The sequence below is a fragment of the Crocodylus siamensis genome, chromosome 6, assembly GCF_052110815.1.
Source record: "Crocodylus siamensis isolate JL-2025a chromosome 6, ASM5211081v1, whole genome shotgun sequence".
In the NCBI taxonomy this organism is placed as follows: domain Eukaryota; kingdom Metazoa; phylum Chordata; order Crocodylia; family Crocodylidae; genus Crocodylus; species Crocodylus siamensis.
In genome coordinates, this window is record NC_143400.1 from 22,458,664 (window position 1) to 22,602,058 (window position 143,395).

Below are 143,395 nucleotides of genomic sequence, written 5' to 3' on the forward strand. Positions count from 1 at the left end.
CTGGGAGAATTCTCCCAGATTATTTGAATGTGTATGCAACTTGTGCTGACTCTTCACCCCTGAATAAGTTCACTCTGGACTAGAACCTGAGATAAATCACCCCATAGGAACCCCCTTAGATACTAGGAAAAATCTGCTCATGAGGGTAGTAAAACACTTGACAGGCTACCAAGAGAAGTGATGGGAACTCCATCCTTGAAGACCCAGCTAGACAAAAGCCTTGGCTGGGATGACCTAATTGGGTATGATCCTGCTTGGAGCAGATGGTTGGCCTAGACGTAACTTCCTGAGGTCCCTTCCAACCTTCATTTTCTATGAATTGTATCCTGTGAGTTGCCATTTTCTGAAGGCTGATGTGGACCAATGTAGCTATATGACTAGTTTTCAGAGACTTGGGTAGGATGGCATAGAAACCTGTTTAGATGCCTTCCAGTCTTCAACTCCCTGAAAAGCAAGTACAGAGATGATGGATGAGATGTCCAGGCTGCAGGGAGAATTGGCTGAGGAAAAGGGAGTGTGTTAATGCCACACTGAGTAAGGGATGTAGAGAGGTGGCAGGCACAGGCTCAACCTATGGTGAGTCAGACTCTGGATAGGATGGTGGAGGTTCAAGATGCAAATCAGGAAAGTAGATGAAAAGGGTCTGGAATGTCACCAGACAAAGGAGGAGGTGGAGGCTTGGAAGGCCAGAGTGGAGGAATCCAGGGCAGGGATATGACATGTCCTTAAGGAAACTCAGGAGATGGTTTATGAAAAAGGTGGGCTGTCTGAAGCACTACTAGGAAATAGGAAGACTCAGGAGGCAGTTGTTGGGAGCTCAGGGACTTGTGGCTGCTATGAAGGCTGGAGGATTCCCTGAAGACGATCCTGAGCTCACCCCTATGATCTCTCCTCTTCAGGGTATTGAGACAACTTTGTTCTAGATAGTGATGACCCTATGGATAAGGGATGGTCACAAAGCAACACTGACTTCATCTGCTCCTCCAGAGCCCATAGCACCAGTGGTAACATGGTATGCCACTACCATCACCCCACAGGGGCAGCAACAGCATCCAGCAAATGGAAGGAAAACCCTGTTCACCAGAGCAGCTCCAGGCAATGAGGAAATCTCTGGGTCCAGTCAATAAGAAAACTGTAGTTGGGTGGCTGGCTGCAGTAGCAGCCTACCAACCTGAGTGAAGACCTGGTTGCATGACCAAAAGTTGATGTTGGGGCCCTTCCCAGTGATGCCAAGTGAGGGGTATGGAGAAATAGGGATGACCTGTACACAGATGTGTTGCGGGTGTATTTCTTAGATGAAAGCTTGCTAGCTAGGCTCCATAACGAGAAGGGGAAAAGAGAGAGAGAGAGACCTGAGGTGTATACAGAGAGGAAGAAAATTCTGCATGTGGGAGCAGGAATAGCAGGATGGTCTCTATATAATTATGATGGGCTTGAATTCAAGGAACCACTATTGTGGGGTGTTCTGCCAGAGTTGCAGCTGGCCAAACAAGGAATTGATGCCCAGATGAATATAACACCATTTAGCAAATCCTTGTATCTCCACTTTTTGGGAAGTCTTCATAGACACTAGGGCTGGAAAAGACCTCGGAAGATCATTGAATCCAGCCCCTTGCCTGAGGGGCAGGAAGTCAGCTGGGGTCATAGGATCCCAGCAAGATAAGCATCCAATTTGCTCTTGAAGGTGTTCAATGCAGGTGCTTAAACCACCTCCGATGGCAGACTGTTCCAGACCTTGGGGGCTCGGACAGTAAAGAAATTCTTCCTTACGTCCAGCCTGAAATGGGCTTGCTGGAGTTTATAACCATTCAACTTTGTCATCCCCTGGGGCGCTCTGGAGAACAAATGCTGGTGGTCACCCCAATAAGCTTATAGGTGGCCATCAGATCACCCCAAGTCTGTACTTTTCCAGGCTAAAAAGAGCCCCATGGCTCTCAGCCTGTTGTTGTAAAGTCTGTTTTCCTGACCTCTGATCATGCGCGTGGCTCTTCTCTGGACTCTCTCAAGCTTCTCCACATCCTTTTTGAACTGTGGAGCCCAAATCTGGATGCAGACTCCAGCTGCGGTTTCACCAAGGCCAAGTACAAGGGGAGAACGACGTCCCGGGACTTGCTTGAGAAGCATCTACGGATGCAAGCCAGCGTTTTGCTCGCTTTACTAGCTGCAGTATCGCATTGAAGGCTCATGTTCATCTCATGGTCAATCATGACCCCCAAGTCCCTTCATCCATAGCGCTTGCCAGCGTAGCACTGCTAAGGCTATAAGGATGCTGCAGGTTTTTCTTCCCAAGGTGGAGAACCTTGCATTTTTCTGTGTTAAACACCGTCAGATTCTCATCCGCCCATTTGCTGAGCCTGTCCAGGTCAGCCTAGATCACTTCAGGGGTAGATGCTTTGCCCCAAAGTTTGGTGTTAATCAGTGAACTTGGCCAGTCTGCTTTGGACTCCAATGTCCACATCATTAAATGAAGATGTTGATTAATATGGGTCCAAGAACAGAGCCTTGGGGGACCCCACTGGTCACAGGGCACCATGATGAGCAACTTCCATCAATTACTACCTTCTAGTTACAACCTCTGCAAACACCTGAGGATACATGAAGGGGAAGGACAGTCCCCTGACTAAGGCAGGTCTTGGTAACTGTACAGTTGGCTTGACCCTACAGATATTACCACTCTGAGATCTTTTCTAGGTTTAGCTGGTTTTTCCAGAGGATTATGCCTCAAAAAGTGGAGCTACCACCTACTTCAAAAAGAGGGGGAACCCTGGAGCCAAGGGCCAGAGCAAGACTTGGCAGTGGCAACTCTAAAGGAGGCACTGGCCCAAGCCCCAGCTCTGGTGTACCCTCAGTATGGCCATCCATTTGTGCTCCAGTTGGGATTGACTTCCAGAGGCATAGGAGCAGTCCAGCTGTATATGCCACTGGTCACAAACTGTACCATGATCTTGCCTCCAGGGTCGTCACCTTGGTGGAACAGGAGTTCTCCTGTGAAAGGTGCTCACGCTGGGTGTGGGCACTCCAGCACTGGGAGTATTTGGTTGGGATGTCCCCAGTGGTTCTTAAAACAAATACATACACCAATGAAGTATGTGCTGTCTGGGAAGGCAAATAACAAGTGTCACCCCCCAGTTGGTGAAGAAGTGGACTTTAGCACTACTGAATCACAGTGTGCAGGTGGAGAAAGCACCCAGTCTGTCCTGGTCAGAGGGACCTGAACACCTGTGCCCCCACCCAGAGGAATATAGGCCTGACAACTTTCCTTTTAGGGTCATGCCTCTTAGGGAAGTGGATGGAGAGCAACAACAGGTGGGGGCTATCCATGGGTTGAGTCATTATGAAGAAAAAGCAACCACGGACTGGATTTGTGGTAGTACGAGTGCCACCTGCTGGTCAAGATGCAGACCTTGTTCAGGTTACAAGAGGGAGGGGTAATCCGCATTCAGCACAGGCAGCTGAAGTTGTTGTATAGATGTTCAAAATTTCTCTGGAAATTTCCAGGCTCTGGAGTGGTCAGCAACTGAGCCCTCAGTGGTAATTTTATCTAATTCAGGTTGGATTATTAGCATGATGTCAGATTGGCTGCTGGTCTGGGAAAAGGACAGGAATCAAAAACAGTAGATGTGGTGCATCCAGGGGTATTGGAGGTACACCTAGGGAATGGCCCAGCAATGGGACACCCCAATATTGTTAGGGAAAGAAGGCACATGCAAGAGGGGTGTATGTGGAGGGGAGCCAGATGATGGATGCAGAAGCAAGAAGAGGAGCAGCTGAAGGCCAACTGTGGAAGCCGGGAAACCCAGAAAGGGGCTACAGGGGTGGCCCTTCCCACATTAGTAAATGCAGCAAGCAGATCCCTCTATTACAAAGCTGGTGCAGTGGATGGAAACCTTAGGCTGGAAGGTCTGAAAAAGATCCAGATGGGCTAGTCCTGGCTCAGAAAGGGAATGATGAGCCAGGACTCCTGGTGCTCAGGCCAAGTCCCTGAGGACTGGAAAAGGGCCAATGTGGTCCCCATGTTCAAGAAGGGGAGGAAGAAAAAGTCTGGCAACTACAGGCCAGTCAGCCACACTTCTATCCTGGGGAAGGTCTTTGGAAAAAAAATCATCAAGGGTCACATTTGGGAGAGCTGGGCAGGGGGAAAGTGATGTTGAGGGGTAACCAGCATGGGTTCGTGCCAGGCCAATCCTGCCCGACTAACCTGGTCTCTTTTTATGACCAGGTAACAAAGAGCTTAGATGCGAAGGAGGAAGTTGATGTCATCTTCTTGGGCTTCCAGAAGGCCTTCGACAGTGTCCCACACAGTTCTGGTAGACAAGCTGAGGGACTGCGGCATCGATGAATTCAGTCACATGGGTGGCAAACTGGCTCCAGGGGTGCACCCAGGGCGTGGTGGTGGACGGGTCAATGTCGACCTGGGAGGGTGCAGGCAGCAGAGTCCCCCAGGGCTCGGTCTTGGGGCCGGTGCTGTTCAACATCTTCATTAGCGACCTGGACGAGGGTGTGGAGAGCACCCTGTGCAAGTTTGCTGATGACACCAAGCTGTGGGGTAAAGTGAATACACCGGCAGGCAGGGACCGCATCCAGGCAGACCTAGATAGGTTGGAGACGTGAGCGGATCTGAACAGGATGCAGTTCAACAAGGACAAGTGCAGGGTGCTGCACCTGGGGAGAGGGAACCAGCATTATGGTTATAGGGTAGGGGCTGCCCCTCTTGGTAGCACAGAGGCAGAGAGGGATCTCAGAGTCAGGATTGACTCCAGGATGAATGAGTTGCCAATGCGATGAAGCAATAGGCAGAGCCAACCGCACCCTGTCCTGCATCAACAGGGGCATCACTACCAGGTCCAGAGAGGACTTGCTCCCCCTCTATGGGGCGCTGGTCAGGCCACAGCTGGAGTCCTGTGTCCAGATTTGGGCGCCGCACTTCAAGAGGAATGTGGAGACCCTGCAGAGGGTCCAGAGGAGGCCACTCGTATGGTTGGGGGCCTCCGCAGCCAGCCCTACGAGGAGAGGCTGAGGGACCCGAATCTCTTCAGTCTCCACAAGAGGAGATTGAGGGGGGGCGGATCTTGTGGCTGCCTACAACCTTATCAGGGGCCAGCAGCAGGGACTCGGGGAAAGTCTGTTCACCAGGGCCCCCCCTTGGAGTCACCAGGAACAACGGCCACAAGCTGAGGGAAGAACTAAACTTCTCCTCCCAATATCTAACCTATTTCACTGTAAGGGTGGTCAGAGCCTGGAATAGGTTTCCCAGAGAGGTGGTGCTCTCACCTTCCCTGGAAGTCTTCAAGAGGAGACTGGACAGGCACCTGGCTGGGGTCTTATGACCCCTCCACCCCCAGTGCTCCTTCCTGCCCATGGCAGGGGGTCAGACTCGATGATCTGTCTGGGTCCCTCCCGACTCAGTGATTCGATGAAGAGGCTCCTATATGGGTGGTCCCTGCAGGAACCCAGGAGGAACTGATCCTGATGGTACACAACCAAGTACACCTGGGGATTGATAAAACACTGAAGACTGTACAGAAGGAGATGGGTGGCCTAAGATGTGAGAGGACACAAAGCGATGCGTTAACAACTGCTTTCCCCACTATGCTTACAATCCAGACACCAAGGTTAAGGGACCTCAGGGCTTGTCAGCAGATTGAAAGCCCATGGAGCAAAATCCAGGTAGATTACATCAACCTGGCCAACAATAAAAGAGGGTTCAAGTATTGTTCAGTGGTAGTAGATGACTTCAAATGGATTGAGGTCATGCCAACTTGGAGGAATGATGCCCAGACCACTGCACAGGGCCTAGTGAAGCACATGTTTAGCAGGGCTGGTTTGCCTAAAGAAACTTACTCTCATCAGGGACCTAGCTTCGTGGGGGAAGTTATAAAAGGGGTGTGCCAGGCCCTAGGCATTAGGCAGAAATTGGATATTTCAGGTCATCCTCAGAGTTCTGGGTTAGTAGAAAGAACCAATACAACCCTGAAATTAATGTTGAAGAAAGTCATATAGCAGCAAGGAAGAGATTGGGATGAAGCACTCCCCCTTGTCCTAATGGCTATACAAGGCACTATAGCCTCTTACAAGATTACTCCACATGAAGCAATGACAGGGCATAAGATACACCTCTCTGAATATTGGTGGCTTGGAGGAGAGCCGCCAGATGGGCTGCAACCCAGAGTCCTCACAGCTCAGTCATTTCAGACTCTGCTTCACACTACTTCCAAAGCACAGAAGCCATGCACCAGATCCCATCATGCCTTCTGCCACACATCGTGCACTGGAAAAGTGGGATTCTCTCAGGCCAGCCACCACCAGCCTCCCATCTGCCTTGACTTGCTGGAAAATTAGTAAACTGTTAAATAAAGGCAGGAGGCTGCCTATTTCTTGCCCCAATGCCAGGGGGCACCAACTGCAGCTCCCTTCCTCCCCTACACTATAGCCCAAGCCTCGCAGATGGCATCCAGATGTTAACAAGCACACCAGCCCCACACTGGGCTCCCAAATCCTCCTGACAGGACCCTCCGCTCAGGCGGTCTATGCCACCTTCATTTGGGCTGCTGGGCTCCCTGTAGATGGCTCCTTTCTTGAGCCTGGTCCCCCACTTGGGACCTTTGGCCATACACAGGCTGCGGCCCCACCTCCAAGGCCAGGTGAGGTCCCAGGCCCATGACTCTGGTTGCCCCTTGCAGTGGGTATCTGGCCCTTTTGACCTTCTTGGTCCTGGCCCCAGCATGGACTAGTCGAGGCGGCACTCTACTCCCAGCCTCACCTTCTCTTTGGGTCCCCCCTTCCTGGATGTGGGGAGCTGGGGTACCTCACACTATGACTGATGCCCCAGGGTCTCACAGGGAACTCACACCCCCCTGGGGGAGCAGGTCATGGTGCTACTACAGAAGTTACATTTGATCCAAGCTCTGGCTCCAAGTAATGGAGGGCTTACCGGGGTCAGGACTTACCTCTCACTCTTAGGCTGAGCCCTTTTTACTTGGCTTCTGGCCCAAACCTCAGCCTCAGGCATCTGAAGACTTACCTGGGCCTACTCCCCTTGCTTGGGACTCCACATCACCTCCCCCCCTCACTTGGGGATCCAGATATCTGCCCCTTACTTGGAGCTCCCCCCCTCACTGGGGCTCCACAACCCTGCCCCTTATTTGGGACTAGCACACCACCCCTCCCTTGGAGCTACAGATCTCAGCCCCCTTCAACAGGGCTCCAGGGTGGGGTTGCTCCCTGGTGGGCTCAGGTGGCCGTAGCCATGCCTAGGGCCAATTCTTCTTCTTGGAGTCTTGCACCCCTGCAGGGCTCAGGCAGCCTCAGCCATACTTGGCCCCACTCTCCCCTTTGGGGTCTTGAACCCCTGCAGGGCTCAGTAGCCTCAGCCATACCTGGCCCCCAGCTCTCCCTCTCAGAGTCCCAAACCCCCAAAGGGCTCAGGTAGCCTCAGCCATACCTAGCCTCACTCTCCTCCTCAGGGCTTGCACCCTGCAACTACCTCCGGTGGAACGTAAACCCACCCAAAGGTGAGGGCTAGGGTTAGGGTGCCCCTACCCACCTTTCACCAGGGTGGTAACTCACCTGGCATTTCCCGGGGACTCCCACACCACTGAGAGCCCTACCAGGCCACCCGCTCCCAGCAGAGTGCAGATTTAGGTCACGCCCAGGACCAGGAGCCTCCTACCATCCCCTACAGCACCTCCCTTACCTCCAGGTGATGTCAACAGCTAGATGATACTGTCACTTAGCCTTCAGCAGCAAAAATGCCCTGTTTATATGGGCAGCCCTAGATCCAAAATGGCTGCCCTCATCAAGCACCTGCTGGCTGCTAGCATCTGGCCCTTAAAGTGGCAGGCACCTACAGTGCTTTGCCACAGGGTGGGTCTATGGTTATGGGTTAATTTAGATGATGGATATGTATGGGATGGTTTGGACAGGGCTGATCCTGCCTCAGGCAATGGATTGGACTGTCAATGTGACCTCTGGAGGTCCCTTCCAGCCCCACTTCTCTATTATTTCTAAAAGAACCAAAGGGACTTTGCTGAAGTAGCTGTGGAACAGGACCAGAGAGACTAGAAGAAGGTAAGTGACCATCTCACCTCTCACCCGCTCAAATAGACTTTTTTTCCTATTGATTTTAATTTTATGTATTTTCTTCAGTTTTGCATTGCCTTAAAAAACTCCACTTTGTATTGTTCTGTAGCTTGACATAAGTGTGCGATGTTTTACTGGTTTTGTATGCTGTATGGATGAGAGTGTGTTTGTGGAAAAGGCAAACATCAGCTGGTGACTGGCTGAAAAATGCTGACAGATAAAAGAACAAACGAGAAGAATCCGCCCCAGGACAGTGAGAGAACAATGGCAAACGACCTTCAAGAAAGAACACAGTAATAACCTAGCAAAAGCCCAGAGGACTGGGTGAATTGACAAGGTTATAAAAGATGGAGTGAGAGGTATCAATTTTGGGTCTTGTTCTGCATGTCATCCTGGAGCATCCATTTGTCTGCTGGACTGGCAGGAGTCTGCCTTCTACTCATGATCAAGTCGGCTGGCCACTAAGTTGATCCAAACACCAATAAGACTGGTAAGGTATACCAGCACAGAACAAATATTGGGATATGAGTGTGTGTGAGTGTGTGTGTTAAGTAGCTAATCAATAAATGTGGCATCTTGCCTTATCCTCCCTCATCAGGTCTCTCTTGTAATTTGAGCAATTGGCAATTTGTGTAACAACCTCTCACCTGCTTCCATCCATCCACCTACCTCTTAAAACCACATAAATCAACCCTGCCACACAGCTACAAGACTTCACACACCCAATTGCCCCAGGGAAAGAAGGGGGGGCCATGGTGGCCAACATCCTATTGCCACGGGAGCTGTCAGAGCACAGATTTTCCTTGCTTCTATTCCAGCAAGGAAATATTAGCTTCTCTGCTTGGGAGACACAACCTGATTTTCAGGGCTGATATTCTGAGGGAGGCAGGGGGAGCTGCATGTTGTATGCATGGTAACAGGGGCCAGTGACAGTACCTGGGTGTGCTTGTGGGGGGTTAGGGAGAGGGACGTGTTGGGGGGGGTACTGCCCCTGCTGGAAGGTGGGTTTTGGGGGGCACACAGAAGAACCCCGGTGTCCAGAACACACACACACACACAGAGGCAGGATTGATCCTGACCAGCAAGGGGCATTGTACACACACACACAGACACACGCGGACTGCTCCGCAGATGTGCACATGCAGTTCTGTGCTCACAAACACACAAGCACAATCGTGCGCACAGACATACGGGTTTGCGCACACAGAAACACGGGTGACTGCGCACATTCGTTAACACAATCACATGCTCCTGTATGCACAGCTCCGCCCTCACAAACACATACATACACCCAAACACACATGCACATACATTCAATACACTTGTGCTTGCACAACCACACCCTCACAGACACCTGCATGTGTGCACACACACACATACACATGCACACACAACCCAGGTGTTGGGTCTTACACGCATACGCACATACACCCACACTCAGATGCCTGGTTGATGTACTTCAGCAGGAGATGGTGTATGTACCCTCTCTCTCTCTCTCTCTCTCTCACACACACACACACACACACACATACACACAGTTGTGCATAAAGATAGGCGTACCCAATCCTATTAAATTGGGGACAGGGCATGCATGCAAATACACATGAATGTGCACACACATGCAGGTACACCCATATGTGCAAAACACACATGCATGTGCACACAGTTCTACCCACCGGGCTTGTACAATCACCACCCTCCCTGCCCATCCATGCACACACCTGCTGTACATAAAGCCCGAATGATCCACCACATGGGAGTCCCTTCTGGCTTGATGAAGTGGATGTGTCCAAGGGAGTTAGAGGCTGAACCCAGCCCAGGAGATTTGGACACCTCACTCCTCCATGGGTGAAGGGGGGCTTCTTTGTCAATCTTGCCAGATATGGGGAAAGAGATGAGTTCTCATGGCCTCATTCTGATTCACCCCAGCGACTGGTGGACAGAGCAATAAAGCCTCCTCTGGCGTGTCCAGACAAGCTGGCATGTGCCTCTTGCAGCATCTCAAACCCCTTTGACGCTACAAGAGGCACGTGCAGGAACAGGAAAAGGTTCCCTCTGCTGTAAGTTTGCAGTGTGGGGGCAAAATTAGACCCCAGGGGTCTAAAAAAAATGGAGTTAAAAAAACTGGAGCAGGGCACGGTCCCAGACCATGCCCTGAGCCAGCCGGAGCCTGGGTCCTCCACAGAGATGCTCTGGCTGCCAGAGCATCTCTGTGGTTGGCCCTTGCCCTGGTGCTGAAGCACGCTGCCTGCCCATGCAGGGCAGGCAGCACACCAGCAGCTGGGCACCAGTGCCCATAAGTAAGGGGTTGGGGGTCTGGAGGAGGGGGGAAGGGGACTATGGGGGGGATCCCTGCTGGCCTCACCCAGTCCCCCAGCCCTGCCCTGCCTGACTCCATCCCCCACCTGCCCCCCAAGCCCCAGATCCCTTTCCTGCCTGGCCCCACCCCCTGCCTGCCCCTCAGACCCCCCGATCCCTGCCCTGCCTGGCCCATCCCCCCAAGGCCCCCAGTCCCTGCCCACACAGCCCAGCATCCCCACAATAAACCACCCCCCTGCACTTACCAGCAGTTCTAGCTGCCACCTGTGTCACTGGGGCCCCGCCCACACAGCACAGGACAGGGGAACAGCCCCAGTGGCCCCAACCTGAGCCCTGCTCCCTTTGTTGCCCTGTGCTGCTTGGGGGGGGGCTCTGCCAGGAGGCCCCAGAGCCCCCACAGCCCCTGCTTCTAGGGTGAGTAGAGGCTTTTTTCCCCCTTTTTTTCTTTTTTCTTTTTCTTTCTTTTTTTAAAGTGATGGTGCCTGGGGTCAGGGTGTGCAAGTGGGGGCTAGGTGCGGCAGCCATTAGGGAGTTGGGGGGAGCAGGGGGTGGGGCTGGGTAGGGCAGCTGCAGCCAGCAGGGCATAGGGCCAGGTGGGGTAGCAATTGGGGGGCTGGGGCGGGACATGTGGGCCCTCAGGAGAAGTAGCCCCTGCAGGGGCCATTTGGCCCCTGTAGGGGGGGCTGTAGCCCCTGTTGGGAGGCTGTAACCCCTGTGTGGGGGGCCATGGCCCCTGTTGGGGGGCCAAGCCCCTGTGGGGGTACAGCAAAATATATATTCATGTATTCATGAATTTATTAAACATGTATTTAGAGTTCACTTTATTATTATGACAGAGACACTGGCAATCTTCCAAACTGCTTTAACACTGTAGATATAGCAATAAAACATTGCCCAACTGATCACTGTCTCTGTCACTCTCTCTCTCTCTCTCTCTCTTTCTATAGTGGTCTTTTGTTTTAATTGTGGAGAAACATGGATTTTGGAGTATTTTAAAGAGTGACTTTGGGATTTTTTTATCAGGGATTTTTCAGTTTTCCAATAGGGAACACGAGAATTCCTGCTAGGGAGGCCAGTGGCAGGACCCTGCCTGCTCCGAGCTGGCACCTTGGACCCAGCTGGCTGTGGCTGACCTCCTGGGCCAATGGGGCCAGGAGGACATGCTTTAACAGTTCAAAGCAGGCCACCACACCCAAAACATCTTCCGGGCAATAGCTACCCAGATGGCCGGGCAGGGGTCACACATGGCAGTAATGCCACACGGAGGCCAAGTCTACAACCACAGCCCACTAGCAGTTGGCCCACAGGGGCAGGTGCCTCCACTGGCTGTGCAGTCCCCACCCAGGTCTGGCAGATGCGCAGCAGGTCACAGCTAGGCAGCAGTCCCTACCCCACTGCCAGACTACTGCAGTGTGTAGAGGGTGCAGGGAACTCTCAGGGCTGCTTCAGCAGTCCAGCTGGCACAAGGTGTAGTGTCCCCAGGTACCAATTGGCTGGGACCCAGAAGCTCCTGAGAGCAAGTAGCTCTGAGCTACTTGCCAAGACAGCTTTTTGTACTGATGGGGCCAGGACAGGGCAGCTTTTTATATTGCTGGTGACACCACAAGTGCTGGCCCTGGGCACTAGCTCCCCCTGGCTGCAGAGAGGAGCCAGCCAGGGTTATTTTGCCCCAAGTGGCACGATTTGCTCCACAACAAAGTGCATGTCCGAGCATGTGCGCTGAGGCAAAATGTCCTGGCTCAAATTTGCACCACTTTTATTTGAGCTGGCGCAAGCGCATGTGTTTGCATGTGTAGATGCACCCCTAGAAACCTTTGCTCTCCAGGCTGGTTTTGGGGTGGGGGGGTTGGTCACAGGCCTGTTCTCCATGGTCAATCTTGCACACCTCCCATTGTCCCCAGGGCAGCCAGCATCACACTTCCCTTGCCCAGAGATTTCCCATGTCTAACACCTCCATGAACAGATGTGTTAACACACGTTGGGTGCGGTCTACACCTGCCTCTTTTAAGTGGGCTTAGCATAAAATCACCATTATTAAGGCACATTAAGGGCACATGTCTACATACCTGTGTCCTTAATGTGCCTTAAAAATGGTGATTCAAGGCTACCTGATCCTAAATTTGATACCTGCATAAAATAGGTATGAAACTTAGGTGACAATAAAGAAGTTGCATCAGTGCACGTGTAGACGTACTAATGCACATGAATGCATGTGTGTCAATGGATATATACTGCATTAATGTGAATTAGTGTATCTGCATGTGTGCTAATGCAACATAGTTATTCGTGCCAGATTTAATGTGCCTTCATGCTCATTAGCATGTCCACATGTAGACGTGCACCTAAACCACCTTAATGCACCTTAAGCAAAAGCACATTAAGTTTAGGTGCACATAAATGCAGGTGTAGACATGCCACTCAAGATCTACCATCAAGCCTGGCATAACACCAACAGATCCCAGGCGGAGGCCATGCCTCCATTACACAGGAAGGAAACCCCCTTCACCTGCCCCCAATCCATACCAATCTGACTGGGGGGGGGGAAATCCCTTCTTGACCCTAAATCTGGCATCAGTGTGAGTCTCAATGGAGGGCAAGACCCTCTAGCCAGGACCTTCTGGGATTGGTCCCATTGACCACCCCCAGCCAGGGCTGACACCAACACCCCAATGTCTAGTTAACTGGTGGAACCCATTTCCTCAGGAAGGGTCAAGAAGGTTCTGAATAGGCCCATGATGATGGTTCTGTTCATGGCAGTGGGCCAGAAGGCCTGGAGATGTTTCCTCTGGGATCTAAACCCAGATCCCAAAAGAAATAACAGTGGATGTCAGGAATGGGGATAGATCACTCCAGTTCCATGCTCTCCCTCTGTAGCATCCATTTCTCCCAGTATTGGAGATGGAAAACTGGGCTAGGTGGACCATTGGGTCTACCCTGGTCTGGCACCATTTATCCTTCATTGTCCATCCACCACCTTGGACTTTGGACTCCAACTTGATCTCAGCCTGCTCCCCGCTCCCCCTATTCTTGTTGCTCCCTTGGCTTGGAAGTTGGTTCCTGACTCTTGGCTTCAGACCCCCCCCATCCATCCCCAGTCCCACACCTGGATCTACCTGCTAGGCAGGATGTCCCTTCATGATAATATTGTCAGGAACCCAGACAGCAGGCAAAATAATTAACCCCAGCTGACCTTCATTACCCTAATGGCCCTGGTTACTGGCATAGTCTGCGACTCCAGATACCAGCCAAGACTCTTGGACAATGACTGGTCTAGATCTCTCTTCCCTCAGGCTAGCCAGGTCCCTTCCAGACTTCACCCTCTGGACTCTATTTGCAACTCAACCTTGTCTGTTACTGATCTTTTGGGTCTGGGGTTTTCATGGAAAATGCCACCTCTTTAGTTTCACTACTTTTTGCTGACTGAAAAATACTAGAGAAATTCTGCAGCAAAGAGCTCTGATGAGGGCACCACCTGCTCATCCAATCATAGAAAATGACGGTTGGAAGGGACCTCAGGTCACCTAACTTAAGTAGGTCCCTAATAATGAAGGTGGGGTGAAGGAAACTTTCTTGTTTGACTATTTTTGCCTAATTTGTTGGATTTAAATTTAAAAAAAAACTTTAAATATATTTAAGTGAGCCAACAAGAGCACATTCCAATCATGTTAAATTTGCTTTTGCTTTAATCTTAAACTGAATAGCATTGTGCTAGCCCACCTAGTACAGCAGTGCTTCACCTTTGGCCTGTAGACCAGATCAGGCCATGTCATCTGGCCCGTGGGGCTCCTCTTGGTGTTGGAGTTTGGTGGTGGAGGGCTGGCGTGTGCTGCTGTGTGTGGAGGTAGCACCCCTGCCCTGGGACAGGTCTCTGTGGTAGGCAAGGGTCTGAAAGAGCATGTTGGCTAATGGATTTATTCACAGGCTTTGTTTTTACAATTCTCTTCTGTTTTTATCACGTCCTATGATACGGAAGGCTTCTGAGAAGCAGAGCCTGGCACAAAGAGGCCTATTTCTCTGTGTGTGTGTTTGTGTGTGTGTGTGTGAGCGTGTGCATGTGTGTATTTGTGTGCATGTGTACATGTGAGCATGTATGTGTATGTGTGTGTATTTTTGTGTACATGTGTCTGTGCATGTGGGTCTGTATTTGTGTGCACGTGGGTATGTACTTCTGAACAGGTGGGTGTGCGTGCATGTGTGTGCATTTGTGTGTGCATTTGTGCATGTAGTTGTGTGATGTGGGTGTGTATTTGTGTGATGTGGATGGGCATGTGTGGATGGGCGCACACGCACGTGTGTGTGGCCCATTTACACCCCAGGGTACAGTCCATGGAGAAGAGACGTCTTCCCCTGCATCTCCGATGAGCTTTCATTGCCACTAGAAGAGGAAGGAGGGGAGATGGCATCAGCCACTCTCTGGGCTGTGGAACATGGATCGAGATGGAAAGCCCCTGTCAACCAATCCTGTACAGCTACAATATCGTCTCACTTACCTGCCTCCGCTCCAAGAATCATAGGAACATAGAAAATTCGGATGGCAAGGGACCTCAGGAGGTCACATCTCATCCAACCTCCTGCTCCAAGCAGGACCAGCTCCAAGTCTATCATCCCAGCCAAGGCTTTGTCTAGCCAGGTCTTCAAAACCTCCAAGATGAAGAATCCACCACCTCCCTAGATAACTTCTTCCAGTGCTTCACCACCCTCCTAGTGTGAAAGTTTTTCCTAATATCCAACCTGAACTTCCCTTGAAGCAACTTGAGTTCATTGCTCCTTGTTCTGTCATCTGCCACCACTGACAACAGTCCAGCTCCATCCTCTTGGCAACCCTCTTTCAAGGAGTTGAGGACTACTATTCAATCCCCACTCAGTCTTCTCTTCTTGAGACTAAACAAGGCCAGTTCCCTCAGACTCTCTTCATACATCATTTGCCCCAGCCCATGAATCATTTTCATTGCCCTCTGCTGGACTCTCTCTCATCCTTTCTGTAGTCGGGAGCCTCAAAACTGGACATAGGACTCCAAATGTGGCCTCACCAGTGCCAAATAGAATATAATATTCTCATTTTGAAAGACAGAATGAAGAGCAAGAAACATCACCCATCCCAATATTAAAAAGCAGAAACAGATCCTCAACTTTAGCTGACTCACCCGCCCTTTCCCACTAAACTAAAGGTGTAACCCTAGCTGCTGCTGATGGCCATCTCCATGGATAATTTTGAAAAGAGCTATGCTAAAGGACTAAAGAAGCTGTGAAATAGATGGAGAAAGACTAGGAGCAGCTGGTAGGCAGCAACATGGCCTGCAAAAATGGTCAGCTTGATTATGGAAACATTAAGCCCATTAAAAAAGAGAGACAGTTGTTAACACCTGTGGAATGAAGAAGAATGAGCCATGAGGTCTTAAGTGGAAAAGGCATGAAAGAGGTTATAAAAGCAGTCTTCAGATACTCGAAAGGTTGCCATAGAGAAGGGGGAAAGCACCTTTTCTTTCTGGCGACAGAGAGGAGGACGCAGACCAACGGCTTGAGGTTGCAGTAAAGTTGGTTTTGACTGGATTTCGGAAAAAAATATTCCTTGTTAGAGGAGGGAGGCAGTGGAATAGAGGTTGAGGAAAGGTGTGGACTTCATTGCTGGAGGGGTTCAAGGAGAGGCTGGGCAGGCCCTGACTGGAGGTGATCTAGGCATCACAGTGCCTGTGCTCTGCTATGAGGATCTCCTAGGCTTTTGGGCTTTGCTAGTTCCCTGCTTACCACCCTTTCTGTTCCATGTGTTAGCGGGGTTTTAGGCCTCTCCCAGAAGCACTGGATGTGGCTCAGGCTGGGGATGGGGACTGGACTGTGCGAATGCTCCAGCTGGGACCAACCCCAGAAGATCCTGGCTAGAGGGTCTTGCCCTTCACTCAGGCTCAGACCAATGCCACTTTGGGGGTCAGGAAGGAATCCCCTCCCCCAGTCAGGTTGATACGGACTGGGGGGTGGGGGACAGGATGGATTGCCTTCCTCTTTAGTTGGGGCATGGCCTCTACCTTGGATCTCTTGAGCGTATATTAACAACCTTCTACAGCAGCAGGACTGTGGTCCCCTGCTTTCCCTGGCACAGGTTTGGGTGTGATGCCTGGTGTTGTGTCAGGGTTGACGGTCATTTTGCTAAGAGTTTGGATGATAGGTTTGTCCAGGATGGTTTGGATGGGGCTGATCCTGCTTCAGGCAGGACTAGATGTGACCTCTGGAGAACCCTTCCAACCCCACTTCTCTATGAAATGCATTGACTCCCTCAGCTACCTGAATAGTTATTCAACAACTTCTGAACCACAGAGCAAGGGGCTTCTCACCCAGGCAAAAAATCAGCTCCCCTGGTTAATACACACACGTACAGTTTGGTGGGGCTCATTTTGGGTGTTCCAGACCTGCACAGAGGCTCAGGCCAGAGCCTGTACCATCAGGTTAGTGAGCTCAGAGTGCTCTCTGCATGTACACCACACAGATGAGGTGGCTGTGACTATACCTGCTTGGCCACCTTCCTGGATGCACCCATGTCATTACATCCCTGAACTTGCTGGGACTTGCCTGAGAAGTGCGTCTCATTGGGTTGGGTGATACCTACAGCATGGGTGGGAGAAGTGGCGAACAAAGGAATAGGAAGAAACTAAGATAGGAAGATGTTTATGGCGTGGGACAGTCCCTTCTCCATGGTTGTAGCCAGAAGAGGAGACAACACACAGAGAATAGATCCATGGTGCATCCACCCGTTAAATATTGTACTCAGTTCTGGTGCCCGCACCTCCAAAAAGATAGAGAAGAACTAGAGACCACATCTAGTCCAACCTACTGCTCCAGACAAGATCAGCTTTGTCTAAACCATCCAAGACAAGGGTTTGTCCAACCTTCCTCATCCTGGTTCTCCTTCTCCATGCCTTTTATAGAAGAGCTAGAGAAGGGCAACAGGGATGAAAGACCCTCAGGGGATCACATCGAGTCCATCCCACTGCCTCAGGAAGGATCACCCTTGTCTAAACCATCCAAGACAAAGCTTTATCCAACCTTTATCATCCTTGTTGACCTTCTCAGTGCTTGCTATAGAACTAGAGAAGGCCTAGGGAAGAGAAACAAGGATTCTATGGAGGAGCTTCCCTAGGAGGAGAGAATAATGAGGGCAGGCCTAGTCAGGATAGAGAGAGATGCTTGAGGGGGGACAGGAGAAGGGTTTCCAACATACTGAAGGGTGAAGAGAAAGTCACCAGGGATTTATTCTTGACTGTCTCTCACCAGAGAATGAGGGGTCACAGCATGAAACTACAAGGTTGTAGGATGATAATGAACACCAGGCAGGTATTTTTGACCCAGCATGGGAGGAAAGGGTGGGACTCATGGCCACCAGATGCAGGAAAAGCTGAGAGTTCAGCCAGATTCCCCAAGGGATTGGAGCAATTCTTGGAGGAAAAGGGCATCGGTCACTATTGAGCATGGGAGTGAGGGGCACAGCCTCTGGACCAGACCTTCAATGCTGGAGGCTACAAGTGGGAGGAACAGAGAAAAACCCCAGCTCAGACCCAGATCACTCCCTTCCAGCCTCCCATCTCTGCTGTTGTGGGGTATGGGACACTGGGCAAGACGGACCTAGAATCTAACCCAGGACATGGCTTCTCTTACATAACTTCTGAATTAGCCAAGAAGAAACAGCCCCTCACCTTGGGAAGTCCCGGGCCTTCCAGGAGTCAATTACTTCTGTGATGGTCCCCACTATCTTCCCACTGGGCAGTTGCAGATCATTGGAGACATTGTCATTGAAGTCCCCACAAGCCGCACACAGCTGGTTGGCCAAGGTCTTCTTCACCATCACCGTCACCTCTCCACTGGGGCTAAGCTGAACTTGAACTCCTGCAGCTTGGGTGATTGTGATGGTGCCCTGGGACTTGCTTACGGACACAATCTCAGACATCTGCACTGGGAGCTGTGCTGAACGCCCATTCACCTAGGGACACATGGATGGGGTATATTTAGGGGACAGATAGGCACTGCAGGGTTGAGAGGGAGACACATGGGCTGAGATGGTGCCCATGGGCTGTGGCTCTGTAGAGTGTGATCCATTGGTGAGATGAACGACTGTGGTTCAGGACACGTGGGTTCTTATTCTTATTTCAGGGTGGGGGGAAAGTAGGATCTAGAGCAAAGCAGATGGGACCTGGGACTCTTGGATTCTCCTTGACTCTGGAGAGGGAGGGGATTCCTGTGAGGTGGTCAGGGAGCCAGAACACTTGGGTTCTCTTCCTGCTCTGGGAGGGGAGTAGAGTCCAGTGGGTTTAGGCGGATGGGTTGCAAACAGGTCCCCTGGGTTCTCTCCCTGCTGTGGGAGGGGTCTGGGTGGATTAGGGCAGCCCAGACCTCTGGGTTTTCTCCCAGGTATGGAAAGGGAGTTGAGTCTAATGGGTAGATCAGGGTCCTATCAGAAGTCCAGCCTTCCCACCTCTTCTGCCAACTCCCAATGAGACCTTGGGCAAATAGCTTTCCTTCCCTGGGCCTCAGTTTTGCCATCATGGAAACGGAGTTGATTGCATTGACACCTCCCCACCTCACCACCACTGGCCTCCACTTACCCAGACCTCCCTTGTCTTGCTGATGAAAACAACCCCCTCCTCAAAGAAAAAGTAGATGACACCAGGCACAGGAATGCCTCCTTTTCTGAGGACCTTGGCCACCAGCCTGAACCAGGGCAGGCTGCTGCCCTCACAGAGGGACACCATGTCATAAGCCCCATCCGAGGGCGCTTTTCCTGAGACACCATCGAAGGAGGTGAACCAGCCTCCGGGGGCCCAGGTGCAGTAACCGTCTTGATCCACACAGCCCTGGCTCCTCTCACAGACAAGTTCACCTGCGGAGCGGCAGGCACAGGTCTCCGAGCAGTTGCTGGACATGATGCTTTCCCCAATCTGCAGAGGAAACACATGGCTCCATTAGCCCCCTCCTCAGACCCAATGACATCAGAAAACCCCTGAGAAAGCTGCACTCATAGGTAGGAGCCAGGAAAGGAGTAGATCCATGGGGGTCAATTCACACCTGCCTTTGATGCCAGGTCCCCCCCAAATTTAAACCAACCTCCTGGAAGTGGCAGCAGCTTTTCTGTTTAATTGACTTCATGGCTCATTGTCATCTAGCAGATTCCTGCTAACCTTTTTGCCCCACAGTGTTAACCACCCTCCCCTTTTTTAAATAGTCTTGATTGTCTACTAATCAAACTGGTCTTTCTTCTGCAATGCTGCTGTCTATTAGCTGCAATGTAGCTCTCATTTCACAGACCTCCAGACTCTTTTCAACTCCAGCTAAAAACATCAACTCAAGTGAACACTAACCCAGGGGTAGAAATAACTTCCAAGGAAATACTGAAGACACTTTCCAGATACTCAAGGAAGCCAGATTTTGCTTTATGAATCTGTAGAGATATACATTTAATTCTAGTGACCACAGCTACAATAGCTTTTGAAGTTTTTTGCCTAGTTTGTTCTGTTTTATGCAAAATATATGATATAGGAAATGAATGCATGTTCCAAGAAAGTTATATTGGGGGTTGGACTTGATGACCTCCTGAGGTCCCTACCAACCCTAATTTTTGATGATTCTATATTTGTTTTTTCTTTGATCTTAAACTGAATAGCACAGCTTTAGGTCCCTAGCATATTGGTCATACTTCTAGTTTCTTTTTAACTGAAGAAACATGTGTGTTTTATGTGATGACAAACTCACCTTCTGCAACCCCCTGTTCAAAGTCCTAGATCCAGCCATGGTGGGAGCCTTTGGTGATATCTCTAACCTCAGAACCCATCTCCATCCTTTCTGGTACTAAATTACTGTGCAGTAGCTGTGCACATGTAGACATGCCCAGAGAGATAAAGAGTCTGGAGACTGCAGGCCCAGAAGAGACCAGACTCAAGGGTTAAGTCAGAGAAGCTACATTTAAGATCAGGGAGCCAGTAGACACCAGAAGCCTTGCTGGTGCAGTGCAACTTTGTCATCATGTTCCTTCCCCCGCTTTGCTTTTGGCAGAGGTAGGACAGCTCTGGGACCGCTTGTTTTCCAGCAGAGTAGGGACCAGGGAGAGTGCAAAGGAGACTGGGGAATGACAGGACTACCTGTATGCGATGGAGAGGCCCTCCACTTGAATCCTGTCACAGTGTTGTAGCCCAGCACTCACCTGGAGGTAGCGCCCATCACGGACACAGCCACACTGGTACACAGGCACACAGGAGGCCCCATCAAACAGGTAGCCATCATCACATTGGCAGCCTTCAAAGCATCTCTCAGTGCAGTGGGTAGGCACAGACAAGATGGCACAGGTGAAATCACAGGATCTGGTGCACATTTCATAGTGGCTGTGGGGTGGGCAGGAGAGAGCTGTGGGGAGAGAGGGGGAACTGAATCCACCACTGGGCTTTCCCAGTTGCAACATGGGGCCTAGAAAGAATCCACCTCCTCCCCCACTTCAACCAGGGTTTTATTTTTGTCCTCCTCAGAGGCACTGGGTGTTGGTTTCAGCCTTAGCTGAAGACTGGGACTGGGCTGTGCCAATGTTGCTGCTGAGACTCAACCCCAGAGGGTCCTGACTAGAAAGTCTTGCTCCTCCACTCAGGGTCAGACCCATGCTGCACTGGGGGTCAGGAAGAGATGTTACCCCCTGGTCAGAATGGTACAGACTGGGGAGGGGGGGTTGCTTTATTCTGTAGTGTGGGGCACAGCCTCTACCTGGGATCTCTCAGCAGCAAGACACTGCCAGCCCTTATCTTCTGGCTGTACCTGGGCCAGGTTTGGGTCCTCAAGGTGACTTGGGGCAACTTATCATAGAGCAGTGGGGCTACAAGGGATCTCCAGAGGTCAAGTCTAGTCCAACCCCCGGCCTGAGGCAGGATCAGTTTTACCCAAACCATCCCAGATACATCCATTGTCATAGAATCATAGAGTCATAGATAAGTCGGGTTGGAAGAGACTCCCAGAGGTCACATAATCATAAAGAAGCGATCATCTTCTGTGGTGAGGCCACATTTGGAGTCCTGTGTCCTGTTCTGGGCCCCCCCACTACAGAAAGGATGTGGACACATTTAGTGGAGGGCAACAAAAATGGTTGTAGGGAGTTAGGGGACACGACTTCTGAGGAGAGACTGAGGGAAATGGTTTTGTTTAGTCTGAAGAAGAGAAAACCAAGGGGGATTGAATAGCAGCCTTCAACTCCCTGCAGGGGGGTTGCAAAGAGGATGGAGCTGGACTGTTCTCAGTGGTGGCAGATGATAGAACAAGGAGCAATGGGCTCCAGTTGCAGCAAGGGAAGTTGAGTTTAGATATTAGGATGAACTTTCTCACCAGGAGGGTAGTAAAGTGGAATGGGTTACCCAGAGAGGTTCTGGGATCTCCATCCTTGGAGGTTTTGAAGACCTGGCTAGACAAAGTCTTAGCTGAGATGATCTAGTTGGGGCTGGTCCTGCTTTGAGCAGGGGGTTGGACTAGATGTGACCTCCCGAGGTTCGTTCCAAAGCTCTTTAGCATAGACCAGTTGAATCTTATAGAAATCATAGAGAAGTGGGGCTGGAAGGGACCTCCAGAGGTCACATTTAGAGTCCAACCCTTGCAGGATCAGCTCTGTCCAAACTATCTCATACATATCCATCATCTAAATGAATCCATAATCCCAGACCCTCTCTGCACCGAAAGAAAGCACATCACCACAATCACACCTCAGATGATAGAAAATTTTGGTTGGAAGGGACCTCAGGAGGTCACATCTAATCCAACACCCTGCTCAAAGCAAGACCAGCCCCAACTACATCATCCCAGCTAAAGGAAGCCAGCACCTGTCCAGGACCTTTGCTGATATGGGCCATTTTAAAGTGGAAAACCAGCTCCCAATGGCCAGGTTCAACATGCATGTGATCCATGGGGAAAACCCATGGTGGGTGAACCAGCAGGAACCACAGCTCAGGCTGGAGGTTGGTTACTTACGGCAGAATGCATCCAATCTCCAGTCTCTGACCTGGGCTCCGACCAGCTGGCAGGCAGCTGTGTAGCCCTGAAGACTGTGACAGAGAGTCTCCTGTGCCCCATCGGCGGTGCACATCTCCTGGACGCAGCTCCTGAAGTAGCTGGTGGGGCTGACCAGGTAGCGGCAGTTGCTGAAAGAACCTGAAGTGAGTCTCATTTGTCCACACAAGCTGCCAATCTGGTACACTGTCATTTTGACCACACTGCAGACAGGGCATCGCCCACCACAGCCCTTGGTGCACTGGGGATCATCCACATGCACTTTCCATGAGGTGATGAACTCATCCACATCCTTGGTTCCCCTCCCAGTGGGCAGCAGGAAGTCATCGCTCTCATCCCCATTGTAGTTGCCACACAAGCCCCGCATGTGGCCCTGGTAGGTGCTGGGGACGGTCACCAGGACATAGGAGGAGGTGTCGTAGAGGACACGGAGGCCAGAGGCAGCCTGGATGATGATGTTGTTTCCTTCCTGGTTGGCCCAAAGCTTCCCATCATCCAGAGTCAGAGGTAGGATGTAGAGTTTTTCATCTACCTGGGGAAATATGAGGGAAATCTGCCCATCACAGAGAGGACTCAGAAGTTCTGTCTTGTTTACACACACATGTGACACTCATTACACAATCAGATTCAACAAGGCCAGCAGAGATGTCCCTCATAGGGTTTGTTCCCTGAGCAGCTACAGGCTCCAGCTGGAAACCAGGACCCCATAGGTTAAAGGTTGGAGATTTAGGGTCCTGGCACCTGTGTGTACAGGGCAAAGGAGCCAGGGGATAGTGACAGGGTGGCCTGCAGGGTCCCATCATCTACAGAAGAAGGGGTCCCCTCACCTATCACTTGCTCCCCATTGCAGCTGTGGCCAAATGTCATGCTGAATGAGCATATGACACCTTTCATTTGGTGGTGTCCATAGCTGTCAGGACCTTAGAGCAACCCCTTTCATCCCCTCCTGGGTCCTGAGCCTGAGTAGAGGCAAAGTTGCATCCATCCATCCCCTCCATTATGAATGCCCCCCTCATCCACCTCACATGACACGCGAAGCCAGCCTCCAACACGGACTTACCATAATTCTCCACTTCTTCCCCTTCTCAATGGTCATGGTATGGCCATGAGCAGAGACCACCACGGTCCTGCCTGGAGGCAGGAGGCTGTCTCCAATGGAAACATCATTCTCTATCACCACGGAGAAGTTTTCCAGCCCAGAGTCCCCTCCCTTCACTTCAGCCATGATGTAGCCACAGGAGTCCTGGAAGTTGAAGGCTTGTCCATCAAAGGTCAGGTAGCGAGTACCAGCATGTGCTACGCATGTGCCGGAGGCCACAGGGTGGCAGCCGAAGATGCCATTCTCCAGGCGGCACTCTTCATGCATGCCGCAGCTGACCAACAAACAATCAATGACCCCACTGGTTGTGCACCGGCACCATTTCTCGCAGGATGTATCAGCATAGAACTCTGCCCCTTTGCTGTAGTACCGACCCTGGTGCACACAGCCGCATTCCCCAGCTGGGACGCAACGGTCCCCACTCAGGACAAAGCCGGCATCACAGAAACACCCTTCAGTGCAAGGAGCATCACACATCTCCGGGGACACGAGCCCATGGCAGGTGGTTGGGCAACTGTTCCCACAGAGCTCATAGTGAGAGTGGGGGGGGCAGGGGAGGTCTGGAAGAAAAGATGGGAGAGAACGGGGTGGTTCAAGCACGGAAAAACATACACATCTCACCAGTAGGCTGACACTTCTTTCTTTCCATATCCTTTGTGATAGGGCTGGGGCAGAAGTCTGGTATTCAGTACTCCTGGGTTCTGTTTACAACCAGAGATGGACCCATGGGGGTACACTTATACCCCGCTTTGATTTGTCCTCCAGTCAACATTTAAAACCAATTGTCTGGCAGTGGCAGTGCCAGTGGCTTTTCTATTCAGGCAGTGCCAAAAGAGTCATTTGAGTCCATGGATCATTATCTTCTCCCTGGTTCCTGCTAATCTCTTCACCCGACTGGTGTTAACAACCCTCTCTCTTTTTTAATGGTCTTGATGTTCCACTATTCAAGCTATCTTTTCCTTTGCAATTCTGCTCTCTCTTAGCCATTCCTGATGATGCCTCTCTTCTATTTCACATCCCTGCAGTGTTTTTAGCTCTAGCTACAAGTCTTACCTTAATAGTGTGTGTAGCAGAGCACTAGGGTGCTCACTACTAGTAATAGTAATAAGGACAGCTGCCAATCAACAGGGCAGCACAGGTGAGGATTGTCGGGGCAACTAATGTTGGTCAGCTGGCTAGAAGGGGGCAGGGCCCGGCCTTTATAAGTGACCAGGCTGAGGCCAGAGCCAGTTCTCTTCTGGCAGCCTGAGGTGCAGGAGCTCTGCAGAAGAGCCCAGCAGAGCAGAGACAAGCGGTGCAGCCTGAGCACCTAAGGGGCCACAGCATGGTGAGGGCAGAGAGAATCTCTGACAGAGATGCCTCTGCAAGACGGTCAGTTTGGGCCTGGACCCTTATGTTATAGCCGGTAGGCTTATTTTGAGTTAGAGCCGGTTGGCTAGTAGTTTGCTTTGCAGTAGGGCTGTTTGTGTGAATACTGGAGGACCGGGTAAGGCTGTAGGGGTGCAAGGAGGCCTCACGGGAGCTCCCCAATAATCCGGGGGTTCCTGGTGCCCAGTAAGGGCACAGCAAGCGGTGCCAGGGCGGCACAGTGATTGGTGCTGGAGCTGGCACTGTGGGTGAGCACCAGAGAGAGGCGCGACGTTGTGGGGTGTTGTGACCCCGGCCCTGTGAGGGGGTGGTACTCTGCCCAGCAGGGTATATGACCCAGAAGAAGGGTCAGGGGCCAGGCATGGCTATGGGCCACCTGAGCCCCAAGTGCAGGCAGCATGGTATAGGCCCCAGAGAGGGTGAGAAGCGCGGGCAGCGCGGTATAGGCCCCAGAGAGGGTGAGGAGCACTAAAGGCACGGCATAAGTCCTAGAGAGGGGCTGGCACATGAGGACAAGCCCGGAGGGCAGGTTAAAATAAGAGGCTCCAGGGTGAGCGACTGGCACCCTACTGACACTAAGCCCTGGAGAAGGGCGGGCGCGCGGTGGAAGTCCTGGAGAGGGGCAGACAAGCGAGGATAAGCCTGAAGAGGGGTGGACGTGCGGATAGGGGCCTGACAGATGGGAGCTCGACAGAGCTGGGCACGCGTTTAGAGGTCGGGAAGGACCGAGCACGTGACTAAAAGCCCAGAGAAGGGCAAGAGGGTGAACAGAAGCCCAGGAGGGGCGAGTATATGACACAAGAACGTCCGGTACAGCTGCGAGGCTTGGGGCATGCTAAAGGGGAGGTTGGAGGCACGCGCAGCCTGAACGGTTGGGGTGCACCAGGTCGGTACACCCCGAATAGGGGACGGGATATACTTGGGCACCGTGTCCAAAGGGACAATTAGGCAGCCTCCCATAGAGATCCAGATATCATCAAAGACGTGGCGGGCGAGACAGAGGGTGCTGAGTCGCCCTACTTGGCATGGTAGGGGCGCCAGAGGGATCGCGGCCGCCCCTGTGCCCCGCCCCGTGACAGTGTGGTTCCAGGCCCTCAGAACCCAATCCTGCTCTAGATACATCTTGTTCATATGGTATCTCTCTAAAACATCCACTCCCACTGCTGTCAGGGGCAGGACCCAATCTGGCACTACTGGCGGTCTTCTGAGCGCACCCTAAAGGCAAAATTTACCGCAGAAAATAGCTGACCGCCATGGCCCGACAGGGATGCCCTGGGCTTGGCAAGCTGTCACATAGGCGCTGATGGAGCTACACAGGATATCATGGTACCCCTTGAACTGGCAGGTGTCCAAGATGCAGTTATCAAAGAAGGGAGCTGGTTTGATGGTCTCATGACATTGCCTGAAGGGACCATGTTCTTCCATGAGTACCCCGCAGCAATATTCTGCCTTGTAGGACTGCTTCTCTGCCTCTGTACAGACCAGACAACTCCCAGAGCACCTCACTGAGCACCCTGGAAGCCCCCGAGTCTTCCAGCTCTCAGTGAACTGGGTTTCATTGAATGTCCAGCTTCCATCCTTCAAGGTGAGGTCATCACTGGGGTCCCCATTGGCATTGCCACAGAGGCCACATGTGGCACCTGCATAAAGGTTTGGCAGGACCACCTGGGCAGAGCTGAACCAGTCAAAGGTCACCTGCAAGTCAAACTCAGTCTTGACAAAGCCATAACGTCCACTGAGGTAGGCAGAGAGCTTGTCCTTGTGGTGAAAAGGCAGGTCCACCAGGACTCCATCAACCTATTAAAAACACAGGGGAGACAAACCAGAGTGGATGAGGCTTGAAACGGTTCCACATGCTTTGAACTAGCTCCACCATGACATAAGGACAATACAAAAACTGCTGTCTCCTGGCTCGGATCCTAGGTCTGTCTTGCCCAGTCTCCTGTGTCACATGGCAGCAGAAAGTGAAGGCTGGAAGGGAGAGTGAACCAGGTCTGAGCTGGCTTTGTCCCCCCTGTTCCTCTCTCCCTTGCAGCCTTCAGTATTGAAGTCCCAGGAAGGTCTGATTCAGAGGCTGTGCCCCTTACTCCCATGCCCAAGCTACTGATTCCCCTTTCCTCCAAGAACAAGTCTAATCCCTTGATGGATCTGGCTACATTCTCAGCTTCCACCACATCTGGTGGCCACAAGTCCTACCCTTTCCTTCCACACTGAATGAAAAAGATCTGCCTGATGTAATCAACCCATGACCTTGTAATTTCATCCATCCATCCATCACCCATGGTTGTGACCCCTCATTCTTGTCTGGTGAGAGAGTCAAAAATAAATCCCTAGTGACTTTCTCTTTATCCTCTAGTGTTTTGTAAACTATAAAAAATACTATCATGACTTTGCAGTGACTATAGCAACTCCCCAGCCCTACCTGTATCTTGCGTGGGTGCTCCCAGCTCAGGGTGATGGTCACATTGTATATGTCCAAGGTCACTGACTGGATGAAGGATGTGGCCTTGAGGCCCCTGTGGCTGTTCTGCACCGTGATGAAGAACGGGACAAGTGTAGGGTCCTCGGAGCAGAGCGCTGCAAACTGGTAGGTACAGGTGCCTGTGATGTCATACTTCTTCCCATCAAAGGTGGTGTAATGGGCATTTCCAGTTGCCATGCAAGTAGAGTAGTTGGAGGCATGACAGCCCCAGTGCCCATTCACCAGGGTGCATTTCTCATTGGACTTGCAGCTGGCGTCCTTGCAAAGCACCACGCCCAGGCTAGGGTCACATGTGCACTGAGCACGGCAGTTCTCATCAGCCCAGAAAGTTTTCCCAGGCTCATAGGACTGGCCACCATAGGAGCAGTCACAGCTGTCCACAAGGATGCATCGCCCAGCACTAAGGATGTATCCGGGGTCACACTGGCATGACTCCTCACAGGGCTCCCAGCAGGAGGATGGGGCAGCCGGGTCAGAGCAGGTGGCTGGACAGGCATTGCCACAGGCTTCATAGTGGCTGTTCTCAGGACAGGACAGGGCTAGGATTGGACCAGAGAGAGAGAGACTTACAACCAGTGCAAAGAACTAGGAGGTTGTGAAAATGATGCATGAATTCTCCCATGTCACCAGCACCCCCAATGTTCCCCAACTACAAGAGGAAGGTTAAATTTCTGCAATTATCCCCCTCCCCCAACCCAAAGCCATACAGTAGCAGGAGGCTCTGCTACTTTAAAGAGAAGGTAGACTGCAGACGGAGCAGCTTGCAGGTAGCATTCAGGAGTCATGTGGTCCACAATGGGGCTGGGCTTACAGGATATAAACCCAGAGCCTGAGCTGGGGCAGGAGTTGATCCTGGCAGCTGAGATGAAAAGAACTCCCCAACAGTAGGGCTGCAGCCAGGCTCCTGGCAAACACTTATGCTGGGGTAAGCAGACTGGTGGTTTAGGGACTGAGACAAGGGGCAGTGATCTCAGGACATGAGAGATAGGGGCCAAGGCCAAAAAGTGGGGGCCATAGCCAAATGGTCATGAGAGCAAGAAGGGTCAGGGACCCATAGCCACCAAGAACCAAGAGGCAGAGCTGGGGACTCATAGCCCAGGAGGCACACACAGGGCCCAGGAGCCCAGGGGTCTCAACTGTCTTAGAAGTGGAGTCAGGGTCTAGGGAGAGTGACTGAAGGCCAGGAAGGCAACAGCTGGAGACCTACAGGATCAAGGAACTGCGGCCCAGAAAAGGGTAGAGTCAGGGCCTCAGGAGAGATGGGATGAGGGTCAGAGACACAGCCACAGTCAGGAGCAGCCAAGATGGGTGAAGTGATCAAGTGTGGACAGAGAGAGACAGCTTGATAGTAACTGGTGACATCTGTGAGGCCTGGGCATGGTGTAAGGGGCAGTTGGAGACATATAAGCTCTTGAGGCACTGAGTAATGAAATGTAAGCTCAGAAGTGGATGAGATCTCACACACGGATCCCAAGGGTGGCCTCCCTGCTCTAAGGACTTATTTTCAGCCAAGCAAGGAGAAGGGGAGAATACATAAAAGAGCAAGCACACAACAGGAGCAGGGTGACCACCAGGGCATCACAATGGGTCCTTGCCTGTTACACACACACACAGCCAGATCTCACAGGTCAAGAGACACTTGGGATCAGGATGACCTCCTGAGGTTACTTCCAACCTTAATTTTCTATGATCAGAGGTGGGGCAGGGAGAACATACAGGCTACAAAGAGACATCAGATTTCCCCATGAGGACGAGCTCGTCCTCCTGCTCAGTGCAAAGAAATATGATGTCGTTGGGATAACGGAGACCTGGTGGGACTCCACCCATGACTGGACCATGGGTATAGAGGGCTATACCCTGTACAGGAGGGATCGTGTTGACAAAAGGGGCGGGGGTGTAGCTCTCTATGTGAAGGAAAGCTACTTGTCCCTGCAAGCTGATGTTGGCGACCGGCATGGACAGCTAGAGACCCTCTGGGTAAAAAATTCGTGGGGAATTCGGCACAGGGGACACAACGGTGGGAGTCTACTACACACCTCCCACTCAAAGTCCTGAGCTTGACCAGGAGTTCGCCCGGGAACTGACTGAGGCCCCTTGCTCCAGGACCTTGGTTGTCATGGGTGACTTCAATTACCCGGACATCTCGTGGGAAGATCACTCAGCTAAATCTGAGCAGGCGCAAAGCTTTCTCTCGTGCGTGGATGACCTCTACCTGACTCAAGAAGTCTATGGGCCAACGAGAGGCAAAGCGCTGCTTGACCTGGTACTGGCTACGTGGGACGACCTAATCGGCGACCTAGTGATTGATGGGAAGTTGGGTGACAGCGACCACGAGCTGATCACCTTCACCATCCGCCGTAAAGCTGGCAAGTCAGTCAGCAACACAGAAGTCCTTGACTTCAGAAAAGCCGACTTTGACAAGCTCAAGAGGCTAGTCAGTCAGGCCCTCAGGGACCACGACCACAGGAAGTTGGGAGTTCAAGAAGAGTGGTTGCTTCTCAAGGAAGCGATCCTCAGTGCACAAGCTAAATCTATTCCAACACAGAGGAAAGGCAGCAAGAAGGCACAGCAGCCCTCCTGGCTCTCCAGAGACCTAGTGGACCTACTGTGGCTAAAAAGGAAAGCCTACAAAGGATGGAAGACGGGATTCACCTCCAAGGAGGATTACTCCGTGCTGGTCCGGTCCTGCAGGGAGCAAACCAGGAAAGCCAAGGCTGCAACTGAACTCCAACTAGCTTCAGGCATCAAGGACAGCAAAAAGTCCTTTTTCAGATACGTGGGGAGCCAGAGGAAAAGCAAGGGCAATGTTGGACCCCTGCTAAACCAGATGGGGCAACTGACAACTGACGCCCAGGAAAAAGCCAACCTATTAAATAGGTACTTTGCGTCAGTCTTTCATCAGTCACACGGGATGCCCATGCCTGCTATGGGACAGGGAAATCTGGGTGAGGGGGATCCCCTACCCTCCATCAATGCTGACCTCGTGAAGGAACACCTTGAGAAGCTGAATACCTTCAAGTCAGCCGGCCCTGACAACCTGCACCCCAGGGTACTCAAGGAGCTGGCGAGTGTCATAGCCCAGCCCCTGGCACGGATCTTTGAAAACTCCTGGCGCTCTGGTGAAGTGCCCGAAGACTGGAAGAAAGCCAATGTGGTGCCGATCTTCAAGAAAGGGAGGAGAGTGGATCCGGCTAACTACAGGCCCATTAGCCTGACTTCTATCCTGGGGAAGATCTTAGAAAAGTTTATTAAGGAGGCCATCCTTGAGGGACTGGCCCAGGCTAACATTCTAAGGGACAGCCAGCACGGGTTTGTTGCGGGTAGGTCTTGTTTGACCAATCTCATTTCCTTCTATGACCAGGTGACCTATCACCTGGATGAGGGAGAAGAGATTGATGTCATATATCTTGACTTCAAAAAAGCTTTTGATCTGGTATCCCATGATCACCTCTCGGCCAAACTGCCCAGTTGTGGCTTTGGCTCCACCACGATCCGCTGGCTGGGAAATTGGCTTCGTGGTTGGACCCAGAGGGTTGTGATTGATGGCAGTCACTCATCGTGGTGCCCTGTGACCAGTGGGGTCCCTCAAGGCTCTGTCCTGAGACCCATACTGTTCAACATATTCATTAACGATGTGGACATTGGAGTCAGGAGTGGACTGGCCAAGTTCGCCGATGACACCAAACTTTGGGGCAAAGCATCCACGCCAGAAGATAGGCGGATGATCTAGGCTGACCTGGACAAGCTCAGCAAATGGGCAGATGAGAACCTGATGGTGTTTGACACCGAAAAATGCAAGGTTCTCCACCTTGGGAGGAAAAACCTGCAGCACCCTTATAGGCTCGGCAGTGCTACGTTGGTTAGCACTACAGAAGAAAAAGACTTGGGGGTCATCATTGACCACAAGATGAACATGAGCCTCCAATGCGATGCTGCGGCTAGTAAAGCGACCAAAATGCTGGCTTGCATCCATAGATGCTTCTCGAGCAAATCCCGGGACGTCATTCTCCCCTTGTACTCGGCCTTGGTGGGGCCGCAGCTGGAGTACTGCGTCAAGTTTTGGGCTCCACAATTCAAAAAGGATGTGGAGAAGCTTGAGAGAGTCCAGAGGAGAGCCACGCGCATGATCAGAGGTCAGGAAAACAGACCTTATGACGACAGGCTGAGAGCCATGGGACTCTTTAGCCTGGAAAAGCGCAGGCTCAGGGGTGATCTGATGGCCACCTATAAGTTTATCAGGGGTGACAACCAGGATCTGGGGGAACATTTGTTCACCAGAGCGCCCCAAGGGATGACGAGGTCGAACGGTCACAAACTCCTGCAAGACCGTTTCAGGCTGGACATAAGGAAGAATTTCTTTACTGTCCGAGCCCCCAAGGTCTGGAACAGTCTGCCAGCGGAGGTGGTTCATGCACCTACATTGAACACCTTCAAGAGTAAATTGGATGCTTATCTTGCTGGGATCCTATGACCCCAGCTGACTTCCTGCCCTTTGGGCAGGGGGCTGGACTCGATGATCTCCCGAGGTCCCTTCCAGCCCTAATGTCTATGAAATCTATGAAATGTATGAAATCTTTTTTCTCCCATAACAAAGTGTGATCATTTGGATATAGATGTCCATTGTCCCAGGACAAGCCCTAAAAAGGACTGAAGGTTAAGAAATGCTAATGGGTCATCCCAGGACACTGCCAAGTTCAGAGGAATAGCTGTCTTGGGACTGTTTCATTGGCTTAATGGTGGAAAAGCAGGAATGCATTCAGCCACATATAGAATCATAGACAAGTGGGGCTGGAGGGGACCTCTGGAGATCGCATCTACTCCAACCCCCTGCCTGAGGCAGGATCAGCCCTGTCCAAACCATCCCAGACGCGCTTATCTGACCTATCGTTAAAACTACACAATCAACTCCACCACATATGACATGGCCCATTGGACCAAGAGCCCCCAAAACTGCCCCAGGGAAAGACAGGGGACTGAGAGATCCCAATAAGAGGCCGTGCCACCCACTGTAGAGGAAGGCAGCCCCTCTCCCCAGCTTGTACCAATCTGGCTGGGGGAGGGGGGTGGAAATTCCTTCCTGACCCCATATATGGTGTTGGTCTGACCCTGAGTGGAGCGGCAAGACCCTCTAGCCAGGAACCAAAGGGTCTTGAGTCCCACAAGAAGCATTGGTACAGCCTAGTCCCCAACCTCAACCTGGGCTGTAGCCAACACCCAGTGATGCTGAGGAAGGTGAAACAAACCCTGATGTCTAGAGCAACAGGATGGAGGGGAAAATCCATCTTGGACCCATGCGGCAATTAGCAAAGCCCAGAAGACTGTGAAATACTTAACACCCTTCGTATTTGCTCAGAAAAGACAGATGGAATAGCCCTGCCATTGAGTCCATTCATCCATCCATTCATCCATCCATTCACATACCTACACACCCATCCATCTGTCTGTCCATCTCTCCATCCATCTGATTATCTACACATCCATCCATCCATCCACCCACTTGCCTACATATCCATCCATTCACCCATTTTTCCACAGTCACTCATCCACTTAACTCTCTGTACTTCCATCCATCCACCTATTTACATTATTTACTCGTCTACAGTATTTTCCTACCCGCCCTTTAATCTCTACATCCAGTCCCATTGCCCACCCCCCTTATTTATCAATCCACACTACCTACACATATTACTTTCCTATCCAGAGGATTTAATGATGCCATTTACAAATCCATCTGCTACCCTGCTCTAATATCCCCCATCCACAGCAATTGCAGAGCTCACCACAGCCTGATGGCTCCTTCCAGGCCTGGACAGTGATCCCATGGTCCTTACAAGTGGCTGCATAGACTTCCAGTGCCTGGCACAGGCTGGTCTTTGTCCCCCCATCCCGACATGCGTCAGAGGCGCAGGTATTGATGAAGTCATTGGGGTTCACTGTGGAGTGGCAGTCTTGGAAGGGGCCTTTGGGTGCTTGGAGAAACCCGCAGTGATCATTGCCTTCATAAAGCTGCCACTGCTCTTTGCTGCACATCAAGGGATGCTCTTCACAGGAATCTGAACAGGAAGGCTCCAGGAGGTGGACTTTCCAACTACCTGCCCAGCTAATGATGGAGGGGACCACGGAGCCATCAAGCAATGTCATGTCATCATTGGGGTCTTGGTTGAAGTTCCCACACAGGCCACATGTAGCCCCATAGTAGCTGCTGGGAACGGTGACCTCCAAAAGCCAGTTCCAGTCATAAGCTACCCGTAGGCCAAAAGCTGTCCTCAGGACAGCACGGAAGCTGCTCTGGTACATTCTGATCTCACCATCTTCCAGTGTTATGGGGAGACTGGTGACCACTCCGTTCAGCTGGAAGAAAGACAAAGAGGAAGACAAGACAGGCTGGTTAGTGCCCCTTCACACTCTCTTGTTCTTACCATAGACATGAGTTCTCCAGGCCTTTGAGCCAGTGCTTGGTTGTGGCATAAGACATAGGAGGTAACAAGACCTAATCCTTAATCAGTGTATCTGCCTTTCCATCCATCCATCCATCCACCGACTTGTCCGTCCATCCATCCCTAACTAGTTATGCCACCATTGACATCTAACCCTCCATCCACAGACACATCTATCTTCCTCCAGACCCACCCTTCTTTCTAGCGACACTATCTATCTATATCACCTTCGCTTCTAACATATTTGGCCAACCATCCATCTATATCCACCCATCTCTACGTAGCTATAAGACTTACTACATCTAACATCTAACCATAGACCCATCTACCTTCCTAAACATTCACCCATCATTCTATCCATATTATCTACCTATCTCTAAGAGCACCATCCCTGCAGTTGTCGAAGGGGTTGGACCACATGATCCTCAAGGTCTTTCTCAACCATACTATTCTATTTCCTGACCACCCTACAGCATATAGCCATCCATCCATCCATTTGTCCATCCACTCTACTTAACTATATCAACCAAACTATATTTGCTATGTCTACAGTAACTCTATCCATCTACATCTATTCATCTACTGATCTTTACCTATACCAACAGTGGCAAATATATTATATTCTTCTTATCTATTTTATAGTCTGTGTGACAAATTTAGAATCTAAGCTTTTATTTTTTTTAAAGATTAAGTTTCTGGCCTTTAAGACCATGGGGAAAGACTTCCAAATGTGCCCCTGGTATGATTGGTGTCTGCCTGAGTGTGAACAGAATTTGAAATAATAAGGCATAAGCTTCTCTGACTGTTATTAAGATGGCCAGAAGGGTAGAATCTAATACTGTAGGTCATTGCCTACAAGTTAGTCTCTAAGAATATGGAACCACCCACCCCTCACAGAAACATGTGTTGAGTTGCAACAGAGTCAGTTGATCCCAGATCAGCCCTGCCAGCCATTTTTGGACCCACAGATAAGACAATACTGGAAGACAATCACCCTTAACTGCAAGGGATTTTTGAAGAAGAAGAGAGTCTTTAAGGTGCACCATGCCCTACTTTCTGCCTAAATTCAGGTTGAAATGGTTCATCGCCTTGAAGATGAGCAAAGTATCTTCTTTAGAGGTGAGTAATGGCACTGGAGTGTCAACCTCTTTCATGTTACATCAATATATAGAGTTGTATCATGCCACACAGGTGTGTGGAGTTGTGTTGCACCACTGTTACCTGTCAGCTCTGTGTTCTTGGGAAACTCTGGCACAGGAAGGAGCCTGTCTGATTCACAAAGAATTTCCCCCCAACAGCACTTCAAGAAGGATGACGACAACATGGAGAGGGGCCAGAGGAGGCCACTCGCATGATCAGGGGGCAGCAGGGCAGGCCCTACGAGGAGAGGCAACGGGACCTGAACCTGTTCAGCCTCCACAAGAGAAGGCTGAGGAGGGGTCTAGTGGCCTGTTACAAACTAGTCAGAGGGGACCAGCAGGCATTGGGGGAGTCACTGTTTCCCTGAGCACCGCCAGGAGTGACCAGGAATAACGGTCACAAGCTTGCAGAGGGTAGATTCAGACTAGATATCAGAAGGCGCTACTTCACTGTCTGGGCGGCTAGGATCTGGAACCGACTTCCAAGTGAAGTGGTGCTGGCTCCTACCCTGGGGGTCTTTAAGACAAGGCTAGACAATCACCTTGCTGGGGTCATTTGACCCCAGTACTCTTTCCTGCCATGGCAGGGGGTCGGACTTGATGATCTGCTCAGGTCCCTTCTGACCCTACTACCTATGAAACCTCTACCTGAACAAGAACTGATTACGAAAGGCAATGAAGATGCAGTGGGAGACACAGCTAAAACCCTCCAGATAAGGGAGCAACTGCCCTAGGTCTCATTTTCATCCGAGATGGAACCAGATGACAATTCTTTTACATAGGAGATGGAGAACATCACAGTGTCCAGCCCATTGGAGCCCTGACCACAAGTGTTGCCATACTTTTCCTGGGATGACTGGTGGAAGTCCTCCCCACAAAAGTTTATGAACACTTCAAGTAATCAATCCCTTTTAGTAAGATCTGGAAAAGTCATGCTAAGCTGAGGCTTGTTCACAACAGGTAAAAATCCAAAACCCTGACGCTGCAAGCTATTTATTGTTTCTGAAGAAACAATGAGGTATCCCATCCAGTATATCTGCTATCCATAAGAATTTCAAGCTGGCTCCTAGGTGTCTGGTTACTCCTTAAAAACTTATGTTTTTCCTGGTTGTTAATCAGTTCCTTGAGATGTTGCAAACCAGATAACCCCTTGTCAATAGAAAAGATGATTATTTACACTATTAAAATAATGCTTTGAAGAAGCTGAACTGAGGGTATAAAAATCTGTAAAAAAAGCAGCAAAGTGTGCTTCAAGAGGAGAAATCTCTGACACCATCCGCTGTTGTTCTTGACAAGCTGGAAGAAACAGATTGTCTCCCTTCAAGGATAGTGCTAAGAACTTTACCTGTCAGCATTGCAACCCAAGTGCCTTGGACTGGTGAGATGCCAGCTCTCTCTCTCTCTCTTTTCTTTTTTCTCTCTAGGCATAGATTTCTGAACCTCAATTGTATTAGTTAAGCTTGAGCTAAGTTTCCCCAAATATTTAGTGAAATGAGGGTAGTATTGTAATTGTTTGTGTTTGTTTTCCTTTGCAAGTTTTTTAATACTAGTACCATTATATATTTCATCTACTTAGCAATAAATAACTTTTATAGTCAAACTGGTAGTAACTGGGTATATTTTTCCTTCTCTACTTCTCCTTCCCCACTTGCTCTGCAGCAATGCTTCTTTTACCTAATCTAAAGATCCTGTGAATCCCAAAAATACTATGGGGTCTGCTCATCAAGAGGCTAAAGATTGGGACATGCTGAGTTTGAAACACATAAGGGGATCAGCTTGTATAGGCTGATTGACACCCAGCCGGATTCAGAGGTATTCTGTTTACCCGTGTGCTTGTGTCTGACTGCCGTGTATTGTTGCTCTGATGAACTGATTCTTGGCATATGAGGGTGTCAGTCTGTACATGCTGATCAACCCAGCCGGGTCAGGCGTGTCACGTTAATCTGTGTGTGTTTGTGTGTGTGACTGATTTGGTGATGGGAGGAACCCAGCTCATTGAAACTAAGTCCTGCAAGATAGTTCCATTGGGGGTGAGATATACAGCTTATAACACAAATACACAAGCAGCACATTGATAGAATTACCCTAGGGAAAGACCCTAGAAACATATCCCTAATAAATGAGCACACCCCAAAGTGATGGGCAAATCTGGTAACATCACATGAAGCCATGTGGCCCTGTGTGACCACCTGCCCATTGGCACACACATCAAGACATCTATTCCTTGTTGTGGGTGGTGATATTATGTTGTGTGGTGGTTGTGTGGAGCTGTGTTGAATGGTGGTGCGTGGCATTGTTCTGACCCATCCTGGAAGACAACCCAACACTGGATGGAGACCAATAAACTCACCCGGATCTTGCCAACCTCTCCCTTGTGGATGGAGATGTTGTGACCGTAGACATGGATGTTGGTGAACCTCACAGAGGATGTAGCTGGGCAGCCACGATTGTCATTCTTCTCCTCCACAGCAAAGGGCACCAGCCCAGCATCACTCCCACAGGACTTCACAAGGGTATAGGTACAGGTGCCTTGGAAAGCAAAGTCCAGGCCGTCTAAGGTGTAGAAGTGTGAGTTGCCCCAGGCCCAGCATGTTCTCATGTAGTCAGGAACACATCTTGTGTGGCCATCCTCAGTCTTGTAGCTCTCCTTTTCCCGGCATCTCAGGTCTTCAGAGGGATTGAAAAAGAGAAAGATGGGTTGTATCAACACCAGTAGGAACTGAATTCCAGTACCTCAATTGGGGAATCAGTGGCTGTGGGTGGTAGAGAAACAATAAGGAATTTTGCCCCAGTTTTGGGCATGCTGGCTTTGGGCCATTTTAATAGCTTGCTATTGGCTTCTCCATAATACTTACAATTTTGCACTAAAAACCATAGAATCATAGAGAAGTTGCACTGGCTGGGCCCTCCAGAGGGCACATCTAGTCCAACTCCTGAACAGGGGGACTAGATCATCCCTGGGTTTATTTAATCTGGAAAAAATGAGACTGAGTGGGGATTGAATAGCAGCCTTCAACTTCCTGAATGGTGGTTGCAAAGAGGATGAAGCTGGACTGTTTTTGGTGGTGGCAAATGGCAGAACAAGGAGCAATGGGCTCAAGCTGCAGCAAGCAAAATTGAGATTGGATATTAGGAAAAACTTTTTTATCAAGAGGGTAGTAAAACACTGGAACATGCTGCCAAGAGAGGTGGTGGGAACTCCATCCTTGGATGTTTTGAAAACTTGGCTAGAAAAAGCCTTGGTTGGGATGATCTAGCTAGGGCTGGCTGCTTGGAGCAAGTTGTGGGACTAGATGCAACTGCCTGAAGTCCCTTCCAATTATCATTTTCTAAGCTATGTAATTATATTATATTTGATATGATATGACATGATATGACATGACATGAGAGTGTGTGTCTACAAACACACGTACACACATATATACACACACATAATATATCATATCATATCATGTGTATGTATACACACACAGACACATATATATACACACACATATTGCAATATGCACCACAATGCAGTGCAATGCAATACAATGCAACATAACACAATGCAGTGCAACGCAATACAACATAATGCAGCATAATGCAATGCAACATAACATAGCACAATATAACACAACACAATGCAATGCAACGCAACATAATGCAACATGACATGACATAACATGATATGTGTGTGTGCATACACACATGATATCATATCATATATCATACCATGTCATATTATATCAGTGTGTGTGTCTCTAGCATTGCAATCCTGATCAGGAGGCCCTTTATGGGCATTCGATCATCAAAGAGCAATGGAGAGAAGCCTGAGCTTCTCTGCCAGTGAAATACATCATCAGCAACCCTACAATCCCCCAGCCAGGATTTGACCTACTGAGAAAGATTTGGTCTTCCCAGAACTGCATCCAGAGACATCATGGAAAATGTTGACACCTACTCCAGAAATGGAGAATCAAAGAGAGTCTGGGTTGCAACTGTGGTACAATTTTTCAGATGGTGCAACACATCGTGAATGATTGCCCCGTTACAACATTTAATGGTGATCTCAAATCAATCCATGCAACTACCCCTGAAGCAGTTGAATGGTTATCAGTATGTGTGTGTGTGCATAAAATTATTGTAAACCTTGGGGGAAATGGGGAATCACGGACCCGTGCTTTCGGAAGATCTGAGCAAGAGCTCAGAGGTTCTGGCTTCCAGCTGAAACCAACCCTCCCACGCATGGGTCTGGTTTTGTATTTCATCTGACTACTAGTTAAACTTACGTTCAGCTTTCCAATAAAGTGACACTTTTGAGAAGAGGCAAGTGTGTTCTCCCTTTACCTCAGGGCCCTGTCTGACAACATAAGCTCCCTTTGTCCCAATTTGTGGATGGAGGCCTTCCCTTCAGGGGCATTGCGCTATCTCAGCTGATCTCAGTCTCTAAAAAGGGGTTGAAAGTCAGCAAAGTTCTTAGCCAGTTGTCACCTGAATTCCACCCGGAATAAGTCTTGGTCTCTAAGGTTTGCATGTACCACCACCCTTTACCTTTGCCAATGCAGCTCTGAAGGCCATTCTTGATCCCACAGGTCTCTCCTTCAGGGCAGCCAGGGGCCTCACATGTGACCCCTTGGGTGGGAACGCATGTGCAGATTTCCTTACACTTGTTCCTCAGGAGCTTCTCATTGGGCTGAGACAGGGGGTGGATGGGGAAAAGAAAACCATGGGTATGGGAAAGGGATGTTTAAAATACTGTATTAACCACATGCACTGTTCCCCATAAAATCAGCCCCCTAAAACTGGGGTACGTGTCTTCAGCAGAGAAGTTGATTTTTCTTCACTGAAGCAGCATGGAGGAAGAGAAGCATGCAAATACTGTGCTCTAATGGCCTTTTCTCTGGGCCAGCAAGCAGAATGGGTGGAGTCCAGGCTTAACCCTCTGTAACAGGGGTCTCATTTTCGGTGCCTCTCTAGGTGTGCGGCTCCGACCTCCTGCAATGGGCCCACCGCCCGCCTATTCTCGCCTGCCACATCTTGATCTCGTTCATAATTAAGGAATGATGTAACCTAGTGGGAAGCTGCCCATTTTTATATGCCCTGATGACAGGGGGCACTATCTGCGGCTCCTTTCCTCCCCTGCACCACAGCCGAAGCCTCACAGTTGTTGCTGACATAATCTTCCTCCGGAACATGGTACTGGGTCCCGGCCCTTCGCTTGCCTTTTTGGGCTCCTCAGTGCCCTCTCACTCTCGGGGCCCCTTACTGCCCCCCACACTGTTGGTTCCTTCCTACCCCCACTGTCGGACTCTTCACCACCCCCTCGCCGGGGCTCTTCAATGCGCCCCCTCAACAAACATCAAAAGAAAGAACTGTGCCTTCTCTGGCACCATTCACTGTGCCCGCTGGGCAACAGGAACCCCCACACTGTTGGGGCACTCCCGTGAGGCCTCCTTACACCCCTACAGCCTCACCCAGTCCTCAGGTATAACAATAACCAAATCACAAGCCAAACGGCTGATAACTAAATCATGAAACCAACAGCTGCGGCAAAACTACAAGAAGCTTCCTGGCTCATAACAGAAATTGCATGCCATGCTGGCTCTTAGTTCCTACCTCCCATAAGATTCTCTCTTCCCCGCATCATTGCAGTCGGTCAGAGCGCTCAGGCTGCGGCCCTTGACCCGGTCTGCTCAGCTCTCCCGCAGAGCTCCTGCTCCTGCGGCCGCTAGAAGGGGACTGCCCTCCTGGCCTTCCGCCTGGGCTTAAGAAGGACCAAGCCCCGCCCCTTCCTGGCTCTAGGCTTCCCTGGTTACTAAGGCAACCCGCACCTGCACAGTCTTGGGGACCAGCAATTACGCTTCCCCCTTCCCGCCACCAGAGGTCTCTTCTGAGCCAATTCCACCCTCAGTCGCAGAGCACCAGAGGACCCTGCGACACCCTCTCATGACTGGGAATCCAAAAGTTGCTACGAATTCCTTAGTGGCTGTGAGAGAGTTAAAATTGTAGCTGGTGCCGGAAGCAGTGATTGAGTTGGCTCAGGGTGAGGGAACTGCTGTCTGCAGCTGGTGGTGACTGGGAAAAATCATAGAGAATAAGGTCTCGAGGGGACCTCCAGAGGTCACATGTAAGCCAACCCCCTGCCTGAGGCAAGATCAACCCTGTCCAAACCATCCCAGACACATCCAGCATCTAAACTCTTCATAAAACTACCATCAATCCTGATGCAACACCAGACATCACACCTGAATCTGCCATAGGGGAAGCTGGGGAACAACGGTGGCCACCATCCTGCTGATGTAAAATAGATGCCCTGTAGAGACTGTGCCTCCTGCTACGAAGGAAGGCAAACCCCCTCCCTGCTGTTCTATACATACCAATCTGACCAGGGGGTTAAAACTCTTTCCTGACCCCAAATGTTATGATCATCATGCTGACCGTGAGCAGAGGGGCAAGACCTTTTAGCCAGGATCCTCAGGGTTTGAGTTTCAGCTGAAGCATTGGCATGACCTAGTCCCCACCCTCAGCCTGGGCTGCAGCCAATATCCAATGTCTCTCAGAGTGGCTGGACCACCCCCCCCCCAAAAAACCCCAAGAGCATGTTTCTAAATAGATTCATAGATGCTAGGGTCAGAAGGGGCCTCAACAGATAGTTTCATAGTTTCTAGGGTTGGAAGGGACCTGAGTAGATCATCAAGTCTGACCCCCTGCCTAGGCAGGAAAGAGTGCTGAAGTCACATGATCCCAGCCAGATGCCTATGCAGCCTTCTCTTAAAGACCCCCAGGGTAGGGGAGAGCACCACCTCCCTTGGGAGCCCATTCCAAATTCTGGCCACCCTTACCAGGAAGAAGTTTTTCCTGATACCTAGCCTAAATCTGCTGTCTATCAGTTTGTGACCATTGTTCCTTGTTACCCCAAGAGACAATGGTCTCATGTGGTATATGAGAGAATATGGTAATTTTTGCCTTAAGCCATTTGGGGACATGGACCTCAAAGTCCACCATGTTATAATGTTGGTTGCTTTTAACAGTCAAGCAAAACCACCCAGTGAGCTGTGAGAGTGGGGAATGGCCCCCAGCTTCCAGCCTCTGACCTTCTACTGACTCTGGTGGCTTCCTTGGGTGCCCTGTTACATGCCTCAGTGTCCCCAGGACTGGAAAAGGGCATTCAAGTCCTAAGGTAAGCATGAGGTGCAACTGAGCATTGACAGAAGGAGAGACAAGTGGTGGGGAGACTGCATCCTAGAAGGGCCCAGCTAAAGGAAGCTTTCTCTTCCTGCAATGTATCCCATCTAGGAATAAGTCAGTCTGCTACTTGTCCTTTTCAGCACTTGGCTCTAATTAGGGGCACTAGAGAAGGGAAGTGAGATACTGGCAGGTTGGAAATCAGACCTGGGAACTTGTGGGATTGCTGTTGGCGGAGTAGAGAAGGGAAGTGAGGTACTGACAGATTAGAAAATCAGACCCAGGGACTTATGGGATAACTGCTGGAGGACTTCTTGTATACCTGGGTTAGAGGTGAGCTGTGAGCACATGATAAGGGTTGGGGGAAGGACAGGCAGCCTGATGGGAAGCTCAGTCATGGGCCATGTCCCTCAGTAGAGCTTCTGGGGTTTTATTGGCTGGTGGGTTTGGATAAGAAGTTAAGTCTCCAGCTAGCAATAGATCTTCCTGTGCTGTTGGTTTTGGCCCATTGCCTGGAGGGTACTACAGAGCTGGGATCTCAGCACAGATGTATTCCTTAGAGGCATTGGCTGTTGGCTGCAGCCCAGGCTGTGACTGGGATGTGCCAGTGCTCCTCCTTCTGGGACCAACCCCAGAGGGTCCTGGATAGAGGGCCTTGCTCCTCTGCTCAGAGTCAGACCGATGCCAGATTTGAGGTCAGGAAGGAATTTTTGCCCCCTGGTCAGACTGATACAGACTGGAGGGGGAGGCGCACCCAGGCCAAGGGTCAGGGAGGATCTAGTCAGGGAACTTCTGGAGGGACTGGATGTATTTAAATCAGCGGGTCTGGATGATCTCCACCCCCGAGTGCTGAGGGAATAGCTGAGGTCATTGCAGGACCCCTGGCACGGCTGTACAAGCACTCGTGGTGCTCTGGTGTGCTGTCAAAGGACTGGAAGAGGGCCAATATGGTTCCCATCTTCAAAAAGGGGAGGAAGGAGGACCAGGGGAACTATAGGCCAGTTAGTCTTACCTCGATCCTTGGGAAGATTTTTGAGAGAGTTATCCTGGCGCATGTCCACGAGGGGCGGGGGGGAGATTATGCTTGGGGCAACCAACACGGGTTCATTAGCGGCAGGTCCTGTCAGACCAACATGGCGGCCTTCTACGACCAGGTCACCAAATCCCTGGATGCAGGGGTAGCAGTGGACATCGTCTTTCTGGACTTTTGGAAGGCCTTTGACACTGTCTCTCACCCCGCTCTCATTAAGAAACTGGGGGGCTGTGGTGTCGACACCCACACAGTCAGATGTGTCGCCAAGTGGCTGGAGGGCCGCACCCAGAGAGCGGTGGTGGATGGGTCATGTTCAGCCTGGAGGGATGTGGGCAGTGGGGTCCCCCAGGGCTCGGTCCTCGGGCCCGCACTGTTCAACATCTTCATCAGTGACTTGGACAAGGGGGTAAAAAGCACCCTGATCAAATTTGCTGATGACACTAAGATGTGGGGGGATGTGAGTACACTAGAAGGAAGGAATAAGCTGCAATTGGACCTAGACGGGTTACAGGGGTGGGCAGATGAGAACAGGATGGGATTCAACACTGGGAAGTGAAAGGTGCTGCACCTGGGGAGGAAGAGCCAGCACCGTATCTACAGGCTGGGGAACTCCCTTCTTGTCAGTGCAGAGGCAGAAAAGGATCTTGGAGTCAAATACTGATGCCAAGATGAACATGGGCCGGCAGTGTGGGGAGGCAGTCAGGAAGGCCAACTGCACCTTGTCCTGCATCCACAGATGCATCTCGAGCAGGGCCAAGGAGGTGATCCTCCCCCTCTATGCGGCCCTGGTCAGGCCGCAGCTGGAGTATTGCGTCCAGTTCTGGGCACCGCACTTCAGGGGGGATGTGGACAAGGTGGAGAGGGTCGAGAGGAGGCCACTCACATGGTCAGGGGACAGCAGGGCAGGCCCTACGAGGAGAGGCGATGGGACCTGAACCTGTTCAGCCTCCACAAGAGAAGGCTGAGGGGGGATCTTGTGGCCTGTTATAAACTGGTCGGGGGGGATCAGCAGGCATTGGGGGAGTCGCTGTTCCCTCGAGCTCCGCCAGGAGTGACCAGGAATAACGGTCACAAGCTGGCAGAGGGTAGATTTAGGCTAGGTATCAGGAGGTGCGACTTCATAGTCAGGGCAGCTAGGATCTGGAACCAACTTCCAAGAGAAGTGGTGCAGGCTTCTACCCTGGGGGGCTTTAAGAGGAGGCTGGATGAAGACCTGGCCGGGGTCGTTTGACTTCCAAGCGAAGTGGTGCTGGCTCCTTCCTGCCATGGCAGGGTGTTGGACTCAGTGATCTGTTCACGTCCCTTCCGACCCTACTAACTATGAAACTATGAAGGGGGGGTGGGGTTGCCTTCCTCTGCAGTAGGGGCTGTGCCTCTACCTGTGGTCTCTTGAGCATATATTAACAATCTTTTATAGCAGCAGGACATTGGCCACTGCAGTCGTCCTGCTTTCCGTGAGGCAGATTTGGGTGTGATGTCTGGTGTCATGTCAGGGGTGACTGCAGAGTTTGGTTAACAGGCTGGACATTGGATTTGTCTGATATGTTTTGGATGGGGTTGATCCTGCCTCAGGCAGGGGGCTGAACTAGATGTAACCTCTGGAAGTCCCTCCCAGTCCCACTTCTCTACAATTCCTCAGAGGACCAGTCTTCATAGACTTCAGGCATCCTCACATTCAGCCCACAGGGCTCTTTAGGGGTCCACAAATTTCATAGCAGGGCAATGGTGGCAGTATTAATTGCTCCTCCCCTAATGCCAAATTTCTGGACCCATACATGTGATTGTGTACTTTTGCTAAGATTTTGGAAAATGGATATGTCTGGGATGGTTTGGACAGGGTTCATCCTGCCTCAGGTAGGGGGTTGAACTAGATGTGACCTCTTGAGGTCCCTTCCAGCCCCACTTATCTATGATTCTAACACCCTGACCCAGTATTACACACCCTGTGATCCTGGTTAATGTTTGACATTGGATGAGGTGACTTCAGACTCAGATGGCACAGCCAGGACCCATACCTTGTAATAAGTACCATTCTGGAAGCACCCACAGCTTCTTGCAGCCACACAACCTTGGCCATCAAAGAAGAAGCCATCATCACACTGGCAGCCCTCGGCACAGGTGTCTGGGCATTGGAGGTCACTGGTGAGGCTGGCACAACTGGTGCTGCAAAGGCTGGAACAGATTTGGTAGTGGCTGTTGGCTGGACAGCTCAGGGCTAAAAGAGAAAGAGAAATTGTCTAAGTCTTATGCCATGGATGTAGGATCAGAGGAAAGCTGCCTGAAGGGACCTCAAGAGGTTGTCTAGACCCAATTCTACCAGCCCCAGTTCTACTTTAACTACAGATCTTTGCTTCACCTGCTCTTAACATTAATATGAAAGAGACAACAGGACAAGAAGAAGAAGACCGGGATAGTATAGGAAAGAGGGTTCCCACCAAGAAATATCTAAAGAAAACCAAGGGTCTCAAATGAATGTCCAAGAAATGTTGGCTTCCCAACACCCCCACCCATGGTCTATCAGTATCAGGGCACTTACGGCAGAAGGACTCATTCCTCCACTGTTGGATGGGGACCCCGGCATCCTGGCAAGCTGTCACGTAGCTGTGGATGCTCTGACACAGGACCTGGGGGTCTCTGTCGCTGAGGCAGAGGTCATGGATGCAGTGGCTGAGGTAGGCACTAGGCCTGACCACACTGTGGCAGGAGGCAAAGGGGCCACTGGGGGCTGTGACAATTTCACAGGAAGAGGTTTCCTGCTTTGTTCCCTCGCACACTGGGGCTTGCACACCAGCCTCACATGAGGGCTCTGACATGGGACTCTTCCAGAAGGCACCAAACTTGGGTGTGTTAGGGGCTACCATGCCATTGGGGAGCAGGAACTCATCATCCTGACGTCCATTGTAGTTCCCACACAGGCCACACACATGGCCCTGATAGCCTCCTGGGACAGTGACACGCACATGGTACAGGAAGTCATAGCTCATGGCCAGGCCAAAGTCAGTTTCCACCAGGACATTAAGGCCATGTCGATAGGCCCGGAGACGTCCATCTGCCATCATCACAGGAAGGTTGTGGGACACCCCATCCACCTAGGAAGGACAGAACATCCCCCACGCTGTGAGCACAGCGAGGTGGGCTCAGAGCAAGGGGATTTGGGGACTCTATTCCAGTGGTCTACAATCTTTTTATGGTGAAGACAGTTTTTGATACTACCGCCACCCCCCCACTGCCCCTCCCACCCCGCCACCCCCCCGCCCCTGCCCTGTTCCCCAGCCCACTCCCTGCCCCACTCTCACCTTGCTCCCCCATCCCCAGTGCAGAAATCAGCTGCCTCACTTAAGACACGTGCAACCCAATTTTGAAGGGCTTATTTTTTTGAGGGGGTGGGGAAGGTATGTGAAGATAGAAGCAATGATGAGAAGAGTCTTACTCTGATACTTCCCCAGCTGTGAGGCAACAGGGTGAGTACAATTCCATAGACCTCGACAGACACCATCTTGGCAACGGAGCCTTTCCCATGTCCCATGACCTCCTTCTCTAGGGTGACCACAAAGGGCATCAGCTTCCCTGTGAGGGTGCAGGTCTTGACTAGGGTGTACATGCAGGTGCCTTGGAAGTCAAAGGAGAGCCCATCGAAGGAGAGGTAGTGGGAAAAGCCAGTTGCAAGGCAGCTGGCAGATCGAAGCAGATAGCAGCGTCGGATGCCATCCACTGTCAGGCAGTCCTCACCGGCGCGACAGGTGTGTTCCTGACACCTAACATCCCCCCCAGGCTGACACTCGCACTGCTTTTTGCAGGAAGTCCCGGGGTAGAAAATCTCCCCAGCCTGGTAGTAAAGTCCCTTGTGGAGGCATCCACACTGGGAAATGCTTAGGCAGTGGTTCCCACTGAGGGGAAAGCCCTCGTTGCACACGCAGCCTTCCACACACACAGCTGTGCACTGAGCTGGGGAGTAGAGATGGCCACACGTGAGGTCACAATCTCTGCTGCATGTTTCATAGTGGCTGTTGGGAGGACAGGATGGAGCTGTGGGTGGAACAGAGACAAAGTTAGCTTGTGGTAGTGAACTGAGTCACCATCTCAAATGGGTAAGCTCAGTGGAGGCCCCTAAGTCTTGGTCACCAAGGTTGGGTTACCATATTTTCTCATATACGATAAGCGTTCCCCCCATTACAGGGAGCTTATTGTGCCCATCACTTTCAATGAAGAGGCCTGCAGGTGTGGCAGAGGCCAATTAAACAGTCATCTGACCAGAAGGGGGCAGGGATTGAAGTATATAAGCCCAGGGCCTGAGCTGGTCAGGGAGTGCCATGGAGAGACAAGCTCCTGGAAGAAGGGCTGCTGCAGAGCTCCTGGTTAACATGTAAGCTGGGGTAAGCGACTCTGGAGGCTTGTGAATGGGACTAAGGGGTGGAGGAGGTCCCAACAGGCCCAGGAACAGGATAGAAGAAGGATGGAGAGGCCTGGGATTAAGGCCAGATCCCAGGAATAGGGCAGAGGAAAGAAAGAGAGGCCTGGGAACTCAGAATAGAAGGCCTGGGGGCCCAAAAAGAGAGAGCTTGAGCCCAGGAAGGGTGCATGTCACTGGTCCAGGAGCAAGGCCAGGACCCATAGATGAGGCATAGGCTGAGGAAGGCCACAGCCAGAGACTGGTGGGGCCAGGAGAGCCCAAGTCTCGACTGCAGGGTCCAGAGGGGAAAAAGACCAGGGGTTACAGCCAGAGACTGAGGTGGCCAAGGAGCTGTGGAAGAGCAGTCGCCCAGGAGGGGCGAGAAGTGGGGCTGGGAGCCTGTAGCCCAAGAGGGGTGTGTGTCAACAGGAAGAAGTATCACCTGTGAGGTATGGGTGTGGTGTAAGGGGCAGTCAGTCATGTAATTAGCCCTTAAGGCCATGAGCAGAGACACCTGAGCTCAGGAGTGTGAGATCAGGCTTGGGAAGCCCTAGGGCAGCCTCCCTTTTCTCAAAGGATAATAACATGAAGGCATAACAGGCAAGTGAAGGGTAGAATGCCCAAAGAGAGCCAGGTTGGTAAGGGCTGAAGGAGCTCCAGGGGCATCCTGGCCACCCCTGGAGCAGAACCCTGTTAAACCCTCCCACCCCCAAAACCCAGCAGCTGGGAATTGCTGTGCGTATTATGTGTGAGGAAATATGGTAACAGCAGTTCACATTCTGGACCAAACCCAGGCTCCTCTGCTGCTGCTACTTGGTTCTTTGCTACAAGGAAAGTCTTAGACTTACCTGGGTAGAGCGATAGGTGGAAAACAGACTGCCTGCCTTGCTGAGATCATGAAGTGGGACTGGTTTTCAAACTGGGGTTCGCAGCACATTGCCAAGGGGCATGTGCCTATGTGTAGGGGCACATGCTGTGGGGGGGGGGCAGTACATGCCACCAGTTATATGAGGAGAGGCTGAAGGAGCAGGGCATGTCCAGGAAAAGGCACACACAAAGATTTGAAGGGCTGCCATGAAGAAGAGGGAAGGCACCTTTTCTCTCTGGCTGCAGAGAGGAGGATGTGGACCCATGACCTGAACTTGCAGGAAGTAGGTTGAGATCCCAGGAAAAAAAATCTTCAATGTAAGAGCAGGGAGGCAGTGGAATAAATGCCCAGGAAAGGTGTGGCCTCTCCATCACTGACGAGGTTCAAGGAGAAGTTGAAGGGGATGATCTAGGCATAGCAATGCCTGTGCTCTACTATGGGGATTTTCCAGGCTTCTGGGCATTGCTGGTTGCCCCTGACTCTCCTTTCTGTGCCATGTGTCAGGGCGGTTTTAAGTCTCCCTTAAGGCATTGCTTCTTGGCTGCAACCCAAGCTGGGGATGGGGCTGTGCCAATGCTCCTGCTGGGATCAAAGCTAGAGGGTCCTGGCTAGTGTCTTGCCCCTCTGCTCATGGTCGCACCAATGCTGTATTGAGGGCAGGAAGGGATTCCCCCCGGTCAGATTGGTACAGGTTGGGGGGCAGGGGGTTGTCTTCCTCTGCAGTGGGGGCATGGCCTCTGACTGGGATATCTCGAATGTATGTTAACAACTTTTTGTAGCAGCAGGATGTCGGCTGCTGCAGTCCCCCTGCTTTCCCTGGGGCAGGTTCAGGTGTGATGCCTGGTCTTGCGTGAGGGTTCATGGTAGTTTTACAAAGAACTTGGATGCGGGATGTATCTGAGGTGGTTTGGCCAGGCCTGATCCTGCCTCAGGCAAGGGGTCAGCCTAGATGTGACCTCTGGAGGTCCCTTCCACCCCACTTCTCTAGGATTTCTATGTTTTGAATGACGGCAGCAGCAAAGGCACCAATGTCAAGTGTGTGGCGCACGGGTTGGGTTCATAGCCTGGGAACTGCTCTACACAATTTATCCTCGCTGACTTGTTGGAAATTTATTCCCCCGTGATGGCAGGTGGGGTCCCAAGTGGGCCTGGAAGGCACCTCTACTCTAGGCCCCTGCTAAAGGCAGGATCTCCCATTGCAGAGCTCCATCCCAATCCCAACCATGCCAGATTTCCAAGTGGAAAGCTTATAGAGCATCTCTCCTGGCTCAGGGTAACAGAGAAAAATGAGAACAAAGCTCCAGAGGCTTCAGTTCAGGCCCATCTTTTTCTTTGGAGCCAAGACAATGAAGGAACAGAAGGAGAGATCATAGGAAAGTCAAGCTGGAAGGGACCTCACAAGGTCATATCTAGTCCACCTCCCTGCTCAAGCTAGGGTCACCCCAGTCATGTGTCCAGCCAACATTCGCCTGAACGTTTCCAAGGACAGAGACTCTGCCACAACTCTGGGAAGCCTGTTCCACTGCTGGACCACTCTCATTGTTAGAAAGTTCCTCCTCATCTCCAGCCTATTGAAACTTGAGGTCATTGTTCCAAGTCCAGTCCCCTGTGGCTGTGAAGAAAAACGCATCTCCATCCTCTCTGTCATTGCCCTTCAAGGACTTGAAGACTATGATCAAATCCCCCTTCAGTCTTCTCTTCTCCAGACTCAGTAACCCTGGCCACATCAGCCACGCCTGCCCTAATCATTGCTGTGGCCCTGCACTGAGCTGCAGGACTATAGAACTTGCCCTTGTTGAATGTCATCTGGTGGACTGTGGACCATTTCTCCAGTCTGCCCAGCTCATTCTGGATCCTAGCCTTGCCCTCTGGAGTGTCCCCAATGCCACCCAACTTGGCACCATCCTCAAATTTCCTAGGCATCCCCTCAATCCCATCATGCAAATTATTGGTAAAGTTGTTAAACAATACTGGACTCAGGACAGGCCGCAGGAGAGCTTCGATTTTAGATGGACCTCTGCCCCCAACAAGGGGACAACCAGCCCTGGGCAGGAAGAGGGTGCAGGGGAAAATGAACTCACGGCAGAACTTCTGTGTCCTCCAGGGGTGCACCATTGCTCCAGCCTCCTGACATGCTGCCACATAGCTGGCCACAGCCTGGCAGATGATGTCCTGCTGGCCTTGATGTAAGTAGTAGTCATACACACAATCTGAGAAGTAGCCGTGGGGGTCCACCTTGCTGTGACACATCCTGAAAGGGCCACTCTTGTCCAGGATGACATGGCACTGGCCCTTAGTGCTATATTGCTGCTCTTTCATAGCTTCTTGATCTGGCTGTGGCTGGATCCTGACCACAGAGCAGCCTGAGGTCCCCCCTACAGTCCAACTCTGGCCCAAGCTGGTGAGACTTGATGCCAGGTGACCATCACTCATGAGGAAGTCATCTTCAGCATCTCCATTGAAGTTGCCGCAGAGGCCACACACGGCACCCATGTAGGTGGTTGGCAGGGTGATGGCAGTACGGCCAGACCATTCTGTGAAAGTCACAGTAAGGCCAAAGTCCGTCTGGATCACTATGGCCCAGCCCCTTCTGTATATGGAGATTTTGTTGGCATCAAGGTTGAAGGGGAGGTTAAATAAGAAACCGTTCACCTGCAAAAATAAACCAAAAATGCATCAGATCATAGCATTGTAAAGTGGGGCCGAAAGGGACCTCCAGAGGTCACATATGACCTCCTGATCAAGGCATAATGACAAGCCAGCCCAGACAAGCATCTATTCAACCTGTTCTTGAAGACTTCCAAGGATGGAGAGTCCGCAACTCCCTTGGGAACCCAACCTGGACTGCAACCATTCTTTAGGTGACTAATGATCCTGGTCTTGAATCAGAAGTGGTTTCATGAAACTCATAAGAGCACCAGCAGGGCCAGGCTGGGTCAGACCAATGGTCCATCTAGCCCAGTATCCTGTCTCTAGCAGTGGCAAGGGTGGATTCTATACAAGGAAAACATGAAACTAAATATGTCAAGAGTGATCTATCCTTTATTCGATATTCTCCATGACATCCACCATCTATTGGGTTAGAGATGCCAGAGGAAACATCTCCAACCCTTCTGTTCAATAGCCATGAGTAGATCCTTCATCCATAGATTTATCGAGACCAACCTTGGATTTATCCAGTCCATCCAACCACCCACTTTCCTACACACCCATCCATCCATCTGTCCATCCACCTACTTACCTTCAGATCCATCCATTCATCCACTTACCTACACATATGTCCATCTGCTTCCTTATACACCCATCCATTTACCTATATAGCCATCCATCCACCCCTCTGTCCATCCCTTTATGATTTGGTTTTTCTTCTAGTTCCAAGATGGCAACCCTTCCCTCCCAAAAGGAGTACTTCTGGGGGCAAGGGGAGGGACTTCCAGGGGCAAAGTTCAGGGGGCAGGACTTCTGGTCCCAAGATGGCAACCAGGGGGTGGGTCTACCCTTGTGGCCCTCAACAGCTCACCAAAACTCTTTGAGTGGCCCTCCAGCCAAAATCATTGCCTGCCCATGACCTAAGGCCTAGGAGTAAGCTGGAATTTAGGAGATTTGTGTTCAGTTCTTTACCCTGACGCATCCTCTCATGCTTTGACCCTGGGCAAATTGGTTAGATAGATCTCAAAAGGCAGTTAGATGGCTACCTCCTGTTATCTGATTTTTAGCCATAGTTTGCAAGAGTTAGTTTTTTATATTTTCTTCTCTATGAAAATGTTTTCATTTAAAGTTTTAGGATTTTAGGATATAAGCTTGGATGCTTATCTTGCTGAGGTGATCTCACCCTCACTGACTTCTTGCCCCTTGGACAGGGCGCTGGACCCAATGATCTTGCAAGGTCCCTTCCAGCCCGAGTGTCTATGAAATCTATACTTGCATCCATCCATCCACCCACCCAATCGCTTTCCTACACACTCATCCATCCATCCTTCCATGCATCCATCCATCCATTTTCTAGGCCTGTGTGAAGCTGCTAGTACTCACTTCGGATTTGGATTCGGTTGATTTGGGGGACAGTGATTCAATTTGGTGATTCAAATCACTGTCCCAATTTCATTCGGCTGAATCATCTGATTTGGAGATTTGGCCAAATCTGATTTGGAGATTCAGCTGCTGCCCAAATCTCTGAAGCAGGCAAGCCAGGCCCATCCCCCGCCCATCTCCCAGCCCGGCAATGGCTGCCCCACCCACCCCAGCTCCTGGCACTAGTTTAAAAAAAAAAGCCCTGACTCAGCAGGTGCTGCCAGGTGGGGGGTGATTCTTACTGCCCCCCACTGCCCCACGCTGCATGGGGGGCTCTGCATGAGCCCCCTAACCCCCCCTCACTCCCCCAGTCCCCTGAAAGGTGCCCTGCCTGGGTCAGCTCTGGCCCTTTAAGAAAAAAAAAAACAAGCCAAGACTCACCGCTCCTGCTGGCGGGGGCAATCCCTGCTGCCCCGCGCCACTTGGGTGGCTCTGCATGAGCCCCCAAGGCCCTGAGGCCGCACCAGGAGCAGTGAGTCCCAGGGCTGTTCTCCATTTTTTTTTTTCTTAAAGGGCTGGAGCTGGCCCAGGCAGTGCACCCATAGGGGGACTGGGGGGGCTTGTGCAGAGCTCTCCATGCACCATGGGGCAGTAGGAGACGGCAGGGATTGCCCCCTGCTCAGTGAGCATTTTTTTAAAGTATCGCAAGCTGGGATGGGTGGAACAGCTATGGGGGGTGGTGCTGGGGGAGTAGTCAGGGGCAGGGGGGCAGGGGGAAATGGGGGGGCTGGCAGGGGTCCCCCATGGTCCCCTCCCCCATCCCTAGTACTTATCAGCTCGCAGTCAGCTGCAGCTCCCAGCTGCAGCCACTGGGAACTGCCCAAATCATCAAAGCTCTCTGAATCTTTGGAAAAGATTTGGAGAGCTTTGAATCGATTCAGACCTTTAAATTGGTCCCTTGATTTGATTTGGATTTGGAGAGTCGGCCACCAAATTGGTCCAAATCTCCTCCGAATCGAATCATCACCCAAAGCTTCGCACAGCCCTACCATTTACCTACATAACCTTTCATTGATCCACAAGACCTTACCTACTCCTTTGAGCAGGTGCCCCTAATTCTAGTTTTCTTGGACTTAGTGAACAACACATCCCTGTTCACTTGGTCCACACCCTTCATGATGCCATAGACCTCTCTCCTCTCCTCTCTCAGCCTTCTCCTTTCCAGATAGAAGAGTTTGAGCCTTCTTAGTCTCTCCTGGTCTAGTTGTGGCTCCAGGCTTCTGATAATTTGGTTGCCCTTCTCTGGACCTTTTCTAGCTCTAGCCCATCCTTGTGGAGATGTGGGGACCAGAACTGAACACAGGATTCAAGACGTGGGCACCCCATGGATTTGTATCATGGCAGGATAATGGAGAAAGCAGGTGTCCTGGAACCCAGCCCCCACTGCTCTAAGCCCCTACACCCCTTCCAGAGCTGGAGAGAACCCAGGTGTATGAGCTCCTAAACCAGGGGTGGGTAAAATGCTGTCCGGGGGCCAGATGTGGCCTGCCAGGCCATTCTATCTGGCCTGCGGGGCCCCTAAAAAATTTAGAAAATGAATATTTATCTGCCCTGGGCTGCCTGTCATGTGGCCCTTGATGGCTTGCCAAAACTCAGTAAGTGGCCCTCTGCCCAAAATAATTGCCCATCCCTGTCCTAAACTAACCCACCAGGTCTCACTCCCCAACCAGAGCTAGGATAGACCCAAGGTGTTCAGGCTCCCAGCTCTCTCCCACTAGACCCCCGTTCCCTTCCAGAGCTAAGATAGATCCTGGTCTCCAGGCTCTCAACTCAAACCCACCAGACCTCATTCCCCCACACCCAAGAGTCAGAGTTTTCAGTTCCCTTCTTAATGGTGCCCCACCTTTTATTTTGGGTGCCCCACCGATTTGATTCTGTAACTCACCAGGGCTTTGTCAGGGAAGCGGAGATTGATCTGGATGTTGGTCTCATACACCCGGACCTGGACAGGTGCCATCTTGCTCTGCTCCTGGATGTCAACGTGGAAGTCGACCAGCCCCTCTGCTCCCTGGCACAGGGCAGCCAGCTGGTACCGACAGGTGCCCTGGAAATTGTACCGCTGCCTATCGAAGGTGACATAGTGGGGGGTCTGCCCCACTGAACAGGTGGCGTAGGAGGTGGGATAGCACCCCCACACACCATTCACCACCCCACACTGCTCAGAGGGCTTACAAGCTGCAGATGTGCATGAGACATGGCCAGTGGTGGCACTGCACGTACATTGCATGTTACATGTGTCATTCCAGACAGTCTCACCAGGAGCATAGGGGTGCCCCTCCAACATGCACCCACAGCCACTCCTGGGGACACACCGCCCCTGGCTCAGCACGAAGCCAGCTTTGCACTGGCAGGTTTCCATGCAAGGGGATGGACAGCTGCTGGGGTCATCTTCATTCACACACGTGGCAGGGCATGCAGTCCCACAGAGCTGATACTGGCTGTTCTGTGGACACTCCAAGGCTAGGGAGAGAAGGAAGGACAGGGATGGAGGGTTGGATCCTGGAGGGTGCTGGAAGCTCAGGGAGCACAGCAGGACTTCAGAGGGATCAGAGCTTTGCACCCAGAACCTCACATCATGAGGGCACCATGGGTATAGTGCCAGCTCCCTATCCCATCCACATGTCTGTGGACAGGAGCTGCTTCACATGAGAGATGTCTCCAGAGAGGGATGGAGAGACTGATGCTTGGAGCTAGGAGAGGACCCCGGAGTCCTTAGGTCCCAAACCAGTGGTTCAAGACTCCTTAGAGCCAGGAATAAAACCAAGGAGAATGGGCTCCCAGCCCCCCTGTTCTAACTCACTAAACCCTATTTCCCTCCCAGGTGTCCAAGCTTCCAGCCCCTGCTGTTACAGACCCTCCCTGCTCCCCTCAAAAAACCCCACTGCTTTCCAACAAAACCCAGGAGTCCAGGCTCCAAGAGTGGGGGTCTCTGGTCCCCTTCTTCCAATCTTCTGCCCCAGATACTCACGGCACCGTGCAAGCTTCCGCCAGTCCCCGATGGACACTCCAAGCAGTTGGCAGGCAGTGGCATAGGCTGCCAGGGCCTCACACAGCACCTTCCAGTAGCCATTGTGGTGGCACAGGTCAGCCATGCAATTGTACACATAGACCCTTGGATCCACTCTGGCATGACAGGAACTGAAGGGACCCTCGCCTGCCTTGGCCATCAGGCCACACCAGGCCTCCCCAGCATAGGCTAAAGACTGTTTTTGGGTGCAGGACCCACAGGTCCCAAAGCAGTCATGCCAACACAACTGGTCACTGTCATCCAGTGCCCAGCTCTGGATAAGAGCAGGGGAATCAGGTAAGTCATTAGCAGGGTCTCCATTGTAATCTCCACACAGGCCACAGAGGTGAGCAGAGAAGGTGCTAGGGATGTGGAGATGTAGGTGGTGGTGCCAGTCATAGGAGACTCGGAGGCCAAAGTCAGTGATGAGGAGGAGGTGGGACCCAGCTTGGGAAAGAAGAAGGGCGCTGTGGTGCAGCGAGAGGGGTAAGTGGGCCCGGGCACCATTCACCTTTGGAGGGAGAAATGGAAGAGATCAGACCAAACCCTGAATGCTGTGATCCCTTCATCACCTACTGGGCCTTGCTCAGGCTGCAGAGCAAGGCTATAACCCAGGCATCCGGGGTCCCTCCCACCCCTACTCTGACTCAGTAGACTCCATTCCTCTCCAAGAGCCAAAGATATAACCCAGATGTCCAGGGTCCCAGTGCCCCCTACTCCAGCCCACCAGATCCTGCTCCCTTCCCAGAATGGGGAAAGAACCCAGGTGTCCAGGATCCCAGCCACCTCCCCCTGCTTCTCTACCCCAGAGTCCACTCCTCCTCCAACAGCTAGGGAAAGAACACAGGCATCCCAGCTGCCAGCACTGTTCCATGCACTCACCCTCACAAAGCCAACTTCAGATCTGACCACCGTGACCTTGACTCCATAGACTTGGACAGTGACCGAGGTGATGTACGAGATGAGTGAGTTCCCCCTGTTTTCAATAGAGGCTGTGACATTGAAAGCAGGGAGGTTGGATGCCTCCCCGCAAGTCTGGGCTACAACGTAGGTACAGATGCCCCGCAAGTCATATGTCCACCCATCAAAGGTCTGGAAATGCAAGTAGCCCATGGCCCAGCATGTGGCTTCGGAGAGGGGCACACACTCTGGTTTTCTATCTATCATCCTGCAGAAGGTTCCTGCCCTGCAATGGACCACACTACAGGATGGCATCAGGGTGTCTGGAATGGAAAGAGAAGGGAACTGGTAGTTATAGCTACAAGATCCCACTCCAACCACCAACCCTGTAATGAAATATATGGTGCTAAAGGAGCATAAGAATTTCTATACCCTGGATCAAACCCTTCATCCATTTTGCTTAGCCTCCTGTGTCCCATGGCTGCATAGGGTGGACGCTGGAAGGGAGAGTGATCTGGATATGCATAGGGTCTCTCCCCATGTTTCTCTCTCCCTGGAAGCCTCCAGCATTGAAGTTCTGATCCAGATGCCGTGCAGACTCACTCCCATGCTCAAAAGTGACCCATGCCCCTTTCCTCCAAGAGTGGGTCCAATCCCTTAGTGAATCTAGCTACACTTTCAGCTTCTACCATTTTTGGTGGCCACAAGTCCTGCCCTGGTTAAAAAAGACCTGCCTGATGTTCATTACCAACAAACTTTTAGTTTAATGCACTGATTCATTGTTCTTGTCTGGTGAAAGACAGTCAAGAATAAATCCCTAGTGACTCATCCTTTAGTATGTTGCAAGCCCTTCTATTGACCTACTCAAGCATCTCTCTTCTATCCTGACCAAGCCTGGCCTCAGTATCTCCATCTAAGGAAGCCCCTCCATAGCACTTCTTATCCTTGTTTCCCTTCTCTAGACCTTCTCCAGTTCTATAAAAGGCACATACGAGGACAAGAATGATGAAGAAGTTTGGACAAAGCCTTGTCTTGGATGTTTTCAAGACTGATCCCACCTGGAGCAGTGGGTTGGACTAGATGTGATCTCCTGAGGGCCTTTCATCCTTGTTGCCCTTCTCTGGACCTTCTCTAGGTCTTCTATAGCTTTTTGAAGGTGTGGGAATCAGGGAAGGGGGGTTGGGTACCAGCATGAAAGCCACTACTGAAATCACATCTACATCAATGGTGTCAAAACTGACTGGTCTTTGGATTTGAACCCAGGGGTGGGGGAAAATGTGACAGGTCACTCACCCCCACAATGTGTCCCCCACGTGGGTCCCCACTGGGTTCTTCCAAAGGTGGAACTCACCTCTGAATTCCCAGTCAATCCCAGCCCCATCATCCAGCTGAAAAGGTTGGATCTGACCAACAGGCTGTGACTTCCCCACCCCCAACCTACACTATTTAACAAAACCCATCTGGTATCAACCTAGAGAGATTAGAGAAAGGATCTGAGATTAATCAGATCAAGTTTAACAAGGACAAGTACAAAGTCTTGCCCTTGGAAGGGGATCATTGAACACCGGAGGAATGAGGGGCTGGGAGGGAGGACTGAAAAGAAGGACCTAGGGGTGATAGTGGACCATAAGCTGAATATAAATGAACAGTGTGCTCTTATTACAAACAAAGCCAGCAGCCTCCTAAGTTGTATGAATAAGAGGGTCACTTGTAAATCAAGGCAATGACTTTCTCACTCTATTCAGCACTGGGGAGGCCTCTCCTAAAGCCCTGTGCCCAGTTTGGGCCCCACATTTCAAGAAGAAGATGAACAGATGGGAAAGAGGCCAATACAGAGCACCAAATATATTTAAGGACCTGGGAAGGAAGACTGATGACAAAAGGCTGGAAGAGCTAGGATGATTGAGTGTGGAAAAGAGAAGATTGGGAAGAGATGTGACAAATTGACAGCAGCTTTTGGCAGCTCAGCGAAAAGCTATGGCCCATTCAGCAGTAGCTGTGAGAGGCCTAAAACTAACAGTAATATTACTCCACCCTTCTTCCTCTGTGGCCATAGAGAGAAGGAGAGCCCTGGCAGCCATCACAGTGCCCCTGTAATTCCATTACAATGCCTCCATGCTTCTATTCTGGTACAGAAATCACCTTCCCTTCTTAAGGCATACACCCCATTTTTGGGGGGACCTTTTTTGGGGAAAAAGTTGTACAAGATGCATGAGGAAATACGGTAAAAGGGGGGACGGAAAGTGTAAGAAAATATAGGTGTGATTGAATGGAGATTTGTGAACTCTTTTATGAAGAGCTTAGTTATGGATTTGTCTGGGATGGTTTGGACAGAGCTGATCCTGCCTCAGGCACAGGGTTCAACTCAATGTGACCTCTGAGGGTCCTTTCTGGACCAGCTTCTCTAGGATTCTATGGCTCTATGACCTCTGGAGGTCCCCTCCACCCCTATGACCCCATAATGATGACTCTGACTTCTAGAGGTCCCTTCCAGACTGGATTCTCCAGGATTTCTATAGTCAAGACCCCCTCCTTACCTCTGACCCCAATTGCTGGTGAGCCGTACCCAGAATTGTCATTGATTCCAATGTTCCACAGCCCGAAGGAGGAGCTGGGATGCCTCATGTTGTGTCTCTTGAAACCACGACCAAGGTTGTATTCTGCCCAGGAGAACTCAGTGCCTGGAACTGGCTTCCACTTGAGGTTCCTGAGGGGCCTATTATCCAGGATAATCCCCTCTGACTGAGATGTGTTGACCACAATCAGTGCATAGTTCTCAAACTCCTCCTGCCCAAAGACGTTATAGGTTTGACAGTAGCTGGAGACATCAGGGATGGTCATGAAGAAGGGGTCATAGACGATGTTCCTGCTGGTCCCACCATTGGAGAAGAAGACGACTTGGATTCCCACACTGGCTGAGAGGTAAAAGAGTCTCAAGGCAGTAATTTCAAATACTGCGACCTGCCCCGCCTCCAGGTGCTTTGTGACCTCTTTCCACGCATAGTGGCAGGTAATGTGGGTATCTTGGGAAGCCACAACATACACCACATCAAATTTGGTCTGGAAGGACATGGCCGGGATAACAAAGGTGGTACCCCACGTGGACACTGGCAAGAGCTGCTCACCAACATAGTCACATTTGGTGTGTTTTGAGGCACACGTATGCCCAGCATAGACAGCCACAGGGCTTTGGGACACGATCCTGGTACCAGATAAATCATCATGGCTCTGCAGCTGGATAGCCTGGTAGGCCTCCAATGTGATGGTCAGCTGACTCCCTGCTTTATAGATTTCTCTTTGGAATATCACATCTCCTTTGAGGTAGATGTCCACACGGGTGGACTCCTGCCAGGTCACTACCATGAACTGTTTGTAGCCAATCCTGGACACCTTTCCTGGAGTCACCACATAATAATCAGTCCCAAGGTCCTGTATGGGGTAGATAATCATGGTATCAGCTGTGTGGTCTTTATAGTTCAGGGCAAGGATGGAGATCTGCTGGTCAGCTTGGATGGTGACTGTGTGGTCTGAAATGGTGCTGCCTTGCAGCTCTGTGAAGGCTGGGATGCTCACGGGGATTGTTTCACTGGGGTTCCCAGTCAGGTGGACGGTGAAATTTGCCTGGTTCACTAAGACCGTCACCGATGTGTCAGGGAAGTAGCTGGTAATGAACAGCATGTTGCGGCTCTGCCCATAGCTGGAGATATAGTTTTGCAAGAAGGCCATGATGAATTCATTTCCTTGGGGCCCCGAGCAGGTAGTATGTGGAGATTCAGCAGGTGTGATTGTGGGGGAAACAGGACTTCCTGGATGGAATAGGAAGGATAGAACAACGTCATGAGCTGAGACACTCACATTATTAGAATCATAGAGGAGTTGGGTAGGCATGACCCTCAGGAGACAACATCTAGTCCAACCCCCTGCTCTGGATCAACCCTACTAGGTAAGGGTTTGTCCAACCTTCATCATCCTTCTTGCCCTTCTCTGCACCTTTTATAGAAGAACTAGAGAAGGTCCAGAGAAGGGCAACAAGAATGATGAGAGCTACGGAGGGGCACCCATAGGAGGAGAGACCAGTGGGGCCAGGCTTGTTCAGGTTTGAAGAGAGACACTTGAGGGGGGACAGGAGAAGGGTTTCCAACATACTGACAGGTGAAGAGAAAATCACTAGGGATTTATTATTGCCTGTCTCTCATCAGGCAAGAACAAGGGGTCTCAACATGACACTATAGGGTCGTCAGGTCAAAATTAACACCAGGCAGGTTTTTTTCACCCAGTGTGGAAGGAAAGGGTGGGACAAGTGGCCACCAGATGTGGTGGAAGCCGTGAGTTCAGCCAGATTCATCAAGGAATTGGACCCATTCTTGGAGGAAAGGGGCATCAGTCATTACTGAGCCCAGGAATGAGGGGCACGGCCTCTAAATGAGAATTTCCTGGACCTTCATTGCTGGAGACTGCCAGAGAGACAGAAACAGAAGGAAAAACCCAGCTCTGACACAAGTCACTCACCCTTCTTCCCTCCGCTCTCCGGCACTTGTGTGACACAGTCTTGGCAAGATGGGGCTAGGGACTGACCTAGGAAATAGCAGGTCTTAGGTTCTTGTGTCAGAAATTCTTCCCCTCCCCCATCCCCTCAGTTTGCCGACCCACCCTTCTCCCTCATTGCAATTTAAGTCTCCATGCACACAGAGAGCAACCCATTCCTGCCCTCTTACTGGCTCTGTGTGGGTGGCATGGCGACAAGGAAAGGAATCAGGACTCCTGAGTTCTCACAGAGGGTCTGGGAATGAGTATACTCTTTATATTGGTCCTGATGCTATATTGTTGCTTCCAGGAAGAAACAAAGAATACACACATATTTTGCATGGGTAAGACTATTTCCTTACCTCTTCCCCCTATAGCTGGTGAACCGTATCCAGATTTATCAGAAATTCCAATGCTGAAGACAACAAAGGGAGAACTTGGGTGTTCAATGGTGTGGTTGCTATATCCCATCCCCAATCTGTATAATGTCCATGAATAGGCTGCACCGGGAACTGGCCTCCATAAGGTGAAGCGTAAGGGTTCTTTGTCGATAGTCAGATCTGTGGTATCGGAAGTCTTGGCTACAATCAGGGCATAGTTCTCAAACTTCTCCTGCCCAAAAATGCTGTAGGTCTTGCAGTAGCTGGACACATCAGGGATGGTCATGAGAAAGGGGTCATAGTTGAGTTTCTTATGGGTTCCACCAGTGCAGAAGACGACAACTTGGACTCCTACACTGGCCGAAAGATACAAAGGATTTGAGACCGTGACTTCAAATGTCATGACCTGCCCAGGGGCCAGGATCATTGAGGCTTTCAGGCTCCCAGAGTGGTAGCTGATGTGGGTGTCTTGAGAAGCAACCACATAGGCCAAGTCAAATTTGGTCTGGAAGGACATAACTGGAACCACAAATGTGGTGCCCCACTTGGACACTGGCAAGAGCTGCTCACCAACATAGTCACATTTGGTGTGTTTTGAGGCACACATGTGCCCGGCGTACACAGCCACGGGGTTTTGGGACACAATCCTGGTACTGGATAAGTCATCACGGCTCTGTAGCTGGATGGCCTGGTAGGCTTCCAAGATGATGGTCAGATTGCTTCCTGCTGGGTAGGTTCTTTCTTGGAATGTCACAGCCCCTTTGAGGTGGATGTCTACGCGGGTGGACTCCTGCCCAGCAACCACTGCAAATTGTTTGTGAAGTTCACTCAACCCCTCTTTGGGTGTTACCACATAGTACTCAGTCCCGAGGTCCCTCACAGGATAGACAATGGTGGTATCTGCCGTGTTTCTCTTGTAGTTGAGGGCAAAGACGGAGATCTCCTGGTCAGCCCGGATGATGACTGTGCGGTGGGAAGTGCCACTCCGAAGCAGCTCCACAAACTCCGGGATCTTCACCACCACCGTCTCCCCTAGGTTGGCTATGGCCTGGAAGGAAAAGTCCTCCTTGTTGACAGAGACAGTGATGGTTGTATTGGGCATGTAGCTAGTGATGAACAGCTTGAAGTCCGCCTTGCCAAACCGGGGCAAGAAGTTCTGCATGAAGGCCATAATGAACTCTGTGCCTTGGGGGCCAGAGCAAGAGGCCTCGGGAAGTCCTACAGGGGTAGCTCTGCTGGGGACATAAGCAGCACCTGCAGACACAGGCAAAAGAGGCAGATATAAAAGGCTGTGAAAAGTCCATTGGTTGTCATCTCATGAGCCTCCCTATTCTCATTCACTTCCAACGTTACAGCGGGGAAATTTTTCTCATCATCTAACATGATTACACATGCAATATTACATACTTAAGAACTGCCATTTACTGGGTGAAACCATAGGTCCATCTTGACCAGTTTCCTGTGTCACACAGCAGCAGAGAGTGGAGGCTGAAAAGGAGAGCAAGCTGGGTCTAACCATGGTTTTTCCCCCATTCCTCTCTCACTTGTAGCCTCCAGCATTGAAGATTTAAGATGTTCTGACTCAGAGGCTGTGCCCCTCACTCCCATGCTCAATAGTGACTGATGCCTCTTTCCTCCAAGAATGGGTCCAATCCCGTGGGGAATCTGGCTAAATTCTCAGCTCCCACCACATCTGGTGGCCACGAGTCCCACCCTTTCATGCCATGCCAGGTGAAAAAGGACTTTCTTGTGTTTGTTTTTAAACCGATGACTTCCTAATTTCATGTTGTGATCCCTCATTCTTGTCTGGTGGAAGACAGTTAAGAATAAATCCCTAGTGACTTTCTCTTCACCATTTAGTATTTTATAAAACTTTCTTCTGTCCCACCTTAAGCACCTATTTTCTAAATTGAACAGACCTAGCCGCTTTAGTCTCCCCTCCACTGCTGACATCCTTGTTGCTCTTCTCTGCACCTTCTCCAGTTCTTCTATAAAAGATATACAGGAGGGCAACAAGGATGATTACAATTGGACAAAGCCTTGTCTTTGGATGATTTAGACAAGGCTAATCCTGCCTGGAGCAGTGGGTTGGACTAGATGTGGTCTCCTGAGGGCCTTTCATTCTTGTTGCCCTTTTCTGGGCTCTCTCTAGTTCTTCTATAGCCTTTTGGAGGTGTGGGGAATCAGGGAAAGGGGGTTGAGTACTGGCATGAAAGCCACTGCTGAAATCATGTCTGCATCAATGGAGTCAAAACTGATTTGGACCATGGAGTGGGGGGAAGACATGACAGGTCACACCCCCCGCAATGTGTCCCCCACATGGGTCCTCAATTGGTCCTTTCCAAGTGGTACCCACTTTTGAATTCCCAATCAATCCCAGTCCCTTTTCTAGGTCTTCTATGTCCTTTTTTAGGTGGGAGGACCAGAACTGTGCAGTATCCAAGCTGTGGATGCACCATGGATTTACAAACAGGACACCATGAGCACACAGAAATCAAGAATCAGGCCCCATATATTTATGCTAAAAGATTTTTGTTTTAGCATCATTATAGGGCTCCATTCCTCTGCACTACATCCAAAAGCCCTGTTCTACTTATAGGATCATAGGACAGTCAGGACGGAAGGATTCTCACAGGGTCACATCTAGTCCAGCAGAGGCTTAAGGCAGGATCATCCCTGACTATACCATCCCAGTCATGTGTCTGCCTGCTCTCAAGCATTTCCATGGATGGAGAAACCACCACCTCTGGGTAGCCTGTTTCAGTGCTTGACCACCCTCATAGTCAGCAAGTTCCTCCTTATCTCCTTATCTCCAACCTCAGTTTCCCCTGCCCTAGCTTGAGGCCATTGCTCCTAGTTCTATCCCTTGTGGCTCACCTCCATCATCTCCATACTTGCCCTTCATGGAGCTGAAGACAGGTAGGCATCTAAATAGGTTTCTATACCATCCTACCCAAGTCTCTGGAAAACCAGTCATGTAGCAACATTGGTCTATGTCAGCCTTCAGAAGATGACAGCGCACACAGGATGCAATTCATAGAAAATGAGGGTTGGAAGGGACCTCAGGAGGTCACATCTAGGCCAACCACTTGCTCCAAGCAGGATCATCCCCAACTCGGTCATCTCAGCCAAGGCTTTTGTCTAGCCAGGTGTTCAAGGATGGAGATCCCATTACATCTCTGCGTAGCCTGTTCCAGTGCTCTACTACCCTCCTCATAAGAAAGTTTTTCCTAATATCTGAGGGGGTTCCTATGGGGTAATTTATCTCAGGTTTTAGTCCAGAGTAAATTTATTCAGGGGTGAAGCATCAGCACAAGTTGCATACACACATCCAAATAATCTGTGAGAATTCTACCAGGTTTGCTCTCCTGGTAAAGACATTTATGCAGGTTTCTTCTGGGACATTTAAACAGGTTTCCCATAAGAAATTTAATGTATATATAAGGCCTGACACACGGAACACCAGGTCAAATATCTACAGTAGCTGCTATAACCGAGAAAAGCCTCTAAGTGGTAGGGTAGCCCATCTGCAGTGGTGCTGACTAGGCCCACAGACAGAAGTAAGGATCCTATGCCATCGGTTACTGAGATCAGTTATTAGGATACAGCTACATGATGCTGTAGTGATACCAATGTAGTTAAATCACTGGAAATTTAACTCTTCTTCATTCAGTCGGGATCACTCATGGTTAGTATGGAACAATCCCATGCACTGGTACAGGCTGGGCAGCAGCTCTGCAGAAAAGGACCTGGAGGCGACAGGGGACAAGAAGCTGAATAGGAGCCAACCATGTACCCTTGTTGCCTAAGGGCATCCTGGACTGCATTAGTAGGACTGTTGCCAGCAGATAGAGGAAAGTGATTCTTCCCCTCTATTCAACAATGGGGAGGCCACATCTGGAGTCCTGTGTCCAGTTGTGGGCCCCCCACTCCAGCCAGGATGGAGAGAATCATAGCCATAGAATCATGGTCATAGACCCACAGAGAAATGAGACTGGAAGAGACCTCCAGAGGTCACTTCTAGTCCAACACCCTATACAAATCGATCCTCTAAACTCTTCCTAAAACTACAGTCAACCTAACACAACACAAAACTTGCCTCATACCAGACAGATGCCCCAACCTGAGACTGGTTTGAACTGGTCCTGTACTGGGCTTTCCCCTTCCTTCTTGTTGTGGGCCTAAGTGACTTATCTAGAAGTGTTCAGAAATCCATGCCAAAGCAGGGAATAGAGCCCCGGATTTCCTCCCCCAAGATATTTATATCACACCAGGAAGGAAAGGCGCTAGCTCATTTGTCTGTGAATTCCTGTGGTTCACCCACACATAACATGAGGTTTCTCAATCATCCTTCTTTCTCAATCACCCTCCACCTGATTGGCTGGGATATCTCCTATCCTTTCTATGGAGGGCGTGAGGCTCAGTTGGATCAACACAGAAAGTGTTGAGTAATCCCCCCACTGAGGCAAGAGAAGGAAATGTACCATGCCATAGAACAGCCTCAGTGAAAGAAGTGTCATTTTGGAAAACTACCAGGTCTTGTGAGAGCCAGAATCTGTGACATACTGCCTCATAAGGAAGGCTGAAAGAACTAGGGTGATTTATTTTGGAAGAAAAAAAGAGAGAAGCCTGGGCAGATGGTGGAACTGGTGAGGATTATAGGAAAGTGAGGCTGGAAGGGACCTCACAAGATCACACCTAGTCCAGCCCCCCCGCTCAAGTCAAGATCAGCACTGATGAAACCACCCCGGCCAACTGTGTATCTAACCTGCTCTTGGACATTTCCAAGGATGGAGATCATGCCACCTCTCTGGGCACCCTGGTCCAATGCCAAACCACCCTTTGAGTCAGCAAGCTCCCTCTCACTTCCAACCTCAGTTTCCCCTGCTGCAGCTTGCAGCTGTTGCTCCTAGTCTTGTCCCCTCCTGCCATGGAGCCCATCTCCATCCTGGGGGATATGGGTTATGAAGAGAGGCTGAGGGAACTGGGCATTTTTAGTCTAAAGAAGAGAAGACTGAGAGGAGATTCAATAGCAGCCTTCAGCTACCTGCAGGGGGGCTCCAAAGAGGATGGAACTGGACGGTTCTCAGTGGTAGCAGAGGACAGAACAAGGAGCAATGGGCTCAAGCTGCAGCAAGGGAAGTTGGGGTTGGATATTAGGAAAAATGTTCTTATGAGGAAGGTAGGAAAGCACTGGAACAGGCTCCCCAGAGAGGTGGAGGAGTCTCCATCCTTGGAGCTTTTGAAGACCCAGGTAGACAAAGCCTTGGCTGGGTTGATGGAATCAGGACTGGTCCTGCTTAGAGCAGGGGTTTGGACTAGATGTGACCTCCTGAGGTCCCTTCCAACCCTCATGTTCTATGATTCTTTCTTCTCTATCATTTTCCTTCAGAGATTTGAAGACCAGTGTCAAATCCCTCTTCAGGCTTCTCCTCTCTGGGCTCAGTCACTCTAGCTCTTCCAGCCTTTGCTCATTAGTTCTGCTTCCCATGCCTCTAATCATTTATCTCACATTGAGTTGCACTCTTTCTAAACTGTCCACCTCCTTCTCGAAATGTGGAGGCCAAAACTGGACCCAGGACTCCAGGTGAGGCCTCACCAGTGCTAGACAGAGGGTGCATCTACATGAGACACTTTAAGGCACACTAGTTTAAATTTAAGTGCATTATGGTGCACATCTACATATGTGCACCCTTAATACATTTTTAAAATGGCAATTTTGGGCTATTCATGCCTAAATTTCATACCTGCAAATGCAGGTATGAAATTTAGGTGTGAATTGTTAAAGCACATTAACACTGTGTGTGTGGACTGACTTGGGACCAACTTTATCCCAAGTCAGTCCACATAGTGCTAATGTACTTTAACACCTCCATGTGCTTTGATGGAGGACTACCACGCTCTGGGGTGCGTGCTGAAGGAGATGGGTGCACAGGTAATTTTCTCTTCTATCCTGCCAGTGAGTGGATGAGGCAGACGGCATGAAATGTGCATCGCGGAGACCAACTGGCGGCTAGAGGAATGGTGCTTCGAGGTGGGCTTTGGCTTCCTCAGCCACGACCGGCACATCACGACGAGAGACATGCTGGGATGGGACGGGCTCCACCTTTCCCCTAAAGGTAAGCGTGTTCTCTTCTAGGTTGGCAGACCTCCTCTGGCGGGCTTTAAACTAGGCTCGTCGGGGTAAGGGGAAGATGAGGGCAGAGGAAACATCAGACTGCCAGACCAAACAGCACCCACAACTACAGCCCAGCTCAGACCAACAAGCGAAGCAAACAAACAGGTAAGAGAGAGGGGCCAGGGTAACGCTGGGACTAGGGGGTCAGTACACACACCCACAGGAGGCCTCAAATGCCTCTACACAAACGCTCATAGTATGGGAAACAAGCAGGAGGAACTCACCCTCCTTCTGGCTGACACCAGCCCGGATATAGTGGGGATTACGGAAAAGTGGTGGGACGCAACGCATGATTGGGCGGTGAATGTCAAGGGCTATAGACTGTATAGGATGGACAGGATAGGAAAGAGAGGTGGGGGCGTGGCGCTCTATATTAAGGAGGAATACACATCCTTGTTAATTAGCAAGGAGTCGGGGAGGGGCACTCTGAGGTGCTTTGGATTAGAGTACAAGGCAGTCGAGGGGAAAGAGACTTAATTGTGGGAGTCTACTACAGACCTCCCAACCAGGGAGAAGAGCTTGACCAGGAATTTTTGGGTCAGATCACAGAGGTAGTGAAGGCTAAGGATGTGGTAGTCATGGGGGACCTGAATTTCCCGGACATCTGCTGGGAAGAGCAGTCAGGCAGGTCTGACCGCTCACGTAGGTTCTTGGCCAGAGTGCAGGACCTCCATCTAACCCAGGAGGTGCACAGCCCCACCAGGAGAGATGCCTTGTTGGACCTAGTGCTGGCCACAGGTGATGACCTGGTGCGGGGGCTGCGGGTGCTCGACCACCTGGGCGACAGCGATCATCGCCTGCTGGGATTCACCATCCAGCGCAAGGTGGCAAAGGCCTGCAGCAAGGCAGCGGCCCTAGATTTTAGGAGGGCAGACTTCAACGAACTAAGGAGAATAGTTGGGGAAGCGCTGAGGTCCCGGAGGGGAGGGGAGCCAGGTGTCCAAGGAGAGTGGTCGGTCCTCAAGGAGACGATCCTCCAAGCCCAAAGGAAGGTAATCCCAACGAGGATCAAAGGGAGCAGGAGAGCACACAAGCCTCCGTGGCTCACCAAAAGCATCTGGGAATGTCTCCTTGCTAAGAAGGAGGCTTACACCCAATGGAAAGAAGGGGTCATCACCAGGGAGGGCTATTCTGCAGTTGCTCGGGGATGTAGGGGGGTAGTTAGGAAGGCCAAGGCAGAGATGGAACTGGGGCTAGCTTCCCAGATTAAGGACAATAAGCAGTCCTTTTTTAAATACATAGGGGGTAAAAAGAAGGTCCCGGGTAACGTGGAGCCCTTGCAGGACGCTTTGGGAAACTTGGTCGTCACACCAGACGGCAAAGCTAAAATGTCTAATGATTTCTTTGCCTCCATCTTCCTAAGTAGGGACCAGAACAGGCAACCCCCCCGCTGGGCCCCCCGCTGGGCCCCAGGGGAGGCACACCTGGGCCACGGGTTAGTGAGAATTTAGTTAGGGAGCTTCTGGAGGGGTTGGACGTATTCAAGTCAGCCGGCCCAGATGATCTCCACCCTAGAGTTCTAAAGGAACTGGCCGAGGTCATTGCAAGTCCCCTGGCACGGCTTTACGAGCACTCGTGGTGCTCTGGTGAGGTACTGGAGGACTGGAAGAGGGCCAACATGGTCCCCATCTTCAAGAAAGGCAGGAAGGAGGACCCGGGAAACTATAGGCCAGTTAGTCTTACCTCGATCCTAGGCAAGCTGTTCGAGAAAATTATGCTGGCACACATCCAGGAGGGGCCAGGAGGGTAGGTCATGCTTAGGGGCAACCAACATGGGTTCATCAGTGGCAGGTCCTGTCAGACCACCCTGGTGGCCTTCTATGATCAGGCTACCAGATCATTAGATGCAGGGGTAGCAGTGGACATCGTCTTCCTGGACTTTCGGAAGGCCTTCGACACTGTCTCTCACCCCGTTCTCATTAAGGAACTGGGGGCTGTGGTGTAGACGCCCACACAGTCAAATGGGTCGCCAACTGGCTGGAGGGCCTCACCCTGAGGGTGGTAGTGGATGGGTCCTTCTCAACCTGGAGGGACGTGGGCAGTGGGGTCCCGCAGGGCTCTGTCCTTGGGCCCGCACTGTTCAACATCTTCATCAGTGATTTGGACGAGGGGGCAAAAAGCACCTGTTCAAATTTGCTGATGACACTAAGATGTGGGGGGACGTGGGCACACAAGAAGGATGCAACAGGCTACAGTCAGACCTGGACAGGTTACAGGGGTGGGTGGATGAGAATAGGATGGGTTTCAACACAGACAAGTGCAAGGTGATGCAGCTGGGGAGGAACAACCGGCACCATACATACAGGTTAGGGAACTCCCCTCTTGTCAGCACGGAGACGGAAAAGGATCTGGGGGTCATCATTGACTCCAAGATGAACATGGGCCGGCAGTGTGGGGAGGCAGTCAGGAAGGCCAACCGCACCTTGTCTTGCATCCACAGATGCATCTCGAGCAAGTCCAAGGAGGTGATCCTCCCCCTCTATGCAGCACTTGTCAGGCTGCAGCTGGAGTCCTGCGTCCAGTTCTGGGCGCCGCACTTCAGGAGGGATGTGGACAGCATGGAGAGGGTCCAGAGGAGGACACTCGCATGATCAGGGGACAACAGGGCAGGCCCTATGAGGAGAGGCGACAGGACCTGAACCTGTTCAGCCTTCACAAGAGAAGGCTGAGAGGGGATCTGGTGGCTATCTATGAACTTACTAGGGGGGACCTGCGGGGAATGGGAGAGTCCCTGTTCCCCTGAGTACTACCAGGATTAACTAGGAATAACGGCCACAAGTTGACTCAGAGTAGGTTCAAGCTAGACATCAGGAGGCGCGACTTCACAGTCAGGGTGACTAGGATCTGGAACCAACTTCCAAGAGTAGTGGTGCTTGCTCCTACCCTGGGGGTCTTCAAATGGAGGCTAGGTAATCATCTAGCTGGGGCCATTTGACCCCAGCATTCATTCCCGCCCACGGCAGGGTGTTGGACTTGATGATCTGCTCAGGTCCCTTCCGACCCAACCAACTATGAAACCATGAAGAAAGCAGAAGAACCTTCACCAGGTCCCAGGAGACTAGAACTAGGGGCACCTGCCAAAATGAGTGGGTGACAGATTTAAAGCTAATAAGGGAAAGGACTTTTTTATGTAAGGCCTAGTTAACCGGTGGAATCATGGGTGCAGTGATTCCCAAGCCCAGGGGCTGCATGGGACACCCCCATGACTGGGAGACCCTCACCTGAGAGGCCCCCGCAGCTGCAGGAGCTTGCGTAGAACACATATTAGATCACATTGTACCTTTACCTGCACATGTAGAGACATCCAAAAGTCTGCAATCTTAACGAGTACTTACACCATAGCATGACTACCCAGGTCCACAGGTGCAGGGCTGTATTTGCATCCACCATACCTAAAAACCAGAAGCCAAATATGTCTGAAATTAGTGAGAAAACACACCATTGTGTTGTCCACATTTACCTATAGGAAGCAGATATTTCTACGGACAGGATAAGTGAATCTCTCCCCAGCAGGTGAGTGAATCTTTCATCACTACAATGCTCTGGCTGTGTCTACACGAGACACTTACCACGCAGTAACAAATTACTATTATGCAGCCACTCATTACTACTGCGCAGTAGCATCGTATGGCATGAACCAGGATGTGACGCCACTGCACAGTAGTAATGAGCTACTGCACAGTAATAATGATCTCCTGAGCAGTCAGCATCACCAGGAAGCCATGCAGAGATGCTACTGTGCAGTAATGCTGGTTACTGCATATTCGTTTAATCATTTAGTCATTATGCAAAAACTGTATGTGAAATATTCAAATACTAAACACTCATTTAGTCATTATACAACTACTATATGTGGAATATGCAAATACTAAATAGTCATTTAGTCATTATGCAAATACTAAATGACCGCACGGTAACAACTGTGCAGTCAGCATCTTGTGCAGACACAGTCTCTGAGAACTAGAGGGGGAAACAGAAGACCTCATGGATATTCTGAAAATTGGTTAAAAAAAAACCCTGGAAATTCATACATGTTCCAAAATTATAATGAATTCTTAACTGTTCTACCAGTAACACTGCTCAAATAGATTAATTCCTCTCTTCAGAGCTAAGATTTAACTTGTATCAGGTTCTGTTTTTCTGGGATTAGCTTTTTTTCTTCATAAATCTAGGCCACAAACATGTGTGGTAATACAGTGTTTAAAAAAATATAGGCTGTATAGAAACTGGGTTGGGTTAGAGGTCAGAGGAAACAATCATGTACCATATTTTATTGGCTACGTTTTCTGGAATGAGATCTGCGCTTAGTTTTGCAAAGGCAAAATGAAGAGAAAAAAGATCTATCCTTGGAATAGGCAGCAGCAAGGTGTGCTTAATGCAGATAAGACATAAATTACTCTTACCATATTTCTCCCATATAATATGCACCACAATTTCCAGCAGCTGTTTTTTGGAAAAAAAGGTGTGTACTGTTTGTGGGAAAATACGATAATATTAGTCACACATATATTATGGATTTTTTTAAACATGTTCCCATGGGCATTTTGTTCTTAAGTGCTTTGCTAAGTAATGAATTTGGCAGTTAATGAAGGACAGAGTGGAAGAGGTGGCAAGTGTGGGATAGAAACATCAGAGAAGTCAGACTGAAAGGGACTTCCAGAGGCCATAGAGTCCTCGACATAGAGAACTGGAGCTGGAAGGGACCTCCAGCAGTCTCAGACTCCAAGTTGCAGAGTCACAGAGAAGCAGGGTTGGAAGGGAGCTCCAGAGGTCACATCTAGTTGAACCCCTACCTAAGGCAGGATCAGCCATGTCCAAAGCATCCTGTACAAATCCATAATCTAAACTCTCCTTAAGACAATCACCGGGAGGGCAAGGACCAGAAGTCTGGGAAATACCCATGGTAGAATATAAGCATAGCTATACCTAGATCATCCCTACCAATGGCTGTCCAACCTCTCCTTAACCCCTACAGTGACAGAGTCTACAACTCCCCTAGGAGCATTGGCATGCCCCAGTCACCATCCCCAGCTTTGGCTGCAGCCAATGCTCAGTGCCTCTGAACAGCATGGATACCACGTGCTGTCACGTACAGTCCTTTTCCCTGAGAAAAACAGCTGTTGGAAATTGGAATGCATGCTATATGCAAGAAATATGGTAAGAGTAGATACTACCACTTACTAGCTGAAATCAATCGAGCAGAACCATGAGCAGGCCTGGCTGCCACACTGCTGCTCCTCAGTTACCACAGGGATAGATCTTCTTTCCCTTCGTTCAGCCTTTCAAAACAAAGGGGCACGCTATATTCTGGGGTGTGTTATATGTGAGAAAATACATATATTGTATTTTCCCAAGCCAATGAGAAGTACAGATAGAGCCAGCTTAAGTGATTTTTCTAGAAAATCACTTAAGCTGGCCCTATCTGTACTTCTCATTGGCTTGGGAAGTGTTTTCACCCCCTCAAGGTTGATTCATCTCAACATATGCCCCCTTCACAGTACCTTCTATGCATGTTTTGGGACCTTTCATAGGTCTGGAGCAGGCATGATGCTAATGGAGTGAGAGTATATGGCATATTTGAACACTCTAATGACAAAATTTCACCCATCCTTCCCTCTTCTGTCTGGTCAATGGGGAAGCAGCACCTCGTTGTTTTGAAGGAAAGGCCCAGCCCCTTCTTTTGGAGCCTGGAGAAAAGGTTGTAGAGACAGTTCAAAGCTGGGAGTGAGTGAATACAGCAGCCAATCAATGGTCCAGAGTGGGGCACCATATAAGATCCCCCCTATTCTGGCCCCTCAAGCTATCTTCCTTTCAAGATCAAGGGGGTTGTGTCTACATGTGCATTTATGCCAACTTAAATTTACTGCGCAGCATATTACTGCACAGTAAGTGGGAATAGGCCATTGTCTACACATGCAGGCATCAAAGCACATTAATGCTGTGTGTGGACTAACCTGGGACTAAAGTTATTCCCAAGTCAGTCCACACATACAATGTTACTGCGCAGTAAGGCATCTACACATGCATTACTGCACAGTAACTAATCAGCCATAAATTTGATACCTGCATGATACAAATATCAAATTCACCCTCAAGTCACCATAAATCAGCATATTTACTGCTCAGTGCAGGCATGCACGTGTAGATGTTTGCCCATACTGGGCAGTAATTTCAGTTACTGAGCAGTAAATGCATACATGTAGATGCACTAAGGGTGTATTATATTCCAGGCCACATTGTATGCAAGAAAATACAGTATTTCTATTAAATCTCTTAGCTGGCCAGATCTGTGCTCCTCAGCCTCGACCCCATGACTTTAGGACTGCCGTTCCTGCTGACAAACCCAGTTTGGTGGTGGGACATGGAGTCCAGCGTGGGCTAACCCGCCTGTGTCAACACACAGCAGCAAATTTTTGGCAGCTTTTCTGGCATCTGAGGACACGAGAGGGTTTGGCTAGGAGAGCTCTGAAGGACTGCCAGTTGCTCCTAAACGGAGGCTAGGAAGAATTCTCCCTTAACTCTTTGTCAAGGGGCTGTACAGTAGCTCATTGTGGAGGGCTGAGACTTTCCTCCCATCCTAATCCCACAGTCCCCTGATTTAAGCAGCTACTGAAATGCCGGGAGAACAAAGAGACATCTCTTACCTCCAACCCCCATGGTAGGCGACTTGCAGTGGAGAAATGTCTTCCCCAGCTCTGCTTCTGGACTTTTTTATACCCCCAGCTATTGCCAAAACTTCAGCTCTGCAGAACAGACCAGGGAATCTCTCAAAAAAGCGTGCCAGGTACCAGGGTGGGAGTACAGTCTGCAAAACCCAACTAGACCTGGGAGAGAAGGCAGCAACTCACTAGCTTACCCCACCAGCTCTCCCCCTGCAATCAGCTGTTCCCAGGGGCGTGTGAATATGTCATATTATGCAATATCCCAGCCATCAGGAGTTCAGAAACCACCAAACTAGTTTATTGACCCCATTGGAAATCATTCCCTGGGCATATGTGTTCCCCAGGGAGCCAATAGTTAAGAAGTTCCTTGCAGCTGTACAGGAGGGGTGTTTCTTATCAAAATCCTTGACAGAGACATGTTTATTAAGCCAGAGCTGGCAGAGTGTGTGGATATGTGGAAACCCAAGGATTTACCAGAAATGCTCTGTTATCTTAGCATAAATTTTCCCCATTTCACAATGGGGCCAGGTTTATCTGTGCTTCTGCGCTGGTTGTGTGCTCTGGTATCTACAGAAAGAAAAAGCTGCCCTCTGCCCCAGCTGTGACTGGGCCCCAGCCTTCAATAACCCAGGAGTCACAGAGTTGGGCCACACATGGAAGAAAGTTCTCACTTCTGGGTGCAAACAGCTGGCCAAGAAAACACATCTGGATGCAAGAGCTCCTTCCTTCCACACACCACCCTCAGACTTGCTGTCTAAAAATAACCCAGGAGGAGATAGTTCTGCATGTGCTGCATTTGAAAGAGTCCTTTAAAAAGTATTGTGCACTTTGTAGAGGTGCTCACTGTGCTCTACCATTTAGGACTTGACAAAAAGAAGCAACATAGAATCATAGAAAATGAGGCTTGGAAAGGACCTTAGGTGGCCACATCTAGTCCACCCCCCTGCTCAAAGCAGGACCAGCCCCAACTACATCATCCCAGCCAAAGTTTTGCCTAGCTGGGTCTTAAACACCTCCAAGGATGGAGACTCCACCACCTCTCTGGGTAACCTGTTCCAGTGCTTTCCTACCCTCCTCCTGAGAAAGGTCTTCCTAATATCCAACCTCAACTTTCCTTGCTGCCCGTTGCTCCTTGTTCTCTAACCAACCACCACTGAGAACAGCCCAGCTCCATCTTCTTTGCAATGCTGCTGCTGGGAGTTGAAGGCTGCTATTCAATGCCCTTCAGTCTTCTCTTCTGCAGACTCAATGAGCTCAGTTCCCTCAGCCTCTGTTCACAAATCTTGTGCCCCAGCCCCTGAACCATTTCCGTTCCCTCCACTGGATTCTCTCCAACTTCTCCACCTCCTTTCCATAGTGGGGGCCCCAAACTGGACACAGGGCTCCAGATGTGGCCTCAGCAGTGCCAAACAGAGGGGAAAAATCACTTCCCTCGATCTCCTGGCAACTCGCCTACTAAAGCAGCCCAGGATGCCATTAGCCTTCATGGCAATAAGGGCACACTGCTGGCTCATATCCAAGTTATTATCCACTGTCAGCCCCAGGTCCTTTTCTGCAGAACTGCTGCCCAGCCCATCATCCCCCAGCCTTTGTTCCATCCTAAGCGAAGGACTTTACACTTCTCCTTGCTGAACATCATGAGGTTTTTTGGCCCAATCCTCCAATTTGTCTAGGTCACCCTGATTCCTAGCCCTACCTTCCAGCATATCTAGTACTCCCCCCAGCTTGGTGTCATACATGAACTTGCTGAAGGTGCACTCTGCCATATTCCAGATGTTTAATGAAGATATTGAACACAGCAGACCCCTGGGACACTCCATTTGATACCGGCTGCCAGCTAGACAGTGAGCCCTTGATCACTACCTGTTGAGCCTGACAATCCAGCCAGCTTTCTATCCACCTTCAAGTGCATTCATCCAACCCAGACCTCCTAAGCTTCCTTGCAAGAATGCTGTGGGAGACTGTATCAAAGCTTTGCTAAAGTCAAGGTATGTCACATGCACTGCTTTCTCTGAACCCAGAGATCCAGTCATCACATAGTTGTTTCATAGTTTCATAGTAGCTAGGGCCAGGGGAGTCCCGAACAGATCATCTAGCCTGACCCCCTGCCACAGGCAGGAATGAATGCTGGGTTCACAAGACCCCAGACAGGTGATCATCCAACCTCCTCTTGAATTTGCCCAAGGTAGGGGCGAGGACCACTTCTCTGGGAAGTTGGTTCCAGATTTTGGCCACCCTAACTGTAAAATATTGCTTTCTGATCTCTAACTTAAACCTATTATCCAACAGCTTATTACCATTGTTCCTTGTCACCCCAGGTGGTGCTGGGGAGAAAAGGGTTGTACTTATTTGCTGTTGATCTCCCCTGATGAGTTTGTAGGCAGCCGCCAGGTCCCCCCTCAGCCTCCTCTTGCTGAGGCTGAACAGGTTCATATCCCTTAGTCTCTCCTCGTAGGGCCTGTCCTGCTGCCCTCTCACCAAGCAGGTGGCCTCCTCTGGACCCTCTCCAGGCTGCCCACATCCCTTTTGAAGTGCGGCACCCAGTACTGGACACAGTACTCCAACTGCGGCCTGACCTGTGTCACATAGAGGAGAATGATCACCTCTCTGGACTGACTTGAGATGCACCTTTGGATGCATGACAAGGTATGGCTGGCCTTGCTGGCTTTGGCAGCTCATGTTCATCTTGGAGTCAATAATGACTTCAAGATCTCTTTCTGCCTCAGTGCTTTCAAGAGGGGGCATCATAGAAGGCAATCAGGTTGGTCTTCCATGATGAGATGACTGGCTCTGTGCATGCAGGGAAAGCAGTGGACATGATATATCATGACTTCTGCTTGCCTTATGTTGGCATGGGGCAAGTAGTTTCCTTGTAACAGGGGAGTCTGTCCCTTTAAGGAGAAGCAGCCAGCCCACTTGATGGTGGGCATTCAGATCAGTGATTCTCAACCAGGGTGCTGTGTGCTCTCTTTCTCTCCATTCTTGGGGTCCCTGATATGAGTGCACATGGGGAAAAACATCAGAAATGTTCTCACACTTCCCGCCAATGCAAACAAAGGGAGTTTTGTGACCTCATAAAGATTCAGTCTTTGGAAATAAGCCAGCTTAAAGCATAACCCAGGTATGTCTGTACATGGAAAACCCTTGGGACACTTCCCTGAGCCTTCTGGCTTGCCTCAATTTGCCCTGCCTTGATGGGATGTCGGTCAATGCTGGGGTTGAGTTAACTTCTGCCCTGAGCAAGAGGGGTAAGGGGTAGTGAGATGTGGGGTGTTCATCTCGTGGCAATGGCTTCCCCAAGGGCTACCCAGCTCTCTCACTTTCACCTCTTTCCCAGAAGCCTCCACTAGGCCCCACGCCAACCCCCTGTTTACTTTCCCAATGAGGAAGACTCAACTGAGTCAATATTAGCAGTGTGAGTTTACAACCCCCTGCAGGCAGGCTATGAAAACCAAGCCTGAGCAAGAATTATTTGTACAAAGGCTGCCAAACTCCACAAAGACCTTTTCCCCTTGGAGAGCGGCCAGACTCCAAATGCATCTCTCCTCGGGGTTTACACAATGCATGGTTTCACTCAAGTCATAGAGAGAAGCCGCAAGCCAAGGGTGGAGAGACCAGCACCGGTTAAGAAGGGATTAGCTGAGGCAAGGACGTGTTCCCTGTTAACACCAAGTCTTCGGGGCTTGGCGCTTCTGCCTGTATCAGGCCATGCAAGCTGTTCATCCAGTTGCAGCTGACACCAGGTGAACTTGAGGGTGCCCTTGGAGTAGCTGGAGAAGAAGTTGGATAAGCAGACTCTGGATAAGCAGACGTTGCCCATGGACTTCGGTGGGGGGACAAAAAGAGATGCATCATGGGAGTGATAATGGCAATGAATGTCACTTATTCTTTTCACTTCTGCTATACATAAGAGCTGGCCTGTACTGGATCTGACCTGCCCAGTTTCCTGCATCTCATGGTTCAGTGTGCTCTGCTCAGTGTCCCTCCTTGGCACTCTTGTTATGAACCCTTGACCTTCACTTCTGTATCTGTTTTTAGCTTCACTTTTAGCTTCTCTCATTCCTTGGACTGAACCCAAAAGTCTGCTAAGAACATTTTTCCAACTACTCAATTGGTCTATTAAAGGTTTCACATATACTCATAGTTTCATAGTTTCTAGGGTCGGAAGGGACCTGAGTAGATCACCGAGTCCGACCCCCTGCCATGGCAGGAAAGAGTACTGGGGTCAAACGACCCCAGCAGGTGTTCATCCAGCCTCCTCTTAAAGACCCCAGGGCAGGAGCCTGCACCACTTCTCTTGGAAGTTGGTTCAGACCCTAGCTGCCCTGACCGTGAAGTGGTGCCTCCTGATATCTAGCCTAAATCTCCCCTCTGCCAGCTTGTGACTGTTATTCCTGGTCACTCCTGGCGGTGCTCGGGGGAACAGGGACTCCCCAATGCCTGCTGATCCCCCCCTGAGTAGTTGGTAACAGACCACTAGATTCCCCTCAGCCTTCTCTTGTGGAGGCTGAACAGGTTCAGGCCCCATAGGCTCTCCTCGTAGGGCCTGCCCTGCTGCCCCCTGACCATGTGAGTGGCCTCCTCTGGCCCCTCTCCATGTTGTCCACATCCCTCTTGAAGTGCGGTGCCCAGAACTTGACGCAGTACTCCAGCTGTGCCCTGACCAGTGCCGCACAGAGGGGGAGGATCACCGCCTTGGACCTCCTTGAGATGCATCTGTGGATGCAGGACAAGGTGCAGTTGGCCTTCCTGACTGTGTCCCCACACTGCCGGCCCATGTTCATCTTGGAGTCAATGATGACCCCCAGATCCCTTTCCACCTCCGTGCTGTTAAGAGGGGAGTTCCCTAACCTGTATGTATGGTGCTGGTTGTTCCTCCCCAGGTGCATCACCTTGCGCTTGTCAGTGTTGAATCCCATCCTATTCTCATCCGCCCACCCCTGCAACCTATCTAGGTCTGATTGTAGCCTGTTGCATCTTTCCAGTGTGCCCACGTCCCCCCACATCTTAGTGCCATCAGCAAATCTGAACAGGCTTTTTACCCCCTCGTCCAAGTCACTGATGAGGAAGTTGAACAGTGCGGGCCAGAGGACCGAGGACCGAGCCCTGGGGGACCCCACTGCCCACATCCTTCCAGGTTGAGAAGGACCCATCCACCCCCACCCTCTGGGTGCGGCCCTCTAGCCAGTTGGCGACACATTTGACCGTGTGGGCGTCGACACCACAGCCCCCCAGTTTCTTAATGAGAACAGGGTGAGAGACAGTGTCAAAAGCCTTCCGGAAGTCCAGGAAGACGATATCCACTGCTACCCCTGCGTCTAAGGATTTGGTAATCTGATCATAAAAGGCCACCAGGTTGGTCTGACAGGACTTGCCACTGATGAACCCGTGTTGGTTGCCCCTAAGCATGCAGTACCCTGCTGGCCCCTCCTGGATGTGTGCCAGCATAATTTTCTCGAACAGCTTGCCTAGGATCGAGGTAAGACTAACTGGCCTATAGTTTCCCAGGTCCTCCTTTTTCCCCTTTTTGAAGATGGGGACCACATTGGCCCTCTTCCAGTCCTCCGGCACCACACCAGAGCACCACGAGTGCTCATACAGCCATGCCAGGGGTCCTGCAATGACCTCGGCCAGTTCCTTTAGAACTCTAGGGTGGAGATCATCCGGACTGGCTGACTTGAATACGTCCAATACTCAAAGAACCTTGCCTGCCTATGTCCTTAGACCAACACAGCTGCAACCAAAAATCCAGCTATATAAAACATATACGCACTTCTGCGCATTTTATACACCCACATTTACATATGTGTGTATAGAAAACATATACACACATGTGCATATGTTTTATATACACATATCATACACATATTATATATAAATGTGTGCATAAAATATACACACAAGTGTGCATGTTTTAAATACACACATATTATATATAAATGTGTGTATGAAGGGAAGCCCCCCATGTCTCCCTATTAACCAGGGTTATGAGGTAAAAGACCCTCTAAGCAACCTCTGTCTCTGCTGTATGCAACCATAACTCTGGAAGAAATCCCTTTTCCTTCCTCAAACGACGGTTCAGCCAGATACGCGGTGGCAGGGGGTGGTACACAAGAAGATATGGTGTTTCTTGCGGTGTCCTCTGCATCTCTCTGGACAGGCCCTGTTTTTCCCTTGCAGTTGATACAGCCCACGCACCCAGCACAATCTGCCAGAAACCATATTTCACAATCTGGGACAAGGAGGGGGTGTTATTAAAGTGGAAATCAGCTGATTCAAAACACTGTTCCCCTGCAGAACTCATTGCCCTTGGGTATTGCCCATGCTACGAGGAGACCAGGGTAATTAAAAGGACCCTGTATTCATAGAGGGAACAACCCTTCTCCTCTTAAAATGACCACCCTTGAAGAAGAAAATGCCTGGACTTGGTGCAGACTGTGGCTTTATGGCTTATTACAAGCTAACGAGTACTGCTACTAATCACCATGACTTTCACAGGTAATGACTCATTCTTCCTTTCTTGAATGGCTTCCCCTACCACTAAACTAAGTTGCCTGTTCAACTGGATGCCTCATAAAGTCCCAGGCAGATATGAGCAACCAGGTCTGGGGACACTCAGGGATTTTGGGGCCAGCCCACAGTCAGGAGGGTGGAGCAGAGCCTGGGAACAAACCAAGTCAAGGGGCTGGTCCATCAGGGAGTGGGGCCTAAAAGCACATTTCTGATGAGAGCATGTGAGGAGAAGATGGAGAGCAAGGTTACCAACAAGTGAAGCCAGGAGGAGACCAAGCCAGAGGGAGCTGCAGAAGCATCATGAGCCAAGTAGAGCCCTAATGCCTAGACACTCCCTACTTATGGTCAGAGGTTTATATGGGGGAAGTGGAGGGTCAGCTGATCCCAGCTGGCCACTCCAGTGGCCAGGAGTGGGTGGTGGATTAGGGCATCCTGGAGACTTCATACCAGCCTTGACCAGCCTAGAAGAGCTGCTCTAGGGTAGCAGGATGGGATGGTTGGTTCACCAGCTTAAACTATGCTCCTAGGTTCAAGGCTAGGGCCAGATCCTATTCCATTTCTAGTAACTTCTCTTCCCCCAAATCCTCTCTGTTGAAGAAGATGATTGTACCTGACAAGGGGATTTTATATTTAGCTCAGCTTGTGTCTACCTCTTTCCTAGACCTGAGGAAGGAAGCATAATGCCCAAAGTTTGTCCAACAGCTGTCCAACTACACAGTGGGTCCAATAAAACAAAGCACAAGACATTCTTTCCTTTCTGAATGTTACAACCCAGAGCCAATCCCACCCAGAACCTCTATGTGATTCCATTCTTTCTCCCTCCAAGGAGCAATTGTTTGCAATCATAACCAATACCAGCACTTCCTGCTTCATTCATATTCTGAGTTGTTATAATTTGAGGCCAAAATAGAAAAGTCATAGAATCATAGAAAATGAGAGTTGAAAGGGACTTCAGGAGGTCACATCAAGTCCACAACCATCCTCAAAGCAGGACAAGCTCCAAACAGATCATCCCAGCCAAGGCTTTGTCTATCCAAGTCTTCAACACGTCCAGGGGTGGAGATTCCACCACCTCTGGGTAACTTTTTCTGTGCTGGCTGGCTGGGTTCTCGGAAGGTCTCATCTACATCATCTGTGTGGTCCAGCCCTCTCTCAAACGCTCTAGCTAAGTGGTCATGCAACCTGTTCTTCAAAGCTCTGGAAACACCCCTCACACACTACATCCATACACAAGGCTTGGGGGTATCCAAAACACCCTTTAACTTGCCCCAGGTCAATCTGGGGCCTTGCCAATGTCTTGTCACTCTGTAGTGGGGGTATAGCCTCTACCTGGGGTCTCTTGAGTGTATATTAAAAACCTTTGCAGCAGCATGCCATTGGCCACTGTAGTCCCCCCTACTTTACCTGGGGAGGTTTGGGTGTTATGTATTGTGGCTGTGTCAGAGTTGACTGTAGTTTTGCTGACAGGTTGCACAATGGATTTGTATGGGATGGTTTAGATAGGTCTTGTCTCTGGAAGGGGGTTGGACTGGATGGGACCTCTGGAGTTCCCTTCCAGCCCCACTTCTCTCTGACTCTGCAACTATAACTCTACAACTTCAGGAGGTCCCTTCCAGCCCTACTTTTCTATGACTACATCTAGGACTCTATAACCTCTGGAGATCCCTTCCAGCCCCACTTCTCTATGACTCTCCAACTATAACTCTACAACCTCTGGAGGTCCCTTTGAGCCCTACTTCTCTATGATTCTACAACTAGGACTCTATGTGACATTCTGGAGGTCTCTTCCAGCCCCACTTCTCTATGACACTATGACTATTGACTCTATGACCTCTGGAGGTCCCTTCCAGCCCTGCTTTTCTACAATCCTATGGTTCATTGCAACATCACGAAAAAGCCAGTTCTAACACATGCCAGGGATCCCATGCTCACAGAAGAAGGCAACTTCCCTGCTCCAGTCTGTACCAATCTGATGGAAAGTCAAATTCCTCATGAAGTTATGAAGTGAGCTGATGAAGTGATCTCCAGCTCACCCAAGCTTTGGCTGTCTATAGCTCTGTAAACAAATGAGTATTATGGGATCTGTTCGCTTACTGTTCTGGTGGAACTAGGTGCTAGTTGGGTTCCAGCAGGTATTTATAGGTTCATAGATGCTAGGGTCAGAAGGGTTCAGTCTTCAGTCTAATCTTCAACAGCTCATCCACCCTATCTCACCTGCCTGACTTTGATGTAAAGATAAGTAAAAAGGGAGGCTTGCTGGCCTGAACTATTGGTGACCCTGGGCTAACTGCTGTTCCTCACACAATCTGAACCTACCTTTCGGTCCCAGGCAAGCAATGAAAACTGGTCTGCAAACTCGACCCTGATTCTATCCACAAGGGCTAACTGCTAGCTCTCTATCTTAACATAGTCCATGTTCTAGAACTAGCACAACTTAACTACCCACCGCCACGGTATGTCCATTTTAGATTCAAGAAATATCCTCAGGTTGGCAGCAGGGTACCTGGTCTTGGGATTCTCCCCAGTCAAGGGCCCTGAAATGCTACCACTCATTGTTAGTCATCTTCTCTGTTCCTGTAGGTACTCTCAAACAGTCTGGATTGTATGCCTCAGAACGCTGGCCCATCTTCTTCTCATCCCTGCACTCAGGTGAGTAAAGAGACTCCTCCAAGCCTCAAAAGGAAAGAATTTCCTACTCTTCTCATTTGCCCCTGCCGGGGCATAGCCGAAGGACCTGCTCCTGCAATAACTTCTCCTGTCTCCATGTCTCTCCTCCCCTCCTACAGCTGTTGCTAGATTCATTTTTCAGACATCATTCATTGAGCGCCCAGGCAACTGGAGCCAAAAGGAACTGATAAATTGCAACATCTGTGGTTCCAGTGAGTCTCATGCCTTCACCTCTCACTCCTGACAAGGTAAGTACTTATGCGTGGAGCAAACTCTCCGGACATCCTTGGGGTCTGCGAGGCCCTTTTCCCCAAGCCTGAAACTATACTTGGAGCTCGCAGCATGATCTTTGCTGCCACAAGGTCTAATTTAGTTGGCCTATCAGGTGCAAATCTACCCTACCTTCCACTTAACTTCATGCTAACACAGCTAATTATGTCCCTCCAGTCAAACTCCTTCCTAAGCTACAATGTGCCAATCAGGTTGAACTTTGCAGAGCAACAAGAGCCTCTATCCCCATGGCTGTCAACTTTGTTAGTCTCAAAGCACCCCTTGTTAGACCCCTTGGAAAATGCCAGCTCTAAATTTTCACTCATTTTTTAACTACAGAAAAATACTAGTGCAATTCTTCTGTTGCAAAGATCTTAGGAAGGCCACATCAGGTCTAAGTGTTTTTAATCCTCTGAATTCATCTTGGAAATCTCTTGGGTTTATCTCATGACTCGTGTCTTCCCACCAACCAGTGCTAACAGTGCCTAGCACCCCATGGCACCATTCAAGGGATCTCAAGGTGCTCCAGGGTGACCCATGCCTCTGCTTGAGAATCCCAGCTCTAGCCAGAAACTTGTGGGTTACCTAATTTTCAGCAGAATCATTGGTAGAGCCCAGTTACAGGCCCCAATCTGGGCTGTGGCCAACACCCAACATTTCTGAGTACAGCAAGAAAACCAAGAGCCCAAAGCAAACAGGATACGACATTTCAAATGGCTTTGAATGGTTTTATCTTGATGAAAGAATCGTCCGTCATGTTGTTACCATTACAATAATATGTGGGCTACCATATCTAAACCAAATACTGCTGATAAACTGATGTCAATATGGGCTGAGATAGGGAATATGCAAATTCTCTAAACAAACATACAATATGCATATATCCCATTTGCCATGTAATCTATCAATTATCAATATTGGCACAGAACGATCCCTTCAGAATCTCCCCATCCTTTGCTCAGGGGAAATCTACAAAACACCTGAGCTGAAAAATTCATCAACTAGTCAAGTACTAAGAACCAAGGATGGAGCATGGACATGGACTTTCTTGTTCATTATAATCTATTTGATCCCTACTAATCTCTCTTCACTCCACAGAGGTTAATGACCCTCTTCCCTTTTGAAGGACCTTGATCTTCCACTACTCAAGGTATACTTTCTTCTTGCCCATGCCCTGCACCTGAGAGCTCATCTAAATCAATGCCAGCCATCTGGTCCAATAAAAGCAGCCATCTCTCTCCCAGTATAAAATGCAATGCAAATGGGAAAGAGTCAATAGAAGCAAATAAAAATAACGCTACTTTTTGCACAATCATAATGTAATCAAAAAGGTTAAATGATTTACTGTATTCTCTCACATGTAATATGCACCTTTCCCCCAAAATTCACCTGCCCCTCCCTCACCAGAAAACCCCCCTGGGTGGTATGTATTAAGTTGGGAAGCTATTTTTCTGCCTGGGATAAAAGCCCCCTGCTTTGGTTCCTTCTCCATATTATTCTTCACTCCACAGATGTTAATGATCATCTCTCCTTCTTAATGGTCTTGATAAAATGAGCTTCTCTTAGCGCTGTCTGCTATGTGATTCTAGTCTCTCCTCTCCTATTTCACAGCTATTTTTAGCTCTTTAGCATAGAGACTTTAGCTCTTTTAGAAATCAAAGAGAAGTAGGGCATGGATATCCATCTTCAGCAGCAGCTAGGGTTTCAGCTTTACTGGAGCAGGAAAGGGAGGGTGAGTCAGCTGAAAATTAGGCTCTGTCCCTGATCTGTGCAGCCATAACTCTTTTTAGCTTCATTTGACATCTCAAAAACAAGGTGTGTATTATATTTCAGGGTGTGCTGTATATGAGAAAATAGAATGTATTTTGAGGCAAATCACAGGTAGATTAGGAGCCTCTCCCATTTTTTTGTTTTTGTAGTTGTTTGTTGAGTTATTGGGGGGGGGTTAGGGGGAGTTGGGTTTTTTTAATTTTATTTTATAGCAATCTTTCAAACCCATTGTATTAATGAGGTACCTAGGCCTCTTGCTTCAGTCACTTTACCCTAAGAGAGAAAAGGAAATTTTAAGAGGAAAGGACAACACTAAATATTCCCCTCCTGGGTTCTCAGAACATTGTCTGTGCCAGTGGTCTTGAAAGTAGAAAGTCTCTGTCTAATCCACCCTGGAAGCTTGTTTGATGGCATTTACTTATTATACGTTTTTCAGTAATACAGTTGTCAAATCCCTGAAGAGTGGTTATATGGAGGATAGAGATAAGCTTTTCTTTGTAGCCAGAGGGGACAGGACCAGGAGTAATGGCCTCAAGCTGCATCAGGAGAAACTGAGTTTGGAAATGAGAAGAAACTTTCTGACTCTGAAGGTGGTCCAGCATTGGACCAAGCTACCAAGAAAAGTGGTGGGATCTCTATCTCTCTATGTGTGGGTTTGGACCTCATGAGGTCCTCTCCAACCCTTATTTTCTATGTTTTTATGATTATAAGCAAGGTATGGACTATGGGACTATGGGTTTGCCTTCCTCTGTAGCAGGTTTGGCAGACACTTCTCTGTGATGGTCTGTATGAATCATAGAAAATGAAGGTTGGAAGGGATCTCAGGAGGTCACATCTAGTCCAACCCCCTGCTCAAAGCAGGACCAGCCCCAACTATATCATCCCAGCCAAGGCTTTGTCTAGCCAGGTCTTCAAAACCTCCTAGTGTTGGACTAGTTGTGACTTGTGACCTCCTGAGGTCCCTTTCAACACTCATTTTCTATGAAGCAAAATCCCTTCTGGCTGAAAGCCCAGAAAGTGAGCAAAGCAGGGTCAGATCTACCCACCCCCCCCTCTTGGCATCTGGGGATGGGATAAGGGGGACATTACACTGGTTGGGGCAGGGGATAGGGGCTGGGGCAGGGGTTTTCCCCCTTCTAGAGGACACTAACTCCATGGCCCCCTGATCTACCTCCCTCTCATCCTTGTAGTTCCTCACTTTCTCTATCACTCCCCTGCTTCTTATATAGCTTTGGGGAGGCAGCGGTTCTGTGCTTGACAGTGAGTGAGCTGGGTAAACCTTCATCCCCAGGGTACCTATTTCCCATCCCATCTGCTCCCTGTCATTGCTTCCAGCTACACAGTGGCAAAAACAAAGCGGTCCTGCCCTTTGTCCCACTCTCCTGTTCCAACAGGTGAGGTCAGTGGTTATCTGCTCCAGGAAGCTAGGATCCGGCACCTGAGTGCCCCTCCCTAGGTGTCAGCTATTTCCTACGACACAAGCCCCTATATATATACATCCATGGATTTGAGCACCAGGCAGCGAGATGAGTGGGACAGGTAAGTTCAACGCTTTCCTGTCTGCAGAGTCCAGGGAACGTGTTTTGGCTTTTCTATGCAGAAGGAATAAGGGTGGAAATGGAGGTGCAGGGGCTTCCCAACCTACCACTCACCCCTCAGACCCTCCAGAGACCCTATTTTGGGAACTGAGCCAGAGAGCCATAACCCTCTTCTCCTGAAGCTGGAGATAGAGACCAGGGGTCTTGGGACCCAGCCACCCCCCAGGGCTGACCCAACAGGCCTCATTCCCCTCCCAGAGCTGTAGATATAACCCAGGAGTCCAGTTCGATTCTATAGATTTCATAGACATCAGGGCTGGAAGGGACCTCTGAAGATCATCGAGTCCAGCCCCCTGCCCAAGGGGAAGCAAGTCAGCTGGGGTCACAGGATCCCAGCAAGATAAGCATCCAATTTGCTCCTGAAGGTGTTCAATGTAGGTGCTTGAACCACCTCCGATGGCAGGCTGGTCCAGACCTTGGGGGCTCAGACAGTAAAGAAATTCTTCCTTATGTCCAGCCTGAAACGGTCTCGCACGAGTTTGTGACCATTCGACCCCGTCATCCCTTGGGGCGCTCTGGTGAACAAACGTTCCCCCAGATCCTGGTGGTCACCCCTGATAAACTTATAGGTGGCCATCAGATCACCCCTGAGCCTACGCTTTTCCAGGCTAAAGAGCCCCATGGCTCTCACCTTTGTTGTAAGGTCTGTTTTCCTGACCTCTGATCATGCGCGTGGCTCTTCTCTGGACTTTCTCAAGCTTCTCCACATACTTTTTGAATTGTGGACCCCAAAACTGGATGCAGTACTCTAGCTGCGGCCTCACCAAGGCCGAGTACAAGGGGAGAATGACGTCCTAGGATTTGCTTGAGAAGCATCTATGGATGCACGCCAGTGTTTTGCTCACTTTACTAGCTGCAGCATCGCATTGCAGGCTCATGTTCCTCTTGTGGGCAATGATGACCCCCAAGTCCCTTTCGCCCATAGTGCTAGCCAGCGTAGCACTGCTGAGGCTATAAGGGTGCTGAAGGTTTTTCCTCCCAAGGTGGAGAACCTGGCATTTTTCGGTGTTAAACACCATCAGATTCTCGTCCGCACATTTGCTGAGCCTGTCCAGGTCAACCTGGATCACCCTCCTGTCCTCAGGTGTGGATGCTTTGCCCCAAAGTTTGGTGTCATCAGCAACTTGGACAGTCTGCTTCTGACTCCAATGTCCACATAGTTAATGAAGATGTTGAACAGGATGGGTCCAAGGACAGAGACTTGGGGGACCCCACTGGTCACAGGACACCATGATGATTGACTTCCATCAATTACCACCCTCTGGGTCTGACCACGGAGCCAATTCCCCAGCCAGCGGATCGTGGTAGACCCAAGGCCACAATTGGCCAGTTTTACCAAGAGGTGATCCTGGGATACCAGATCGAAGGCTTTTTTTTAGTCAAGATATATGACATCAATCTCTTCTCTCTTATCCAGGTGATAGGTCACCTGGTCGTAGAAGGAAATGAGATTGGTCAAGCAAGACCTATCCGCGACAAACCCATGCTGGCTATCCCTTAGGATGTTGGCATCGGCTAGTCCATTAAGGATGGACTTTTTAATAAACCTTTCTAAGATGTTCCCCGGGATAGAAGTCAGGCTGATAGGCCTATAGTTTCTGGATCCACTTTCCTCCCTTTCTTGAAGATCGGCACCACATTGGCCTTCTTCCAGTCTTCGGGCACTGCACCAGAGCTCCAGGAGTCCTCAAAGATCTGTGCCAGGGGCTGGGCTATGATGCTTGCCAGCTCCTTGAGTACCCTGGGGTACAGATTGTCAGGGCCGGCTGACTTGAAAGTATCCAGCTTCTCAAGGTGTTCCTTCATGAGGTCAGCATTAATGGAGGGCAGGGGATCTCCCTCACCCAGATCTCCCTGTCCCATATCGGGCATCGGTGTCCCATGGGACTGATGAAAGACCAACACAAAGTACGCATTTAATAGGTTGGCTTTTTCCTGGGCATCGGTTGTCAGTTGTCCCATCTGGTTCAGCAGAGGTCCAATGTTGCCCTTGCTTTTCCTCCAGCACCACACATATCTGGAAAAGGACTTTTTATTGTCCTTGATGCTCAAAGCTAGTTGGAGTTCAGTTGCAGCCTTGGTTTTCCTGGTTTGCTCCCTACAGGACTGGACCAGAGGAGAATATTCCTCCTTCACGTTTCCAGTTCCTCCTCATCCCAAACCAAAGTTCTGCCACCCCTAGCTCCTCCTAGACTCAGTGGGTCACCTGGTCCCCCTCCTTGAATCACCTCCAGATGGGTGTCCCCATCTCCTGGTATCCCCAACCCAACCACTCTGGAGAGACACTTCTTTTGACCTCTTGTGTTCCAGCCATGGCTCCTGGGATAAAGATGCTGCTGCTCATGCTTCTCTGGGCTGGACCGGTGCTGGGAGGTGAGTCGAAGTCCTCCTCCATCTGGGGCGCTCCATAGAAAGGGAAGTCTTGGGGGTTGTGGCATGGCAATATGTTGATGGAGCTGGGACATGGTGCATCTCACAGCTTCTGAGGGGAGTTGGGATAAGCCTGGACCAAAGGGACATTTGGTGTAGAAGTGGATTCAGTGTAAATCTGGGGTAACTCCTTTGGTGCCCCAGGGACTGGGAGTCCTATCATTGGCTCTGAGAGTGAGGGACACCAGGAGGGTGGGGAGTAGCCATATGGCAAGGGGCTGTGGATTGGTGGCTAAGGAGCATTGGCAGAGCTGGAGGGAATCTCATGGCTGGAGGATGGTCGGGGGCTATGGCTCAGGTGTGAGGGCCCCTATCAGAACCATGTGTTATCAACAAGCTGTATGAGCTCTGAGATCTTCCAGGACCTTAGGCTGGTAACCTTTGCTCTTTTGCCAATCTCTCCTCAGGCACCAACTCAGGCATTACCGTGGGCCGGGAATTCATCACAGTCTTCATGGAGAACTACCAAGTCAGCTACTCCAAACCCAACCTTCAGCTGCTCATATATGGCTATGCCCCCTCCACCACCATCACCATCTCAGTGCCCAAGTCTTCCTTCCGGCACACTGTCCAGGTCCAGAAGGACCAGATGGCAAAAGTGAAGATCCCTGCTGATGTTGAGTTGTCTGGTACCACCAAAGCCTTCAGCACCATCTTGGTGCAAACCGACCAGGATGTGTCAGTGATGTCTCTCACCTCCAGGGACAACACGGGTGACACAAGCGTGGTCTACCCTGTGAAGAAACTGGGCTTGGAGTATTATGTCATCACACCAGGGGGGGATGGGCTTCAGCCCTACAATGAGTTCTCCGTGGCAGCATGGCAGGAGGCGACAGAGGTAAAGATCTACCTCCGCGGTAGCGTGACATTCCAGGGACAGGATTACACGGCTGGCAGCCTGCTCACTGTCTCTCTCACAGCGTACGAAGCCATCCAGATCCAGAGCTCCCAAGATCTCTCTGGGACCCGAGTGGTGTCCTCCAAGCCAGTGGCGGTGCTGAGTGGCCACACCTGCACCACAAAGAATGGCCGATGCGACCATGTCTTTGAGCAGCTGCTGCCCGTCTCCACCTGGGGCAGGATCTTCTTCATCCCGCCACTGCCTTTCCACAATGGCTTTGACCTGGTCTACGTAGTGGCCTCTCAGAGTACGAATCTCAACATTTTGTCTGGTGGATTGTGGAAAACCCAGGACCTTGTGGCTGGGCAGATTGTGCAGCTACAAGTGAGCGTTGACAAGCCTCTGGGCATCTCAGGCAGTGCCAGCATTCAAGTTCTCCTCTTCTGTAGCGGTGATAGTGCTAATGACCCTTTCATGGCTGTTGTCCCTGATGTGTCCAGCTACTGCACCTCTTACTCCATCAGTGGCCAGCAGGGCTTCAACAATTATGGTCTACTCATGGCAAAGACCACGGCAACCTCCAGCCTCATGGTGGACTGGAAACCTCTGCAGAAGGTGTCCTGGAGAGCCATCCCTGGTACCGAATACTCATGGGGGGAGTACAGGCTCGGCACGGGGGAAAATGTCCACTCTGTGAAGAGCTCTAGTGACCCCTTTGGGCTCCTCAGTGTCAGTGTCATCGGCGCCAATGGCTATGGCACAGTGGCTCTTTGCAACAGCGGTAAGCATATGGCTGGGGTGAGGGATCTGGAAAGATGGTTTGGGGAGGTATTTTGCTGCCTCTGCTGTGGTAGATGCAATGTACCCCTGCATAGACAAGGTCTTTCTCAGGAAAAGTGGGGTCTGCGACCCTCAGACCAACCCACCATCCATCCATCCATCCATCCCCACACTCTGTCTTTCTATCTAGCTACCTAGCTATCCAGCCAGCTAGCTATCCAGCCATTCATCCACCCATCCATCCACCCCATCTGAAGTACTCTTCCACCCTTCCTGCCTTCCACCCCTCACCTCTCATTCCTCCCTGCGTACCTTTCCACTTCCCATTCTCCTGTTCACTCACTTGCTTTGTCCTCTTGTCCCCCTCCCCACAGTTACTCCAATCCCCTCCTGTAGCACTACAGTGTGCCGGAAGATGGAGACCTGTAAGATGACCAGCAATGGCCCTGAGTGCGTGGCCACATCCACAGCAACTGGCTGGGCCTGGGGTGACCCCCACTACAAGACCTTTGATGGACATTACTATGATTTCATGGGCACCTGCACCTATACCATTGCCAAGACCTGTGGCCCAGATACCACTCTCCCAGCCTTCCACATCACAGCCAAGAATGATAACCGTGGCAACCGGCATGTGTCCTACGTTGGCTTTGTGGATGTTCACGTCTACAACTACACCATTTCCATAGTCCGGTATGAGTACTGGAACATCAGGGTAAGATCAGTGATTCTCTGTTCCCCCCTTTCCTCAATTTCATTTCTCTCCTTCTTTACATACCTCAGTGCCGTACATTTTTCCTTTTTGCCCTTCCTTTCTTTCCTTTATTTCTTATTCTTCTCATTCATCCTTCCCTTCATGTTTTCTCTTCTTCCTCTTTTCATCCCCCAGTTCTTCATCCTTTGTTCTTGGCTCTTCCTTTCATAGTTTCATAGTTAGTAGGGTCGGAAGGGACCTGAGCATATCATCAAGTCTGACACCCTGCCATGGCAGGAAAGAGTCCTAGGGTCAAACGACCCCAGCAAGGTGATTGTCTAGCATAGTCTTAAAAACTCCCAGGGTAGGAGCCAGCACCACTTCGCTTGGAAGTCGGTTCCAGATCCTAGCCACCCTGACCGTGAAGTGGCGCCTTCTGATATCTAGTCTAAATCTACCCTCTGCCAGCTTGTGACCATTATTCCTAGTCACTCCTGGCAGTGCTCGGGGGAACAGGGACTCCCCCAGTGCCTGCTGATCCCCCCTGACTAGTTTATAACAGACCACTAGATCCCCCCTCAGCCTTCTCTTGTGGAGGCTGAACAGGTTCAGGTCCCGTCACCTCTCCTCATAGGGCCTGCCCTGCTGCCCCCTGACCATGCGAGTGGCCTCCTCTGGACCCTCTCCATGTTGTCCACATCCCTCTTGAAGTGCAGTGCCCAGAACTGGACGCAGTACTCCAGCTGCGGCCTGACCAGTGCCGCATAGAGGGGGAGGATCACCTCCTTGGACCTGCTCGAGATGCATCTGTGGATGCAGGACAAGGTGTGGTCGGCCTTCCTGACTGCATCCCCACACTGCCGGCCCATGTTCATCTTGGCATCAATGATGACTCCAAGATCCTTTTCCTCCTCTGCACTGATGAGAAGGGAGTTCCCCAGCCTGTAGGTATGGTGTAGTTCTTCCTCCCCAGGTGCAGCACCTTGCTATTGTCAGTGTTGAATCCCATCCTGTTCTCATCTGCCCACCCCTGTAACCTGTCTAGGTCCAATTGTAGCCTATTCCTTCCTTCTAGCATGCTCACATCCCCCCACATCTTAGTGTCATCAGCAAATTTGAACAGGGTGCTTTTTACCCCCTTGTCCAAGTAGCTGATGAAGATGTTGAACAGTGCAGGCCCAAGGACTGAGCCCTGGGGGACCCCACTGCCCACATCCCTCCAGATTGAATACGTCCCATCCACCACCACCCTCTGGGTGCAGCCCTCCAGCCAGTTGGCGACCCATCTGACTGTGTGGATGTTGACACCACAGCCCACAGTTTCTTAATGAGAATGGGGTGAGAGACAGTGTCAAAGCCCTTTTGAAAGTCCAGGAAGACTGTGTCCACTGCTACCCCTACATCTAAGGATTTGGTGAACTGGTCATAAAAGGCCACCAGGTTGGTCTGACAAGACCTGCCTCTAATGAACCAGTGTTGGTTGGCCCTAAGCATGAAATCCCCTGCTGGCCCTTCATGGACATGTGCCAGAATAATTGTCTCGAAAAGCTTCCCCAGGATCAAAGTAAGACTAACTGGCCTATAGTTTCCCAGGTCCTCCTTCCTCCCCTTTTTGAAGATGGAAACCATATTGGCCCTCTTCCAGTCCTCCGGCACCACACCAGAGCACCATGAGTGCTCATACAGCCGTGCCAGGGGTCCTGCAATGACCTCAGCCAATTCCCTCAGCACTCGGGGGTGGAGATCGTCCGGACCAGCTGATTTAAATATATCCAGTCCCTCCAGACATTCCCTAACTAGTTCCTCACTAGCCCTTGGCCTAGGTACACTTCCCCTGGGGCCTGAGGGGGGCCCAGTAGGGGGGCTGATCCGGTCCCTGCTCAGGAAAATGAAGGCAAAGAAGTTGTTAAATAGGTTACCTTTGTTGTCTGGTGTGATGGCAAAATTTCCCAGCATGTCTTGCAGGGGGCCCAAATTACCTTCTTTTTGCCCCCTATGTATTTAAAAAAGGACTTCTTGTCCTTGATCTGGGAAACTAGTCCCAGTTCCATCTCTGCTGGCCCTCCTGACTCCCCCTGCATTCCTGAGCAACCGCAGTGTAGTCCTCCCTGGGGATGGCCCCTCCTTTCCATTGGGTATACACCTCCCTTTTAGCTAGGAGACATTCCCAGATGCTTTTGGGGAGCCATGGGGGCTTTTGTGCCCTCCTGCCCCCTTTGATCCATGTTGGGATTACCCCCCTTTGGGCTTGGAGGATCATCTCCTTTGTTTTTTCCATCCTTTGTCCATTCTTTCCTTTGTTTTTTTCTTCCTACTCCCATTCCTTCCCATTCCCTACTTTTTTCAGCCTTATTTTCTTCCTTTTCTTTTTTTCTTTCCTTCATTTGATCTTTCTTATGTTTTCATATTTCTGGCCTTCTTTTCTTCCATCTTTCATTCTATCTTTCATTTTGGTCTTTTCTGGGGGACTGGCTGAATATCTGATCTGTAAATGGAATCAAAGGTCCTTTTAGCTATACATTCTATTCCTGTCCAATCCCAAAAGATTATGTAACACACCCTGAAGTAGGTCCAGAGGGGTCATCTGTCTGGGGAGATATCACCTCTGATCCCTTGTTGACAAATAGTTAGCATAGGAGGCCACATTCACAGAGTGATAGAAAATGACGGGTGGAAGGCACCTCAGGATGTCACATCTAGTCCAAACCCCTGCTAAAAGCAGCACCATCCCCAACTAGATCATCCCAGGTGGGTCTTCAAAACCTCCTGGGATGGCGATTCCACAACCAATCTGGGTAGCCTTTTCCAGTGCTTTACTTCCCTCTTCATGAGAGAGTATTTCCTAATATCCAACCTAAACTTCCTTTGCTGCAACTTGAGTCAGTACATCTTGGCTTCCTTTGATGGGATCTCCATGGGCCTTTAAGAAAGTCTTCACAGGTGGAAATAGATAAGAGGCAAAGGGGAAACCTCTGAAAACTGATGATGGTCACTTCTTGCTTCCTTTCCAGGTGAACAACCAGCGTTCCAACCTCCCCATCTCCTTGCTTGGGGGCAAAATCCAGGCATACCAGAGTGGAGCCTCTGTGGTCATCGAGACTGACTTCTCCCTGTGGGTCTCCTATGACTGGAATGACTACCTTTTGGTGAAAATCTCCAGCAGCTTTGCTGAGAACCTGTGTGGCCTGTTGGGCAACTACAATGGGAACCCCTCGGATGACTTCACCACCTCAGCTGGCACCTTGGCTCCCAGTCCTGTGGAGTTTGGGGGGAGCTGGAAGGTGGCAGATGGAGACCGTTTCTGCTGGGACGACTGCAATGGCATCTGCAAGACCTGCTCCCTGGACCTGACCAACAAGTACAAAGGCGAAACCTTCTGTGGCTGGCTCAGCAGAGAGGCAGGTGGCCCCTTTGCCCCGTGCCACAACATTATCAACCCAAGGGTCTATGTAGACAACTGTGTCTATGACATGTGCATGATGGGTGGGACCCAGGAGGTGCTATGCCAGACACTGAAGACCTATGCTGATGCCTGCCAGGCAGAGGGGGTCACCTTAGGGAACTGGAGGACGCTCACAGGCTGCCGTGAGTATATGCTATTGAAGGGGCCTGGGATATGATAGCCTCAGGATGGGAGGAGGGGGGAAGTGCTGGTCAGGAGACACCTGGGGTTGTAGAATCCTGTCCCTAGGGAAGCCTTATGGGTTGAAAAGAAGGCTAAGGGCTTCCTGGGCTTCATTAGTAAGAGTGTTGCCAACAGATCAAGGGAAGTGATTCTTCCTCTCTATTCAGCACTGGGGAGGCCACTTGTCCAGTTTTGGGCCCACATTTCAGAAAGGATGTGGACAAATTAAAGAGAGTCCAACAAAAATGTTTTGGGGGCTGGGGCACATGACTTGTGAGGAGAGGCTGAGAAGTTGGGCTGGAAGGGAACTTCAGAGGTCACCGAATCTTACTCAGGCATCACACCCAGGCCTGACACCAAAAAACCCTGGGGACCACAGCAGCCAATGTCCTCTGCTGTAACGGGTTGTTAATATACACTGAAGAGATCCCAGGCAGAGGCCGTGTCCCTGGTATAGAGGAAGGAAAACCCGCTCCCAACCAAGTCCATACCAATCTGACCAAGGGATAAAATTCCTTCCTTACTCCAAATCTGGCATCAATGTGAGCCTGAGAGGAGGGGAAAGACCCTCTATTGAGGAACCTCCATGGATGAATCCTAGCTGAAGCATTGCCACAGCCTGGTCCCCATCCCCAGGCGTCATCTTTAGTGCTTTGGATAAGTAACTCCTGGTGGTACAGGAACACCACTGGAGATAACTCCCTTGGAAAATACCCAGTGCTGTCTCTGTGGCTCCATGCCCAGCTATGCTGTGCTCATGGCCCAATACTTCCTCCCTTTAACCTGTCTCTCTCTCTCTCCCTCCCTCCCTGCCACAGCCTTGCCTTGCCCAGCAAACAGCCAGTACCGGGCCTGCGGATCGGCCTGTCCCATCACTTGCAATGACCAGGCAGCCCCAAAGAACTGCAACTTGCCCTGTGTGGAGACCTGTGAGTGTCAGGCGGGCTTTGTGCTGGACGCTGGAAAGTGCATCCCCCAAGCCAGCTGTGGCTGTGAATTTGAGGGGCGTCTCTACAGCTCCGGTGAGGAGTTTTGGGGGGACAGGGCCTGCAGCCAACGCTGCCTCTGCGACCCACAGACCCGGCGCGTGAGCTGCCAGGAGAAGACCTGCAAAACTGGGGAGGAGTGCCGGGTGGAGAAGGGAATCCAGGACTGCTACCCAGCCAACTACACCACCTGCACATCAATTGGGGACCCACACTACATCACCTTTGATGGGAAGAGGTTTGATTTCCAGGGCAGCTGCCTATATCAGCTTTCTGGGCTGTGCAAAAAGCCTGGAGACCTGGTGGACTTCCAGGTCTTGGTCCAGAATGACAACCGAGGCTTCCCAACCTTATCCTTCACCAGAGCAGTGGAGGTCAGGGTCTATGGGATCAACATCACCATCAGTCATGAGCATCCTGGAAGGGTCCTGGTAAGTTCAACCATAGTTCTGTTCTTGGTCACCACTTCAATGGGTGTCTCAGCATTGTCTCTTCCTGGTTTCAGTCATCACCCCATGTCCCTCCTTCTTCACTTGTCATCACACGTTTTCTTCCTTCTGCGCCCATCACAAGGAGAGCTGAGAGGGATGAGCAGAGGGAGTTTTCCAGTGTAAAGAATCTAAAGCTGATAAGCTTTGGCTGGCAATCAAAATACTGGCTCATGGTACTCCAAGGGGTTCTAGCTCTGCAACCGCCTGAGTGGAAGGTGGAGAATGATTCGGAGTTCTGCAGCTATTTTCATTATGAAACAAGATTGTAGTTGAAGCAATGGGATATAGCAGAGTTAGAAAAGGTATAGAGAAAGGCAATGAAGATGATGAGGGACCTGAAGTAGCTGCCATACCATGAGAGACTAAAAAAGCTGGGACTCTTCCATTTAGAAAGGTGAAGGCTGAAGCGGGGATAGAAAAGAGGTCTAGAAAATCATGAAGGGGACGGGAGGTGCTGATCCAGGTGGGGTGCAGAGGTGCAGTTTCACCACTACCCCCCCCCACTCTTCTATTCATGCTCACTCAAAGTTTAAAACCAACTGCCTTGGAAGGGCAGCATGATTGCTTCTCAAGCAGCAGTCAATTGACTTTCTGGCTCCTTACAATCTCCCTGATTCCTGCGCATCTCTTCCCTCCATAGGTGCTAATGAACCTCCCCCATTTTTTAATGTTCTTGATATTCCACTAATCAAGCAGTTCTTTCTTCTGCAATACTGCCAAGCACCACCCCTCTTAACATACCTCCTATTTCACAGCATCACCAGCTGGTTTTAACTCTAACTAAAAGCATTAACTCAGGTGCAGAAACATTCACTTAGGGAAACATCAATGCGGGGGGGGGGGGCGTGGAAATAACTTCCAGTGAAGCATTGGAGGCACTACCCAGATGCTCAGGAAGGACAGATTTTTTTTCCACAGGTCTGAAAGAGACATGTTTCTAATTGTAATGACCGAAGTTAATTTTATGGACTAAAGAAATAGCATCTTTTGATATATTTTAATATATTCTTAATGTATGCTGTTATGAATATAACATATTATGATTTCTATATTGATATATACATATAGATTACTGTTATGTTTGTGTGTGTGTGTGTGTGTGTGTGTGTGTGTGTGTGTGTGTGTGTGTAGATTTCATGCCCCAGAAGTGACTGTATTCCAGTTCTGGTGCCTCCAACCAAGGTCTGGCTCTAGATGCCAGTCTCTCCAACCCCTCTACCCTTGTTCTCAGGTGAATGGCTTGTTGACCAACCTGCCCTACAGCACTGATGAGGACAAAATCATCATGTCCAGGAGGGGGCAAGAGGCTGCAGTCCAGGCTGACTTTGGCCTCAGTGTCACCTTTGACTGGCAGAGCCGAGTGGCTGTTACTGTGCCCAGCACCTACGCGGGCATGGTGTGTGGACTCTGTGGGAACTTCAATGGAGACCAAGGTGATGACTTCATCATGAAGGACGGCAGGCCAGCACCAAACCCCAAAGCCTTCGGACGGAGCTGGAGGGCACTGGAGACCCCAGGGTGCACTGAGCCCGACGTGTCACCATGTGGCCGCCATGCAATAGTGGAGAGGAAGCAGAGAACACTTAAGGGAGAGTGCGGGACAATCCTCAACACAGATGGCCCCTTCAGGGTGTGTCATGCCAAGGTGGATCCTGAAGTCTACTTCCAGGACTGCGTGTATGACTACTGCTACTATGGGGGGCAATTGGACATGATGTGCCAGATCATTGCAGCCTATGCCACCACCTGCCAGGCCGCTGGGGTGGCTGTGGACAGCTGGAGATCAGATCTGTGCAGTGAGTGTCTTAAAATCAAAGACTCATAGATAAGTTAGAAATGGAAGGGACCTCCGGAGATCATAGAGAAATCGGGCTAGAAGGGACCTCCAAAAGTCTTTGAGTCATGGAGTATTTGGAGTGAAAGGAACCTCCAGAAATCAATGAGTCACAGTCATAGATTTGTAAACAACTGGGGCTGAAAGGAACCCCCAGCATTTACATCTACTCCAACCCCCTGCCCAGGGCCAAATCAGCCCTGTCCAAACCATCCCAGACAAATCCATATTCTAAACTCTTCATAAAACTACCATCAACCCCGATATGACAGCAGATGTCCCACCTGAACCTGCCACAGGGAAAGCAGGGGGGCCCTGGCAGTCAACATCCTGCTTCAGTAGGAAGTTGTTAGCATATACTCAAGAGATCCCAGGTAGTGGCCATGCCTCTGCTATAGAAGAAGACACACTGCCCCCGCAAGTCTTTACTAATCTGACCAAGGGGGGAAATTCCTTCCTGACCCCAAATTTGGCATAAATCTGACCCTGCTCATAGGGGCAAGACCCTCTAGACCCAAACCTCTGGGATTTTATCCCAGCAAGAGCATAGGTACAGCCCAGTCCCCATCCCTAGCCTTGACAGCAGCCAACACCCAATGCCCCGATACATGGAGCAGAAAGGGGAGAAGGGGTGAACCAGCAAAACTCAGAAGTCTTGGACATCCCCATAGCAGAGCACAGGCATCACTATACTTATGTATTGAGTTTGAACTGGGTTTTCTGGGTTGAAATGGTTCTGGTCATGCTGCCCCTCTGTCAGGCTTGTAGGTACCTGGCTCAGAGCAGGAAAGAGAGAACAGAAGAGTTGCCATGTCCTGGCTCAGACCGCACGTACATCTTGCCCAGGTTCCTATGTCCCATGGTGGCAGAGAGCAAAGGCTGGAAGAGAGAGTGATCTGAGTCTGAGCTGGGTTTCTTCACCTTGCAGCCTCCAGCACTGAAACTCAGGTTCAGAGGCCGGGCACTTCTTCTAGGCTCAATAGCGACCAATGCCCCTTTCTGCAAGAACGGATCCAATCCCTTGCTGGATCTGGCTACGCTCTCACCTTCCACCACATCTGGTGGCCACAAGTCCCAGATTTTCCTTCCACACGAGGTGACAAAGACCTGCCTGGTGTTGGTTATCAACTGACAACCTCCTAGTTTCATGCCGTGACCCATCGTTCTTGTCTGGGGAGACACAGGCAGTAATAAATCCTTAATGACTTTCACTTCACCTTTCAACATTTTGGAAACCCTTCTCTTGTCCCTGCCCCCAAGTGTCTCTCTCCTAAGCTGAATGGGCCTGGCCTTGTTAGTCTCTCCTCATATGGAAACCCCTTCATAGCATTATTGCCCTTGTTGCTCTTCTCTGGACCTTCTCTAGCTCTTCCTTTTGGAGATGCAGGGGCCAGACTTGTTGCAGTATTCAAGGTGTGGATGCACCATGGATATATAAAGGCCATCATGGCAGCAATCAGAGGAGGCATGCAGGGATTGATGCCTGAGCTGATTCAGACTCTCTCAGTGAGTCTCTGGAAGCTTTGCAGGGGAGCCATGGAGATCCTCCAGCCAGGGGTTGAATCAGGAAAGCCCCTAGTGACTGGGTATAATTGAGTGAGCTTGTTGTCATGTCCTCTCTTGTCTCACCCCACAGACCCCACCTGCCCCCCTCACGCCCACTATGAGTTGTGTGGGACCAGCTGCCCAGCCACCTGCCATGACCTTCCTGCTCTGAAATGTGATGGGCCCTGTACCGAAGGGTGTTTCTGTGATGTCGGCTATGTCCTGAGCGGGGACCGATGTGTGCCAGAGGAAGATTGTGGCTGTATGCACCAGGGCCGGTACTACAGTCAAGCAGAGACCTTCTACACTGACACTTCATGCCGGGAGCAATGCCGTTGTGTGGGTAAAGACAAGCTGGAGTGCCAGAAAGCCAGCTGTGGCACTGGCCAGGAATGCCGTGTGGAGAGTGGCATCATTGGCTGCTATGGAGAACGTCAAGGCCGTTGCACCATGAGTGGCAACTCCCACTACCTCAGCTTTGATGGCCAGGCCTTTGACTTCCAGGGATCCTGCACTTACACTTTGGCCAAAGTCTGTGGTGGGGCTGCTGGGCTGGAGGACTTCAATGTGGTGGTGGAGAACAAGAGTCCCAAGAACAGCCATGTGACATTGGCCAGGTCAGTGGTGGTCTCTGCTTATGGCTACACCATCACTGTGGAGAAAGAGAAGAGGTGGAAGGTCATGGTAAGTCCTCATTTGAGATTAATTCAGTCCTCTCAGTCATAGACTCATACAAATCATTGGCAGCTACCTGTGTGTTGATTGGGGAAGCATGTAATGTATACCACATATGGTTGATGGCCTCCCAAGATACATAGATGACTCTTGGGCAGGCAGGTCGTGGCAGCTTCTTCCTGTTGATCCCTGGAGAAAATGTAGGGGTTTGAGGGTGCTGTGGACACCAGTTGAGAATTGCTAGTCTAAGGCCCAGTAAAACTACTACAAAAATGCAAACTTAAAATCATAGAGAATGAAGGTTGGAAGGGATCTTGGGTCACATCTAGTCCAACCCCCTGCTCATAGCAGGACCATCCCCAGCCAGATCATCCCAACCAAGGTTTTGTCTAGCCAGATCTTCAAAACCTCCAAGGATGGAGATTCCACCAGCTCTCTGGGTAATCTGGTCCAGTGACTTACTACCATTCTGGTGAGAAAGTTCTTCCTAATATCTAAACTCAACTTTCCTTGCTGCAACTTGAGTCCATTGTTCCTTGTCTGTCAATTGCCCCCACCGAGAACAGTCTAGCTCCATCTTCTTTGCAGTCATCATTCAGGGAGTTGATGGTTGCTCTCAGATCCCCTCTCAGTCTTCTCTTCTCCAAGCTAAATAAGCCCCATTCCCTCAGACTCTCCTCACAAGTCATGTGCCTCAGTCCCCAAACCAGTTTCATTGCCCTCCACTGGGCTTTCTCCAACATGTCCACCTCCTTTCTGTACTCGGGGACCCAAAACTGGACACAGGGCTCCAGATGTGCACCAGTGCTGAATAGAGGGGAAGAATCATTTCTCTCCATCCACTCACAACACTCCTACTAATGCAGCCCAGGATGTCATTAGCCTTCTCAGCAACAAAGACACACTGTTGGCTTAACTTAACACAAAGTAGTACAGTGCTCAACTGTCATAGGTGAATTTCTGTCCTGTTGCAGGTGAATGGAGAGCTCTATGTCCTACCACTGGTTTTGGACAATGGGAATCTTTGGGGGAGTCAGGAAGGGAACAACATCATTATCCAGGCTGCCTCTGGTCTCCAAGTCTTCTATGATACCTCCTCTTATGTCCTGGTGACCATCCCCAGCACCTACCAGGGCCATGTGTGCGGCTTGTGTGGCAACTACAATGGGAACAAAAATGATGACTTCCTGCTGCCCACTGGGAAGGTCACCCAGAACATGGATGAGTTTGGAGCCTCCTGGAAGGTTCTCACAGGTGCTGCCACGTGCTCTGATGGCTGTGGGGACCGATGCCCCATCTGCAACGAAGCCAAGATGGCACCATACAAAGCTAAGACCTCATGTGGGCTCATCAAAGACACATCAGGCCCCTTCACCAGCTGCCACTCACTGGTCAGCCCTGACAGCTATTTCAGCCACTGTCTCTATGACATGTGTGCAGCCAATGGGGCACAGGACACCCTCTGCCAGAGCCTCCAGGCCTACACAGCCGCCTGCCAAGTGGTCGGAGCCCAGGTCAGAGCCTGGAGATCTACCACCTTTTGCCGTAAGTAACCAACCTCCAGGGTCATCTAACCCCCTGAGCTGTATTTCTGGGTCATTACCCTTATTAACCTCCTTCGCCCCTTGCCCAAAGCAGATTGGTCTCCAGAAAGAGGGTGATGGGGACACAGAGCATGTATTAAGGGCAGGGAAGGAAGGCATGACTGTCCCTATGGGCAAGCATGGTCAGACTCCATAAGGTGAGGTTAGGGGTGAAGTAGTACGAGTCACATCAGGTTACCTCAGTTGGGATCATAAGATCATAGGAAAGTTGAGCTGGAACGGACCTCATGAGATCATGTCTAGTCCAGCCCCCTGCTCAAGGCAGAACTAAGCCATCCCATTCAAGTGTCTGTCCAACCTGGTCTTGGACAGTCCTAGGGATGGAGACCCAACCACCCCTCTAGGCAGCCTGTTCCACTGCTTGACATCCCCTTAGAGTCTTAACATTATTCCCCATCTCCTACCTCAGTTTCACCTGCCATGTCATATTTTCCCAGGCTATCAAAACTGTTGGTCCCTCTTGAGCTAAACAAGGAGCTGCCTGAGCTGGCAGCAGTAGTCAGTTTTTATCCCAAGCTTAGAGAGTAATGTGACATGACTCTACCAAGCAGGTAGAGGAGCAGGGGGAGTCAATGGAGAGGTGATGGGCTGGGCTGGGCTGGGCTGGGCTGGGCTGGGATTCATGTTTCACCAAGCTCTGCCCCTAATGGATGTCATCTTCCAGCTCTCAGCTGCCCCAGGGAAAGCAAGTATGATCCTTGTGTCCGCTCCTTCCTTGCTGGGTGTGCCAGCCTGTCTGGGCCAACCCGGTCCACAGGGAAGTGCTTTGAAGGTTGCCACTGTGACGAAGACCGCATGTTTGATGGGGAGAATTGTGTCTCTGTGAACATCTGTGGCTGCGTCCACAATGGGAGATACATCCAGGTAGGCACATGGGATATGTTCCCCCGACCCTGCTATGGAGAGGGAAGATGAGGCTCAGGGCAGTATGACTGTTAGAAGCCCATGACCCCTGCATCAGAAAGGGAGAGAGGGGAGAACCGGCAAAGCTTGGGAAATCCCGACAGCTTAACACAGGTGTTGCTGCACTATTATGTTCATACTGGGTTGAGATGATTCTGCATAATCAGTCCAGCTCCTCCCTCTTTGCAACCACCCTTCAGGGAGTTGAAGGCTGCTATTCAATTTCAATGTTTAAAAAGAAAGCTGCGTGTTGTAGGGGGAAAATACACTAAAAAAGAAAATGGCCTCCAAAAAGGGTTTCCTTGCTCAAAAATGTGACACTGCCTTCTGGTTCAGGTCTATCCAAGTGTTGTGGCTTGATAATACCCCACAGGGGAGCACATCCTGGACATTTTGAGGAGGAGACAGCCATGGAAGCGTTTGCCTTGAAAGCAAAGATGGAATTTTCTTTTCTCAGGGTTTCCTATTCTCACTCTTGTAACCTGTCTTTCCTCTCTCCCCCTACCCAGTCCATGAACAGCATCCTCTCTGCCAACTGCTCAGAGGAATGTACCTGCTACCCCAGGGGCGTCCTCAGCTGTGAGGCAGCCACCTGCTCTCCGGGCGTGAGCTGCTCCTTGAAGAACGGCTTGCGCACCTGCACGTAGACAGACATGGGAAGCTCTGAAGACATGGCGTTAGCAGGGAATGTGCCATTGCCCTGGTTAATCCCTTTACATAGTTTCACCAGTCTCTCCGCTCTTGGCTCATGGCTCCTTCCAAGGTCTTGAGTAAAACTGTAAGCTGTGTAAGCCCTGATGAGAAAAGTGCTTAAAGTCTGGCCTCTCTCCAAAGGGAAAGGCCTTTGTGGATTTTGGCAACCTTTGTTCAAAAAGCTCCTGACCATGCATCGTTTCACTGAGCGCCTGCGAAGGGTTGTAGATTCACATGTCTAATATTGACCCAGCTTAGCATTCCTTGTTGAAGAAATAAACAGAATAATAGCAGAGGCCCAGGGAATGTTTTTTTGTGAAAGAGGTGATGTTGAGAAAGCTTTTTGCAACACAGAAGGATTATGGGGGTGGGTTGTCACAGCGAGAAAGCACTGACCCCTTGGTGGGTGTGGTGGGCCCAGACCTTTGGAAGAAGACACTGACTTCTTGGTGGTTGTGGTGGGCCCAGACATTTGGGACAAGGCACTGAGTGGTTGGTGGTTGTGGTGGGCCCGGGCCTTTGGGAGAAGGCACTGATCTCTTGGTGGATGTGGTGAGCCTAGGCCTTTGATGTGATCATAGAAAGGTGCCTGCCACCACCAAGTGTCTTCTGAGGGACACCCTATCCTTTCCATAGTCTCCTCTTTGTAGGCTACCAGGGTGGGTCACCTGTCATCAGGCCTTAGCCTTGACCAGCATGGCCACTCATCCTAGTCTGCTACCTCCTCAGCTGAGCGTCAGGGTGGACATAGAAGGTCAGAACCCACTCTCTGGGCCTCGCCACCCACCCACTCCCTGCGGCTTGAGTAACCAGCCAGGGTCAGCTGATCCTCAACCCCTTCCTATAAAAAAACGCTGACTTGGAAGAGGAAGTGTCTGGACAGCGAGGCTCAACCTTGTACCTAGGCTGCCTTGCCTTTGACTTACACCTCTACCAGCTCTGGTGGTTTCTCTGCCCACCCAGCCTGCCCCAGTACTCTGCCCAACCCTCTGGATCTCTGACTCAGTTTCCCAGATGGATCTCCTGGCTTCCTAGCTCTGTATGCTTGGACTCCCCACACTCCCCTCAGATCTCAGTTGCTTCTTCCATCCCTGGGTGACACCCAGAGCTGGCCACCATGACTTGGTATGACACCCATGTATCAAGGGCAAGGTCCAAAACCTGGCATCAGGGTTGGAGACCTGGAGAGGCAGGGTTGCAAGCTAAGTCAGAAGCCAAGTCTGGGGGAGGTGAAGGGTTCCACATAGGCCATGGTGGTGCCCTGCTTGTTGCTGTCTGCTTGGAGGTGATAAAGGCTGGCATGAGACCACTTCTCTAATAGACTGTCAACACTTCAGGGGGCAGGGACATGCTCTGATATACTCTACACCTAGGAGTTCCACCAGCCAGGCTGCTCTTAGCAGCCATAATGTCACCTTTCTCAAGTCTGAGAAAGAGGTAGACAGTCTGAGCAAAATATGAAGACTCCAAGTCAGTACAGCTGTAACCCGGGTACACCAAGAGTGTGCCCTATTCTCAATCAGATGGGATTGGTAGGTAGGAGGGGGTGCTGTGAGAGAGATTCCAGAATTTCGAGCAGATTCCTCTTTCCTCTATAGGGTTAGCTGAAGCCCAAAGTTCTTAACTATATACAATAAGTTATAATATACGTAAACATAAAACTAAATATCATATACATATATTTGCACACTGAACATTAACCAATAACCAAGTTCAAACCCTAAGTAACACTGTTTACCCCTCACAATAAAACAATTTCAGCAGCATCAACACAATACAACATCACAATACAACATTCAATTACAAAATATAAGGCACAGACATGAACAATCTTAATATCATCTATTCCTTGATATAGTCTTTGACCCATGGCAAGAGATAGTCCTCTTTCCAACGGGGTCCCTTGCGGTGGAAGGATATCTAGGAAGCACCAGGGGCCCCTCCCCTTAGGGTCTTGACTAGGCAGGGGGCTGCTCACCCAGCCCCTTCTCTGGGTTTGCCCACTCCAAATGTCTTTCCTCTGTGGGACCCAAGGGCCCAATGACTCATGCTCCCTCAGTTGGCGGTGGTCAGGGTGCAATTCAAGGGGTCTCCTCTGCTGGAGTGCCTCTCCAGGCCTTTCCTGCACTGTTGGTCTCCTCTCCACCCTGTGCCCCACTCTGAGCACCGAGGGCTCAGCTCCTCTCAGCTGCTGCACCACCGCTGCTGGCTTCTGGGCCTCATGCTGCAGCACTATTTCCCCTGCCCTGCCTTCAGCAACAAGGGCTTTTAGCACAGCCCGGGCCCTTCAGGCTCCGGCCAGTCATCCTCACACCAGGGGGCTAACCCAAGCAGCCTCCGCTGCTCCCTGGCTCCCAAGGCTTGAACCCATGTGCCGCCCTGTGTACCATGGGACCTGGCCACTTGCTGGGAGATGGGGCCTGAGCTGTCTCACTGAGGCCCCCAAGGCCCTTACCCAGTGCCCTGCTCCACGCACCGTGTGGCCTTCTGGGTTGCAGGTTCAAGCCGCCGCTTGTGGCTCCCAAAGCCTGGGCTCTGTGCACCAAACTACACACTGTGATGGGCCCCAGTGGTCCCACACTGCTCCCAGGGCTAGGTCTCCCCACACCATCCCCGTGCACCATCAACAGCTGGAGTGGACTCGCACCACTCCCAAGGTTGCTCCTCCAGTAGCGGCTTTAGGAGCCTTGGGCCTATTGCCCACTGGGAAGAGCTCCCCAGCTTTTCTTGGCTCTGCTCTTCTTGAGTCTCTCGCCACATCTGCCCAGCCTGCCGAGCACACTCCTCTTTTATACTCTTCAGGGGCTCCACCCCCGATGCTCTCCGGACCTGGCTGGCGCAGTTCTGATTCAGGTCCAGCTGCTCCTTGCCCCCTCCCTTTGGAAAAGGGCGGGAAATTACTTCCCTTGTGCTGCCTCCAGATTGGTGGGCGGGCTCCAACAATCAAACAGCAGACCCTCAATCCTGGGACTCAACCCAAGCTCCAAAAAGGCAAGCCTGCTACACAACCATGTGCTTCAAGGGAAAGGAGTGGGAAAGAGGTGCTATCACAAGCACTGCTAATATCAGGCCATAGCCTTGAACTTGCCCAGCCAACCATCCCACCCTGCCACCCTAGGGCAGCTCCGCCAGGCTGGTCAAGGCTGGTGTGAAGTCTCCAGGAGGTCCTAATGCTCCACCCACTCCTGGCCACTGGATTGACTAGCTGGGATCAGCTGACCCTCCACTTCCCCCATATAAACCTCTTACCATGAATGAGGAGTGTCTAGGCATTAGGGCTCTACTTGACCCATGATGCTTATGAAGCTCCTTCTGCCTTAGTGTCCTCCTGGCTTGGCTTGTTGGTAACCTTGCTCTCCATATTCTCCTCCCGTCTCTCGTCTCAACGTGCTTTTGGACCCTACTCCCTGATGGACCAGCCCATCTGTGGACTCTGCTGCACCCTCCTGATCTGGGGGTTGGCTTCACAATCCCAGAGTGCCCCCAGACCTGGCTGCTCATATCCTGCTGGGACATAACAAGATATCCAGTAGAATAGGTGAGTTAGTTCAGTGGTAAAGGAAGTTACTCAAGAAGGGAGGAGCTAGTCATTACCTACGAAGGCCCAGAGACTAGTAGTAGTACTCATTAGTTGAAGGCCATGGAGTCCATGGGGATTAGTAGCAGTACTTGTTAGGCTGTAATAAGCCTTAAAACCACTGTCTAGTCCAGGCATTTCCCCCTTCAAGGGTGATCATTTTAAGAGGAGAGGGGTTATTCTCTCTATGAACACAGGGGTCCTTTAAATGACCCTGGTCGCCTTGTAGCATGGGCAATACCCAAGGACAATGAGCTCTGCAGGGAACAGTGTTTTGAATCAACTGATTTCAACTTTAATAACACACCGTCCTTGTCCCAGGTTGTGAAATACTGTTTCTGGCAGATAGTGCTGGGTGCGTGGGCTGTATTGACTGCAAGGGACAAACAGGGCCTGTCCAGAGAGATGAAGAGGACACTGCAAGAAATACCTTATCTTCTTGCATACCACCCCACCACTCCATATCTGGATACACCGTAGTTTAGGGAAGGAAAAGAGATTTCTTCCAGAGTTACGGCTGCATACAGTAGAGACAGTGGGTCTTTCACTTCGTAACCTTGGTAGCTAAGGGAGTTTCCAGGGGCTTTTACCTCATAAACCGGTTGCTAGGGGAGGTTTCCACGCAGGGGTAGGATTCACCATATAACCCTGGTTGTTGGAGGGTGGGAGGGAGGGACAAATTTTCAGGGCCCTTTAACTTCAAGACGCTGGTCACTAGGGGGGCTTCCAGGGGCTTTTACCTCATAACCCTGGTAGCTAGAGGGCATTTCCAGGGGAGTTTCACCTCATAACCATAGGCAGATTAATGCATGGGGCAACTGGGCACAAGCCCAGGGGCCCCTACCAATTCACCAGAGTGCCAGGAGCTCTCGGAGATCCCTGCTAGGGGCTGGGCTATGATGCTCATCAGCTCCTTGAGTACCCTGGGGTGTAAACAGTCAGGGCTGGCTAACTTGAAGATATCCAGCCTCTCAAGATGTTCCTTCATAAGGTCGGCATTGATGGAGGGCAGGGGATCTCCCCCACCCAGACCTCCCTGTCCCATAGCGGACATGGGCGTCCCATGGGACCGATGAAAGCCCAACGCAAAGTACCCATTTAATAGGTTGGCTTTTTCCTGGGCGTCAGTTGTCAGTTGTCCCATCTGGTTTAGCAGGGGTCCAACATTGCCCTTGCTTTTCCTCCGGTTCCCCACATATCTGAAAAAGGACTTTTTATTGTCCTTGATGCCTGAAGCTAGTTGGAGTTCAGTTGCAGCCTTGGCTTTCCTGGCTCGCTCCCTGCAGGACCAGACCAGTGCAGAATAATCCTCCTTAGAAGTGAATCCCATCCTCCATCCTTTATAGGCCTTTCTTTTTAGCCTCAGGAGGTCTGCTAGGTCCCTGGAGAGCCGGGGGGGCTGCTGTGCCTTCTTGCTGCCTTTCCTCCAAGATGGAATAGACTTAGCCTGTGCCTTGAGGATCGCTCCCTTGAGGAGCAACCACTCTTCCTGGACTCCCCTCTCCCTGGGGTTGTGGTCCCTTAGGGCCTGACTGACAAGCCCCCTGAGTTTGTCAAAGTCGGGTTTCCTGAAGTCAAGGACTTCTGTGTTGCTGACTGACTTGCCAGCTTTACGGTGGATGTTGAAGGTGATCAGCTCGTGGTCGCTGTAACCCAGCTTCCCTCGATCACGAGATCACCGATTAGGTCATCCCCAGTTGCCAGTACCAAACCGAGCAGTGCTTTGCCTCTTGTTGGCCCATAGATCTCCTGAGTCAGGTAGAGGTCATCCATGCATGAGAGGAAGTTTTGCGACCGCTCAGATTTAGTTGAGCACTCTTCCCACAAGATGTCTGGGTAGTTGAAGTCTCCCATGACAACCCTGGTCCTGGAGCATGCAGCCTCAGCTAGTTCCTGGGCAAAATCCTGGTCAAGCTCTTGACTTTGGGTTGGAGGTCTGTAGTAGACTCCACTGTTGTGTCCCCTGTGCCGTGTTCCCCACGGATTTTAACCCAGAGGGTCTCCAGTCATCCACGTTGAGTGCCAACATCAGCTTGCAGGGACACGTAGCTTTCCTTAACATAGAGAGCTACACCCCTGCCCCTTTTATCTACTCGATCCCTCCTATATAGGGTGTAGCCATTTATACCCCTGGTTGAGTCATGGGTGGAGTCCCACCACATCTCCGTTATCCCTATGACATCATAATTTTTTTGCAGTAAGCAGGAGGACGAGTTCCTCCTGTTTATTCCCCAAGCTCCTGGCATTTGTGTACAGTCAGGCCCTTGGGGGCTCTTGCCTTGCCCACAGATTGTACCAGGGCTGGGGCAGGGGTGGGCTCCTTTAAGTGCCTTGGCCCACTGGCTTTGCAAGGATTGCTCAGCGCGCCAGCAGTGGCGGTAGTCCCCCTGGCCCCCAACAGGCTTAGTTTCAAGCCCAGTGGAGCAGGTCAGCCAGTCTGGCTGAGAAGAGCATCCTCCCCACAGGAGAGAGGTGGAGGCCATCCCTTCCTAGCAGCTCGCTGCGTCTCGCACCAAAAAGCGGGTTTTTGGTCATGGAAACCAAAGCCTTCCCAATGACACCAGCGCCGCAGTCTTTGGTTGACTACCTGTATCCTCCTTTCCCTCTTCAGCCCGTAGCCCGAGACTGGGAGGATCGACAAGAACACCACCTGCACCCCCAGACCCTTTAGCCCCACTCCCACATCCCTGTAGCACCTCATGGGCTGAGGAGGGAGAGGAGGATCCACACAGTGAACCAAAGCCTGCGGTGCTGGTGTCATCGGGAAGGCTTTGGCTTCCATGACCACAGCCCGCTCTTTTGCGAGAGAGGCAGTGAGCTGCTGGGAAGAGATGGCCTCCACCTCTCTCCCCTGGGGAGGAGGCTCTTCGCAGCCAGGCTGGCTGACCTGCTCCACCGGGCTTTAAACTAAGCCCGCTGGGGGATGGGGGGACTACTGCCACTGCTGGCCCGCTGAGTGACCCTTGCAAAGCCAGCAGACCAAGGCACTTAAGGCAGCCCACCCCTGCCCCAGCCCTGGCACAATCTGTGGGCAAGGCAAGAGCCCCCAAGGGCACACTTGCCTGCCTGTACACTAATGCCAGGAGTCTGGGCAACAAGCAGGAGGAGCTTGTCCTCCTGCTCAGTGCAAAAAGTTATGATGTCATTGGGATAATGGAGACCTGGCGGGACTCCACCCATGACTGGACCACGGGTATAGAGGGCTATACCCTGTACAGGAGGGATCGTGTTGACAAAAGGGGCGGGGGTGTAGCTCTCTATGTGAAGGAAAGCTACGTGTCCCTGCAAGCTGATGTTGGCGACCGGCATGGACAGCTAGAGACCCTCTGGGTAAAAATTCTTGGGGAATACGGCACAGGGGACACAACGGTGGGAGTCTACTACACACCTCCCACTCAAAGTCCTGAGCTTGACCAGGAGTTCGCCCGGGAACTGACTGAGGCCGCTTGCTCCAGGACCTTGGTTGTCATGGGTGACTTCAATTACCCGGACATCTCGTGGGAAGATCACTCAGCAAAATCCGAGCGGTCGCAAAGCTTTCTCTCGTGCGTGGATGACCTCTACCTGACTCAAGAAGTCTATGGGCCAACGAGAGGCAAAGCGCTGCTCAACCTGGTACTGGCTACGGGGGACGACCTAATCAGCGGCCTAGTGATCGATGGGAAGCTGGGTGACAGCGACCACGAGCTGATCACCTTCACCATCCGCCGTAAAGCTGGCAAGTCAGTCAGCAACACAGAAGTCCTTGACTTCAGAAAAGTCAAATTTGACAAGCTCAAGAGGCTTGTTGGTCAGGCCCTCAGGGACCGTGACCCCAGGGAGATGGGAGTTCAAGAAAAGTTGTTGCTTCTCAAGGAAGCGATCCTCAATGCACAAGCTAAATCTATTCCAACATAGAGGAAAGGCAGCAAGAAGGCACAGCAGCCCTCCTGGCTCTCCAGGGACCTAGCGGACCTCCTGTGGCTAAAAAGGAAAGCCTACAAAGGATGGAGGACGGGATTCACCTCCAAGGAGGATTATTCTATGCTGGTCTGGTCCTGGAGGGAGCAAACCAGGAAAGCCAAGGCTGCGACTGAACTCCAACTAGCTTCAAGCATCAAGGACAACAAAAAGTCCTTTTTCAGATATGTGGGGAGCCGGAGGAAAAGCAAGGGCAATGTTGGACCCCTGCTAAACCAGATGGGGCAACTGACAACTGACGCCCAGGAAAAAGCCAACCTATTAAATAGATACTTTGCGTCAGTCTTTCATCAGTCCCGTGGGACGCCCATGCCTGCTATGGGACAGGGAGATCCGGGTGATGGGGATCCCCTACCCTCCATATATGCTGACCTCATGAAGGAACACCTTGAGAAGCTGGATACCTTCAAGTCAGCCGGCCCTGACAATCTGTACCCCAGGGTACTCAAGGAGCTGGCGAGCATCATAGCCCAGCCCCTGGCACGGGTCTTCGAGAGCTCCTGGTGCTCTGGTGTAGTGCCCAAAGACTGGAAGAAGGCCAATGTGGTGCCGATCTTTAAGAAAGGGAGGAGAGTGGATCCAGCTAACTACAGGCCCATCAGCCTGACTTCTATCCTGGGGAAGATCTTAGAAAAGTTTATTAAGGAGGCCATCCTTGATGGACTGGCCCAGGCTAACATCCTGAGGGATAGCCAGCACGGGTTTGTTGTGGATAGGTCTTGTTTGACCAATCTCATTTCCTTCAATGACCAGGTGACCTATCACCTGGACGAGGGAGAAGAGATTGATGTCATATATCTTGACTTCAAAAAAGCTTTTGATCTGGTATCCCATGATCACCTCTTGGTGAAACTGGCCAATTGTGGCCTCGGGTCCACCACGATCCGCTGGCTGGGAAACTGGCTCCGTGATCGGACCCAGAGGGTTGTAATCGATGGCAGTCACTCATCGTGGTGCCCTGTGACCAGTGGGGTCCCTCAAGGCTCTGTCCTGGGACCCATCCTGTTCAACATCTTCATTAATGTTGTGGACATTGGAGTCAGGAGTGGACTGGCCAAGTTCGCCGATGACACCAAACTTTGGGGCAAAGCATCCACGCCAGAAGATAGGCGGGTGATCCAGGCTGACCTGGACAGGCTCAGCAAATGGGCAGATGAGAACCTGATGGTGTTTAACACCGAAAAATGCAAGGGTCTCCACCTTGGGAGGAAAAACCTGCAGCTTCCTTATAGGCTCGGCAGTGCTACGTTGGATAGCACTACAGAAGGAAGAGACTTGGGGGTCATCATTGACCACAAGATGAACATGAGCCTCCAATGCGATGCTGCAGCTAGTAAAGTGACCAAAACGCTGGCTTGCATCCATAGATGCTTCTCGAGCAAATCCCGGGACGTCATTCTCCCTTTGTACTCGGCCTTGGTGAGGCCGCAGCTGGAGTACTGCATCCAGTTTTGGGCTCCACAATTCAAAAAGGATGTGGAGAAGCTTGAGAGAGTCCAGAGGAGAGCCACGCGCATGATAAGAGGTCAGGAAAACAGATCTTACGATGACAGGCTGAGAGCCATGGGACTTTTTAGCCTGGAAAAGCGTAGGCTCAGGGGTGATCTGATGGCCACCTGTAAGTTTATCAGGGGTGACCACCAGGATCTGGGGGAACGTTTGTTCACCAGAGCGCCCCAAGGGATGACGAGGTCGAACGGTCACAAACTCCTGCAAGACCGTTTTAGGCTGGACATAAGGAAGAATCTCTTTAGTGTCCGAGCCCCCGAGGTCTGGAGCAGTCTGCCAGCGGAGGTGGTTCAAGCACCTACATTGAACACCTTCAAGAGTAAATTGGATGCTTATCTTGCTGGGATCCTATGACCCCAGGTGACTTCCTGCCCTTTGGGCAGGGGGCTGGACTCGATGATCTCCTGAGGTCCCTTCCAGCCCTGATGTCTATGAAATCTATGAAATGATCCGGCTGGGAGTGCTCCGAGCCGTGTCATTGGTGCCCACATGGATAAGGAGCATGGGATAGTGGTCTGTGGGCTGGGGGAGTTTAGGGATCTTCACAATATCTTGGATATGGGCTCTTGGGAAGAAGCAGACTTGCTGGGCTAAGGGGTCGGGGTGGCAGATTGCCCCCTCCGTCCCCCTCAGGATGGAGTCTCCCATGACAAACACTTTCCGTTTTGTCTTGGGGAGAGCGGGGGCGGTAAGTACAGTAGTGGCCAAGTTGCCTTTGGGACCTGGCAACTCTGCAGGCTCTGCTGGGGCTGCAAGAGGTTTGTACCTGTTGCAAAGCTCTGTCAGGGCAGGGGCCTTGTTGCGGCGGGCCTTGGGGCCCTTGACCACCTTGGTCCAACCCCTGGGCTGGACAGTAAGGGAGGTCCCCAAGTCCTCCCTTATCCTGGAGGAAGACCATGAAAAGGGCCTGGCAGTAGGAGTCTATCTCCTGCTCACAGTCCCTAATGTCGTGCAGTCTCTGTACTGTGGTCTGGAGCTCCTCCAACTGGCATGCCAGAGACCCCAGAGACTTGCAAGGCAAGCCATACAAGGAAAGGCTGAGGGACTAGGTTTCTTCAGTCTAATAAAAGAGAAGGCTGAGATGGGACTTGGTAGCAGCTTACTGCTACATCAGGGGAGTACATCAAGGGCTCAATGAACAATTGTTCACCAGGGCACCTGAGAGGAAAGCCAGGAGTAATGGCCACAAACTCCTGGAAAACTAATCTAAGTTTGGTCACCACTTTAGCCTTTCTTATCTGTTCCCTGCAAATGCAGGCCATGGTGAAATAGTCCTCCTTGGGGCCTGCACCAAGCTTCCACTGTTTATAAGCCTCTTTCTTCTTTGTTAAGAGGACACTGATTTCCCTGTTTAGCCAAGACATAAATGTGTATGTATAAAACATAGGTGTATGTATGTTTTATATAAATACATCTGCACACACACACACACACACACATACACATATACATATCTATCTATCTATCTATATAATATATATATATGGGGGTGTATAAAACATATACACACTTGTGTGCATTTTATACACACATTTAATGTGTGCATTAATGTGTGTACATAAAACATGTTTCATACACACACATTTTGATATAGTTGTATATATAAATAAAATGTGTGTGTACATAAAACTAAACACATAAAAATATGTGTACATATTTGGACTGTTAGAAATCCTACATTTTAGTATGCTATAAAATGGTGAAATATAATTCTTACTCACCATTGTTGCTCATATTTGTATCAAGTGGCAGTAAGCTGGCAACTTGGATTTTAATTAAACACTCTTAACCAGCACTTCAAATTTATGAAACATACTTGAATATTTTGGGTACAGAAACCTTTTTTAACACCAAAACACAGTGCACATTCACAATGAACTGTTATAGTGTTAGAAATATGAATCAGAAGCCAGGAATTGGTCATTTACTGAGCAGATTGTGGTTCTGCCCTGTGCTGGAGAATAAGCCTCCTTTCGAATAGCCATCATTCAAGAGCTGAGGTCATCCAAGCTTAGGGGAGAGACAGGGTACGTCTACACAAGACACTTACTATGCAGTAAGCTAATTCTACTGCACAGTAGCATGCAGGGCAAAACCCGTGCTAATGCACTACTAAGGGTGTTGGTCGCAGCTGTGTTGGTCAAAGGACATAGGCAGACAAGGCTATTCTTCTGTTTACTTTATTGACAAAGAAGGCTAAACTAGGTCAATACTGGCCATGTGAGTCTACAACCCCACACAGGCACTCAGTGCGAACACCATGTCTTTAAGGGCTTCCCACATCCACCTACGTGCAGGTGCGCAAGCCGTTCTTCAAGGAACAGCTCACGCCCGGAGAGCAGGTGGCTGCCTCACAGCTGAGGATGCCCCTGGGGTAGCAGGTACATTCCTCTGAGCAGTTGGCAGAGACGATGCTGTTCATGGACTGGGTAGGGGGAGAGAGGAAAGATGGGGTACAAGAGTGAGAATAGGAAACCCTGAGAAAAGAAAATTCCATCTTTGCTTTCAAGGCAAACACTTCCATGGCTGTCTCCTCCTCAAACTATCCAGGATGTGCTCCCCTGTGGGGTATTATCAAGCCACAACACTTGGATAGACCTGAACCAGAAGGCAGTGTGGTATTTTTGAGCCAGGAAACCCTTTTCAAAGCCAATTTTCCTTTTTAGTATTTTCTCCCCTACAACATGCACCTTTTTTTTTAAACACCTGCCACATATTATTATCTGAGTCTGGAGAAGAGAAGACTGAGTGGGGATTGAATACCAGTCTTCAACTCCCTCCAGGGGGGTTCCAAAGAAGATGGAGCTGGATTGTTCTCAGTGGTGGCAGATGATGGAAGAAGGAGCAATGGGCTTAAGATACAGCAAGGGAAGTTGAGGTTGAATAGTAGGAAAAAACTTTCTCACGAGGAGGATGATGAAGCACTGGAACAGGCTACCCAGACAGGTGGTGCACTCTCTGTCCTTGGAGGTTTTGAAGACCCAGCTGCACAAAGCCTTGGCTGGGATGATCTAGTTGGGGCTGGTCCTCCTTGGAGTAGGGGAATGAACTAGATGTGACATCCTGAGATCCCTTCCAACATTCATTTCTATGATTAAAACCAAGGTATGGACTGTCGGGGAGGTTGCATTCCTCTGTAGTGATGGGCTAGGGCCTCTACCTGGGGTCTCAGGAGACCTCAATCCCCTCCCAAAGCTGGGGAAAGAACCCAAAAGTCCTTGCACCCAAGCATCTTGACTCCTTTCCCCCTAGCCCCAACCCAGAGATGCCCATTCTGGATTGACCAGATGCCAGCTCTTCTCCCCATCCAGACTCATCTTATCCCAGTGAGAGAAACCCAGTACAAACTTAATAGATGCAGCAATGCCTCTGTTCTGCTATGGGGATTTCCCAGGCTTTGCTGGTTGCCCCTTTCTCCCTGTATCTGCTTCAGGGATCAGGGGGGTTTAACAATCATTAGGTTATTACACCGTGACCGTGACCTGAGCCTCATCTTCCCCCTCTGTAGCAGGATTGGGGGAAAAATTCACATGCCTACCTGGATGTATCTTCCATTGTGGGTACAGCCATACCCATCCAGAGACACGCATTTCTCCCTGTCGAACATATATCTTTTGTCACAGTGGCAGCCTTCATAGTATTTCCCTGTGGATGGGGTCAGCCCAGCTAGGCTGGAAAGGAGCAGGCACAAGGTTCATAGTGGCTTCTCATTGGGCAGCTGAAAGCTGGAGGATGACATCCATAAGGAGCAGAACTTAGTGAAACATGAATCCCAGCCTAGTCCATCCCATCACATCTCCATTGACTCCCTCTGCTCCTCTACCTGCCTGGTAGGGTCATGTCACATCACCCTCTAAGCTTGGGATAACAACCTACTAAGCAGATTAGGCAGCACCTTGTTTAGCTCAAGAGGGACCAACAGTTTCAATAGCCTGGGGAAATATGATGCAGCAGGGGAAACTGAGGTAGATAAAGAAGAACCTTCTACCTCTGAGGTAGCATCAAGCAGTGAGCAGACTGCCTAGAGGGGTGATAAAGTCTCCATCCCTAGGACCATCCAAGACCAAGTTGGGCAGACCCTTGGATGGGATGGTTTAGTCCTGCCTTGAAAAGGGCCCGGACTGCATGTGACCTCATGAGGTCCTTTCCAGCACAACTTTCCTATGATTTTATGATCCCAACTGAGGGAACCTGATGTGACTGGTACTATTTCACCCCCAACCACACCTGATGGAGTCTGACAGTGCTTACCCACAGGGACATTCCTTCATTCCCAGGCTCTGTGTCCTCACCACCTTTGTCCCAGACACAAATTTGCTTTGGGAAAGGGTGGAAGGAGGTTAATAAAGGGAATGATCCAGAAATGCTTGGGGATGAGGGATAGAGATGACCCTGGAAGTTGGTTACTTATGGCAAAAGGTGGTAGATCTCCAGGCTCTGATCCAGGCTCCAACCACCTGGCAGGCCACCGTGCAGGCCTGGAGGCTCCAGCAGAGGGTCTCTTGTGCCCCATTGGCCACACACTTGTCATAGAGGCAGTGGCTGAAATAGCTGTCAGGGCTGACCAGTGAGTGGCAGCTGGCAAAGGGGCCTGATGTGTCTTTGATGAGCCCACATGAGGTCTTGGCTTTGTATGGTGCCATCTTGGCTTCATCACAGATGGGGCATCAGTCCCCACAGCCATCAGAGCACATGGAAGCACCTGTGGGCACCCTCCAGGAGGATCCAAACTCATCCATGCTCTGGGTGACCTTCCCAGTGGGCAGCAGGAGGTTGTTATTCTTGTGCCCATCATAGTTGCCACACTAGCCGCAAACATGGCCCTGGTAGGTACTGGGGATGGTCACCAGGACGTAGGAAGAGGTGTCATAGAAGACTCGGAAATGGTGTAGTTGTAGACGTGAACATCCACAAAGCTCACATAGGACATGTGCTGGTTGTCGCAGTTATCATTCTTGGCCATGATGTTGAAGGCTGGGAGAGTGGTATCTGGGCCACAGGTCTTGGCAATGGTATAGGTGCAGGTGCCCCTGAAGTCATAGCAATGTCCATCAAAGCTCTTGTAGTGTGGGTCACCCCAGGCCCAGCCAGTTGCTGTGGATGTGGCCACACACTTAGTGCCACTGCAGGTCATCTTACAGGTCTCCATCTTCCAGAACATTGTAGTGCTGCAGGAGGGGATTGGAGTCACTGTGGGGAGGAGAACAAGAGGGGAAAGCAAGTGAATGGACAGGGTAATGGGCTTTGTAATGAGGAATGGAGTGGAGAGGTATGCAGGGAGGAATGGGAGGTGAGGGATAGAAGGCAGGAAGGGTGGAAGAGCATTTTAGATGAGGTGGATGGATGGGTGGATGAATGGATGAATAGTTAGCTGGCTGGATAGCTAGACAGCTAGATAAATAGCTAGATAACAAGATTGGATGGATGGATGGATGGATGGATGGGTCATTCTTCGAGCAGTTTCAGGCCCCACCTTCTCAAGAACCACCTTGTCCATACAGGGGCTACATTGCATCTACCACAACAGAGGCAGCAAAATACCTCCCCAAACCATCCTTCCCCATCCCTTTACCCCAACCCAATGCTCACCACTGATTCAAAGAGCCACCATGCCATAGCCAGTGGCCCAGGCAATATGGAAATTGAGGACCCGAAAGGCATCACCAGTGCTCTTCACAGAGTGGACATCTATTCCTGTGCTCAGGCTGTACTTCACCCATGAGTGCTCAGTGAGGGGGATGGGTGTTCAGTGAACCCCACTCAGAGGTTTCCAGTCCACCATGAGGCTGGAGGTAGTTCCAGTCTTTGCCATGAGCAGGCCATAATTGTTGAAGCCCTGTTGGCCACTGATGGAGTAAGAGGTGCAGGAGTTGGGCACATCAGGGATGACACCCAGGAATGGATCAAAAGTCACACCCCTTTGGACCCCACCAGTACAAAAGAGGAGAACTTGGATGCCTGCCCTGGCTGAGATGCACAGAGGCTTGGACAGACTCACTTCTTGCTGCACAATCTGCCTGGCCACCAGGTCCTGGGTTTTCCAGGTCCCACAAGACAAAATGGTGAGCTGCGTGGGCTGGGAGGCCACCATGTAGACTAGGTTGGAGCCCATCTGGAAAGGCAGTGGTGGGATGTTGAAGATCCTGCCCCAGTTGGGCAGTAGCTGCTTGAAGATGTAGTCACATCGGCTGTTCTTTGCTGCACAGGTGTTGCCATCAGCACCACCACTGGCTTGGAGGACAGCACTCGAGTCCCAGAGAGATCTTGGGAGCTTTGGATCTGGATGGCTTCATAGGGTGCAAGGGAGACAGTGAGCACAAAGAACTGCTTGTAGGTGTTAGTCTTATCTCTTCCTGGTGTGATGATGTAATACTCCAAGCCCAGTATCTTCACAGGGTAGACTAGGGTCATGTCACTCATGTCCAGCTTGGAGTTGAGAGAAAGCACTTACACCTGGTCAGTTTGCACCACAACGGCTCTGAAGGTTTTGGTGGTACAAGACATCTCAGTGTCACCAGGGATCTTCCCCATTGCCACCTGGACCTTCCGTGGTGGAAGAAAGACTTGGGCACTGAGACGGTGATGGTGGTGGAAGGTGCATAGCCATATATGAGCAGCTGGAGGCTGGGTTGGGAGTAGTTGACCTGGTAGTTCTCCATGAAGACCGTGATGAAGTCCTGGCCCACAGGAACAACTGTGCCAGTGCCTGAGGGGAGATGGGCAGAGGAGCAAAGGTCATCAGCCTAAATTACTGGAAGATCTCAGAGCTCATACCAAGACCTCAAGTGGTTTGTTGCTGGCACAGGTTCTGGTAGATCCCTCACTCTCAAGCCGTAGCCCCCTGACCCTCCTCCATCCCTGAGATCCCCCCAGCTCTGCCAATGCTCCTTAGACCCCAACTGACAGCCTCTTGCCCCACAGACCTGGGCTGCCCCCCTTCCTCCCAGTGTCCCTCACTCCCATAACAAATGATAGAACTCCAAGCCCCTGGGAGACCAAAGTAGCTACTCCAGATTTACATTGTGAATTCACTCCTGCACCCAATGTCCCTTTGGTCCAGGTTTATCCCAGCCCCCCCACCAGAAGCTGTGAGATGCACCATGTCCCAGCTCATAGTTTCATAGTTTCTAGGGTCAGAAGGGACCTGAGCAGATCATCTAGTCCGACCCCCTGCCATGGCAGGAAAGAATACTGGGGTCAAACGACCCCATCAACGACGCTCCATCAACATAGTGTCATGGCACTACCCCCAAACCTTCCCCTGCTCTGGAGCACCCCAGACCTAGAAGGGCTTTGATTTACTCCCCAGCACCAGTCCAGCCCAGAGAAGCATGAGCAGCAGCATCTTTATCCCAGGAGCCATGGTTGGAACACAAGAGGTCAAAAGAAGGGTCTCTCCAGAGAGGTGGAGCTGGGGGTACCAGGAGATGTGGGCATCAATGGTGTGGTGATGGGGAGGGAAGGCCAGGTTGCCCACTGAGGCCAGGAGGAGCTAGGGGTGGCAGAACTTTGGTTTGGAATTGGAAGGAATTGGAAACCTGAAGGAAACTTGAAGCCCAGACTCCTGGGTTATATCTACAGCTCTGGCAGGGAAATGGGGTCTGGTGGGTCAGCCCTGGTGGTGTGGCTTGGTACCAGGACTCCTGGGTTCTATCCCCAGCTCCAGAAGTGGAATGGGTCATGGCTTCCTGACTCATTTCCCAGATGAAGGGCTCTGGGGGGTCTGTGGCATGAGTGGTGGGTTGGGAAGCCCCTCCATCTCCATTTCCACCTCTGTTCCCTCTGTTCCCATTTTGGGGGAAACGTCTAGTGAACAACCTGAGGATCGAAGGGAAACTGGGCAACAGTGACCATGAAATGATCACTTTCTCCATCCATCGTAAGTCAGAGAAATTGGCCAGCAAAGTAAAAATCCTTGATCCTAGGAAAGCTGACTTCCACAAGCTTATGAGCTTGGTTGGCAATGCCCTGTGGGACCATGGTCCAATGAGGAAGGTGGTACAAGAAGAGTGGTCATTCCTCAAGGAAGTGATACCAGAAGCATAAAGGAAGTCCATTCCCTTTTGTAAGAAAGGCAGAAAAAGAGCTGCAAGATCCCCACTTGGCTCAACAGAGAAGTCATGGAAACTCCTGAAATTAAAATGAGAAGCCTACAAAGGATGGAAGTCAGGAATAACTACCAAAGAGGAATACTCAGCAACAGCCCACACCACTAGGGAGCAGATCAGCCATAGCAAAAGCACAAACAGAATACAGATTGGCAACCAGAATCAACGACTACAAAAAGTCCTTCTTTAGATATGTAGGAAGTTGGAGAAAAAAATAAGGAAAGCATGGACCCCTGATAACTGAAATGGGATGGCTAATAACTAACATTCAGGACAAAACTGAACTCCTGAATGAATACTTCTCATCAGGATTCCACCAGTCCAAGGGTGTTAGCCTTCTTGACAGGATGCAGGATAATTATGGTGGGGGTGACCATCCCCCCATAATTGGTGTAGATCCTGTGGGGGAGCACCTACAAAGTTTAAATATCTACAGGTCAGCAGGACCCAGTGAACTGCACCTGAAAGTGCTAAAAAAACTGGCCAATGTCATTGCGTGACTAATGGCAAAGTTTTTTGAAGACTTACTCAGGAGAGGTCCCAGAAGGTAGAAAGAAGGCCAACATGGTGCCTATCTTTAAGAAGAGGAGAAAGGAGGACCTGGGAAATTACAGGCCAATCAGTTTGACCTCAATCCCTGGTAAAATCCTGGAGAAAATGATCAAAGAATCCATTACACACAGACTAGCAGAAGGCAGTACTCTAAAGGATAGCCAACATGGCTTCATTTAGGGGCTGGTCATGCCAGACCAACATCCTTTCCTTCTCTGATCAGGTTACTTGCCACCTGGATGGGGGAAATGAGGTTAATGTAATATACCTGGACTTCAAAAAGGCCTTCGACCTGGTCTCCCATGAAGTTGTCATGAAAAAATTAGGAAAATGTGACCTCGACTACTTTACGGTCTGGTGGCTAGGTAACTGGCTCCATGGTAGGACCCACAGAGTACTGATTGATGGAACTGAGGCATTATGGTGGAGGGTGACCAGTGGTGTCCCTCAGGGTTCAGTACTCAGTTTAGTGCTTTTGAACATATTCATCAACTATATGAATTTGGGTGTTAAAAGTGAACTAGCAAAGGTTGCTGATAACACCAAACTATGGGGAAGTTTGGTTATACTCAAAGACAGACTGGCAATACAGGCTGACCTGGACAGGCTTGCAAAGTGAGCAGACCTCATCCAGATGTCATTTAATATGGACAAACATAAAGTGCTCCATCTGCCAAGAAATAACCCACAACACATAGATTCATAGAAATTAGGGCTGGAAACGACCACAGAAGATCACTGAGTCCATCCCCTTGCCCTAGGGGCAGGAAGTCAGCAGGGGTCATAGGATCCCAGCAAGATAAACATCCAAATGTCTCTTGAAGGCGTTCAAAGTAGGTGCTTGCTCCACCTCTGGCAGCAGTCTATTCCAGACCTTGGGGGCTCAGACAGTAAAGAAATTCTTCCTTATGTCCAGCCTGAAGCGGTCACAGAGGAGTTCGTGACCATTTGACCTTGTCATCCCCTGGGGCACTCTGGTGAACAAACGTTCCCCCAGATCCTGGTGAACACCCTTGATAAACTTATAGGTGGCCACCAGATCACCCCTGAGCCTGCGCTTTTCCAAGCTGAAGCGTCCCATGGCTCTCAGCCTCTCATCATAAGGTCTGTTTTCCTGACCTATGATCATGCGCGTGGCTCTTCTCTGGACTCTCTCAAGCTTCTCCACATCCTTTTTGAATTGTGGAGCCCAAAACTGGACGTAGTACTCCAATACTCACGAAGGCTGAGTACAAGAGGAGAATGATGTCCTGGGATTTGCTTGAGAAGCATCTAAGGATGCAAGCCAGCTTTCTGGTCACTTTGCTAGCCACAGGATTAGGTCATCCCCCATTGCCAGAACCAGGTCAAGCAGCGCTTTACGTCTTGTCACCCCATAGACTTCTTGCATCATATAGAGGTCATCCACCCACGTGAGAAAGCTTTGCAGATGCTCAGATTTGGGTGAGCACTCCTCCCACAAGATGTCCGGGTAGTTGAAGTCTCCCATAAAAACCATGCACTGGGAGTGTGTGGCCTGTGGCCTCAGCCAATTCCCTGGCAAACTCCTGGTCAAGCAGACAGCTGTCATGTTCCTCCTCCTCCACTACTTTCTGCTTATGTGTGACACACTTGCTAGCACCACATCTAAACGAGACCTGGGTGTTGTGATAGACAGCAAAATGAACATGAGCCACCAATGCATTTCCATAGCTGGCAGAGCTAATCAAACACTGGCATCTCGAGAAGGCTAAAGATGCCACCCTCCTGTTCTACTCGGCCTTGGTGACACCACGGCTGGAGTTCTGCATCCAGTTCTGGGCGCCACACTTCAGGAAGGATGTGGAGAAGCTCAAGAGAGTCCAAAAAAGGGCCACGTGCCTGATTAGAGGCCTAGAGACCAGGTCATTGTGAGGAGAGGTTGAAAGACTTGGGACTGTTCAGCCTGGAGAAGAAAAGACTCAGAGGGGACTTTGTGGCAGTCTATAAGTATATCAAGGGTGTACATCAGGGTCTGGGGGAGCATCTGTTCGTGAAGGCCCACCCAGGGAAAGACAAGAAATAATGGGCACAAGCTGACTGAGGATTGCTTCAGGCTAGACATAAAGAAGAATTTCTTTACAAGTCAAGTACCAAGAGTTTGGAACAGGCTCCCTGCCAGAGGTGGTACAGTCACCCACCCTGGCAATCTTCAAAAAGTGTCTTGATGCCCATCTTGTTGGGTCACCTGACCCCAGCAGTCTTTTCTGCCCAAGTGCAGGAGGGCTGGACTTGATGATGTCTAAGGTCCCTTCCAGCCCATAACAACTATGAAACTATATCGCATGCAAGAGAATACAGTAAATCATTCAACGTTTTTTATTGCATTTTGATCATGCAAACAGTAGTGTTATTTTTACTTGTTCCTATTGACTCTTTCCCATTTTAATTTCCTTTCATACTGAGAGAGGTGGCTTCTTTTATTGGACCAGGTGGTTGGCATTGATTTAGACAAGTGCAGGGCATTGATTCATAGATTCATTGAGTCACAAGGGACCTCAGTGGGCCATCTAGTCTGACCCCCTACCCCTAGCAGGCAAGAAAAGAGTCACCAACCCTGGGGTCATGTGATCCCAGCCAGGTGCCTGTCCAGTCTCCTCTTGAAGACGCCCAAGGATGGGGCGAGCACCACCTTCCTTGGGATCCCATTCCAGATTCTGGCAACCCTGACTGTGAAGAACTTTCTCCTCATGTGCAGCCTAAACCTTCTCTGTAGTAGCTTATGGCCATTGTTCCTTGTCATTCCACAGGGTACCCTGGTGAACAGATCATTGCCTACTTCTTGTTGCTCTCCCATTATGAATTTGTATGCTGCTACATGGGCAAGAAGAAAGGATACCTTGATTAGTAAAAGATCAAGGCCACTGAATGGGGAAGAGGGTCATTAACGCTTATGGAATGAAGAGAGATTAGTAGGATAATGAACAAGAAAGTCCATGTCTATGTTCTATCCTTGTTTCTTAGTACTTAGCTAATTTATTAATTTTTCAGCTCAGGTGCTTTGTAGATTTCCCTTGAACAAAGGTTGGAGAGATCCTGGAGGGGTCATTCTGTGCCAATAATAACAATTGATAAAGTACATGAAAGATGGGATGTTTGCATATTGTGTGTTTGTTTAGAATTTGCATATTTCCTATCCCAGCCCATATTGACTCAAGCTTGTCAGAAATATTCAGTTTAGATATAATCGCCCTCATGCTACTGTAACAGTAACAGCACAATGAATGGCTCTTTCATCAAAATAAAAACATTTAAAGCTGTTTGAAATGTCATGTCCTGTTTGCTATTGGGTTCTGGGTTTTGTCTGGGTTTTTTCTCGCCTTCCTCAGAAATGTTGGGTGTTGGCCCAACATGTTGGGATTGGGGCCTGTAACTGGGCTGTGCCAATGACCCTGCTGAAACAGAGGTAACCCACAAGTTTCTGGCTAGAATCAGGATTCTCAAGCAGGGGACAGGGTCACCCTAGGACACCTTGAAATCCCCTAAAGTGTGCTGTGGGGTGCCATGTACTGTTAGCACTGGTTGGTGGGCAGACACGAGTCATGAGATAAACCCAAGAGATTTCAAATAGGAATTATAGAATCATAGGAAGTTAGGGTTGGAAGGGACCTCAGGAGGTCATCTAGTCCAACCCCCTGCTCAAAGCCAAACTACATCATCTCAGCCAAAAATTTGTCTAGCCAGGTTTTGAAACCCCCCAAGTATGGAGCTTCCACCACCTCTCTTCACAGCCTGTTCCAGAGTTTTACTACCCTCCTAGCGAGAAAATTCTTCCTAATATCTAACGTAAACTTCCCTTGCTGCAACTTGAGACCATTGCTCCTTGTTCTGTCATCTGTCATGGCTGAGAACAGTCCAGATCCATCCTCTTTCGAACCCCTCTCCAAGTAGTTGAAGGCTGCTATTAAGCCTCCTCTCAGTCAACTTTTCTCCAGATTAAATAAGCCCAGTTCCCTCAGTCTTTCCTCATAAATCATGTCCCCCAGGCCCCTCACCATTTTTGTTGCCCTCTACTGGACTCTCCAATTTGTCTACATTCTTTCTGTAGTGGGGGACTCAAAACTGAACACAGGACTCCAGATGTGGCCTCATCAATAGAGGGGAAAAATCACTTCCCTTGACCTGCTGGCAATGCTCCTACCAATGCAGCCCAGGATGCCATTAGCCTTCTTGGCAACAAGGGCACACTGCTGGCTCATATTCAGCTTATTGTCCGCTGTGACCCCCAGGTCCTTTTCTGCAGAGCCACTGCCCAGTCAGTCAGCCCTCAGCCTGTCCTGGTGCATGGGATTGTTCTGTCCTAAGTGCAGAACTTTGCACTTGTCCTTGTTGAACCTCATTAGATTTCTTTTGGCCCAGTCTTCCATTGTATCGAGGTCTCTCTGAATCCTAGCCCTACCTTCCACTGTATCTACTGCTCCCCCCAGCTTGGTATCATCTGCAAACTTGCTGAGGTACAATCTATGCCACCTTCAAGGTCACTGATGAAGACATTGAACAATGGTCTTGTTCAATGTCTTCACCCCTGTGGCACTCCCCTTGATACCTGCTGCCAGCTAGACATTGAGCCATTGATTAGTATTCTCTGAGCCTGATGCTCCAGCCAGTTTCTATCCACCTTACAGTCCATTCATTCAGCCCATACTTCCTTAGCTTGCTTGCAAGAATATTGTGGGAGATGGTAACAAAAGCCTTGCCAAAATCAAGGTACACCACATCCACCAGTCTCCCCACATCCACAGAGCAAGTTAAAGGGTGTTTTGGATACTCCACACTTTGTGTCTGGGTGTAGTATGAGAGGGTTGTTTCCAGAGATTTGAAAAACAGGTTGGATGACCACTTGTTTAGGGTGGTTGAGAGAGGCCTGGAGCAGGCAGGTGAACTAGACATGACCTCCTGAGGGCCCATCCAGAGGTGGTGGGATCTCCATCCTTGGGGGTGTTGAAGGCTTGGAAAGATAAAGCCTTATGTGGGATGATCTAGCTGGAGGTGGTCTTGTTTTGAGAAAGGTTGTGGACTAGATGTGACCTCCTGAAGTCCCTTTCAACCCTCATTTTCTATGATTCTATGACTTTCCTATTCTGGCCTCAAATTATAACAACTCAGAATATGCATGAAGCAAGCAATGCTGGTATTGGTTATGATTCCAAACAATTGTTCCTGGAAGGTAGAGAGAATAGGATCGTGTAGTTCTGTGAGGGTTGGTTCTGTGTTGTAACATTTAGAGTGGCAAAAAACGTCTTGTGCTATGTTCTGTTGGTTCCACTGAGTAGTTGGAGAGCTGTTGGGCAAGCTTTTGGGCATCACACATCCTTCCTCAGGTCTAGGAAAGAGGTAGACACCAGCTGAGCTAAATATAAGGTCTTCCTCTCACATACAACCATCTACTTCAGTGGATAGGAGTTGAGGGAGAAAAGGTGTTACAAGAAGTGGAATAAAATGAGTCTGTAGCTTTGAACCTAGGACCTAATTCTGACATTCCCAGCCAACCACCCCAATCTCCTACCCTAGGAAAGTGCTTTTGAATTGGTCAAGGCTGCTGTGAAGTCTCCAAGAGGTCCTTGTCCTCTACCCAGTCCTGGCCAACAGAGTGGCTGGCTGGGATCAGCTGATCCTCCACTTCCCCCATATAAACCCCTGACCACAAGTAGGAAGTGCCTGGGCATTAGGGTCCTACTTGACTCATGATGTTTCTGCAGCTCCTTCTGGCTTGGTCTCTTCCTGAGTTGACTTGACTTCTGCAAGGGATGGTGTTTTGAATCGGCCAATTTTGGAAGCCTAACTTTGGCAGAAAGAGTGTACATGATGCGCAGTAAATTATGGTACATCTTTTCCTAACTCTATAGATCAAAGCAGGGCCTGGAGCCAGGACTCCTGGGTTCTTTTCCCAGCTCTAGGAGGGAAGTGGGGTTTAGAGAATTTGGGGAGAAGCAGGAGTCAGGACTCCATGGATTTATGCCCAACTGTGAAGGAGAAATAGAGATGAATGTCTGGAGCTGGGGGCAGTTGAGTACAAGGACTCCTGGGTTCTTTTCCCAGATCTGGGAGCGTTCAAGTGAGATACTGGCAGCTAGGACTCCAGGGTTTTGTTCCAGCTTTGGGGGTGGATTGGGGACTAGGGGTTCTGAACAGGAGGGGCTGGAAGAAAGGGCACCTGGGTTGTCTGCCAACTCTGGGAGGGGAGTGGGGTCTGGTGGGTTACAGCTGGGTGCCTGGACACCTGGGATCCCCAGCTCTGGGAGGGGAGTGGCATCTGCAGAGGGGCTGAGAGCCCAGACACCTGGGTTCTCTCCCAGCTGGGAGGGAGTGGGATGGAGGGCATGAGGCCAGGTAGGGCTGGGAGCCAGGACACCTGGACCTTGGCCCCCTCACCTCGCAGCCTTTGATCGCTGAGTGAGGCCTGTAATGGCTGCAGGGCTGGGCCCGGTGACTTTGATCTCTGAAGGGGAAGAACCCAAGAGCTCCCACGTTCCAGCCTTTGATCTCCAGGGACCCCTGGGCCTCTGACCCAAAGTCGGGGGCAGGGCCGGGATGGGTGGAGGGGCAGTAGTGGGGACAGTTGGGCACTGGGAGGTGGCTTCCAGTTGCTAAGGGCCCCGGTTCAGGGCCTGCACATTGTGAGAGGGCTGGAGACCTGTGCCAGCCCCCTGGTCTCAAAACCCTCGTTGCTAGTGGGGGTTACCTAGCAACCCTGGCTGCTAGGGGGGTTCCTAGGGTCATTCAGCTCATAACCCTGGTTAGTAGGGGGTGTTATTAGTGGTCTTTCACCTCATAACCCCGGTTGCTAGGAGGAAGCTTTCAAGGGGGCTTTTACCTCATAAGCCTAGTTGCTAGCAGAGTTTCCAGGGTCTTTCAACTTGTAAGCCTGGTTACTAGGAGGGTTTCCAAGGGTCTTTCACCTCATAACTCTGTTGCTAGGGGCATCTGGAGGTTTTAACCTCATAACCCTTGTTGCTAAGAGGCTCCAGGGAATTCCCCTTGTGACCCCCAGACAGCCGTGAGGGCTCTCCCCTCATGACCCTTGCCACCAAGCAGGCCCCAGAGGTGATGACTTGTGGGGCATCCACCTCATGGCCATCAATCACCTGTAGCCTGGGGCCCTCTGTGTTCAGGGAGGCCTTGAGGATGGTTGTCTCACTCTCCTTGGTCATCCTTCACCTTGATGTTTTGGCCATTGCTCCTCCTCACAAGAGCAGAGGGTTGGTGTGGGCAAAAGGGGTTCAAAAGCCACGTGCCAAGAGACCACCAGTAGCCCCAATCACAGCTGGCGCTGCCTGGGTTGGGAGGTTGTAGTTTGGCTGTATCACGGTGATTGGTTGTAGGTCGGTTGTATCATGGTGTCTGTGACCTGGAGGCACAGACCTGTCCTTTGATGGCTCTGGCCTCCCAGGGGTGTTTGATTCACAGCCTTTGATCATACAGTGGCCCTGGGAGGCTTTCACTTCCTCCCTTTTGATTCCTTTCCTCATTGACCCTCCTTAATGAGCTGGCTGGGCTGGCGTGGGCAGCAGGACTTAATTATCAGCCAATGGGGGTGGTAAGAAAAGCATCCTTGGTCTTTTGGAAAGAAGCCAGATGGGCCGTGGGTTGGTTGAATGGAAGGGAACCTACCACGGTCCAGCTGTGCGCAGATGAGACGGGACCACGTGGCAGCGGGGGTGAAAGAAAAGACCTGGGTGGGGGCTCACGTGATGTCCTTGTCCAGCTTCCCAGCCTGGTGTCCAGACCCAAGCAGGGACAGACGTGAGCTGGACATGACAGCATAGCTGGATGTGACTGCAGGACAGTACTCCGAGATGGGGGACTGATGACCAGAGATGCCAAGAAGATCGAGGTCTTCATTGGTGGATTTGGTAACCCAGCAAGGAGAGAGTTACACTAGGTTTGACTGGGACCTACAGCACTATCCCACCTGTGAGTATACACCTCATTAGCCTGGAGAAAGACCTCAGCTTTGGTGGTTGTGGGTAATTGCAATACAGTCATCAGAGAAGGAAAATATGGGGTGAAGCCTGCATCTGGTCAGAGGGTCAGCCTAGATCGGTGGCTTTCAACCTTTTTTCATTGGTGGACCCCCCAAAAACTTTCAAATGGAGACATGGACCCCTTTGAATTACAAGTGTGAGTATTCACATGCTTTTGACATAGTCTAAGGGGCCCATTTAAGCCACAGTGGTTTTCAACCCCATAGACCACAGTGATTTTCAACCCATGGTCCCTGGACCCCTTAGACATGGTCTAAGCAGTTTGGGGACCACAGACTGAAAACCATTGGACTAGAATGGACCAATGGCGCTCAGCTCCAGGCCCCTCCTTGTTAGACTCCAGCCCTCGCTCTGAAAATCCCAGTTCACTTATGACTATTATTATTGTCATTATTATTATCATCTTCTTTATTGGTTTATAATCATTTGTAATAAATTATTATCAATTGTTACCATTATTATTATTGTCATCACTATTGGCTTCTCATTTATTATTATTTATTAGTAGTATTATCAACAACAGCAACAGCATCATTGGGTCATTAACATTTATTAGCCATTATTATCATGATTATTATCATCATCAGCTTATCATTTATCAATTGCCATCATTGGATTATTAACATTTATTATCAATTATTAGTTTTTAACATTTATTATCAATTATTGTCATTATCAATTATTATAATTTATTATTTGTATTATCATCGTTGTTTTATCACTTGTAATCAATTCCTTTCATTAGTATCAATGCTCAGTTATAAATTGTCATTATCATTGCCTTATCACTTATTAACAATTATCATTGGCTTATTAACCTTTATTATAAATTATTCTTGGTATTATCATCATTTATTATCATTGTTGGCTTATCATTTATTATCAGTTATCATCCTTGGCATATTAACATTTATAATCAATGATTACCATGTTGTTGTTATTATTATTATCATTGGCTTATTAACATTTATTATCAATTATAATAATTCATTATCATCATTATTATCACTGATGGCTTATAATTTATTATCAATTATTATCAATTATTATTATTAGCATTGACTTATCATTTATTATCAGTGGTCATCACTGGCTTATTGATATCTATATGGAACTAGCAAATAGCAGATACAGGTTGCCAAGGGGCAGAAAAGGTCACAAATGTAAATATATCAGCAATGAAATGTCAGTTTGTTCCAAGCAATGAGTTTAAGAGCATAGAATAATTATGATGAGGATAATATCAGGAATTGGAGAAGCGGAGAATATGAGAGTTGGAAGGGACCTCAGGAGGTCACATCTTGTCCAGCCCCTGCTCCAAGCAGGACCAGCCCCAACTACATCATCCCAGCCAAGGCTTTGTTCACCTGGGTCTTTAAAACATCCAAAGACAGAGATGCTGTCACCTCTCTGGAGGAGCTTGTTCCAGTGTTTTATTAGTGAGAGGGTTTTTTTTAATATCCAACCTCAACTTCCCCTGCTGCAACTTGAAACGGTAGCTTCTTGTTCTTTCATCTGCCACCATAGAGAACAGTCCAGCTCCATCCTCTTTACAACCCCACTAGTTGAAGGCTGCTAGTCAATCCTCCCTCAATCTTCTCATTTCCAGATTCAATAAGCCCAGTTCCCTCAGCCTCTCCTCTTACATCATGTGTCCCAGCCCCCGAAACAATTTCATTGGCCTCCACTGGACTCTTTCCCATGTGTCTACAACCTTTCTGCGGTGGGGGGCTCAAAGGTGGACACGCAACTCCAGATATGACCTCACCAGTGCTGAATAGAGGAGAAGAATCACTGCCCTTGATTTGCTCACAACGCTTCTACTCATGCTGGCCAGGATGCACGTTCGTAAATTAAATTGAAATTGGGATCAGAAATGAGGAAGAACTTTCTCATTCTAAGGGGGTTCAGTTCAAGGACAGGCTGCCCAGAGAGGTAGTGGAAAATCCCTCCTGAAGAGCAGGTTGGGATGGGTTTATTCAAGGCTGATCCTGCCTTGAGCAGGAGGTTGGACTAGATGGGACCTTTGGAGGTCCCTTTTACCCCAGCTCTTCTACGATACTAAGAATCATTGACTCATAAGGAAAGTGGGGCTGGAAGGGACCTCCAGCAGTCTCATCTAGTCCAACCCCTGCCTGAAGCAGGATCATCTCCATCTGAATTATCCCAGACAAACCTATCACCTATTGTCTTCCTCAAACTACCATAAATCCTGACATAACATAAGTCATCGCACCCAAACCTGTTGCAGGGAAAGCAGAGGAACTGCAGTCGCCAACATCCTGCTGCTCTAAAGACTGTTTATATACACTCAAGAGACCCCAGCTAGAGGCCGTTTCCCCCACTGCAGAAGAAGGCAACCCCCCCCAGTCCATACCAGTCTGGCCTTGGGGGAAATTCCTTTCTGACCCCAAATCTGATGTCAGTCTGAGCCTGAGTGGAGGGGCAAGGTCCTGCAGCCAAGACCCTCAGGGTCTGAGCCCCAGCAGGAGGATTGGCCCATCCTCAGCTTGGGGGGCAAGGCTGAGGAAAGCCAAAAAAAAACCCTCTAGCAATGGGAAAGGGGGAGAAATTCCTTCCTGGACCCATGTAGCAACCAGTAAAGTCCAGAAACCTCCAACTCTGGGAACAGTAAGCAGAAGTCCACCTAATTGAGATGACCCATGACCCTCAGCTACCATAACACCTTCACTTCCTACTGAGCAGTGATCAGATAAAACAAGAAGCCATGGGCTTAAGAGAACAGCAAGGGGGCTTCGGTGTAGACACAAGGGGCTAGATTCCCAGCAGGTGGTGGGACAGGGGAGGTTTTTAAGTGCAAATTAGGTAAATGAATTAAAGGGCAGAGCTGAGGATTTTCCAAGGAGGGCCTGGAGTCTAATGAAGGGAGCCTGGGGTCCAACAATGGAGTTTTGCATCTAATGAAGGGGTTTTGAGTCTAGCAAAGTGAACTTGGTGTCTAATGAGTGACTTTTGAGCATGTCGAGGGGAGTCCAGACTCTAACAAGGGCTTTTTTTTAGATGATCCAAGGGAGCCTGAAGTCTAACAAAGGGAGTTTGAGTCTAGCAAGGGGAGCCTGGAGTCTAAAAGGGAGCTCCTGGAGCCTATCCAAGGGAGCCTGGAGTCTAACAAGGGGCCTTTGATTCTAAGAAAGGGAGCTGTTGAGTTTCACAAAGGGACCCTGGAACATAATGAGGGAGTTTTGAGTCTAATAAAGGTAGCCTGGAGTGTAACAAAGGAGTTGGAGTCTAATGAGGGGCCTTTGGGCCTAACTAAGGGAGCCTGGAGTAAAAAATGCTGAAGATCAATTGGTCTAAAAGAATTCTTGATATCCCTTTCCAACCTATTTTCAGCAACTTGGGAGTGATGTTGTAGCCGCAAGGATCCTGAAATGATGCAGAAGGCCAGGATATCTTAGGACGATCTCTTTTACTGGACCAACTCAGTCATTGGGATAAAGCCATACCAGCTTTTGTAGGCCCAATGGAGCATGTCTTGTACTCAAAAGCTGGCCTCATGTCATCCCAATGGCAGGGTCATTCCAATCAAAGAGACTGCCCTAAGAAATCCTGTATCATCTCTGTCTCCATCCAAACCATCCTGGACAAACCCAGTTTCTGCATTTGCAGCCAGCTTTCCATCCTTACAAAGCTATTGTATGGCCAACGTGGGGAATGATGGGGCTTTCACACACATCCCCAGTCCCAAAGATGGTATTTCAGTTGTGCTGGTAAATCAAAAACAAACCCCAAACCCCCAAATCTAACATTTTCTATGCGATTTCTTTCCCCAAAAAAGGAAGTTTCCCCCAATATGAAGCCGACTGAATTAAAAACAAATCATTTCAGTGACAAATGCTTTTTAAAAACATTTTTTTTAAACTAAGAGAAGAAAAGCTTTCATATCAGGGAAATATATAGGAAGCATTTCTCATTTTTAGAGTCTGTGTAGGGTGGGTGGAACCAAACAATTGGGTCTGAAGTCTCCAGATGTCCCCAAGGGATTAATTGACTTTTTTCACCCAAAAAGAGGAGGGGAAGGTCTTTTCTGTCCAATGATTTCACCCCATCATAGATGCAACGAACCCAACAATCTCCCAAAATCTAGGAGTAGGATCATAGACAATGAGGGTTGGAAGGAACCTCAAGAGGTCACATCTAGGCCAACCCCCTGCTCCAAGTAGGACCAGCCCCAACAAGGTCACAGCCATCCCATCCCTCAAAACTAGATCTGACCATCCCCAACCAGAAGCCAGGAGATGACTCCTTTCATTGCTAAATTCTCCCTGCCTTCATAAACCTCTCTATATGTGGGTTTCCTGATCTCGGAGCAAGCTGGAGACCCCTTGCATGGCTCCTCCAATGGGCAGTGGTGGTTCAAAGCTGTGGGAGATACTGTATGAATGTGGTCTTGGGGCTGAGCCCTCTGTTCCCATAGCCTATCAGGCCATGGTCCGAGTTAAATCATCAGCTTACCCCTTCTCTTCGCTTTCTGCCCAGCTGGGAGTGTGAGAAACCAGGAAAAAGGAGGAGGGAAAGGATGGGATGAGATCATACCACCTGGGCTCAAACATCTTCCTTCTCATTTGCATATGAGCCTAGCTGATGAGGGGGGAGAGATCCATGCCCTCTGCAGACTCCCCCAACCAAAACTGGGGTCCTGTGGTACGCTCATCCTGAATGGGGTTGAAGGGTGGAGTAGAGCAATAGAATGGGGGAAAAAGCCCAGATTCCTGGGTTCTATCTCAGGGAGGGGAGTGGGAGCTGGGGGTTTGGGGCTGGGGGAGCTGGGAGCCCAGACACCTGGGGTCTATCCCAGTTCTGGGAGAAGACTGGGGTCTGAAGGGTTAGAGTAGGAGGATGGGAGCCCAAACTCCTGGGTCCTATCTCAGGTCTAGCAGAGGAGTAGGGGTGAGAGGGTAAAGGCAGTGGGTATTGGCTGCAGCCCAGGCTGGGGGTGATGACTGGGGTGTACCAATGCTCCTGCTGGGATGAACCCTAGAGGGTCTTGGCTAGGGGGTCTTGCCTTCCACTCAAGGTCAGGCCAATGCCATATTTGGGGTCAGGAAGGAACTTTTCCCCTTGGTCAGATTGGTCTCTCTGACCTCTAAAGGTTCCTTCAACCTCCGCTTCTCTATGATATGATTTAGTGTTCCCTGACTAGAGGTTGGCCAACCTCTTCTTGAACACCCCCCACCCCACCCCAGGCATTGCTACACCTAGTCCATCCCCTGTCAGTGGTTGTCTAACTTCTCCTTGCATATGAGCCAAGCTGATGTGGGGGTGGGCAGGGGGAAAGGTCCATGCCCAGTGATGGAGAGTCCACACCTCCCCTAGGCATAGGCCTCACTTATCTTCCATCAACAGCCACCCAACTCTTGAAGACCTCCAGCAATGGAGACCCCACCACTTCCCCAGGAATTATTTCCCACAGGGGAAATAATGCTGAAAGGAAATCAACATGGGTTCATAGCAGGTAGATCCTGCCTGACTAAACTTTTTTCTTTTTATGACCAGGTCACAAAATGCTTAGACACAGGAGTTGAGGTAGATGTCATCTACCTGGCCTTTAAGAAGGCCTTCGATACAGTATTGCATTCATTCTCATAAATAAACTGACAGGCTGTGATGTAAATGATTACACGGTCAGGTGGGTGGCAAACTGACTTAAGGGTTGCACCCAGGGAATAGTGGTGGACAGGTTGATAGTGACCTAGAAAGATGTGGGCAGTGGAGTCCTGCAAGGCTCAGTTCTTGGACTGGTGCTATTCAATGTCTTCATCAGTGACTTGGACAACGGCATGGAGAGCACCCTGTCCAAGTTCTCAGGTGATACCAAGTTATGGGGCAAAGTTAACACACAAGCAGGTAGAGGACGGATCTGGGTGGATCTGGACAGGTTGGAAAAATGGGTGGAACGAAAAAGGATGCAGTTCAACAAAGACAAGTGCAAAGTGCTGCACCTGGGCAAAAAGAACCGCCAACACACTTCCAGACTGGGGGATGACCTTCTCAGTAACACAGCAGTGGAAAGGGATCTTGGAGTCATAGTTGACTCTAAGATGAAGATGAGTCGTCAATGTGACGAAGTGACCAACAAGGCTAGCCGCACTTTAGCATGCATTACCAGATGCGTGACAGACAGGTCCAGGGAGGTGATGCTTCCCCTCTATGCGGCACTGGTCAGGCTGCAGTTGGAGTACTGCGTCCAGTTTTGGGCACCGTGCTTCAAAAGGGATGTGGAGAATCTTGCGAGGGTCCAGAGGAGGCCACTTGTGGTCAGAGGCCTGCAGGCAAAGCCCTACGAGGAGAGTTGAGGGACCTAGATCTCTTCAGCCTTTAAAAGAGAAGGCTAAGAGGTGATCTTGTGGCTGCCTAGAAATTCATCAGGGGACGGCAGCAAGGAATAGGAGATGCTCTATTTACTAGGGCACCCCTGGAGTAACTGGGAACAATGGCCACAAAGTGACGGAGAGCAGATTTCGGCTGGATGTTAGAAAGAACTTCTTCACAGTCAGGATTGCTAGAATCTGGACTGGGCTCCCAAGGGAGGCGGTGCTCTCCCCTACCTTGGGGGTCTTCAAGAGGAGACTGGACAAGCATCTAGCTGGGGTTATGTGACCCCGACGCTCTTTCCTGCCCATGGCAAGGGGTCTGACTCGGTGACCTGCTCAGATCCCTTCCGACCCAAACATCTATGGATCTAGGAATCTCTTCCCTTTCTCCCTGCTCTAACAGCCAACTTTTCCCTCTCTAAACCTCCTAGGCTGCACATTTCCACCCCAGCTGTGCTGAAGCCAACAACCACTACTGGTGAGGCAGGCAAAATAAATCCCTGATGTCTGTAGCAACAGAAAGGGGTGGGGGGAGGAATCCCTTCCCCCGCTCCCTATGGCAGCTAGCTGAGCCCAGAAACCTGCTGTTAAAGCTTCTGCAAGGGAAGATTTAAGGGCCTCGAAACAAAAGGGGCCTCTCTGGCCACTATCGGCTTCAATCTTATATGCTCAGCAGCCCACGGACAATGCCCCTACCTCGTCATGGAGCTGGCCCTATTCATTCTCACAGGGGTGATTAAGCCAACCTATTCACCCAGGGTAAATAGTGCCCAGTCCCAGGGGGGCAGGGGCAGAACAATGGGGCCAGGTTGTGCTTCCATGCGCCACCACCCTGAAGCCGATGTCCAGGGAGTGAAGGGATGGGCCTTTGCCTTCCTGGGGCCACTGGCTGGGGCAGGGGTCTGTCTTCTCTAGGGTTTACTGGTTGGCTCAAGGGATGAGGGCTTTTCCTGCTGTGGAGCACCAGCCCAATCTGGACCCAATCCAGGGGCACTGGCTGGCCCAGAGTGCAAAGGCCAGCCCCTTCCTGGGGGCACCAACTTCAGCTGAGTCCAAGGTCCCATGAAGCTGAGGGCAGTTCCAATCTGGGGGGTGGAAAGACCCCCAAGCCATTAACATCCAGCATCAGAGTCAGGCCACACTCTCTGTGTGTGGGTGTATGCATGCGTATGTATGTGTGCATGCGTGCACGCATGTGTGGGTGTGGGTGTGAGCGTGCAGGTGTGCATGTGTACTTACATGCATGTGTATACATGTGTGCATAATTGCATGTATGCATATGTGTACATGTATGTATCCATATGTGTGTGAGCACTCACATGTGCATCTGCATGAATGCCTGTGTGTGCAAGTTTGCATAGGCAGGTTGTGTGTGTACATACTTGTGCTTGTGTACACGTGTGGACACGCCTGCCTGCATGTGTGTGTGTGGGTGTGTGCATGCCTGCCTGCATGTGCATGGGTGTGTGTGTACATGGATGTGTGCTTATGGGCATGGGGGGGTGTGCATGTTTGTGTGTATACTTGTGTGCCCATGTGTTCATGTCTGCCTCCATGTGTGTGGGTGGGTGGGTATGTGCACCTGCATGTTTCTGTGTATATGTGTGCATGCACATGTGTGGACATGCATGTACAAGCCTGTGTGCATCAGTCCCTGGGCTAGGACACCTGCATTCTCCCCCAGCTCTGGGAACCTAGTGAGGCCTAGGGGTAAGAGCAGGGCACACTGGGAGCCCGGACGCGGGGGTTCTCTCCCTGCTATGGGAGGGGAGTGGGAGCTGGGGAGATCAGAGTAGCAGGGGAGGCTGAGAGCCAGGATGCCAGAAAGGCCTTGGAGAAGGGTTGTCATGGTTGTAGCCAAGGGACAAACCCTCCAGCAGGATGCCTGGGTTCCTTTCATCCCCGGCTTTCCCAGCCCCGTGCCAGGCACTGACCTCAGGCTTCAGCCCACAGCCTCTCCACTACCCCCAGGGGCCTCAGCCTTGGGCGCCTGGCCAAAGGGAACATGTGATAGTGCTGTGTTGTTCCCGCCTGAGCGCTCGCTTTGTCCCACCGCCGGGATCCCTGCCAAGCCAGACCCTAAAATCCCCGCCCTTCCCTGCAGCCGTTGCGCCCCGGCGTGGAATCCAGCTTCAAGGAGCTTCTTCATGGACCCAGCCCCTAGTTTGCCACTGGGTTGGATTCTTCTCCCCAGCTCACCCCCAGTTCTCTTCTTTCTCCCCCCAAAATAGCCTCTCTCATTGCCCCTTGCTTAGAGCCACAGCTCAGAGAGGACCCAGGAGTCCAGACCAACCCCAACTCCAGGAGGCCAGAAACACCCTGGAGAGGCCAAAAAAGGATCCAGGCGTTTGCTGCTATTGTTACGATGAAGATGGCAGGGGCTCCTGGGTTCCTTCCCAGCTCTGGGAGAGAGAGGAGGGTGGATAAAGCAAAGTGGGGTTGCCAGACACCTGGTTTCTCTCTTGGAAGAGGGAGAGGAGGGTAGATGGAGCAGGGCAGGGTGGCTGGACTAGGCGTCTAGTGAGTTAGAATAGGGAAGATGGGGAGCCTGGATGCCTGGGTTCGCTCCCTGTTCTGAGAGGGGTCTGGGGCTGTGGGATGAGATCGAGGGGTCCCGGACACCTGGGTCCTCTCCAGCTCTGGGAGGGAAGTGGGGTCTGGGAGGTTAGAGCAGGGGAGCTGGAAGCCTGCACACTGGGTCCTCTCCAGCTCTGGGAGGAGAATGGGGACTGGAGGCTGGGAGCCCGGATGCCTGGGTTGTCCCCCCATTCTTAGGGGGGTGCAGGGTCTGGGAGGTGAGAGCAGGGGAGCTGGGAGCCCAGACACCTGAGGTCCCTCCAGCTCTGGGAGGACAATGAGAACAGGGGGCTAGCAGCCCGACACCTGGTTCTTCTCCAAGCCCTGGGAAAGAGGAGGGGGTTCAGGGGATTAAAAGCAGGGCGGGCTGGAATCCACCTCCTTCCTCCTCAAGAAATGGGAGATCTGCAAGAGATTCAGCCAGCTTCAAAAGCTACCAGAGCTGCATTTATGAGCGGGGATGGGGGGTGGGGGCAGGATAACACATTTCAGGGCCTGGCTGTGCCCAGGATGAGGGTTGTACAGCACCTGGCACAACCCCAATCCCAGCTGGAGCAGGGGCTGGCTGTGCCCCAGGGATGTTTGTCCAGCTCCTGGCGTGGCCTCACCTCTTATCTCCACCTCTATCAATGCAGCCATGCGTCGCTGGAAGCTGTGATGAAATCTAGCTCTGCAGGTGTCACCTGAAGCCCTCAGCTATAAAAGCCCTACTCCCATTACGGAGCCCAACCCAGCACTCCAAGCAGGTGAGTCTCACTCTTTTCTGTACAGCTCCAGGCACCGGGGACCAGGAGTCTCCAGTAGGCACCAGGCCAGGGCTATGCAGGAGGTAGGAACCAGTCAAGAGTGGGCTGGTGACTATGGAGAGATGAGAGAGGGTGCATTGAGACCAGACAGGCCCTTTTGGGTCAAGTTCAGGGGCCAGGAGGTCGGAATCTCATCAAGGGATCTGGGTGCGGAGCTCAGAGCTCAAGCTGCCCAAGTTCAGGGGTCCAGAGGTTGGACTTGGGTCATCAGAGATCGAGAGATTGAGGTCCAGCGTCAGAAGTGAAGAGTCCAGGGGTCAGAGATCAAGCCAGCCAAGTTCAGGGATTCAAAGGGTCAAAGTTCAAGAGCCAGAGGTCAAGGGTCCAGGGATCAGAGTTCCAGGGTTTTGTATCTAGGAGTCCAGGGATCAAGACTTCAAGGAATCCAAGTTCAAGGGGTCTAGGGGCCAAAGTTCAAGTGTCCAGTGGTCTCCATAAGCTCAATAATCATGATAATGATTTTATGGCTCTTATCTTTATCCCGATGATTATACATCAGATGTTCTGCTTTTTATTGCTGGTATCATCACAATTATGATGACATATGAAGTGATTCATTTTTATTATTGTTATTAATGTTATTTTATTTTATTAATATTATTATTGCCATTGTTGCTATTATCACCTATTATCAATGGCATGTTCTGAATGTATTATTATTGATATTGCTATTAGTAATAATAATAATGATAATAATTATGGTAATAATAATAAGTATGATAATACTTTCTTCATAATTATGATAATGATGGAGTCCCACCATGAATAATGACTCTTCCCAGTATGAATATGAATCTACGCTGCCTTCTGCCTGGCTTCCAATGGACAGGGCGAGCCACCTCTCCCTGATATTATTGTTTCTGAGATAATTGTTCCCCCTGTCATAAATAACAATAATTAAGATGATGATAATATCAGAAATCATAGACTCATAGAGAATGAGGGTTGAAGAGACCTCAGGAGGTCATATCTAGTCCAACCCCTGCTCCAAACAGGACAAACCCCAACTACATCATCCCAGCCAAGGCTTTGTCTACGTGGGTCTTTAACACCTCCAAGGATGGAGACTCCACCACCTCTTTGGGGAGCCTGTTCTAGTGCTTCACCCCTCTCCTAGTGACAGTTTGTCCTAATATCCAACCTCAATTTCCCTTGCTGCAGCTGGAGCCCATTGCTCCTTGTTCTGTCATCTGCCCCCACTGAGAACAGTCCCGCTCCAGCCTCTTTGCAACCCCCTAGTTGAAGGCTGCTATTCAATCCCAACTCAGTCTTCTCTTCTGCAGACTCTGCAGGTTCAGCCCAATTCCCTCAGCCTCTCCTCATAAGTCCTGTCCCCCAGCCTCCTCACCATTTTTGTTGCCCTCCACTAGACTCTCTCCAATGTGTCCACATCCTTTCTGTAGTGGGGGGCCCAACATTGGACACAGGACTCCAGATATGGCCAAAGTCAAATAGAAGGGAAGAATCACTTCCATTCATCTGCTGGCAACACTCCTACCCATGCAGCCCAGGATGCTGTTAGCCTTCTCAGCAACAAGGGCACCCTGCTGGGTCCTGTTCAGCTTCTTGTCCACTGTAACCCCCAAGTCCTTTTCTGCAGAGCTGCTGCTATACTGGGGATCTCTGTTTTGCATGTAGTGAATAATATCATTACTGTTATTATTACTATTATTAATTTATTAGTAGTAATATTATTAATGATGAGTATAATAATAGTATACTATAATGTATGGTACAGTAGAGGGGCACCAATACTTTGGTCCGATATGGGATTGGCACTGATATAAAGAAAATTTGATTCTATCGGAAATCAGCCTGCAGCAGCAGATAATTTGGGCGATAAATGCAGCCACAGCACAGCATGCAGGCAGCGAGAAACATAGCCCAGCAGCTTGGAGAGCTACTTGCAGCTGGTAAATCTGTTGTGGTGAAAGGGGAGGAGGAGGGAAAGGGCATGGGGAGCAGATCAACGCCCCCTTCGGTGAGGAAGGGAGTGGGGCTGGGGCTGGGGCTGGGGCTGGGGCGGAAGATACTGCCCAGCTGGGGCAGGACGGGGCGGGCACAGGACAGAGCTACGGCTCATCCAGAGAATATCTGGAGGCGGGGGCAACTTCTGCCGCTCCACACCACTCATCCAGCAGCTCATCTGGTGGCTTTCACCATTGCTCCCACTGCTCATCCAGGGGGGCACAGGGTGGGTATGGCCCGAGATCTGAGCAGGGCAAGGGTGGGTGGGCTACAGCTGCAGGATGGGCCTGGGGGCCGCACTGTGCTGCACTTGGGGTGGGCAGCAGTGGCACTGGGTGGAGGTACAGGGGGGCTACAACAAAATTTGGGGTGGCTGCAGCCCCCCACTGTAGTTTCCCTCCCAGCACTGCCACCACCCACCCTGAGCGCAATGCAGCACAGCCCCCAGCCCTAGCCCACAGTTGCAACCTGCCCTGCCTTGCTCCACACAGATCTGGGGGCACACACCATTCCCCACGCCCTGTGCCTTCCCAGACAAGCGGTGGGAGCAGCAGTGGGAGCCACCAGATGAGCTGCCAGATGAGCAGCACGCAGTGGTAGGAGCTGCCTCCCCATGCTCCCCACACCCCGCAGATGTGTCCTGGCTACATCCCGTGCCTGCCCTGGCTGGGCAGCGCCTACCCCAGCCCCAGCCCCACTCCCTCTGTCCAGGGGGACGTTGATCTGCCCCCCCAACACCCCTTCCCTCCCCCTCCCCTTTCACCACAACACGCTTACCACCTGGACTCAGCTGTATTGGAAATCGAATCAGTAACAGCTGATACACCTCCTTAAAAATCGGCTATTGGTATCAGCCCCCAAAATGTCTATTGATGTACCCCTACAGTATAGTATAGCATAATACAGTATCATATAGTAGGCTAGGATATGTATTATCATTAAATATCATATCATATCCTGATATAATATAATATAATATAATATAATATAATATAATATAATATAATAGTGTTGGGAACACTGTTAATTCCTCACCTTGGGGATCCATGGTCAATGTTGCTATTCACATCAAAGATCACAAGGAGTATTTGTGTTGGGATAATGAATATGCAGGTTGGGAGTGAAGACTCAGTTGTATCAGGGCCTGTATTAATTAATCGGATGGGGAAGCTCTAATGATTGTGACGATTATTGTCAGAACCCCCTCTCCTCTCACAGCAGGTATCCAGGCTCCCAACCACCACAGCCCGCCCCCCCCGCCCCCCCCCCCCAGCTCTAGGAATGAACCCTGGGGTCCAGGCTCCCCACAAGACCCCCTTTGCAGACCCAAGAGGGAACCCAGGAGTCTGGGGTGGGCTGCCAGGGGTGTCACCCCGTTTGCCCGGCCTGGTGGCCCCATGATGATGCCTCTTCTTTGGCCTTTGCCTTCCAGCCATGACGAGGATGATGGGGAAGACACTGGTGCTGTTCTCAGCCATACTGGTGCTCCTGGAAGGTAAGTAGTACACAGGGTGGGGTGTTTGAGGTGGGGGTCTCTGCTCTCCCCATTGCAGGGTCTGAACTGGGGGCTGGGCCATGACAGCCCAGACACCTGGGTTCTCCCCAGCTCTGGGAGAGGGGAGAGGTCCAGGGTTTGGAGCAGGGGGGCCTGGGAGCCCTGACGCCTGGGTTCTCTCCCTGCTCTCCAATAGCTGGAGTTGGGGGGGGGTGTCTGTGTCTCCCTGGGGCTCTGCTTCCCTCTGCTGGCTGCAGTTGGGCTTCATGTATGTGTGCATGTCTGTGTTTGTAGGCAGTCAAGGTTCTTTGGGTAGATCTGATATCTTTTATTAGACCACCTGAGTAGTTGGAAAAACATTCTTAGCAAGCTTTCAGGCACAGTGCATGTGGGTATGTGTCCCCTGGACACCTGGCGGGGGGGTGTCCTGGACCTCTGGGTTGTTTTTGTATGTTGAAGCATATGTGT

At 50.5% G+C, this 143,395-nt stretch overlaps 3 protein-coding genes across 3 annotated transcripts in view; 2 read left to right on the forward strand and 1 right to left on the reverse strand.

Annotated features, from left to right (window-relative positions):
- Nucleotides 1–11,206: 11,206 nt before the first annotated feature.
- On the reverse strand, nucleotides 11,207–74,232 carry LOC149861631 (IgGFc-binding protein-like). Its single transcript, XM_090052288.1, has 23 exons — nucleotides 74,101–74,232; nucleotides 70,792–70,848; nucleotides 61,261–62,532; nucleotides 60,884–60,949; nucleotides 58,912–60,180; nucleotides 56,357–56,697; nucleotides 55,436–55,985; nucleotides 54,353–54,927; nucleotides 50,478–51,048; nucleotides 46,569–47,164; nucleotides 45,675–46,227; nucleotides 45,154–45,353; nucleotides 39,472–39,613; nucleotides 37,289–37,605; nucleotides 33,143–33,713; nucleotides 27,303–27,901; nucleotides 26,113–26,677; nucleotides 23,474–24,072; nucleotides 22,375–22,945; nucleotides 20,579–20,778; nucleotides 18,987–19,319; nucleotides 18,081–18,364; nucleotides 11,207–14,773 (listed from the first exon to the last, which is right to left on the reverse strand). Exons 1-23 carry the CDS (start codon nucleotides 74,111–74,113, stop codon nucleotides 14,704–14,706), a joined length of 10,314 nt encoding a protein of 3,437 aa, XP_089908414.1. The 5' UTR covers nucleotides 74,114–74,232; the 3' UTR covers nucleotides 11,207–14,703.
- A 12,632-nt stretch (nucleotides 74,233–86,864) lies between these two features.
- Nucleotides 86,865–103,991, forward strand: LOC149861632 (IgGFc-binding protein-like). The gene is made up of 11 exons (XM_090053789.1): nucleotides 86,865–86,877; nucleotides 89,247–89,309; nucleotides 89,774–90,988; nucleotides 91,362–91,702; nucleotides 94,693–95,266; nucleotides 96,125–96,723; nucleotides 98,015–98,579; nucleotides 100,254–100,846; nucleotides 101,812–102,382; nucleotides 103,106–103,305; nucleotides 103,854–103,991. The coding sequence occupies exons 1-11, from the start codon at nucleotides 86,865–86,867 to the stop codon at nucleotides 103,989–103,991; spliced, it is 4,872 nt and encodes a 1,623-aa protein (XP_089909915.1).
- A 38,875-nt stretch (nucleotides 103,992–142,866) lies between these two features.
- The window catches only part of LOC149861633 (IgGFc-binding protein-like), a 19,838-nt gene continuing 19,309 nt past the window's right edge, over nucleotides 142,867–143,395 (forward strand). Inside the window, exon 1 of the mRNA XM_090052299.1 lies at nucleotides 142,867–142,927. Within this exon, the coding sequence (XP_089908425.1) occupies nucleotides 142,867–142,927 (61 nt within the window). The remainder of the gene's footprint in view (nucleotides 142,928–143,395) is intronic.

Bases quoted from the DNA above. Each gene is read 5' to 3' on its own strand.
- LOC149861631 (XM_090052288.1), bottom strand. The intron at 47,165-50,477 runs GTGAGTTCATTT...TTCCACCCACAG, and splicing joins GAGGACACAGAAGTTCTGCC to CTCCATCCTGTCCTCCCAAC. The intron at 33,714-37,288 runs GTGAGTTTATTG...TCTTTCTTCCAG, and splicing joins GAGAGGTTGGCAAGATCCGG to CTGAACGGAGTGGTCACCAG.
- LOC149861632 (XM_090053789.1), top strand. The intron at 91,703-94,692 runs GTAAGATCAGTG...CTTCCTTTCCAG, and splicing joins ATGAGTACTGGAACATCAGG to GTGAACAACCAGCGTTCCAA. The intron at 100,847-101,811 runs GTAAGTCCTCAT...GTCCTGTTGCAG, and splicing joins AGAAGAGGTGGAAGGTCATG to GTGAATGGAGAGCTCTATGT.